The sequence below is a fragment of the Hemiscyllium ocellatum genome, chromosome 26 (assembly GCF_020745735.1).
Source record: "Hemiscyllium ocellatum isolate sHemOce1 chromosome 26, sHemOce1.pat.X.cur, whole genome shotgun sequence".
NCBI lineage: Eukaryota > Metazoa > Chordata > Chondrichthyes > Orectolobiformes > Hemiscylliidae > Hemiscyllium > Hemiscyllium ocellatum.
In genome coordinates, this window is record NC_083426.1 from 21,179,355 (window position 1) to 21,289,011 (window position 109,657).

The window sequence follows — 109,657 nt, forward strand, 5'->3', positions numbered from 1 at the left end:
TGGTTCCAGGAGTCTGCAACAGATATTTAAAAAGGTACACAAAGGAAAATTGAGCCATTTGTAATTGCAGCTCAGAGAGGAATTTGCTTTATGTACACATAGTTTTCATTGTAAATTGAACAAAATTAATCAAACATTTCAGAAGAAAATACTAAAATGATAATACAGAACTTGTAACACTTATTTCATCCCAACTAAGCACCTCTTCAGACTAATTATCTCAGCAATATCTTCAAAAGGAAAGCAAAAGTTATTTAAAATATCTAAAAGCAAACCAGTGCAATACTGCCAGCTACATCCTTGCTATTGCTTAATCTTTCTTTCAAAAACATTTCACAACATATATAGAATATGTATGTTTGCTATATAAATGCAGTATCTTTGCTGGAATGTTTTTGAGGTATTTTGGCAACAGATCCACTTTTATAAAATTCTAAAACTTCCTGAAGTAGATGATGACAGGATTTCGGCTTGCAACATTCATTACAGTAGTGTGCCCACATAAACGTAAACTGTACGCTTTGCTGGCAACTCAGGTATTTTAGTAGCAGAATTGTTTCAGTATCCAACACAACCACAATTAAATTTATGATGACAATCTGAACTCATTGCAAATCTCATGAGAGAGACTGGCCTGAGCAGCACTGCCACCAAACCGTTCAAACTTTTATTGAAGAAACTTAAAATAAGAGAATTCAAATCAATCACTGCCGCAGAAATATTCCTTACTGAACTGAATCCTGTATTCCGACGTTGAAAAATATTGTGCTCTCCACAGTTGGAATGACGCAGGTTGAATACTAGGGCGTTAACAGGTAGCAGTCAGCTATTGTACAGGGAAGGAGTTGGCAATTCTGGCATTATTCACATTTTACCCAGAATCCCTGAATTCTTGGCAAGTAAGTGCCCAGTTGTTTTCAAAGTTTAACAATGTTGTTTGTTGTGTAAGGAGATTGAAATTAAAATGCTGCTAGTTCTGCCAAGGGAGATTAAATGTAATTTTTCCTGCATTGCTGTTCACCTCTGAGGGAGGCAGAAGACTGGCAAAGGCTGTTTTTTATGAACTGGCTGAAATCTTTAAATGAAGGACCTCAAAGAAAATCTGCATTATTTTGTTTTTGGAATAATTTACAATTGAATAATTAGCTTGGTAGCAAGAAACTAAAATTTAAAAACTTGACTAACCTAAATGAAAATCATAGCATTTGTTGCAAATCACGGTAGTTAAGATCTTAAATCACCGAATGCACTATTTTGGTCTTAAAAAGACACTTCTCTAACACTGATAAACAAGATAAAAAATCCTTAAACAGTTATTCATGCCTGCATGTTCCCTAGTAAACTTCAAAAGAAGCACACACTAGACAAATGCATCACAGAACACACCAGATGGCCTCCTTCTTTAGAGACTGCAATTTCCCTTCCCACGCGAGTAAAGATGCCCTTCAACGCATCTTGTCCACATCGTGCACTTCTGCCCTCTAACCCCACACCTCCAACCGTAACAAAGACAGAACCCCCCTGGTGCTCACCTTCCACCCTACAAACCTTTGCATAAACCACATCATCCAACAACATTTCTGCCACCTCCAAACGGACCCCACCACCAGAGATATATTTCCCTCCCCATCCATTCCGCTTTCCGCAAAGACCATTCCCTCCGTGACCACCTGGGTCAGGTCCAAGCCTCCCAACAACTCACCCTCCCTTCCTGGCACCTTCCTCTGCCACTGCAGGAATTGTAAAACCTGCACCCACACCTACTCCCACACCTCCATCCAAGGCCCCAAAGGAGCCTTTCACATCCAAAGTTTTACCTGCACATCCACCAATGTCATTTATTGTATCTGTTGCTCCCGATGCAGTCCCCTCTATATTGGGGAGACTGGACGCCTCCGAGCAGAGCGCTTTAGGGAACATCTGCGAGATACCCAGACCAATCAACCCCACCGTCCAGTGGCCCAACATTTCAACTCCCCCTCCCACACTGCCGAAGACATGCAGATCCTGGGCCTCCTCCACCGCCGCTCCCTCTCCACCGATGCCTGGAGGAAGAATGCCCCATCTTCCACCTCGGAACACTTCAACCCCAGGGCGTTAATGTGGATTTCACCAGTTTCCTCATTTCCCCTTCCCCCACCTCATAGCTCCAACCTTCCAGCTCAGCACCGCCCTCATCACCTGTTCTACCTGCCTATCTTCCTTTCCACCTATCCATTCCACTCTCCTCTCTGACCTATCACCTTCATCCGCGCCCCCATTCACCCACTGTACTCTATGCTACTTTCTCCCCACCTCCACCCCCCCCTCTCATTTATCTCTTATCCCTGCAGGCTCCGTGCCTCTATTCCTGATGAAGGCCTTTTGCCCGAAACGTTGATTTTCCTGCTCCTCGATTGCTGCCTGACCTGCTGTGCTTTTCCAGCTCCACTCTAATCTAGATAAATGCATCAGTTCCTTTCTTGGGTAGTGACAGTAAAGTCATTTTTAGTATAGGTGATCACATTTTACATAGAATGTGATACCTTAGATCAGCCTGCTAGCCAGCTTAGATCAGGCCATATTGATTCCAGGACAGCTGGTCCGATGTATGAAGTCTGATTGGACCAGTTAAGATTGTTGTTTAATGGAATGAGGTGACATTTCACGGAAATGTATAAACATTCTAAAAAAAGGACTGGACAGGCTAAATGCAGGAAGGATATTCCTGAAGGCAGGGAAATCAAGAACCAGTTTCGCAGTCAAAGGTTATGGGGAGACCATTTAAGACTAGAATTCACTGCCTCAGAAAGTGGCTGAGGCCAAAATGTTACATGTTTTTGGGAAGGAGTTACAGTTCTTAGGACTAAAAGAATTAATAAGTATGGGAGAAAGCAGAAACAGAGTACTGAGGTACTGATCAGCCATGTTCCTATTGAATGGTGGAGCAGATTCGAGAGGCTGAATGATGCATTCTTGTTTCTACTTCTTTTTACTTTTGTTATCTACCTGTACAAGGATGCTTAAAAGAAGCAGGTGCAATTTAAAATCTCTGCTCCTTCTTCAATAGAACAATGGAGTTGGAAACTTTGAAGATGTTTCCTCAGCTAGAAGGATCACTAAAGAAGTTCCATCTTTTAAAAAATAAGTTACTCCCAAGGTCTCATTAACAAAGTAATTGTGTAGAACACTTCGTTCACTACTTTTATCCATGTCCTGGATGTGTTCGGGATCAAATAACTTTTCTGGTTGATTTCTAGATGGCAAGATATGCAGAAATATCTGAAGAGGAGAAGGTAGTTGATTATACTGTAGAAAACTTTTGTTTGAGGGAAAGGGGCTAAAAAGTGTTAGCAAGTCACTTTAGGTGTAAGTGCTAAGTCCAGTGCTAAACACATACATGTCTACAGGAAGTCAAAGGTGGAAAATTACATGGGCATGTCCTGCTCACAAAAGGAAGGCAAATATAAACCACATCAACCAATATAAAATAGAAAAGTAAACATACAAATAAAAAACAATTGCTATCTATCTACTACCAATCAAAATAATGACACTGTAAATAATGCCCATTACACTGCACCAAATTAGAAGTAATCTGCTCAGCAACGCTTGGTTTATGTTCCACCAGCACAATTTGGCTGCAGATTATATTACTGTCTTGGTCCAAACATCGAGAGAGGAGAATTCAATTAGTGATGGGGGAGTGACTGCCTTTGACAGCATGGCATCATTTCATTAATTAAGTCATCCATGATCCCTAGTAACATTGAAATCAATGGCGATCAAAAAAGCTCTCCACTAGTTGGAGTCATACTTAGCACAAAGATAGATACTGGTGATTGCTTGCGGCAAACCATCTGAGCCTCAGGCTTTCCTTAGAGTACTGTCCTAGTGCCAATCATTGCTACTTCATCAATCATCTTCCCAAAATCAAAGATTTGACATGGCCTACTCGGTGATGGTTCAAGGGCATTCAACTCCTCAGGAAAGCATGCAGCAAGTGTGGACAATCTTCAGGCTGCAAAGTAGTGAGTAACATTCAACAGCCCCTTTCAAACCAATTATTTCTGCTGTTTAGGAGGACAAGAGCAGCAGACACAAGAACGCTGGCAACACATTCCCCAGAAATTATACACCAGCACAATGACTTATAAAAATAACAATGTTCAACTTTTGCTAGCTCTCCAGGAGATACTAGGAAGCTCTTGCTTTAAAAGGTGCAAAACTTGCAACTTTTAAACATTCAGAAAGGCTTAGATGCAATTATACGATGAATGCAGGAAGTTAACATATAGGCAAAGCAAGCAATTAGGAAGACAAATGGTATGGCGGCCTTTATCATAAGGGGACTGGATCACAGGAGTAAACCAATTTAAATACAACAGCTAACATATGCACACCACATGGATCGTTGAGTTGCTGTCTTGAACTGCATTGTCACGTTCTCAAAAACAATTATTGACGGGAAATGCCCATATTTCAAACAAAAAACAAAACAACTGATTTGAAAAATGTGCTGTTTTGTCACATCAAATTCAGTGGATTATTCTGCTGCTAATTTAGTGCTGTGCCTCTTTAAAAACAAAATGTAATTGGTGTTAAGTAAACTAGATATGGTCAATTGAATAATGCAATTAGAAAGTGCTTGATAATTTTTTTTTGCAATGGCTAGCAAGTATTACTTTTTAAAATGATATTTAGGGATGGATTTTCATTGTGTACTGGGAAAATGTCGACTGACCCTCAACAACTTTGGATTGGTCTGAGAAACAGCGCCACCTCCTTCAGTCAGCCTGGGAGTCTTCAGTCCGCAGTTAACAGTAAAGCTGAACTTTGCAAGTTTCATGTCTTTAATTTTTCAAGGCATACACCCAACATATTAACACAGACCTTTTACCATAACAAATGCTGTCAGGGTTGCTTCCCATTTCTGTAATTATGTCTCATTTAGATTTTCAAATGTTCTATTGATAAAGTTAGCTCACTGGGACTACCTCACCTCAAAAGACCAAAGGTTGTAAGTTCAGATCCATTCCAGAAAATTGGTTTGGTATTTTATGCTCTCTTGGGTGAGTGTAAACTACCAAGTGGAGACAGTAAAATTGAATAGTATGGCAGGGGGCACCTACCTGGCTCTGCTGGCAGAGAGGTGTCAGAGGTATGCTTGCTTTTGATCCAATTGAGGTCATTAAGGAGCTAATAAATGGAATCTGATGAGGCCACCAACACCAACCTGACATCACCTAAGAATACAAGCTGGGAAATAAAGAGATGGGCAAGATTTCAGTCTATCCATCGTGTCCATATAATCACAATGCAACTTTGCTGAAGGACCTGCTGGACTGACTCGGGGCAGGTTAGGATGCTTCACCATTATCTGGGTGCCTCATTGAGGACTCACTGCAGTCACAGCAGTGGCTACCACTCACTAGTGGGTCCTCTTGGGAGCAGGATGCCCTCCCAGATGGAGTTGGAAGCCATGGCCTCAGTATGATTGCTGGATAAGTGTAAGATTTAAGGGTGGGACTTGTAAGCCAGGCTTGTCTAAGATTTTCCAGCCTATGGGACCATGAGTAAGAATCTAGGCTAAGACTCTGATGTAGCGTTGCTGTGTTGGGGAAAAAAGAAAATATCCCAAAGATATCTCAAAGCAGTTTATAGGCAGTGAAGTTCTTTAAAGGTATTCTTAATGCAGAGGACAAACTGCAGACAGCAAACACCCACAAACAGAACTGTAATAACGATCAGATAATGTCTTATGGTGATGCCAAACAAGGATAAACACACAACAGATATGTGATAACTCCTTTGCTCTTCTTCCAAATAAAGCCGTGGATCTTCTACATTTGTCCGAAAGGACAGCTCCAGTTTGACATCTCATCTAAAAACTGGAGGGTGGTGCTACATCTACTGACAAGCCAAAACATTACACAGAGGTCCCAACCACAAGGTTTTCTTTATTGCCATTTGAAATCTTTTCCTTTTGATCAGATTTGTGTATTTTGTATATATGCCATGTATATGAAACCTATAAAGACAGTAAACATTTTAAATGCTCATATTTTCAGTCTTAAAAGGCAAATGCTCAGTCCAATTTAAGGACAAAGCTTGGAGAATGAAAGCAAACAGTCACAGACAAATAAAAATGGAATAGATTCTCATTCAGTAACCTGTATAGCAACAAGCTATTCCTTAAATACCAAAAAAGTGCTTCATTGTGCATAATTCTCATGGACACCAATCTTATTAATTTTAAAATCAGACATATGCAACCACAAACAAAACTATGACTGCATAGCCGTGGCAGTGTATCAAGTCAAATAGTTGGCAGCCAGTTGGTCACGTTGGAACCTGCTGATGTCATTCTCTAAAACTGTGGATTTAAATCATGTTAATCTGTCTCTCTCCTGGAAAACAGGAGACTTCATGTCCCAATCAGCCTCTTTCTTTATTGTCAAAGGGATTTAAACAAAATTCAAACCACTTCATGAAGAACAGTAATCTTTCCCTTTTGTAACAGCACTTAATCTATGATATAAAAAACATAAATCCAGAACTTCAGGCATATCCACAGTGCCAAAGATTCAAATTGATACCCTAAATCTGCACTGCATTGAAAAATGGCACAGACTTAGTTAGGTTGCTTTCACATCAATAAGTGCATTGGGCATGTATTAAATGCAAAAGTTGTAATATAAGCATTTCAGTATACTTGATAATATGAAAAATTAGATCAACATCAAATCCATCTCACAGGAAAAATGCACGTGTCAGTATGAAAACCTGAACTCAAAGCTTTGTGCACATACACACCCAAGCTAAATTTTTATATCTTATTTCTCCAATGTACAGACTTTGACTCATGAACATATAGTGGGAAAGCATTCTATAACATGTTTGCCCACCTGCACTTTTGTTAAGTTGGTTTGACGGGCAGGAGCCACAAAAGGACTTGTGGGTACGCACAAACACTAAAACATGAGGCAGGCAGCGTGTTAATTCAAGGGCTACAGACAGTAGCTAGATTCAGATTTCAAACAGTTCTAATCTCACATTTTTAATTTGTTTGAACCATGTTCTCTTTTTCCTGTCTGGGTGAACACTCTGCAGTCTACTAGGCAGACCTTAAATCAGGCTTCAATGGAACTACTGAGGTCCCCTTACAGCTAAGAAAAACAGCAACCCTTACATGTGACTCCCAAACAACCACCATTCCCCAACGTCTACCCTAAGAGATACAGGATGATTCTAGCTTCACCAGTGGAGGAAGATTGAAGTTAGAAAATGAGAAAATCAGGACTCAAAGCTGGGTCCCTTCACATACAAAAACTAAAAAAGACTGGCTTTGAGAGTTTGCGGCTGGTGCTTTGAGGATCAGCTGCTCTGTCATGCACAGATTGGAGTGTATGAGGTGTGGGCAACTGCTAAGGACTGCTGGTAGTGGTGGGCGAGGGGCCTAGCAGAGAAAAACAGTGGCACATAAAGAGAGGCCCATGAATGGATGGGGATGTTGTAAGAGGGATCAAAGGAATGGGTGCAACTTCATAGGGATGGCATGGGATGGGGATTTTACAAAAGCACTATTGCAAGGTACTGAATTCACTGCAAATGTTGTGGATGTCTCTGCTATTGTGTATATTTCACATGTATTAATGCTCCAAAGATAATTATAAAACAGTTTAAATCATCCTGATCTATAAGAAACATTCTGCAACTATATAGTCTATGTTTCTTTATCTTCCAACTTAATAATCCATTAGTTTACTTCTGAAAATTTAAATGGAAAAGTGATTTTTGAAACCATCTGCCTTGCTTTATATAAATATATTGATTTCATTGACTGTTTAGCCTGCTTGTTAAAAATCAATGAACTTACACAGCCAAGCATTCTCCACCATGAGGCCACATTTAAAGTGATATCAGTTTGCAGGAGATTCCTACCACAGCAATTGCTTGAACCATGGTCAGATTTCCTCAAGGTCAGGGCAAGTAGCTTACATTGCCACAAACATTAAGGACATTGCCATTAACTGACAAATGGAAGATTCCGTAACAAAAGAAATTTCATTTTTTAAATTTAAAAGATGTAAATGAAGAGAAAACAGTAAAGAACACAAAAAGATAGATGGGGTAAGGATAAAAGTTGAGCAAGAAATGAGTTCATATTTTTTGGTCGAACAGTTGACGTAGAGTCACAATGCATGGAAACAGACTCTCAAACTAAACTAGTACCACTTGTCTGTGCTTGGTCCACATCCCTCCAAAACCGTTCCTATTTGTGTGACTATCCAAAATGTCTTTTAAATACTGTAACTGTACCTGCATCCACCACTTCCTCTGGCAGGTCATCCCAGATATTAATAAGTCCGTGTAAAAACGTTGCCCCTCATGTTCTTTTTAAAAGGTTCTCCTATCATCTTAAAACTATACCCCCTGGCTCTGAACTCCCCCACCTTAGTGAAAAGATCCTTACTATTATTGACCCTATCCATGCCCCTCATGATTTTATTTACCTCTATAAAGGTCACCCCTCAACTTCCTAAGCTCCAGTGAAAATGGTCCCAGCCTATTTTTAATAACTGAAACCCTCCATTCCTGGCAACATCCTGGTAAATCTTTTCTAAACCATCACCAACTTAATATCCTTCCTATAGCAGAGTGACCAGAACTGCACACAGTACTCCAGAAGAGGGCTCAAACAAGATAGAATGCAGCATCTTAAAAAGATATGGAATACAATGTTAATTTCAATTTCATTCTGATCACATAAATTGCATGTCATATCACTTTAACTTGATCCACTTCATCTCCTAAAGCAAGTTTCTAAAACAGCTTTTGCTTGAGCACAAAGTAACATAGGAAAATTACACAGTACCATTTTTGTTGCATTTTTCCACCTGAGTATTTTGTACAGCAAAAACAGTTCACACAAGCAACTTACCTGACAAAAACAAGAAGAGGAATTCAGATGTTGAGGCTAATGTTCTGCTGACATGGGTTCAAATTCCTGCATAGTATGTGGTGAAATTGAATTCAATAAAAATCTGGGATGAGAAAGTTAGCCTAATGGTGAACATGCAATCACTGTCAACTGTTGTTAACAACTCATCTGGTTCACTAATGTCTCTTAGGGAAAGAAATCTGCCATCTTTACCTGGTCTGGCCTACATGAAACCTACAACAATGTAGTTGACTCTTCACTGCCCCTTGGGCAATTAGGGATGGGCAGTAAATGCATTCTTGAATTTAAATTAACATTTTAGCCATCAACTATGTTGATTTTTTTTAGTTCTTAGGCAAGAAAAAGTGAGGATTCTGTCCTGATAGGGCTGCTGAGGCCAGGTCATTTCAAAATTTTAAAACTGAGATTGGTTTGTTGAGATATGGGCATTAAGGGATGTGGAATCAACAAGACTGAATGGATTTGAGATACAGATTAGCCACGATCTAAGGTCGTGGAATTAGCTTGAGGGCTGAATTCCTACTTTCATCCTCTTCGAAGCATTATTTTACAGGCGAGGACTGATAAATTTACATCAACTAGGATAACGCTGACCAGTGGTAAGGATAAAATGAATTGAGAACGCACATCTCAATTCAGTTTTAACTCCTTAGCAATAGTCAACACCACCAATGCTATAAACAGGAAGCTTTGTAAAAGGAAATTTATCTCCTTGTGGGAATTCAAAACCCATATTTACATACTACCTTTTATAGTAGTAAAGCATTTTAAATTGTTACACAGGGGCAATGAAATTTGATCAAGCCATCCAAGAAAGTATTTATTCAGCTGACCAAAAGCTCCATTAAGAAGAAGGCTATAAAGGAGTGGCTTACATGAGGAATCAGATATAGAAAGGAAGAGTGGTCTAAGGTAGGTATTAGGGTAGAATCTAAATTGGAGGAATTCAAAGGTGAAGTTCAAGGAAAGACAAATAGATTTGAGAAGGAGTTACTTATTCAAGTGCAGCGATAAACTTGAAAAATATGAAAATCCTCAATTTAATTAAAAAAAGATGCGAAATAGTTATAGACAAACGGATGTGCACCAATAGCATCGTTTAACAGACAATGACCAAGAGAATTTTCTCAAAGATTTTTGCTTGAAATTTCTTCTTCAACCCCTACAGCCCTCCACTGTCAACAACACCCTCATCTTTCAAATCACCCATTGTTCTTCCTCTTTTCTGCTTAAGTTTGATTAGTTTGAGGCTGATGTGTTGGATCAGAAGAATATGGGTTTAAGAACCACTCCTGGATTTGCACACAACTCAGGATGGCATGTCAATGTGTTACTGAAAGAAGCTGATTAGTGATTTGAAGTTCCCTTCATAATGTCACATTTGCTTAAAGTGACTATATCTAAAAATGCAACTCAGAGATTAAGTAATTAGAAGCAGAAGTATTAAAGTAATGCTTTGTAAGTAGTTGCTCAATAACTTTAAATGTTACAACCAGTGAAATACTTTTGAAGCAGGATCACTTTTGAAAAGTAGAGGTAGAACGATGACTTATAAATGGCTCATAAAGAACTCTAACACAGTACAGATACTGAATTCGATTTCTCCCATCGAAGTTTTAAACTTCTTTTGCTTGGGGAAGCAAACAAACTATTCAAGAATTGGAATGCCTTGGTTTATCTGCACAGACATTGGGCTCGATGTTACCAGCATCACTTCTTTCTTCCAGTCTGGAAGCGATCAAGAAACTCTTAGCATTGTAGCCACGCAGTTGACACTTTTTACACAAAGAAAACAAGATTGGTTAAAACAGACATTATATATTTTACATAAGACTGGAGACCAAATTCAACTGTGAAAATTAAAAAGTGTTTCAAAGAAATCAACAGTAAAATTTTTTTGCATTTGATCTTAACTTAGGGAGGAAGGCAATAAGCCATAGCCCACAAGGGACCATAACCATCTCTCTCTCTATCTGTTGGAAAGATATACAATGGGTCATATGGTTTGAGCGACATGACTCTGCATCTAAGTAGGGAGATAGGACCCCAGATTCAACTTCAAACAAAATAAGGATTGATCCTTGCTGTTAGGAACATAAGGAACAGGAGCCATATGGCCCCGTGAAACTGCTCAGCCATTCAATAAGATCCTGGCTGATCTTTTCACAGATTCAGCTCCACTTACCCACCTGTTCACCATAACCCTTAATGTTATTTACTGTTCAAAAATCTATCTTTTTCTTTAAAAAGATTCAACAAGGCAAACTCAACTGCCTTGAACTGCGTGAATCCAGAGATTCACAAGCTTTTGGGTGAAGAAATTCCTTCTCAACTCAGTCCTAAACCTGCTCCCCTTTATTTTGAGGCTATGCCCCTAGTTCTATAAGGCCATAAGACAAAGGAGTGGAAGTAAGGCCATTCGGCCCATCGAGTCCACTCCGCCATTCAATCATGGCTGATGGGCATTTCAACTCCATTTACCCGCATTCTCCCCATAGCCCTTAATTCCTCGTGACATCAAGAATCTATCAATCTCTGCCTTGAAGACATTTAGCGTCCCAGCCTCCACTGCACTCTGCGGCAATGAATTCCACAGGCCCACCACTCTCTGGCTGAAGAAAGGTCTCCGTATTTCTGTTCTGAATTGACCCCCTCTAATTTTAAGGCTGTGTCCACGGGTCCTAGTCTCCTCGCCTAACGGAAGAAATTTCCTAGCGTCCACCCTTTCCAAGCCATGTATTGTCTTGTAAGTTTCTGTTACGTCTCCCCTTAATCTTCTAAACTCCAATGAATACAATCCCAGGATCCTCAGCCGTTCCTCATATGTTAGACCAACCATTCCAGGGATCATCCGTGTGAATCTCCACTGGACACGTTCCAGTGACAGTACGCCCTTCCTGAGGTGTGGGAACCAAACCTGGACACAGTACTCCAAATGGGCCTAACCAGAGCTTTATAAAGTCTCAGTAGCACAACGGTGCTTTTATATTCCAACCCTCTTGAGATAAGTGACAACATTGCATTCGCTTTCTTAATCACGGACTCAACCTGCATGTTTACCTTTAGAGAATCCTCGACTAGCACTCCCAGATTCTAGTTTCACCTGCCAGTGGAAACAACCTCACTGCTTCGATCTTTTCCATTCCCTTCATAATTTTATATGTTTCCCCCTCATTCTTCTGAATTTCAATGAGACCTTTGCTGTTGGCATTAACCTGAACCACACACTAGCTATCGTGCTAATCGTTTTCATAACTGAAGTGACCACATTAATGACCCTAACAGTTTATATAACCACAGTAATAATGGCTTTCAAGAACTAATTCCTGTCAATTTTTCCTCTAATAAATATGATTCAGAGCCACAAAAATCAATAAATTTTCATACTTTAATTTGAGATGTAGAAGGTATTCCATTACATCATGTAATATGTATATAGGTAATTGTGCTCTATTTAAACAAAGACCTTTTAAAGTACACCAACTATATTTCTGTACATTTGATGTCATATTAAAAGAGTTTTTTTTTTAAAAAAAAAGGTTTTTGCTTCCAACTCCTATACTACTTTTGTTTCAGTCTGTAAATTCTTTTAAACTTTTACCACATACAGACAAATAAAAGAATCCTACAGCTGACACATCATTCCTGCAAAAACCCCACTAAGCTTTATTCAAAAGATGATCGCCTTCTAGTCCCTTTTGTGTATACAGATCTCATTCTGGAAGTATACATCAGGTTTTTCATTTAAAAATGCAGTAAGACTAGCACTGAACAAGACAGTTAATCACAAACATAATGTATAGTCCAAGTCTGCATAAAACTAGATATAGGTAGAGAAATAGTTAAGATTTTCCCAAACAGTTCCTTTTTTAAAAAAAAATCACTATATCATAACAATTTACCTTGTCAACACAAAGAGTAACTATAATTTATGTTTCTCACTTTGCTTGGATCTTGAGAATAATAGCGGCAACATACTTTTAGCTTATTAAAAATAAAAAAATCCATTGATACAGTTCAATTGCATTGATGCCTAGGGCAGAATCTCCATTACCTTTTGTTCTGATAATACTTGGTAAGGTTTAATCACAAGTAAACCTATTTAAAGATGAATTTGGGCTATTTCCAGATGAAGAGCGTTCCTTGTTTGGTTGCTTTCAGCCTTTTTTCAATGCTCCACTTGTGACAATCTGGAAAGAAAGACTACTGTTATATAGCTTTTTTCACTACTGCTGAATGTTCCAAAGCACTTAACACCCAACATTTGAAGCGTAGCCTCTAATGTAGGAATCTAGAACTTTGAACTATGGGCCGCAAAAGGCATGTTATATTGGACCAATGTCACAAGGTTTAGATATAGGAAATAGCACACTTTTCTTTATTTGTTAATATACCTCAGTCAGCCTAGTTGAATTCTTTATCTAGAAACCATTTATTATGGTTGTAGTCCTTAACAGAAATAGCAGAGTTGAAACATATCCCACAAAGATGGGCCAATTCATTTGCAAAGTCATGTACAGGTAGATCAAAATACATTGAGCTAATGCTGCTGTTCCAGCACATATTCAGCAGGCAACGATTGTCAAAGAGCTCATGTCCAAACTTTGCTCAGCATACTTTATTTGTCTTGATAATACAACTTAAAAACAATTATTGGTTATTTTATTGGTCTGAATTTTAATGTCCCTCTAATAAAGCCAAGAGATAGTTCTCTCAGAAAAATTCTTACCTGCAACTAAGGTATCCACTGGTATCAATTCATGCTTGCATGAAGCTTTATGCTCGAAAGGTACACTATGGAGAGTGCTTATGTTTCATGTTCTTCAAACAAAAAGGTCTTTTAACAGTCAGAGTATGCCCCTAAGCTGTCTGTTAATAAGTGGCCATAAAGGAAAATATCTTGTACTGGCTGTCACCTCATTATTTGATTAATAAGCATATTAAATGTTACTTCAATTATTAAAAGGAAAGTAGTCAGAGAGAAAAAAAACTATTCATCCCATCTCAACTATTTTGCTGTTTTTTTAAACACCAATAATATACTTATTAATGGGGAGTGGGAGCAAATTTTCCTCAAAATTATCCATAATATTTCATTTGGATTCCCCAAATAATCTTCACCAAGATATCCTTATTATCACCAAATTCCACTCCAAAGAACACTAAACTGTGCTGCCCACACACCTTGTTATTCACACCAATCAACAGAAGCAAATTAGTATGTAAGTTAGCTCACTGAGCTAGGTTTGTTTTCAGATGTTTCGTCACCATGACAAGGTAACATCATCAGTGAGAGTCTCCGGTGAAGCAGTATGTCTTGCCACTCTATTTATAGATCATGGTTTCTTAAAAGGTGGGTGATGTCATTTCCAGTTCTTTTTTCCCCCCCAAGGGAAGGTAGCTAGGATCTAAATCAATGTGTTTATTGATAGAGTTCTGGTTTGAATGCCTTGACTCTAAAGAATTCTTGTGCATGTGTTTGTTTTGCCTAGGATGTGTTTTTGTTCCTATGCTGTATGTGTTGTCCCAGTCAAAGTGGTGTCCTTCTTTATGTGTATGCATGGAAACTAGTGATAGCAGGTCATGTCTTTTGGGGGCTAGTTGATGTTCATGTACCCTGGTGGCAAGTTTGTTTGTCTGATAGTGTTTTTCACTGTTCTTGCATGGTATTTTTTAAATGACATTAATCTTGCTGGTAGCATCTAATGGATCCTTTAGGTTCATCAGTCACTGTTTGTTGGTAAGTTTGTGGGCTACCATGATGCCAAGGTTTCTGAGTAGTCTGGAAGGCATTTCTGATATGTCTTTGATGTAAGATAACTTGGCTACAGTTTTTGGTTGCGTTGTGTCTGCTTGTTCGAGTCTTTTTCTGAGGAATCAGCACATTGTTAAGTAACAGTTTTTCTTGAAAAAATGTTGTATAGATATTTTTATTCCATTGTGTGTAGTTCATGGGTGCTGCAATGTGATGTAGCTCGCTGATATAATATCTTGATGCAGCTCCACTTGTGGTTGTTGAGATGATTGATTCTGAAGTTAAGCAGTTGGCCTGGGTTTGTTGCTTTTCCGTAGACGGAGGTTTGAAGCTCTCCGTTACAATGTACATTCAGCTATCATGTCTAGGAATGGAAGTCTGTTATTATTCTCCTGCTTGTTTGTGAATTTTATGCCTGTCAGGATATTGTTAGTGGTGTTATCTGTTTCCTCTAATTTGTTCTGTTTTGTGACAAAGGTGTCATCCGCATAGCAAACCCAAAGTCTGGGTTGGATAGATGAGAGGTCAGCTTGTTCAAGTCTCTGCATTTTTGCTTCCACGATGAGCCCTAATATTGGTGATTCCATGGGTTTTTGTTGACTTATTCGTAGGTTTTATTTTTGAATGGGAAATGGGTGGTGAGGCATGGTCCACTAGCTTGAGGATGTTGTCTTTGCTGATGAAGTTGGTGCTGGCTGGTGTTTGTGGTCCTGGTTTTCCTAGTTGTACTGCCAGTGTTTCTTTGGCCAGGTCAATGTTACTTGATGTGAAAAGGGCTATTATGTTCAACAAAACTACTATTTCTTCCGCTTAGATTACAGTGTGGAAACAGGCCCTTCGGCCCAACAAGTCCACACCGGCCTGCCGAAGCGTATATCACCTAGACCCATACTCCTATGTTTACCCCTTCACCTACTCTACGGGCAATTTAGCATGGCCAATTCACCTAACCTGCACATTTTTGGATTGTGGGAGGAAACCAGAGCACCCGGAGGAAACCCACGTAGACACGGGGAGAATGTGCAAACTACACACAGAGTCGCCTGAGGCGGGAATTGAACCCGGGTCTCTGGCGCTATGAGGCAGCAGTGCTAACCACTGTGCCACCATGCTGCCCATGATGTGGGTATCTTCTATGTTGGTATCTTTGATGGTGTTCAGAAATACTTGGGTGGAGTGAATGGAGTGGCGTGAATCTTCAATTAGGTGTTTTAGTTTTTCCTGGAGTTCCTTGGCTAGTCTGTATGTTGGTGTGCCAGGTAGAGACACTATGGGTCTGGGGGTTTTGGGGCATGGGGGGGGTAGAGAGGGCAGTGGTGGTGGGCAGGTTTGTGCATCTTTGGTAAATCAGTAGAAGTGTGGTGCATTGGATCCATCTGGTTTCATATTTTGGAAGTCTGTGCTGTTTAATTCTCCTGATTTTTTTATGTTAGAAAATATGAGATTCTGCTTAGGAGTTGTGGGGGGCCAGGTCTATTGCCACCTGCTGGTAAATGTCAGTATCTGCAAGCAGAGCATTTGTCTTTTTAAGACAGTCTGATTTGTTTAAAATAATGCTCATGCATCCTCAGAAACAAACCCAAACAAGCAAACTCAGTGCAACCAAAAACCGTATCCATATTACCGTACATCGAAGACGTATCAGAAATGACTTCCAGACTATTCAAACCCTTGGCATCATAGTAACCCACAAACCTACCAACACACAAACAACCTAAAGGATCCATTAGATACCATCAGCAAAACTAATATCATTTACAAAATACCATGCAAGAACTGTAACTGTAAAAGAACACATCGGACAAACAAACAGGAAATCTGCCACCACTTTGACTGGGACAACACATACATCCTAGGACAGGCGAAACAAAAACATGCACGAGAATTCTTAGAGGCATGGCATTCTAGCCATAACGCTATCAATAAACACATAGGGTCTAAATCAATTTACCTTCCCTTGAAAAAAGAACCGGAAATGACATCACCCACTTAAGAAACCAAGACCTATAAATAGAGAGGCGGGACGTACCACCAGCGCTTCACTGGAGACTCTCACTGATGATGTTACCTAGTCAGGATGACGAAACATCTGAAAACAAACATTCCAGCTCAGCGAGCTAACTTACATATTTCTCATTAACCAGAGCTACAAATCTTCTCAAAACTTGCTAGAAGCAAATTAAGCGGACTAAAACATTTGAACAGTCTGATAATCTTCAAATAACCCTGATCTACAGAAAATTTCTCAGCCATTAAAATTATGAAATGAAGCAATGTAATTATGAAGGTCAATCCCATGTACTGTCAAAATGTTTGTACGATTTATGATTAATGACATTAAAATGTTGTATCACTATATCCCAATTAGTTTGCTAGCCTTATATCGTCACTTGCTGGGTCTAAATAGGGAACCATGCAAGGGTGTACTACAAAATATGCTTTCATCTTCAACCATATCAACTGATCTTCATATGATTAAAATTACTTACCAATAAATGGTCAAGTGTATTCTTGCATATCTGCAAGACTTCATCTGTAACACTAATCAGTCAACATTTGCAACATTTCCCTTTATTTGTCTGAAGACGTTTGGATTTTGTTTTATACAACTTCCAGAATCTCTTCTTGCAGAGTGCAAATCCTTTGCTAATAAGACCATCCTACTTGGAAGTCTCCCAAAAATATCAGAACCAGATACGTCTAGTTCAAAATGTCATTCACATTAAGGCAACTTTCTGTTTGGGTTACATTCACATATCCATGTTGCTCCCAATTCTGCAACTTTGTTGAGTGTTTGTGTATTTGCATAGATACACTCAATTCTGGACTTTGATATTTTAGAAGTCAACCACTGTTTGTTTGTTTAATAACAGCTACCATTTTTAAAGAAAAAAAATCATGAAGGGAACATGGCCTTCAATGGCTGGGCCAGTATTTATTTCCTCTCTCAAACTGTCCTTTGAGAAGGTGGTGGTGAGCTACCTTCTTGGAAAGCTGAAGTCCATTTAGGTACACCTACTATCTGGGAGGGAGGGAGTTCCAGGATTTTTACACAGTGGCACTAAATGGACAGTGATATATTTCCAAGTCAGGAAAGTGTGTGGATTGAAGAGGTACTTGCAGATGACAACATTCTCAGGTATCTGGCCTTGTCCTTCATGATGGCAGAGAGCATGTGTTTGGAAGATGCTGTCTAAAGAGCCTTGGCAAATTTCTGTAGTGTATTTGTCAACGCTAACCGCTGCCACTGAGCATCAGTGATGGAGGAAGTGAATGTTTGAGAGTGTGGTGTCAAGAAAGCTGCTTTGCCCTGGATGAATCAAACTTCGTGAATATTGTAAGAGGCTGCACTCAGACAGACAAGTGGTAAGTATTCAATCACATTCCTGACTTGTGCCTTGTGTTGGAGAGGGTTTGGGGAGTCAGGAAAAGTGCCACTTGCTACCAGAATTCCTGTCTCGGACCTGCTCTTGTAGCCCCAGCAATTCTATGGCTGATTCAGTTCAGTTTCTGGTCAATGGTAACCCCAAGGATGTTGACAGTGGGAGTATCAGTGATGCTGGATTAGTGGTGCTGGAAGAGCACAGCAGTTCAGGCAGCATCCAGCGAGCAGCGAAATCGACGTTTCGGGCAAAAGCCCTTCATCAGGAATAAAGGCAGTGAGCCTGAAGCATGGAGAGAAGCTAAGGGAGGGTGGAGGTGGGAACAGAGTAGCATAGAGTACAATGGGTGAGTGGGGGAGGGGATGAATGTGATAGGTCAGAGAGGAGAGGGTGGAGTGGATAGGTGGAAAAGGAGACAGGCAGGTTGGAGGCTAATGCCAATGAAAGTCAATGGGTGATGGCTAGGTTCTCTCTTGTTGGAGATGTTGTTGCCTCACACTTGTAGGTCAGCCAATAGGTCCAGCTCATACATACGGTCATGGACTGCTTCTGAGTCAGCATGATTGATGTTGAATATTAAACCATCAAGAATGAACAAACCAACTTCTGATCTTATAATAGAGGGAAAGTCATTGATGAAACAGCTGTAGGAGGAAAAACTCTAAATTAATACATGATTAAACAGATGAGAGAGAGAAAAAACGTAGAGGAGGGAATGTGAGATCGATGGGGAGGTGGGAAAGTTAGTAAAATTTGGTGGCTTGGAAAAAAATGTCCCACTCTAGCTCAGCCAGAGAATGGAAAAACATGGGCCAATAAACTCCAGTAAGGGGATATGTCGAATCAGCATTTTTAAAAATCCTGCCGATTCTCCATTTTAATTCAAAAGAAATGGCAGGAATAGCATTTTGAATTAACATTTCTGTTGCTATAGAAGCTGAACAATAGTAATTACATGCTTCAAATACAGGCCGTCAGTCAGTAGCAGCATTCCATTAATGTTTCAGCAATTTGGACAGTGGGATTTGGGAAATGTGCAGTGGAATAGCACAGACAAACAATTCCACCTCTAAATGCTACTGCAAGGTACGTAGTGATCAGAACTAAAACAGTGATTAATCTCAAAAGAGGAAGAAACATAGCTAGGATATAGGTTAGGTTCGAGATTAAGGACTGCAGAACCTCATGTGGGAAATGGGCAGAAGTTACACAGAATTAGTAAGGTATTTTGCTAAAGATTACCAAGAGCTTCAGGTAGGATGGGGATAGTTAGGAGAATAAGGAAGTAACATGATAGATTAGGACAAGCTGCAAACTCCTATACCCTGCAAAACCAACTACTGTATCACATGGTTATAGCTCACTGCTATATTGGTCTCAAATGGACAGAATCTTAGAGATTTGAATGATATGGGTTATATCAAGAAATGTGGTAGAATTGCATGAAGGGTCCAGTGAGTCCTCTCAGGTGTCAGCAACAAATTGCTGTATCTTTTAACTAAGTTCAGCACACTGAGGTGAGATTCTCAGCAGGCATGGTCAAATCGCCTATTAGACATGATTGCTAACAACCTCACTTATAGCAGATCTTGCCTCAATAAATATGAGCCTTTACACTGTCGAAACCACCACAAGCAAACTGGACAGCAAGAATTCTTAACATTACTCCCAACATTCTCAGTCCCTGTTGACTTCAGCTTACCATATGCTCTAAAGGACACCATTTTGGACTCAAAAGCACTGAGTACTGCACAAGTCACATCCACTTGCATCTGACATCTGCCATCCTCTAAAATTATATTCCAAACCACTTACAGTACACTGCTGCACTTCAATGTTGCACCTTGGGGCACAATGCCAACTATAATTGTAATGATGCAGCAAGATCACTGTGTGCAATAAGACACGCACACTCCAGTCAGTTCACTTCACCTCTCAGCACTTACTTACAATGAGCCTAGTCAGATGCTCACAGAATACTATCTTGCCATTTTGTTCCTTTCCCCCTCAGCCAGAGATACCAGGCCCACAGTACTGCCATACTATTTAGTGTAGAACAAATGCTTGGAAGCTTGTCATGGTTATCAGCTAGCCACAGTGACACAAAGGGAGACAGCCTTCAATGAGAGAGTCCTGGCACAGCAAGTCAAGGGCACTGCTATTCTGGTGCGGGGCTTGGACTTTATCTTTCAGCCAGTCAGACTCAGGATGCCCTCCTCATTAAAGGTCAGGAGGAGTTGAAAGTCTGGCAGCCCTACTGTGGGCTATTTTCCTTCTGGAATGAGAGGCAAGTATTAGGGAGATGGAAGTGGGTGCCACAGCTGTGAAGATGACCTGGGTGATGGTGATTAGACAAAGCAGAAGGCAAGCAGGAATAGAAGCATTTAGAGCAGTGAGAATAAACTTGGAAGATGTTGCAGGCAATAGTTTGAGTGGTAGAGCATGAGTTTTGGTGGGAGGTGCGTATTGTAGCTTAGATAGAGTCAGTGAGAGGCATTAGAGAGAAGGTAGTGATACTTGCACTGATGAAGTGGCCAACGTCATTCACCCTCATCCAACCCTTCTCTTCATTCCTCCAAATGGCGAGACTGCACAGAATATGGTGGCAAACATGGAGACGGACAGCATGGTCTGTGTCTTGGCTTCCACTGCCATGTCTAGGGTTTAAAAAAAAAAGAGGATATCCAACTCTGCACCACCCCATCTAAGGCCTCTATGCTCTTGTCTACAAAGCTGCACACCAATTTTCCCTTCTCTGCCTCATTCATGATAAACATCATGATAAACAGCAGGGCAACTCCAGATCAACTGCGCTAGACTGAATGTACAACAGCATTTTAAAGATTGCACCAATGCCAGGGATACCAGATCATTCCAGGTAATAACGAGGTGTGCCGGGTACATACAGTGGTAAGACAGGGCTACAAATCAGATGAAAGAGGGGCCACACAGGCAATTTAGCAGGGAGTTTGGAAAGATGCAATGAGAAAGCTCGCTAGGCTTCAGAGAGAACCACCGCCGCCTCCCCCCCCCCCCAACCCAACATGACTCAATGAAACTAACACTTGATCAATGTAAGACTCAGCCCGAGCTCAAGTTCGGTGCCTTCCATGAATTGGAAGTAGGAGAATCAAGGGGAAGGGAGGGGTTGCTGTAGAGTGAGCTCATCAGTCAGAAAAACTAAGCAAGTCTACTTCGAGACAAGATCAGAAAACTAAGACTTCCTGTGCGAAGAACTTTAAGATGCAGAAAAAGTGCTTCATGACCAGTTATCTAAGCTGACCAAGGTTCTAACTAATGTTATTTCCCCCTTCACCAATTAGCCCACCTATCCATCTAGGAGGATTCAGCTTTGACAAAGGGTCAGTAAGACTTGAAACATCAGCTCTTTTCTCTCCTTACAGATGTTGCCAGACCTGCTGAGATTTTCCAGTGTTTTCTCTTTTGGTAGTAGCACTCCCAGCAGGACGGACACAAATAAGGGTGCTTATGAGAAATATCTGCATCTCCAAATCCTGGAAAATGCATGAGAAATTATAATGACAGGTAATGAGGTGGGTGCATGTTTCATATAGTTACTGTGACAGTGAAACTGTATGTGCACAATGCCAGAATTGTAATGATAGCCACTCACAAAATAAAGCCTTATTATGATGCACATAAATTTGCACTTTTGTGGTTCTTTACCCTTTTATTTATTCCTATCACATATGCCAGATCTCACAGATAACCAATTAATACAAATAAAACCCAGTGCCCATCATCAAACTGCACTGGATCATCTAGAAACGTCTCATTTTTTTGTGTGTGGATTTCATCAGTAGAGCCCAGAGGATTGATGGAACTAATCTCTGCTTCCCTGGGTTGGGAGAGAAGGTTTTCTTCTCAATAAACAATTGGCAGAGGTTTCAGTTTCTGAATGCTGCCTAGCGCCTCCAACAGAAGCTGTGAGAAAATGTCAGATTAGTCTTACACACGGCTGAACCAACACCCTCCCACTCAATATCTCCTCACTGAGGGTTCAAAAGGTGATTGTGTATTTTTCAATTTTACTGAGAGTGCAGGCACATCAAGAAATAGGGAGAGGGGTCAAGTTTTAACACCCTTATGTGGCAATAACAGTCATCAAGATGGCAAAAATTATAGGTGTAGTCCATGGCGCTATTGCACCAGAATATCAACACTGCAGCATCTACAGTGACGCAATTACTAAGGAAAAAAAGAATATTCGACCACTGAAAATATAATGTTCTTTCTAGATTTGATGACTGAAATAACGTATTTATTGAAAAGATGCACCTCTTTGCTTACAAACTATTTTAATTATAACCTGCTTAGGTTGAAGGGAAGCTTGAATGCCAAGAATCAGTACTTTGGTGAAATGTTTTGATGGAACTAATTTAAACACAAAACACTAGACCCTACAGAAATCCTCATGTCTCATATAATGCATTGCAGCCCTGCTTTGATAAATTTATTGGAAATAAAAAAGTGAACTTTAATTAATACCAGCGGAGAAAAAGTGATGCAGGATCGTAAGGTATTAAATATTTTCAATTTATTACACATCATCAACTGCACTCCCCAAAAAAACTGAAGAAAATAATAAATTGTTACTGGTGCATTTGTAAACTTTGAATTTCAACTACAGAACGTAAGAGTGAAACATTAAATACAAGGAAATAAAGTAATACTTCACGTTCAGCCAGTCGCAGCTAATTTTACCAGGTAATTGAGTCACTCAGCCAATAATAGAAAAGTTAAAATAGCGAAGCCAATTGAAGTGAAATTTTCAGCAGGAATTTCTGTCTCAGCAAATCAGGTAAAGCTCCTCACAAATAACTTGCTTATCAGCCAGTCACAAGAGAAGTTCTGCAGACAGCCTAGTTTCAACCAATGGGATGGGAGGGTAGGCATATACATGATGATGCAGCACAACAAGGAAGTCTATCACAAGTGAGCTGGCAGCTTGCCAAGATCGAGACAGAGAGAACAAGGTAAACAACTTTCTAACGCCAGGCTCTGTGACATTTACTCTATTGGTATACTGAAATAGAGCTCCCCAGTCATCAGTAGTCTTTAATCACACTTCATTCAGACAGTCCACCATGAACCTAAATATTCTTCGCACATTACCTCGCAATGCGACAGACACGAGCGCTGCGCTATCATAGTCTAACATCCTCGACAACCAACGAAGCGGGCCCTAGAGCCGAGAACAGTAATCCTTTCTAAAATTGAAAATTATAGGTTAAGCAGAAATTACACTATAAACTTACAGCTGACAGGGATTTCCACTGGAAGACACAATAATGTACCCTTCGCAGGACCCAAATATCCGATGTGGAGCTACCTGGGGCAAGAACTACATTTTTTAATGTGATTCCATTGCCAATTGCTGCTGCGCAATGCCTTCTTCCTTTATGTATGCTCTGCTTTTCTTGCCGAATCGTCCTGCGTGGAATATTCCAGAAATCATCCATATTAACCCTTTCAGCATATTCTTCTCTTCCTTGCCTCTGGGAGAAATCACAGTCCGTTCTCATCATGCTTTACATAATCACTGCATACTACAACAACCTACCCACACACCGAGAAATTCAGGTGCGCTTTTCATCAGTATATGGAATCCTTTTCCTAGAGTCAATTGTGTAAACACTTTTCTTCCCAGCACTTTCCTCTCCTTTTCTATCTATCTATCGGTGTCTCTGCCTATACTTCTGATGCAGTAATGCTGCCTCTTGCAGACCTATCGGCACAGCTCTGTGACGCAGCAAGAATTTCTCTAGCCTGCTCCCTGTGTCAAGCTGTGGAACTTCAAATCTTTCCAACCCCTACTAGTTGCCAGCACAGTCCAGGCCATTCGGACATTAGCACGTGCATTCTGCGCATCGCTTACTCTGTCCTTGTGAGATAGCCACTTGAAGCAGTTTTCAAAACTATACCGCAATATACCATTAACTCTTTGAATACTGGACCTGTATTTTTATACACACACGCACACACACACACACACACAAACAAAACAAATTTTGTTAGCTTCTTAAATCGAGAACTAAAATAACTTTTTAAAAGAACATTTTTTACTTTCTTAACCTTCCAAACCATAATGGTCAGACAGTATGACAAATAACATTCAGAAGTTGTGCAGCCAACAAATGATTTCATAAAAATCCTTCCCCCCTACTCCATCTCCCAGAGTCTGTGTGCAGATTTTCCAGTGCAATGAAGCTGGGCAGACAACAACAATTTTATGTAACAAGTAATATTCTCTACTCTGCATCTGTGAAGTGATAATCACCTTGCAAAGCCAAGAGCTGAATTATTATACTAAATAAGACAAGAATTTCTCACAGAGAATCTCTCCAGAGATTACAGTATCAAGAATGTGTGCAGATTTCATCCTTGATCTTATAACAAATCCTCCTACATTTTTGTGTTTTATATTACAGTACACAATAAAAAGAATAGATCACTTCCTGATGCATTCCCAAAATAAGCACTGTAACCTTCTGGTTTAGTTACAATGTAAGTGACAATATAAGTTACACAATGGCCTTTTTCCACATCAGCTCGATTAAGCTACCTCAATTTAATTTCTGTTCTTCATTGCTGAATAAAGCAAACCAAAATTCAAGTTTTCATTCAACGTCTTTCCACTAAGCAATTTTGAAAATTTAAATGACTTAAATTTGATCAATTCTACCTCGCAAAAATGATCTGGCACATATTTTAAGCAGCATTTTGTTTGCCTGGGATTCCTTTTGCCAGGAAATTCTATCGTTTGCTAAAATTCACTGCTATCAATACAGAAGGCTAAGCAGAATCTAGTACAACTGGACATACATTAAGCTATAGGCAAAATCTGTTGAGCATTGGTAAACACTAACTATCAAAGTAATTTTCCAAGACATCCAAGCTTATTCTAAGTTGTCTACAGTTGCCTCTAGTTATACAGATATCTACAGTAAATGAATTATTTTTTCCATACCTTCAGGATGATACCAGAATGTCAATACCAATAAACAACATGTATGTTTTATGATGAAAAACACTTCTGGCAAATTTGCCAGAAAACAACTGCATGATATGTCACATACACTTTTCTAAATACGATCAGTTCTCACTCATCAGAAATGCTGAGCGGATATGTAGTAGAAATTAATCTACCAAAACACCAAAATCCCAATCAGTAAAGCATCTTATTTACCGTAGCTTAAGAACCATAGAAGCACCATCTTTCAGACTTCAAAAGTTAAATGCTTAGTGTTTAACAGTACACATATTATACAATGCCAACTGACTGTATATAAATTATAGATGCACATATAAGTGAGAATTGGTGCTTCATAAGGATTTGTGTTGGCACCAATGTTTTCCCACCTTATTTAGGCAATAACGCTTCAGGAATCAGAAGCCAAATTTCAACTTGATAGGTGTCATAATTACAACACATTCGTTAATCCAACAGGAATTCAGGCAAAACTGCTTTATCCTGAGACAGGCTCAATTAGATATAATGGGGATGAATGTCATACATATGTTTATATCTGCTTCCCCAATAAATGTATAAAAGGAGAAAGAAAAAACAGGATATGCTGCTAGAGTTAAATAAAGAAGGAGATTCCTATGAATAATAAACACTGACATGCACTTGTTGGGCCTATGGTCTATTTCCATGCTGTAGTTACACATGCCAGAAATGTTATCACGGTCACCCAATTCTTTAGCCATGGTCTGATACAACTGTAACTACAGAGATTGAGGAGACACAAATTGTCCCTCTGATTTACATCTGTGACTGGAATACATCAACTCAACTCTGGACATTTAGTATCTTTTTAAGATGCTGTCAATACAGAAGAACCTCGATTATCCGGCATTTGATTATCCGGCAAGATCGTAAGGTCCTGATGCTCGGCTAAACTATGTTGTCCAACATTCAATTATCTGGAATTCGATTAGCCAAATGAAATAGACCCTGCCTGTGTCCTTCAGATAATCAAGGTTCCTCTGTATGTGGCCAAAAATGAACTACTAGAAGTAGCACAAATGTGAGAAATCTCATGCTTATTGACCTTAGTGATCAAATTAGGAAACTTGTTCAAAGTTATTCAGAGGTCAAATCTAAATGAAGTTAAAATAACTCAATAATAGGGTTAGGGCAAAAAGAAATGATTTTTAATGATCATCGAGCAAAGTTGAAACCAAAAATAAAATCACCAAAAGAAGGGATATAATAGAGGGGAAAATAGTTAGGACTATCCAATTACATGGTTTTCACAGTCCTTGAAATAATGTCCAGCAATAATTATTTGTGGAAGCCAATCTAAATATATATTCATTCCATTCTTTCTTGCTCTTGCACTGGAAGCAGGTCAGTGTCTCTCCTGTTCCTGCGCTCTATTCACCAGCTTAACTAACCACTGACAACAGCAATTGTGTGAGAGCAGCAATATAAAATAAGGGACAAAAATAGGAGGCCTATTTTGTGAAAATGAAAAGGCTCCTTGATAAAAGATTTTTGATGTTTTTTCAGGAGATATAGGTGCTGCTGGTAATTTGTTGTCAGTCTCGAATTGCCCCAAAATGCAGTGGCTTACTGGGCCATTTTGGACGGCAGGTAAACAGTCAACTGCATTGATACAGATCTGGATCTGGAATTACATTTAGGTCAGACAGGTAAGGAAGGAAGATTTCTGATAAAACTGCACAGAGGCCAGTACCTCATCACCCTTTAATTACATGTGCACAGTACATGGATCTGACCAGCCAGCTCAGAGCCACTCCCTAGAATAAGGTGACACCCTGAATCTCTCTTGTTTGTTTTTTAAAAATCTTAGTAAACAGTATGAAATACAGTTGACAATAAACAAAGCCGCAGTTCTAAAAAAAAAACTATATACACGGTAAAGAACAGCAAAGCCATACCCCAAACGCCACCGTTCAACCAGTTTTCAGGGAGAAGAGGACAAACCTCAAATCCTACAATCCCTCATTTATATCCATCAGCCAGGGTTCCCTGATTGATCCAGGTTAACAACCCCAATCAAGAAACTCAGTCAATGAGAGCCACCTGGCCCTCTTTCCAATCACTAAGTTCCTTCTCTCAACAAGGACAATTAGTAAATTAATTGGTTTTTTACAATAATGTTGTTTCATGGTAACCATTACTGACCGTAGTTTTTAATTCCAGATTCCATTTCATGAATTTAAGGTGGGATTTGAACCTATTCCCCAAGACCAATGACATACCGTTACAATGTAGCTGGATTTGACCGGCATGCATAATCCTCTTACAATTCACGCAAGCATTCAAACCAGCACCAACAAGCAAGCAAAAATTTATACACAGGCTGGAAGAATGAAAAGCTGACTTAGGGCCACGCGAGTCTCAGTGTTAAGTGGGGAAAAATAAGATAGATAGAGTCATACAGTCATAGAGATGTACAGCATGGAAAGAGATTCTTATTTTTCTGGACTATACAGGAACAGCTGCACAAAAAAAAAGCTAAAGGAGGGAACAGAATAGCTGGTCTGACTGTGGGAAGGCAGTTTTGGGTCTATTCCTCTGTCAGTAGTGCATCAATTACCGAATCCTCTCTACTGATACCAGTTGATGCTTTCCTAATTATAGCTGAATTTGCTACATATTACAGGATGAATTTTCACAACATGTCAGGAAACAGGATAAGACAAATTCAGGGGCCTACACTCATGCTGGGGAGAATTGCAGTCGGATGAAAACAGTTGCTCTTCGTAACTTTACATGGGGTGTTTGCTGAATTGGCATGGAAACAGAATCCCTGTTCAATTAGAAGAGATCTTCCAGTTTGAGGGGGGACACAAAAAGTATAACCAACTGAGATGGCACTTCAACAAAGGTGTCAGCCCACCAAATTATTTAAGTGAAACTTTAAAAAAAAATTAGATTTCAAAAAGATAAAACCAGCAGTCAAGGTCACCATTGTGTGGGGAAGAAAAATCCCTTTATAGTGTGGCTACTGCATCTCCAGCCAGACAGCCAGGCAGGATGTGTCTAGCCAACTGCTCAGAAAGCTGGCACGTGCCACTAGATGCCCATCTCCAGGTGCAGAAAACAGCCAGGTCTCCCTACTGGCCCTGATCCTATTTCTGCAAAAAACCGTGGCTACCCCTGGGGAGAATCAAGACCACGGAACTATCAGACCCCATCCTTCTTACTTTCATACAATGAGAGTGACTGGAAAAATTCTGTCCCACATCTATCCTTGAGCAGATCTGCTCAATTTAAGATCTAACCTATACATCATCAAATAGAAGACAGCTTTGATATTTTTAAATAAATAACACTGAATGAAGAACTGCAGGAATACAATTTCTGCAGATTAGGATCCCAGACTTTTTTCAATTTTAATCAGACTGCAGCAAAATCAATTTATATTCTGACCCAGATCCAAACTCTCCATATTCTTAATGTCAAGATATCATTGCTTAATCTGTAAAACCTCATATCAGGCACTACTAAACTTGCAAAGTGGTATTCAACGGCAAATGCAGATAATTTGAGGTGGTGCAGTTTGGTTGGAAGAATAAAGAAGGTGATGCATTGATTGGGTAAAAAGAGAGTGGAGTAGCAGGGGATCTAGGAGAACAGATAGAAACCACTGAGTGGCAATGCAAGTTAATGTGACCATCGCTAAAGAGCAAAGTAAACATTGGGGCATATTTCTAAAAGGACAGAATAGAAAAAGTCATGTTAACATTAAATAAACACCTCAGACTAACTTCAGGGTCAGAGCACAGTTCAAGGCTGGAGGCTGAGTTGTTTAATACTCCTACTTCTTGTAGAATTTTGCAACCAAAAATCACATCTGTGCCTTGAATACACATTTTTGGTATTGACTCCCTGATTGCAATTTTGCTCCAGTATCTGGGACTCTGTGCTGATCCTGATGTCAGCATGTCGTGCTGATTTGACTCAGCGCCAATTTCAATATAAACACTGCAGCTTATGCCCTCACAGAGTTCAGTCTGCAACAGAAACACCTCATTAACTCAACCACTCCATCCACCTGCTGTACTTAAAGAAAGAGATCACCAGCCATTGCTAGGTTAGTTATCTACAGGCTTCTGGTGAATCAGTAGAATTGTTGAAGTGTTATCTTGCAGTTCAAAACTCTGAAGTTGACAGGGACAGGTGCGGCACATGGTTCTCATTTCAAGAGCACTGTTCAGACCACTGATCCCAATCATGGGTGCCTATAGTTTCTATCAATCATCAGCTCAGTCATGGACATTGCACGTAACTGAGAGGATAGACTAGAGACAGGATCTGCATGTGGAGACACTGGGCATGAGTCAAATACAGTTAGGCAGGGACCAAAGATGCACTGGTACCAGTCTGCTGAATGTTAGAGTCTCACAAGAGAATGGTCAGAGAGGATGAAGTGCAGAAGTAGATAGGCAAACTGCTTAAAGAGTGGGAAGAAGGAGGGCTCAGCAGGAAATCAACATCGACCCAGGATCTTCAAGGAACAAAAATCTCCCATGTTACCCTTAATGAGGGAGACTATGCACAACGCACCAATCTCACAAAGGTAATGCTGACAGTGACCTATCACAGATGAGTCTGTGGCCTCACAGCAGGGCAAGAACAGCATTAGCAGTGTCAGTAAACATGATACTGAGCCACATAAGGAGGGCATCTAATGAAAAGCTAGGTCAAAGACATGGGTTTTAAATTAGACTCCTAAAGAAAGTAAATGAGGTGGAACTGGAGAGATTTAGATCGCAAATTCCACTGCTTAGGCCTGAGGTAGCTGATGGCACGGATACCAAATGGTGGAGTTACTGCAAATGTAAATGTTCAAGCATGAGAACAAGAAGGCGCCCTCAAATTCCAAATCAAACTTCAATTGAATCATGCCATATTGTATCAGAAAGTATATAAATAATCCTGTGCCTTGCCTAGATACTTGTCTGATGTATGTATTTACCCATCATGGAGAGAATTCTATAGATTGACAATTTTCTTTCTGAATTGTATATTAATTCCTTCAAAACCGTTCATGCTGCAATTTATGCTCCACTTGAGCCTCCTCCCAACTTTCTTTCCCTAAATCTATCACTGTAACCCTTAACTTGCTTCACTTTCATGTGCTTGTCAAGCTTTCCCTTCTAAATTCTTCCTCTGTGGTAGCAGGTTCCAAATTCTCACTGTGCTTTGGATGAGGTTCTCTAACGGAATTTCTGGTGACTATCACATTAGAACATAGAAAAGCACAGCACAGAACAGGCCCTTCAGCCCACGATGTTGTGCTGAGGATTATAATAATGTAAATAAAATAACCTAACCTACGCACCCCTTAATTCACTGCTGTCCAGGTGCATGTCCAACAGTCGCTTAAATGTCCCTAAAGTCTCTACTTCCACTACCACCGCTGGCAACACATTCCATGCATTCACAACTATCTGTGTGAAGAACCTACCTCTTATGTCTCCTCTATACCTTCCTCCTAATATCTTAAAACTACGATCCCTCGTACCAGACAGTCCTGCCCTGGGGAAAAGTCTCTGGCTATTGACTCTACCTTGTATACCTCAATCAGGTCACCTCTCTTCCTCCTTCTCTCTAGAGAGAAAAGTCTGAACTTAGTCAACCTCTCTTCATGAGACAAGTCTTCCAGTCCAGGCAGCATCCTGGTAAGCCTTCTTTGCACCCTCTCCAAAACCTCTGTATCTTTCCTATAGGAGGGCGACCAGAACTGGACGCAATATTCCATGATTTGGAGATGCTGGTGTTGGACTAGGGTGTACAAAGTTAAAAATCACACAATACCAGGTTATAGTCCAACAGGTTTAATAGGAAGCACACTAGCTTTCAGAGTGTCGCTCCTTCATCAGGTGGTAGTGGGACTACCACCTGATGAACGAGCAGCGCTCCGAAAGCAAAGTGCGCTTCCAATTAAACCTGCTGGACTATGACCTGGTGTTGTGTGATTTTTAACTTTGCACAATATTCCAAGTGTGGTGTCACCAGTGATTTGTAGAGCTGTAGCAAAACCCTCACGGCTCTTAAACTCAATCACCCGTTAATGAAAACCAAAACACCATATGCTTTCTTAACAACCCTATCCTCTTGGGTAGCAACTTTGAAGGATCTATGTACTTGAACACCAAGATCCTTGTATTCTTCTACACTACCAAAAATCCTCTCTTTAATCCCATATTCAGCATTCAAATTCGACCTTCCAAAATGCGTCACTTCGCATGTATCCATCTGCCATTTTTCAGCCCAGCTCTGCATCCGGTCTATGTCATGCTGCAGCCTACAATAGCACTCGATACTATCAACGGCATCTCCAACCTTTGTATCATCTGCAAATTTACTAACCCACCCCTCAACCTCCTTATCTAAGTCATTTATAAAAACTACAAAGAGCGGAGGCTCAAGAACAGAGCCCTGCAGGACACCATTTACCACTGTCCTCCAGGCAGAATACTTTCCATCTACAACCACTCTTTGCCTTCTGTCAGTCAACCAATTTGGAATCCAGAGAGCCAAATCTCCCTGTATCCCATACCTCCTAATTTTATGAATGAGCTTACCATGGGGAACCTTATCAAATGCTTTGCTGAATCCATATACACCAAATTCACTACTCAACCTATCTTGACACCTCCTCAAAGAACTCAATAAGATTAGTTAAGCATGATCTGCCCCTCACAAAGCCATGCTGACTGTCTTTAATCACGCTATGCCTTTCCAAATAGTCATAAATCCTATCCCTCAGAATTCTTTCCAAAACCTTGCTGACCACAGACCTAAGACTGACTGGTTTATAATCATTAGGGATTTCCCTAATACGTTTCCTGAAAAGAGGAACAAATTCGCCTCCTTCCAATCCTCCGGTATGACTCCCATGGAGAGTGAGGAAGCAAAGATCTTCGTCAGTAGCTTAGCAACCTCCTTTCCCGCATCGCGGAGCAACCTAGGATAAAACTGGTCTGACCCTGGGAACTTATCAATTTTAAATGTTTGCCAAAATTTCCAATGCATCAACTTCCTCATTCTTGATCTGTTCAAGCCTGTTTCCTGGCTCCTCAAAGTTCTCATTCGCAACTAGGTCCCTTTCCTTCTTGAAAACCAAAGCAAAAAACTCATTTAGGGCTTCTCCTATCTGCTCAGACTCCACGCACAAGTTCCCTACACTACCCCTGATCGGCCCTACCTTCCCTGATCATTCTCTTATTCCGCATGTAGGAGTAAAATGCCTTTGGGTTCTCCCTAATCCTTCCTGCCAAGCCTTTTTTGTGCCCCCTCCTGGCTCTCAGTCCATTTCTGAGTTCCTTTCTAATAAGCCTGTAATCCTCTAATGCTATGCTAGATTCTGGTTTCCTACACCTTGTGTTAGCTGCCTTTTTCCCTTTTGAGGAGAACCTCCTCTGTTCTTGTCATCAAAGGTTCCCTAATCTTACTCCTCCTACCTGTCTCAGAGGGATAAATTTGTGCATCACTAGCAACAACTGCTCCTTAAACATTCATTATCTTAAATTATATTCTTCCCTTCAAGAAGGAGCATTCACTCTATTCCACTCTACCACAATTTTCCATAATTTTAAAGACTTGTTTGGGTCATCCATTAGCCCTTCTCCAAGAGCTAAGAAACCCAATATGTTGATCTTTTCCTGATATATACAGCCACACATTTCACCTGACCTACCTGTTCATCTCACTTCCACCAACCTATCACCACCTCTTACCTTCATCCTCCTACTGTCACCCACCTACTTTTCCCCTAGTCCCAGCCCTCCATTTATCTTTCAGCTCCTTCCCCTTCCCAGACTGAAGAATGGTTAAAACGTCGACTGTCTTGCTCCTCGGTTGCTGCTTGACCTGCTGTGCTTTTTCCAGCGCCATGCTTTATCAGTTTTGACTCTCCAGCATCTGCAGTCCTCACTTTCTCCTGGTCATTATACTTATAAAACCGAAAGGTTCTGGAGAGGATCAGATATTTTTACAATTGGATGACTAACCTTAACTCCGAGTGTATTCCAGAAATACTACTCAGTAGTTTGAGCTGTGCAGACTAACTCTCAGGGGAAGATATTGCAAATGCTCTTTAAAGATGACATTGAACAATTCTGGGCCTATAAGGCCTGGATACAGACTGCATCATTTGGCAAAGCAGTGAGGGGAGCATCACGCTGGGTTTGACTGACTTTCAGACAAAAGCGAGGACACAAGCGGAGTGTTAGGGGTGGATGGAAAAAACAATTATCCTGAGAGACAGCAGTATGGTGTTGTTTGGAGTCGTTGGAATGGATCCCCATCAGTCTTAATAAACTGTTTGAGAATTTGCCATGATAGCCTGGAAACCTCTTTGTAAGCAAGATGACGATCCATGACAAAAGTCCGAGCTTGCACTGCAGCACTCCAGTGTTGTGTTGCTGTTTGCGTTGCAAAGGGTGATCCATCCGACACTGCATTATGGGTGGGTCCAGAAGAATGTGAATGGAGTTGGAAAAAAACTCTGATTCTGCGGACCACAGCTGTGTGCCAAGTTGGCACTAAACTCCTCTGAGCTGCTTGACATTGACTACAAGTTTCCTGGCAGTTTTCCCAATGCACCAAACATTTTGCTATGAATATCAATCAGCATTCTGCTGGAGATTGCCAATCGAGACACACATTTGTGCCCTCTGCAGCAAGACCCTTGTGCGATTCTAACTTTCAATGAGCTGGTACTGTTGTTACCTTCAGGCACAAGTAGACTGCAGCTAGTGTAGGGACTAGTTCTCACTGTGTGCACATCCCGCCTCTAAATTTATCCTCTTGTTTATGTGCAGTGTTAGCATCTGAGTTGATGGTTATGTGAAATTGAGTGCTATTATGTCATCATTATTAATCTCTTCACAGTCTTCCTTCACTACCTGACCAAAGTGTACTTCTTCAGTATGTGAAAGGGAAAAGGTAGCAGGGTGAGATTGTGATGTGGGGATGGAAGCTGGAGCAGCGAAATTATTATTGCAGCTGTTAGGACATGGTATTTCAAAATATATTAACTGACCTTGACTACACGTGAGGTCACTGATTTCTTGTGGCATAGTTTCTAGGTCTTCAGGGCTTGACTCCTTGTACTAACCCCAATTGCTACCATTGCTTTCCTAATTTATCTCTAGATGACTCTCTGGCTCCCTGCAGATATTGAGCACCCTTCCTTCATTTCACCTCCTCCAGCAAAGGCTCCAATGAGGCATCAACACACTGTGGAGAGCATTCTGTAGGATAGAGTTGTTTTCAATAATTAATCATTTTGACTTGATTAAACAAGTGAGGAATTAAATAATGTTTTGCTTGATTAAGGTTAGTTGTAAAGAAGAAAATTATCTGACTTAGGTCAAAAGGTCCTTGGTTTATGTTTCGATTGATGTTTTATGGCTCAAATTAATGTAACTTAAGGTAACAAATGTGGAAATACATTCAAATGAATGACTTTTTCTGAAAGATGGTTGAACATTGTAACTTAAAGTTTGTAACAGGCCTATGGGTGTACCTACATTAGTTCTTAGAGAGTCTTTTTGTGGTTTTAATCTTTTTAGATGTATAAAGTTTGTACATTTGCAATATAGGTAATCACTGGAAGATAACATGTCATGTTCAAAGGTGATCTTTACTTTAAAAACAAAATCAAAAATTGGGCATAATTATTTAGTCAATCCAAGAATGGCTTATTTGTGGAATAAACAGTTCACAGTCAGAGTTGAGGTGTATCGGATTATAGACAGCGGGTGGTGGTTACCAAAGGTTAATAAGCATCGATTCTAGAGGTTTAGTGCACAGAGGAGGAAGACTGAACATAGAACATCATCTTCAGATAACAAGAGCACAGTGCCTAGTCAACAGTGCCACAAACTAGTATCCTGAACTGGACAGGCTGAAAACTGCTGTTTTCATTAAAAATTATTTTCTTTGGACTGGTTATGATAAGCTTAATAAATTCTCAAAACATAAAAACATATCTTTACCGGAATAGGTCTTGTAACCAAAATCAGGATGAGTAACTTTTTAGATCGGCTCAGTTATAATTGTAAGTAAATTGGGTGTGATGAATAAATTGCACCCAAAAATCTTACATACTCTATCTAATGTGCCATTCTTTACTATGTAATGGGTCAAATGCCTCTCTTGCATGACTGTCAGCATCTGATGCAGCCATAATACACCTCCGCTAACTGACACATGCTAGCTTTAAGTGCTGCTAGCAAGTTAACATTTTGGTCCCCTGCTGATGCTTGCAGCCAGTGAACAGTAGGTTACCATAATCGGCACATTAAAAAAAAATCATTCGAATGAGCAGACAGTATGAAGCTGCTGGCATTTCATCAAAGGGGTATAGGTTAGCTGAACACAGTGATCCCTCTACCCATTTTTAGGTTCAGCCAGCAATCATAAAAGATGATTCACTCTGACGTGGTCTGGTATAAGGAACTCGACATACGAAGAAAGGCTTGAAAATCTGTACACTTCTCATGACTGAAAAAAAGAGGTGTTGAGAAGATTTGTTAGAGATGAATATCTTTCTGAAGGAATCGGGTAGAGTAGCTGGAACCATCGTACAGAGAGCAGGAAAAACTCTACAATGCTAAAAAAAATTTGAGAGGCTATGGAATGCAATGTTGAATTGATTGAGTATTTAAAGTGATTAGATCTTTATTTGAAGAAAAGGAGACGGACAGGAGATCTACATAGCACAGCTGTAGGAGATGACAACTACCATGGAAATAAAGAATAAATAGCAATATGGCCAAACAATCCATTTACGTTGTATATTCTATAAATTTAAAATGCAAGGTCCCATTAATGAGCCTTAGAGAAAAAAAATTCTACCAAGCCCCAAAATGTTTCCTAAAAAATAATGGAAAGTATGAATCACAATACCAAGAAAATGAACAACTGTTTTGCATCAATTTGACCCCCTCCCCCACACTCCATAACTAAGACATTAAAAACAGAAAATTCTTAGAATTGTAATTCTGACTCAGTTGATAATAAAGAATTTAATTCACTCAATGAATTGTCACTCATGTCTGCTTGCTTCTGACTTTGAATCCTCATCCTGCCAAGTCCTTAATATTGAAACTTCGTTCAACAAACTTTAAAGACTCAAGAAATCAGAGTTAAAGGTTACCTGGTCCATTTCTAACTTTTCCCTTCCTTGACTTCACCGTTTCCACTCCTGGGGATAGGCTGTCTATCAATATCTTACTGAAGCCCACAGACTCCAACAGTCACCTTGACTATATATCCTCTAATCTATTTCCTGCTAAGATTCCATTCCATTCTCCTAGTTTCTCTGTCACATCTGTTCCGACATGTCACATCCTACAAGGGTGCCTCCAGTATGACCCCACTTTTTTCTCAACTGAGGGTTCCAATCCACATACTGCAGTAGGCGTTGCCCTCAGCTGTATCCAACTCATCTCCCACATATCAGTCCTCCCTCCTTTCCCTGCATCCCAGGAGGACGAGAGGGTTCTCCTTGTCACTACTTTCCATCCCACTAGCCTCCACATTCGAAGATAATCTTCCATCTCCAGCAGGTGGCTGCCACATAACATCTTTGTTTCCTCGCCACACTCAGCAATCCACAGGGTCTGTTCTTACTGTGACACCCTGGTGCCCTCCTCCATTGTTCCTCATACTTTCCAACAATCCTTGGCACCTTTCCATGCAACTGCAGAAGATGTCACACTTGACAATTTACCTCCTCCCTCACCACTGTCCAAGGTCTCAAATGTACCTTGCAGTTGAAGCAGTGGTTTACCCCAATCTTTTAATCTCGTCTACTATATTCACTGCTCATAGTGCAGTTTCTTTCATTTCGCAAAAGCAGGCACAGTGACCACTTTCTGGAATACTCCCACTCTGTCTGTAGGAATGACTGACATTCCAGTTGCTTGCCATTTCAATAAACCACCTTGCGCTCATGTTACTCTCTGTGTCCTTGGCTTGCAGCAATGTTACAAAATAAAGCACAAGGTGCAAACTTGAGGAATACCACCACGTTTTCCATGTAGGCACTTTACAGTTTTTTGCACTCACTACTGAATTCCACAACTTCAGAGCTAGATAGTATGATGTCTCCCTTCCATTTCTCTTACATTCTGTACACACTCCTCCCCCCAAGACCATTTCTTTTGGCATCTTGTTTACTTTGCTCTCTGTAGAGAGAACTGGTTTTCTCCTTTCCACAAATTCAATGTCTCTCTCGCCACAATTAACAACCTTTTCTTTCTTTTAACAAAGTAGGAGGAGTGAATAAAATACATGATTATGGAGGCTTACAGGAAAACTATGAAAAACAATCTCCATTTTCCAAATCCTAATGGTTCTGGAGAAGAGTTATACCAAACCCAAAACATTCATTATTGTTTTTCCCTCCACAGGCACTGCCAGATCCCTAGCATTTCCCCAACTCTGTGTTTCAGATTAAACAGAGTCGGACCGCAGAATGAACAGTTTTTTAAAAATTGTTAAATTCCAAGTAATAATAACTAGAGGGCATAGGTTTAGGGTAAGAGGGGAAAGACTTAAAAGGGATGTAAAGAGCAACCTTTTCACACAGAGGGTGGTGTGTGTATGGAATGAGCTGTCACAGCAAGTGGTGGAGGCTGGTACAATTATAACATTTAAAAGGCATCTGGATGGGTATATGAATAGGAAGGATTTAGAGGGATATGGGCCCAGTGCTGGAAAATGGGACTAGATTAGTTTGGATTGTTTGGTTGACGTGAACGAGTTGGACCAAAAGGGTCTGTTTCCATACTGTACATCTCTATGACTTACGGTGATATCTCAATGCTTTACTTTCAATATTACCCCCTCGAATCCAAACCTTCATATTTTACATGTTCATCATAAGTAACAGCAAAATATTTGTCACATCAGCTGCACAATTTGCAGCTTTACCTCCTAGATTTTAATTGCAAATCTTCAAAATAGGACACATTTAAAGTCAAACAGAGGACAATTGTTGATGGCAATAGTACTGCAGAACCACAGTCCTTTTAAAAGCAGAACCTTTTGATGACCTTAGCAATCTCAGTGCTAGGAACTCACCTGCTTGCACTTATTGCTAAACTAAGTGTACAATTTAAAAAAAAACACACACATTTTGCACATGCACAAGGCATTCTACACCCAAAGTCACTTTTCAACATTGTGCATTTTCTTCACTCATGTTCTTCACTCAGGTCCTTCACTAACTTCTATTTAAACACTTCAATACCCAGTGTATTTCAATTAAGGCTGCATAAGGCTAGCAATGGACACTATCTTCCCACTGACCATCAAATTCCTGCTCCTCACCATTCATGGCCATTTGAATGACTCAAAATTGCAGGTTCTTCCCTTCTACCAACCATATCATTCTCTTTGAAATTTTTTTTTAAAATGTCATATTCAGATCAACATTCCTACATATGAAAATTCCACCATTAAATTATGAAGCTCCCTCAACTCCACCCTAATACTCTTCTTGCCTTTCAGCAATTTGCATCACTGTCCCCAAACTGCACTTTTCCCAATCTACCCTTGACCGATTTAGACCCAAATCACCCTTCCTCCTCTTCCCCAAATTTCCCTCTCTGCACCGTCTCTCCTCTCAAAACACTCCTCCCTTTTATTAAATGTCCCACACACTCTACTTTCCCTAAACCCACTATTTCGTTAGCCCCTTACCCTAGGTCTCGCCACCCCCTCCCATCTTACCCCAATCCAACCTCTGCTTCCCTCGTCTCACCCCTCTTCTGCGTTTCCCTCTGTCAACCTAAACCCTTCTGACTCCCTCAACTTCTTCACTTCTTCCTTCACAACGCTCCTCCTAAACGCTAACACCTTCCCTCTCTCTTCTTCAAACCCTCTCCCCGTTTCCTCCAACCCATTCTACAATCCCATAGAATTCTAGTCCCGGTTTCTGCTAACTTTCCCCTCGCCGTACCACTAAGAACTTAACAGTCACTGGCTCACAATCAATTTCTTGATAGTGGCTCTGACTCCACCAAGAGCAAGGCTCTGGTTGTCTCTGCTTCGCAAGTGCGGAAGCCTCCATCACCTCCTCCTTCTCCTAATGCCCACCCCCAATCACTCTGAATACTCAGGGAGGCACGGTGGCTCAGTGGTTAGCTCTGCTGCCTCATAGCACCAGGGACCTGGATTCAATTCCCACCTCAGGCAACTGTCTGCGTGGGTTACCTCCGGGTGCTCTGGTTTCTTCCCACAGTCCAAAGATGTGCAGGTGAGGTGAATTGGCCATGCTAAATTGCCCATAAGGTTAGTTGAATTAGTCAGGGTAAATGTAGGGGTATGAGTCTGGGTGGGTTGCTCTTTGGAAGGTCGGTGTGGACTTGTTGGGCCAGAAGGCCTGTTTGCACACTGTAAGGAATCTAATCTAATTTCATGTGCCCACCCATAACAGGTCTCTTTGCATTCAGCCACAAATAGCATATAAACATTGACGGGTGGGAAAGGGCAAGGACCTGGCATCACATTATATTACATTTCCAACCCTGTTAGTCCTATGCCTTTGTCATTACATTTTACTCCTTTAACACAGAATAACTTACTTTACTGCAAAAAAGATGCTTGAATCCCCCAGGGATTTCTGATTTTCCCCACTCTATAACCCATCTTCACTTTTTCCACTTTGCTCAACCATGTTCCTCTGCCAACCCAATGAATAGGCTGCACCATTTTAAAGCTCAATGCAGTGGCACAATGGGAACTCAACTGACTTGATGCTCTAAAAGAAACATATGACCTCCTTCCCTCTGTATTTCTACAGTACTCTCCTGGATAAGTTGCTTGGCAAATTCTGCAGCCCACAACTCGATGGCCTTTTTTACATTTCTTAACATTAATAGGAACTGCATATACTTCAATTACCTTTGCTCACCAAAAATAGTGCAAGCATGACAACTCAAGCTTAGTAACAAATATATACAAACAAGTTCCACAAATTGAAACTGTAATATGCACTTACAGCAATAGAATTCTGTGTTGCAACTGTCCTATTCATAGTCACCCTTTATCATGCATAGTAATTTGGTTCGTGCCTTGATATTAGATTGTGGAGTTGCATTTCCTGCCAAATAATCAGCAACTGCATTCGTCATTCGTCACTATCAATAGCTTCAGGTTAGAAGCTAAGGACAAGTATAGGGAAAGGCATTTGGAAGTCAGATTGTCGGTTTGCTCGCTGAGCTGGTGGGTTAGTTCTCAGACGTTTCGTCAGCATGCTTGATATCATCAGTCAGCCTCTGGTAAAGCTCAGCGAGCAGACCGACAACCTGATCCACAACCTGAGCTACAAATTTTATCCAAAGTGTCAATTCAAATCAAAAGTACCAATTCAGTCAGGCTCCTATTGAGCTTTGAAATGGTGCAGCCTTTTCAATGGGTTTGGCAGGGAAGATGGTTGAGCAAAATGAAAAAAATGAAGATGGGTTATACAATGGGGAATATCAGAAACCCCATGGGGAATTAGAGCATCTCGTCTGCAGTAAATTAAGTTATTCTGTGTTAAAGGAGTTGAATTTAATGGCAAAACCATAGAACGGCCAGGGTTGGAAATGTAATATAATGCGATGCCAGGTCCTTGCCCTTTCCCACCCGTCAACATTTATGTACTATTTGTGGCTGAATGCAGAGAGACCCATTAGGGGTGGGCACATGAAACTGTATTATTAGGAGACAGTGAGTTCTGCAGAAGCTGGCGATCTGAGTTGAGTATGTGTTGTTGGAAAAGCACAGCACGTCAGGCAGCATCCGAGGAGCAGGAAAATTGACATTTTGGGCCGGAGCCCTTCATCAGGAACAGGAAAGCAAAGACATTCATCAGACATTACTTTGCCAACCCTTGATTTAGCAACATTAGTTTGTCAAGTATGCAACACATGTTGATAGAGTCCATGGTTAAAGTATTTGGTTATGGGTTCTAGAATTAATGCAATTTTCCTGACAATACAGACGCCAGCTGCAATACAAAGATTCTATTCAATCAATCAATCAGTGGCATATGAAGCTTTAGCACATATTGGTACTTATAAGCAATAAAATCAAGCAAGCAATTTTACTATCACTTTGAAACTGGACAGACTGACTCCGTGTCAGACTGTCAAATATTTCTAGAAAGTACCTTTAAAGTCATTATTTTCAAAACGAAATCAGTAAAATAATGAACAAAATAACTTACATCAGGCTATTATGCAGGAAAAAGAACAGAAGTTTACTGAACTACCCCCCAGTATTTACAGATGCAATTTTCATCCAACCATCACAGCTAGACAAATAGATCTTGTATAAGCATTGATCTATTTTCCAGAAAACTGACCTGGATTTTCCTCTTCCCCCTGCTAAAAATGGACCATACGGAGACTTCGGTTCACTAGCCTGGGTCAATTGTGCATCTAAGGTGGGCCCCCAGTTATACACAGGGAACTGTTTGCTGGAAAAGAGATCCTACACAGCATGCGTGTTTAGCTGCAGAAGCTGAAAAGGGCACACTAATATTAATTATAGTAGAAATGTGTCAAAAAGCTGCTCCCTAGAATGAAGGAAGCGCTTTGAACAAGATCAGCATCAACTGGAGAATTATCCCATACATTTTTAACTCAGCATTATAGGACAGCAGAGTGTTATGGCTTCGTGGTTTGTCCATGGCATTCTTGACTGCACGAATATTTGGAAGATGATAATGCAAGATGGATATAATGTACAGCAAAAGTTTTAGCATCTGCATGGTCAAGCAGCACAATTTATGCAAACTGTCATCTGAGTTTAAGCACCCAAATGCAAACTGTGATTTTTACTGAAATATAAGAACTGGTGAGTTTTGAGAAGATTTGTAGGTCAAGTGGAGGTCCTGAATGTAGGTTTGCTTGCTTGCTGAGCTGGAAGGTTCATTTCCAGACATTTTGTCACTCTACTAGGTAATATCTTCAGTGGGCCTCCGGGCAAAGCACTGCTGATAATTCCTATTTATATGTTTGGGTTTCTTTGGGTTGGTGATGTCATTTCCTGTGGTAGTCACTTCTTGTGGTGATGTCATTTCTGTTTTTTTTCAGGGGGTGATAGATGGAGTAACTGAAGTAGGTCCTTCAAATGTGCTCAATCATTCTAAGAGATTGCAGCTGATTTGTATCTCAAATTCGCCCTGGTATACCTACATAACAAACACCAGTCAGTCTCAGGCTTGAAAGTTTAACTTGACCCTGCATCCAGACCCTTTTCAGGAGCATTATGCTTTCACACCCAAATGCCTATGATTAATATTAGATTAATACCTCTACTTGTCAATTTCCCCACACAACTCTGTACCTACTCCTTAGTTTACTTTAAATAACTTGACTAGAACGTCTATTAAATTTTCCACTTTTGCTTTCATAATCAGAAGGTCATGTGGCCAGCAGGAAAACTTTAAGAGAGAAAATGCACATGTGTTTATTATGCATCTCAACACTTTCAACTGATTCAATCACACGATGATTATTCACCCATAAGATTTCTTCTAACTGCTTAAATGATAATTGCTGTGCTGTGTACAGGCAGAATATCAATTATTTTCCTGCTTTGGGGTTGACCTTTGATTTGACGGATCTCTCAGTTGGCACAAGACTGATTGTTAGTCAGTGGTTCACTCCTAACTATCAATGTTTTAAATCTGGTCTTAAAACACTTGACACATTCAACTAAACTAATAGCTACCCAAAAATTGTATCAAAATGAACTCTGCCCCCATCCTCCACTTGTTCACATAACTGCATTTCCAGAACATTCAATGCACAAGCTGATCTCTCAGGTCCGTACAGATAACCCGTGAAACAGTAAAAAAAAAGGCCACAGTCAGAGATGAATTGTGATCTTGTTGATAATGATAGTGCTGTAAACTGAAACATTAATCATATCAAATGTGCAATCCAGGAGTCCCAAAGTATACACAAATTTACCTATAAATATTGAGTTTCTAGGAGAATGCCGATTTTAGATGTTTGTTCTTATCACTCATACATAACAAAACTCTACAGGTTTTTGATGAAGATCAAAAAAACCTATTAACTAATTTCTACAGGCGTGTAAAAGAAAGCAAAAAGCAAGTGTTTAAAAATTACAGGGCTGCCACTAGCCGAACATCAGTACTTGTACAGCAAATACGTGATCACAGGAACTAATCAAGCCTTTGCTTCATATCTTACACAATGCTGAGTGAGCTCAGTTCAGCTAAGGCATTCTGTGTCTTAAGGGTACCAAGCGAACCACACCAAGGAAATGCACGTATCATGTTCATTAGGTCATAACTGTTTCAATCAATGGAAGATATAGGGTTTAAAAATTTTAAAAAAGGTGAAGGATTATGAAGGATGCAAACAATAATCTGGGATTGGCAACTGCCAGCACACAACACCCCTTCCCTAGATCCTTCAGCACTATATATACCTGCAGTCTATCAAACAGTGGCTCCCATACTCCAGTTCAACTGACATTGGAAGGAATGGTTCAGAAGATAGTGGTACCTTCTATAAAATAATATTTAAGTTGGGGCAATGGGGGCCAAAGCTCCAACAAACTTGTTATTAAATGAAACCTAATTCAAAATCAATTAACTATCACAAATGTTCTTGTGTGAACAGATCAAATCAAAAACTACTTTTTTTAAGCTTTTCAAGTTTGTCTCCTAGAATGGAAATCATCGCTGCAATCGTAAGATTAACTGGATGTTCACTTTTTCCTCACTCTTCATGTTCTAACATCATATATCCAACTGGCCAGGTGACAGGAATTGCCTCCATCTCCTGCTCACTGTCGTGCCCTAGGGTCTGCATGGAACTGTCCAGTCAGAGGGAGGACATGTACAAGAGCTGATGTGGAATTCACAACAGGTACTAGCAGTGCATCGATAGTCAAAAGGAGCTGTTTATATTGCTGTGCAGCAGCAATGTTCAAGAGAACAGGTGAAGTAACAGGCTGCAGGAATATATCATAACCCAGTGTTTTCTTCAAAATTCTCCTTTTTTCAAAATAACATATTTCCTCAATCTGATGAAAGTTATAAATGAAAGGAATTTAAATGCACTGTTAAATTGGATCTCTGCTCAATTATCTCACTACTTCATTTTCAGCCTAATTATTAATATAATCAGGCCACATACCAGTCTGGTGCGCTATCTAGTATTAGGAATGTCAAGCCTGCTATATAATTCTTCCTCCACAAAGATTTCCAATCCCGTAAAGGCAGTCCAACAATATGTAATAATCTATTGTCCAGGGTTCATTCCAACTAACTCAAAAAAGGATTAGAATTACACTTTTGATGTGGGTTCCAAAACAAAATCAAAATTATTGGTGGGATTGGGAGATGCACAATCCAGCAGACCATGCTAATCATTTTAAGTTTTGACGTGTAGTGTTTTGAACTTAAGGAATTTTTTTTTTGTTCAGTGCTTACCCTCCCGCATCCAGTGGTGAAGCTGGAGTGAAATGAAGGGGCTCTGATCACCAATGCAAACTCCGAAAACCCACCCTCAACCCAGGCACAGCACACCACTAAAGTTTTGGGCCCCTAAATGTATCTCCTTGTCCTGTAGGCAATCATAAGCTGTTGGGAGCTTTGGCCCTTAGGAAGGCTGGAATTAGATACAAGTCAGGTTAAGTTGAGCTGTTGTCAAAGACACATTTTAATTATAAATGATGGGGCCACAGTTTAAACAGAGTAGAATACCCCCAAGAGATTTGAGAAGGTTTTTAGCTAATGGGTTTGCATATAGGTTTGCTCGCTGAGCTGAAAGGTTCACTTCCAGACATACTGTCACTCTACATGGTAATATCTTCAATGGACCTCAAGCAAAGCACTACTGATAATTCTTGCTTTCTATTTACATGTTTGGGCTTCTTGGGTTGGTAATGCCATTTCCTGTGGTGATGTCACTTCCTGTGAAGTCACTTCCTGTTCCTTTTCTCAGGGTTGGTAGGTCAGGGAATGAACCGGAAAGGACTTCACCGCAGGAAATGACATCAACCCAAAGAAACCCAAACATATAAATAGAAAGCAGAAATTATCAGCAGTGCTTCGCCCGAGGCCCACTGAAGATGAACCTTCCAGCTCAACGAGCAAGCCTACATCCAATACTACCAAGAATTTGGGAGTTCTGAGGTCAAATCATAAGTAAGGATGCATTAGCACAATCTTACTAGATGTGACATATTGATGTCATTTCTTTTATTAAATTATCAGTGATTATTAGGCTTAACAGTTTTTTTTTTAAAAGAAGCTTAACACAACTGGATGGAGAATTATCTAAAGGCTACTGTCCGAAATCTGCCAACTGAAAAAGCAGAAAAGCACACAAATACTTGGCTATTAAAAAACACATGAAACGTTTGTGATAGATACAATTTTAGTGGGATTATAGTCAATGTAAGGGATGCTCAACTCATTTATGTTCAGCGAGGTTATCCCTCATCCAAGTTGAAGGCTGGCTCATCCCTTAAACTCCAAAATGGAGGTGAAAAACAGAAGTGCTGATTCTCTGAAAAAGGCTACAGTCGAGGATAATTCATTGAGCTCTACATATATTAGCAGCATGCAAGTATGAAGGCAGCTAAAAGGTAAACCGAACTATACAACCTCACAGAACAAAATATTTTTGAGTTACTAACATTAGCATCATGACAAATAACGATGAGTATAACATTACTGTGCATTAGTAATGTATCCATATGAACTGTATCATGTTGATCAAATGTTCATTAAATTGTAATGAAAATACAAATGTGGAAAATAGTTCAATGTGGATTACTTGTGTTTTCATGCACACTTCATCAAGATCTGCCCAACCTACGGTGGTTCAATCCACATATTGGTCACAATGAGCTGAGGTTTCACTGCTTTGTGAAAATAGAATCCCTTATGATAAGGGAAGGCAGAACATCAGGGCCACTAAAATCATGAAATACTATTGTTATTTCTTCTTTCTTGGTGCTTTGAGAATGCTTGCTCCGTTAATCTGTGAAAAAAAACAACTAAGTGATATATATAATTTATTTCCTTACCTGGAGTATTTAACTTTTCAATCCCCTGTCAAGTTTTAAAAGTTAAGAATTATGCATGATGCATAAACTGGAGCTGGACAGCTGGTATTTAGCGATACCAGAGGAAATAGCGTTTAGCTGCACTGAGAGAGAGCGAGAGCCAGCGTGTGCGTGTGTGTGTGTGTGTGTGTGTGTGTGGGGGGGGGGGGGGGGGGGGGGGGGGTGTTAGAGTAGTTTTAGACTTTTGATAGCACTGAGAAATAGTCCTGGTGTTGGCAGAAATTAAGGCAAACACCTGGAGTCTGAAAGCATCACTGTGGGTGCAATGCAAGGTTTGGATTACAAATAGATTGTGTGCATGTGTGTCAGTAACAAGCCAAGGGTTAAGGCACAATACAAACAAGGATGAGTAGGCCATTCAGCCTCTCCATCCTGCTCAATCACATAAATAAGATCACAGCAAATCTCATTCTGACCTCATATGCACATTCCCATCTGTCGCTGATAAGCAAGAGGTGAAAGGTTATCAAAAATCTATCCAGCAGGGTAAACATAAATTCATTCAATCTCTGCCAGAATTGAGCAGAGGCTTACTAAAGGGATCTCCGAAAACAACAATCTGTTTTTTTCCCCGCAATTGTGCCGGCACATTAGTCTTGGTTTCTGTCAGTCTGTCTTAGAACAAAATGTTCTATGTATTATCAACAAAATCCAATGGATAATAGAGCTCATTTCATCTCTCTGCTTCATACATTTTTTGAAGTCGACAGAATGTAGCAATTAAAGCTCCAACAGATGTGTAATCAGTATACTGTCATTTTTCCCTCAAAATAACAAACATTGACAAATCTGTTCCAAAAATCAGAAAGTTAAATTATGTACTTAGATTCAAAATGTTATTTCAAATACTTCCCCATGACATTGCCATTGTTACATCCCTTTGTTCGTTCCCAAGATGTGGGTGCCACAGACAAAGTAAGGCCAGTATTTACTACATCGCTCAAGAAGATGGTGGTGAGCCACCATGTTTAATTCCAGCAGGCCTGTTAGGGAAGGCGCTCTAGAATCTTGACCAAATAACATTAAAGCAATACACACAAATAGGAGGCCTGCAGATGATGATAATGTTGTTGTACCTACTGTCCTCTAGTAGACGGTAGAAGTAATGCTTTTAGGGGAGGTAAGATCAAAACAACTGTGGCAAATTGCTACAATGCATCATGTCATAATGTTTTGATTCCTTTACGCAGTGAAAGATAAATTGGCATTGGATGCAGTCTGGAGAAGGTTCAGTAAGTTGAGAGCCCAATGGAACTTAGAAGAATCAGAGGAATCCTTATTGAAACACATAAGATAGGAACCAGCTTTAGGGACTGAGATAGTAGTAGTGGGAAAGAGACAGAGGGTAAACTCCTTATTTGTAAGCTTTGTAGTTTGTCAGGAACAGCACGAGGAAGTGAGATCATACGTGAGAGAGAAAGCGAGAGCAAGGGCTGATTTGATGTGTAGTGGCCAAGGTGGAGTAATTTGTTCCTAATCTATGGTCTGTGGTTGGTAAGGATCACAATGGCAGGGAACCCAGCCCCATAGAATGCTTCTCCTGCAATATGACACCAAATCAGGATGGTGAAATCCAATATGGCCACATATGCAGAAAGTGTAGAGTTGCAGCTCCTGATTCACTGCACGGAGCAGCTGGAAATGCAGATGGACAAGCTATGCAGCATCCATGATGCTGAAGACAAAGTAAGGCCAGTATTTACTACATGTTCAGTGAGCTCATCATACAACAAGGGCTACATAGGCAGAAATGCATTGGGTGACCACCAGGAAGACCAGTAAGTGGGAGCAGGTAGTACAGGAGTCCCCTGCAGCCATCTCCATCTCAAGGTTAAGCAGCTACAGTTGGCTCTGCTGAACAGCCAAGGGAGGAACAAGACCAGGAGTGCTTTGGTAATTGGGGACTCAATTGTAATGGCAACTCACAAGTAGTTCTGTGGGTTCAAATGAGACTCTCAAATGGAATGGTGCCTCTCAGATGTCAGGGTCAGGGATGTCTCAGAGGAGCTGCAAGGTGTTCTGAAGGGGAGGGAAAACAGCCAGCATTTATGATATATGTCAGTGCCAATGACAAGGGTTTAAAAAAAAAGGTCCTGCAACAGGAGCTTAGAGAGTTAGGTAGTAGGTTAAAGAGGAAACTACTAAGGTTGTAATCTCTGGATCACTTCCAATGCCATGTACCAAGTATAGGAAAAAGGAGATAAGTTAGATGAATATATGGCTAAAGGAGTGGTGTAGGAGGGAGGACTCTAGATTTTTGTTTTAATGCAAGAAGGTGGATGAACTTACTTTCACATGCTGATCAAAACTGTATGATATTGTTGCAATCACTGAGACATACTGAAGGAAGGACAGGACTGGCAGCTCAACGTTCCAGGGTATAGAAATTTCAGACAGAGTAGGGGGAAAGAAGAGGAATCTAAGAGAGGTGGGGGCATTACATCACTGATAAAGGAAACCATCACAGCAAGTCATAAGGGAGGATATCTCAGAAGGTTCTTCAAATGAGGCCATCAGGACAGAGCTTAGATAGAGCGAAAGGGATGATCAACTTGCTGGGATTTTAGCCTCTCAGTAATCAGTGAGCGACTGAGGAACAAATCTAAGAAAATCACAGAAAGGTGCGAGATAACAGTTATAATTGTAGTGGATTTCAACTTTTGTAGCATCAAGTGGGATCGCTCAAGTGTGAAAGGATTAGGTGAAATTTTTAAAGTGCATTAGGAGAGCTTTTTCATGGACTCACTTTCTCCCAATAAGTAGATAGTCCTGTTCAGAGATGGAGCGGTGCTAAACCTATTCCTAGGTAATTAGACTGGTCAGGTAACGGAGGTGTGAGTAGGTGAGCATTTTGGAATAGTTAGCATAACCACATTTCAAAATCATTATGGAAAGGATGAGGATAGTGAAGAAATTAAGTATCTAAACAGGGAAAGGCCAAATTTCAATATCATTAGACAGGATATGGGAGCAGCTACGTCTACATTTGAAAATTGAAAGTCTTTTAAAAGTAGTACAGGGAATGTTCAGGGCCATTGTGCTCCACCAAGAGTGAAGGGCAAAAGCAACAAGTTTAGGGAACCCTGGATGTCTTGAGTTGAATTGAACTGAATTTATCATCATGCGTCATGTCAAGGGATATCAAGAGACTGATAAACAAAAAGGGAGTATATGTTAAGTAGACAGCATTAAAAACAGAAGAGGCCTTTTAGAAGTATAGAGTGTGCTGCTTAAAAGAAAAAGAGCAAAGAGGAGCTACAAAATATCTTTTGCAGATAGAATTGAAGAAATACTTATAAAATACTTTGGAGTTTGTTAACACCAAGAGGATTCCCAGAAAAAGAATGCGACCTACAGCCAAAAGGAGCAATCCATCTGTGGAGCCAGAGGACATGGGTGAGATCTTAAATGAATATGTTTTATCTGTACTCACAAAAGAGAAAGACAAAGACATTATCCTAACTGACTACTTCAGAAACAGAGGGATCCTACAGCATGTTAAGATTAGTAAGGAGGAGGCTGTATTCATGGATATAAAAGTGCATATATCCCCAGGGCCTGATTAGATGTATCCCATGTTGCTATGGGAAGTACGGTGGAGCTCTGGCAGAAATTTTAATACTTTGGTGGCCACAGTTGAAGTGCCAGATGACGGGAGGATAGCTAATGCAGTTCCTTTGTTCAAGGGCAGTAAGGATAGGCCAGATAATTACAGACTGGTTGCTAGTGTCAGTAGTAGGAAAATTATTGAAAAACAATTCTGAGGGATAGGATTAATTAACACTTGGAATAAACACGGATTGATCCGGAATTGTCAACACAGGAGATCCTGTCTAATTTAAAGGAACCTTATTTTGAAAAAAGGGGACTAAATACACTGATAAGAGTAGCGCAGTTAATGCAGTTTATATGGACTTCAGGAAGGCCTTCGATAAAGTCCCACATGGAAATCTCGTCCAAAAGTCAAGAGCTCATGGAATCAAAAATTAGAGTACAAATGTGAAGCAGAGTGTATTGATGGAAAGTTGTTCGTGATTGGAACTTGCGACCAGCAGTGTACCACAGGGATTGGTGCTGTGACCCTTACTGTTTGTCACGTACATTAATGACTTGGGTGTGAATGTAGAAGGTATAATTAGTAAGTCTGCAGATGGTATGAAAACTGGTGGTGTCGCTGATAGAGATAAGGATTGTCTCAGGTTACATTCCGATATTGGTCAGCTGATTAATTGGGCACAGCAATGGCAGATGGAATGTAATCCTAATAAATGTGAAGCAATGTATTTTGGGAAAGATTTATGCATGAATGGTAAGTTCCTAATAAGTACTAAAGGAATAAAGGGATCTTGGTAAACAAGACCATAGATCCCTGAAGGTGTCAGCACAGGAAGATAGGGTGAAGGAAGCATATGGGATACGTGCCTTCATTACCTAAAGCACAAAATATCAGTGCAGGGAAGTATTGCTGCAATTTTTTAAAGCACTACTATGCCATAGATGGAATATTGTGTGCATTTCTGGTCACCACACTATTAGAAGGATGTGATCACACTATGGAGGGTGCAGAAGAGATGAACTAGGATATTGTCAGGGATGGAAAATCTCAGTTAAAAGAGACTGGTTTGGCTGGGTTGGTTTTCCTCAGAGCAGAGAAAGCTGAGGGATTGACGGAGGTAGACAATATTATGATAGGGTAGATAGTGAGAATCTTTTCCCCATGGCACATGTGATTAAGATCAGACAGCATATGTTCAAGATGAAGACTAAGTGGCTTAGAGGGGATTTCAGAAATCTTTTCTTTCCGCACCAAAAGGGTGAAATATGGAAAAGCCTGAGAGTGGGGTGGAGGCAGGTATTCTTGCAACATTAAAGAAGCAGCTGGATGAGCACTTAAAAGGCCAAGGCATAGCAGGCCATAGACCAAGTACAGTCAATTGGACTAGCTGAGTTTGCATAGACATGGTGGGACAAAGGGCCTGCTTCAGTGCTTTATGACTCAGGCTTAAATAGGGTTTTGACACAGTAGATGTAGTGGAGTGGTTTCCCTTACAGGTAGGCACTCGGATTAGACGGCATAATCTTAGAATAAAGAGTTGCCCAATTAGAACATTGAGGAGGAGGAATTTGTTCTCTTAAATGGTGATGAAGCTGTGGAGTTCTGCTGTAAAGAGGCTGGGTCATTAAGGAGTATTAAAAATCTGCCTCTCAGCTTTGAATTAGTGGAGGAAATCAAAGGATATGGAGAAAAGGCACAAAACTGAATTGAGGGCATCAGATCAGCCATAATCTCATTCAATGATGGAGCAGATTTGATGGACCAAATGGCCTATTTCTGCTTCTACATCTCATATGGATAGTATACACTGTGCACCATCGGTGGACGCAGCATATGGGGCATCATTCGAGCAGACTATTTTCCACTTGGTCAGCATTTCAGTTATCACTGAAAATCCTTTAGTGTGCTGCACATACACGACTTAAATCAAAAAGGCTCTGAGCAAAACCAGACAAGCTTAATACTGGGAATGCCACAAGAAAATGTCTGCCATCAATGAAATAGTGATAATCTACCAAACGACTAATGTTACACGTGGACACAACCAAACCTGGCCAGGGTGTACAGAATGTCCAAACAGAAACTCTTCTATTTGCATTTTTATGCTTTTCTGGTTTCTTGATCTTTCAAGGTAGTACAGAAAAGGAAGATCTAAATGTAGTCTTCAAGGAAAACAGGTTAGAGGAGGAGGATTAATTAAAGCTGGCAACATAGATACAATTTAGTCCGCACTTGAAAGGTTTGATTTTCTCTCCTTAGAATCAACTCTCCAGTCTACCTTTATAATGGATATTTCCTGTGCTGCAATTATACAGTTTTATTTATGGCAGTAATTTTAGTGACAAGTGAATGTTTACTGCAGCTTAGAAGTTTGTGCAGTTGGATTCATCAGGAATATGATCGTTGGAATTTACAAATGATAAGTTGACAGGTGAATACTGAAGCAAAATTTACTTTACTATCAGCAAGTTGATCAGCACAATATCCACAATTAGATATTTCCCCCCCCTAAGTGTATATAGAGACATGGGCATTCATCACATTCCTTTTTGAGGCCTATTATCATAAGATTACACAACTATTAAAACTTCAAGGAGAAAGTTAGGACTGTGGATGTTGGAGATCAGAGTCAAAAACTATGCCACTAGAAAAATACAGCAGGTCAGGCAGCATCTGAGAAGCAGGAGAATCGATGTTGAACATAAGCCCTTCATCAGGAATGTATCATCTAGTCAATGATAACTCCCAAGATATTGAGAGTGGGGATCCAGTGATGGTAATGCCATTGGAATCATGGAGCATGGTTAGATTACCTCTTGTTGGCGATGGACATTGCCTGATATTTATGTGGCACAAACGTGAGGTAACATCACAAATCACTTCGCAGACAGGACCCACATTCATCTCATGCACATACACAAGATGTATCTGATAGCTCTTAGCACTCTCTCACACATTGTGTCAACGTGTGTTTACCTCACATTATATTCTTAGTACACACTCACCAACCTCAGCACTAACTCTATGGCTGGAATTGTACAGGGAGAGACAAGCAGCGTGTCAAGGTGGCAATCACAGAATGGCTAATGGCTGGCCATGTTACAGTGTAGCACTGTGCAATGTCAGCAGCTTACACAGCAAACATGTTGCACGTGCTTCAAGCAAATGGCCTGTGTGAAAGTTAAAGGAGGCAGTCCTTAATGAGGTAAATGGGCACTATGATCATGAGGTACCACCAGTCAGCCAGGCACTTGGTGCCACAAGAATCCAGTCATGGGTCTTTGCAGTTAGCGTGTTGGGCTTTGGTCAGTCCTGCAGACCAAGATATGTCAGATTGCTGCAGAGACATCATTTGTGGCATGGGTCAATGTTTTCTGTACTGCGACAGAAGGATTAACTATATTGGAAGTGGATGGGACAGCAGGTGGTGGTGATGCATAAATAGGGCAAAGAGAGTGAAGTGTTCCCAGTGGATGTGAGTAGGAAGTGCAGAGGGCAGAAAAATTTAGTTATTAGGGAGCATGAGGTAGACAAGAGCCATTGAGTGGACATGATGCAAGCAAAGACAGCTGAAGTCCATGATTCTTGTTGTGATGTATGTACAGTGGCAGAATTTGAGTGAGTGATGGTCCTGAAAGTGCGAGGTAAAAGAGAGAAGATTAAATACGTATCCACCCAGAGTGTAAAAAACACTTTCTTTCATTATACATTGCTATGCACCCTGATCCACTCAGAGTGTAGCAATGACCCAGGTTGAATGTATTTGGTGTGGCCTCCTATAGTGGTCAGTTGGAAAAGGATAGCCTTCCTCCCACCAGCCTGCTCAAGATCTCTACATTCCTTACTGAAATGGGGAGCAAGTTTTCTTTTCCTCTGAGCCAGTTCCAAAAGGTTAAGACTCAGGTACCACAAAGTGAGAGGTCATTCCTGGTTTGCAACATTGGACATGTTTTGAAGCCTGGCTCCAAACAATCACGGCAGCAGTGGCAAGCGCATCCAAAAGCCCAATTGCATAATTAGTAAAGTACAGAGCAGATGACTATCTTGAATATAAAAAAAAGTCACGGAGCCACAGTAGAACAAACACAAATGGATCTCCCTTGATAGACCACCAAAATAAGAACATTTTACCTGGCACGTTTTGCAGCCAGCAATTAATACTAATTGAGACCATCATTTATCACTTTGAATGTAAAATTTAGATTATTCCACAACCTCATACATTCCTTGTTCAAAAAGTTAGAAGATCAGCCTGTTGCAACAAGGAACAGTCCTGAGGAAACATGACAATCTCGATACAGAAAAGGTATTTCCATTTGTTGGAAAGAGTAGCATCAGAAGACAGTTAGTAAAGAATTTCTGATGGTCATGAGTTTATTCACACATCTATCCCCAGGAAATGGAAGAGGGAGAGGGTCATTAATCATTTTTAAGGCACAGGTACTAAGTTTGCAGATGACACCAAAATTCATGACGTAGTGGACAATGAAGAAGGATATCACAGAACAAGAGGGCCTTTATCAGAAGCACTATGGATGGAGGAGTGGCAGATGGAGTTCAATTTAAACAAATGTTGCATTTTGGTAAAGCAAACTAGAGCAGGACTCATACAGTTAATGGTAGGACCCAGGTGAGTGTTGCTGAACAAAGGACTTGGAGTGCAGGTGCATAGCTCCTTGAAAGTGAAGTTGCACACAGACAGGATGGTGAAGGCAGTTGAAACACTTGCCTTTATTGGTCATAACAGAGTACAAAAGTTGGGCTATCACGTTGCAGCTGTATAGGACACTGATGAGGCTTTTAGAATACTGCATATAATTCTGGTCACCTTTTTATAGGAAGGACATAGCTAAACTTGAATGGGTGCAGAGAAGATTTACAAGGAAGTTGCCAGGTCTGGAGAGCTTGATATATAGTGAGAGGCTAAATAGGCTGGGGCACCACAGACTGAGGGGTGACCTTATAGAGGTTTATGAAACAATGAGGGGACATGGATAGCGTGGTCTTTTTCCTAGAGGAGGAGACCAAAACTAGAGGACATAGGTTTAAGGGGAAAGGAGACAGATTTAAAAAGGGACCTGAGGGGTAACTTTTTCATGCAGAGGATAATGCATGTATGGAATGAGCTGCCAGTAGTATTGGTGGAGATTAGTCCAGTTACAACATTTTAAAAAAAGGTGCCTGGATGGTCTTATGATTAGGAATGGCTTAGAGAGACATGGGCCAAATGCTGGTAAATAGGACCAGGTCGGATTGGGATGTCTGGTTGGTGCAGAGGAGTTGGACTAAAGAGTCGGTTTCCGTGCAGTATGACTAGATAAATTTTATAGAGTCAGTGTCTTATTAACAAGACTATCTAGGACAGAAAGGGAAGTAAACTTGAAGTCACAGTCTGATTAGTCATGCTCTTACTGATTGATAGAGCTAACAAAAGAGAACGAATGGCCTATATTCAAGGGCCCGCTCTTAATCCATACGTTCATAATATAGGTTGCTGAATGTAAAAATGTTTTATGTTTCATGTTTATAGAAGGAACAGAATCTTTCTTCGTTCATGGTCATTTTTGAAATTTTAAGAGAGTCCCTATATTGTGAAATTTACATATTCAAGGACAGCGAGCACTTTTGCAAATTTCATTAGATGCAGCATTTTTGTTGTTTTGAGAACTGTAAGCTTTTTTTCCTTCATCTGACAAGCTCCTGTGATCAGCATTTCTGCATCTATACATAAAAAGGGAAGGAGAAACACACACTCTCAGCTTCACCTTCTGCTAGGCTGGAGTTAAAAATCTGATCAAATGTTGTGCTTATTAGGGAAAGATTATTTCTTTAAAATTCCCCTCCATTTCAATCCGGAGTCAGGTTCAGTCATGACTATGCATTTAAGCTGCAATTTTCGCATTGCATCCCTGAAGATTTGGCTTTGTAACAAAGCCGCAGTTTTAAAGCAGCAATAAACTCAGGAATTATAATTGTGTCTGTGTAGAGAAGGACAGAGATCATTTGGAGATGCAGGTGCTCGCTCCCTCCAACCTCTGAATTATTAAAAATTGCAGACAGACCATGGCGGCCTTCAGGTCTGCATTTAACACTGTCCCCCACCTGCTGGACCCAAGTAGTAAATTGGCCACCTGCAGACATCCGCAAGGAAAACCAGTAAATCTGGTAAAGATGATAGCATACGGCCTCAAGTCATCTTGTATACCTCACCATGGATGTCCAGGACAACCAACATTTTCATGTCTAAATACTACAGATGATCCTTTCTGCACTTGGATATCCTCAGTTGATTCCCTTTAATTGTTCTTAAGTGACCACATTAGCAAACTGGATTGGCACAACCAAGTACAGGCGATTAGCCCTGCAGTCATCACCATCTCAACTCAGCAAAAATGACTTGTGGTGGGATGGAGCTAGGGAATTAACATGCATTCGAGCAGCATCATGTTTTTAAAGCACTTTCATGCTTTCAATCACAGTCTCAATGAAAATGGAGAAAAAAAAACAAGCCATTTCTGTTTTCTTTAAAAATACTTCTCTTCAAATTAGATTTTATTTAAATTATAATAATTCAATACAAAACAAATTTAATGTTTGTAAACTTCTTAGTTGATGAGATTGAAATCTTCAAACAGAATTCCGAAATTGATATCAATTATACAGTCTACAAACAGGGTCCAAAAAAAAACTATGATTGTAGAAAACAACATCTAAAATGTGGTTCCAGATAAACATTGCACTGTCATTTACTTCCACCACCTACAGCACAGCACAAAAGGGATTTAAGTGTCAAAAGAACATTAGAAAGCAGGTTGGTATCTGTATTCACTAAATGCTTGGCAACCTTAGGAGAAACACGGGTGAAACATTTTAAGCATAGAGCTTCAACAAAAACTCATTCAAATAAAAGGACACTGGTTGAAACATTTCATATCTGCAGATTTCCCATGAGTTTACTCCCAGTAATTCACAGGAAATAATGTTTTCCAGTGAGGACTGCACACTAAAAATTGTTGAACACTGACACAAGATTGTGTTTTAAATAATGATTGGGGACAAGCTGCAGGATTAATCGGCATGTGGAAATTACAAATTCTGATGACAATAAAATAAATTCCTGTTACAAATATACTGGGAAGACTACATGTGTTGGCAAGTCATGGTTCTGCCTGGTTTGGATTCTAGCTCAGAAGTAAATGGGAGCATTGGTAGAGCTGGACTTGGAGGATGTGCAAATGAAGCACTTATTGTGTTACTTATAAGCACTGGGAAGGTGGCTATAGATTCTGGAAGCGACAGGGGTGAGTGTGGTAGCAGCAGTTGTGTTGTGGGGCAGGGGACAGTCCCATTCACTCCACTTGATGTCAAGAAATAGTTGGACACACTGGATACTATCAGGGTATGCAAACTGACACCATTCCTGTCGGCATACTGAAGACTTGTGCTCTAGAATTTGCCAGACCTGTAGCCAAGCTGTTCCAAAACAGCTGCAAAACTGGCATCTAACAAACACTGGAAAATAGTCCAATGATGCCCCATTCATGTTCTGCAAAAGGCAACCCAACTCTTGACCTCATTACAGCATTGGTTCATGTTTGAATTAAAGAGCTAAACTTTCACAGTGAGGCAAGAGTGAAGCCCTTAACTTCAAGGCCACATGTGACTGTGTGTGGCATCAAGAGGTCTTGACAAAATTGGAGTCAAAAGGAATCAGGGAAAACTGTCTGCTGATTGGAGAGCCATACCTAGCACATAGGAAGATGGTCGTGATTTTTTTTTGGGGGTGGGGGTCAGTCATCTCTGAGGGAGATCTCTGGAGTAGTTCCTCCAGGTACTGTCCCACACCCAACCATCTTTAGCTGTTTCATCAGTGATCTTTCCTTCATAAAAAAAGGTCAGAAGTGCGGATATTCACCAATGACTGCATAAGGTGCAGCACAATCTGCGTCTCCTCAGATATTAAAGCAGTCTACATTCAAATGGAATAACTCCTGGACAATATTCACAGTTAGGCTGAAAAGCAGCAAGAAACATTTGTACCACAAATGTCAGGCAACAGCCTTCTCCAAAAAAAAAAAGACAAACTAATCATTGCCTCTTGACATTCAACAGCATTACCATCACCAAATTCTTCATTATCAGCATCCTGGAGTTTACCATTGGCCAGAAAAGCAACTGGACTGTACACACACACACACACACACACACACACACTCTCTCTCTAAGGGCAGATCAGAACCGAGGAATATTGTGGCAAGTAACTCACCTCTTCACTCCTCAAAGCCTGTCTACCATCTACAAGGCACAAGTCAGGAGTACGATAAAATACACCCCTGTACTCCCCACATGCCTGGATGAATGCAGCTCCAACAATGCTCAAGAAGCTTGACACTATCCAGGACAAAGCAGTCCACTTAATTGGCACCACATTCACACTCATCCAATCCCTCCACCACTGATGCTCAGTGGCAGCAGTATCTACAAGGTGCATTGCAGAAATTCACCGAAGCTGGTTAGGCAGTATCTTCCAAACACAGGTCCAATTCCATCTCAGAAGGCAACAGCAGCAGATACACAGGAACACCACTACCTGTAAGCACCCTCAAAGCCAGTCACCATCACAAATGTGGAAATATACCACTATTCCTTCAGTATTGCTGGTTCAAAGTCCTGGAACTTTGCTACACGATGCCAAGAGGGATATCTATAGTAAATGGACTGTAGTCAAGGAGGAAGATCACCACCACCTCCTCCAAGCCAACAAGAAGGAACAATAAGTGTTGGATCACATGCCTATTACATGACTGCCCCCATTTCAGGAATCAATTGCTATATCCTTTTTAACAAAAAACTGGAATCAATGGGTTTCAGGGGGCAAACTCTCTAGTGGTTGAAGTCACACCTGACACAGAGGAAGATGGGCGTGGTTGTTGGAGATCAGTCATCTCAGCTCCAGGATATGTCTGCAGGAGCTTTTCAGGGAGCATCCGAGGCTGAACCATCTTCAGCTAGTTAATCAATGATCGTCCCTCTATCATAAAAGGGTCAGCAGTGGGGATGTTAGCTGATATCCGCACAATATTCAGCACCAGTCACGATTCTTCACATACTGAAGCAGTCCATGTTCAAATGTAAAAGATCTGGACAATACGCAGTCTTAGTCTGATGTGGCAAGTAACACACAATGTCTGTCTCTTATTGGTGAAAGTCAATCTAACCACCACTCCTTGACATTCACTGGTGTTACCATTACTGAATTTCCCATAACATCCTGGGGGTTACCATTGACCAGAAACTCAACTGGACTCACCTCAAGTACAGTGGCTACAACAGCCGCTCAGAATCTAGGAGTACTGCAGCAAGCAATTCACCTCCTGACTCCACCATCTACAAGGCACAAGTCAGAGGTGTGATGGAATACTCCCCATCTGCCTGGACAGGTGCAGCTTCAGCAACATTCGACATTTGACACCATCTGGGACAAAGCAGCCTGCCTGATTGGCACCACATCCACAAGCATCCACCAACAATGCTCAGCATATATTGCTGTACCTACAAGATGCACTGCAGACAGACATTCACCAAAGATCCTCAGACAGCACCTTCCAAACCCATAACTACTTCCATCTAGAAGGTAAAGGGCATCAGATACATGGGAACACCACCACCTGCAAGTTCGCCTCCAAGCCACTTACCATCCTGATATCGAAAATAAATCGACATTCCTTCACTGTTGCTAGGTCAAAATCCTGGAATTCTCTCCCTAATGGCGTCGGGAGTCAACTCACAGCAGGGGCACTACAGCAGTTCAAGGCGGCAGCTCTCCACTATCTTCTCAACTAGGGACAGGCAATAAATGCTGGCCTAGCCAGCGACACAAAATCTCACAAATGAATATAAAAAATTCCTCCTTTTGGTAGGGACATTAATATTGCACACAGTATTAAAGATACCAAAGTCTTGCTATACTGCAAGACTTTCTTACTGTTATACACCATTCTCTTATACTAAATATGAACATATCATTGGTATTTTTACCCTCTATTGTTGTACATGCAAGATATGATCCAATTGCAAAGTTCTTCTCAATCTTTCCAGTCTCTCACCTTTCAACAAAAACAAAAACAACTCTGCTATTCCATTCTTCTTGGATTTTCCAGACAACATCTCCTTTTCCATTACCAACTCCTAAGGCAAACAAAATGGAATGCTCTTATCTACAAGAATGAGGAAGAATGCTGGAAGACATGAACTGAGCAGAGGGCAACCTGCATCTGTGTAAAGCAAGAGTCAAGCAAGGATTTCCCTTTACACTTTGCTAGTGCTAATGTAACATTTAATTCTACCCCTCCTCCTCCGACAGAATTTTTAAAACATTTACACTCCTATTATTTACAGTTACAAGGTTCAGACTTTCTCTCAAAGAAGAAATGGAGAGCCCTCAGACCATCAGATGGGTCTGAGATACAGCATGTCCGTGGTGAAGAGGTACCAGGTAAACTGAAAATTTTGAAACCAACACGTTAGTGTTTATTAATAAAAGGAGCAATCGAATTGCTTTCGTGAGGAGTTGCGAAGTTTAGTATCAATGCTGTAGAAGATTGCTTCAACCACACCTGGAGTAATGTGTGTAGTTTGAACTCCTTACTTTACGAAAGATCTTATTACCCTACAGGGAATGCAAAGAAGAGTTATCAAATTTGTTCCCAAGATAGGGGAATTGTCCATGAAGAGAGATTGGGCAAACTGGACCTATATTCTCTAGAGTTTCAAAGAGTGAAAAGTGATCTCACTGAAACCTACAAAATATTTGAAAGGGATGGATAAGGTATATACTGACAAGATATAATTTTTATTTCCTCAATCTCAGAATACAAAAGTTAATGCATAATCATCTTTTATTTAGTGAATGCCACTGAAGAGTTAAATTTTGTTGGCATGTACTGTCCACAATGAACCTCAGCTTGTTAACTATAAATGCAGTAGTGAAATATATTCGAGGTATTTCATATAAAACTCTCAAATCCACACATTTAGATCATTGTACAAATACACATAAGGAAAACATGACCTATTAACCCTGTTAATAAGACTCTGAAAACTGAGAAAGAAGTCTCAGCTAAGAAAAGAACAAATCTTCCAATTACTTATGCTTCCGAAGCAATTTAAAGCTCCTACTATATTGAGCTTAAATCTGCAGTGCATGTTCAAGCTTCTAGTTTAAGTCTAATCGGAGGGCAAATCCCAGCATGCTTAGCACAATTTCTTATTTTGTAAAATGTTGTCATTGACATATGGGTATCTTAAGAAAACATTTAAATGCAAATGTTTAACAGATTTTTTCATTAATTCCCCTCCCCAAATATTTAACATTGTTTTAATGATTTGTTGCCATAGCAACCCAACGTCAGGCAACCTTCTATCATATGATCATTCTGGGCCCCATAGGCACACTGGGAATTGTAGTCTTATTTACACAGAATCTCAATTTCAGTTAGACCAAATCTGACAATGTAGGTGATGTTGCAACAAAGATTAGGCAGACCACCAACTGACAACTTTCAAAGTTACCACTAGTGCAAATATAAATGAACTGTTGTGACTATTAATGACACATTGCTCTGATAGGAGGACAATTCCAGCCACTAATTGCATCCAGAGTAGATTTAGGAAATTCAAATTAATTTGCAAATATCACATTTATAATTGAAAAGTTCTTCTGCAAAAGTGCAGCAGCATAAGAGATGTTCACTTTTTGATACCTATACCTTGTAATTAGATTTATTATGTAGTCCTGCAGTACCCACTGCCTGCTTGGGGTGAATGTAAAAGATCCAATGACTTGAAGAACAGGGGAGATCATCCTGTTGTCTTAATCAATACTCATTCCTCAGAAAACAAACAAATTACCAGTATCAATATCTTATCGTTCTTTGTGGGAAATTATTTTATGTAAATTAGCTGCTACATTTCTTACAGTAAACAATAACGACAAAGTAGTTAATTGACTGCAAAGTGCTTTGAAATGTTCAGTGGTCATGAAAAGCATTATACAAGTGGAAATTTTTAATTCTTAAACCTCCAAATAGTCCCAACATGACAAGTGTTAATGGTTATTGGATTAGCAATCCAGAATCATCAGCTAATGTTCAGGAGACATGGGTTTGAATCCCACCATGGTAGATGGTAAAATTTAACTCAATGGAATCCGAAATAAATAATGACCATGTCACCATTCCAATGGTCATAAAATAACTGAGAAGGAACGTCACTGTCTTTATCTGAGCTGGCCAAAAGCAATGTGATTGACTCGTTGCTGCTATGGCAGCTAGGGGTGGGCAATGAATATTAGCCTACATAATAAGGCAGAAGTGGGTACTGCAGATCAGGAAGGGCTACACAATAAATCTAATTACAAGATATGGGTATCAAAAAGTGAACTACTAGCTGAAATCACAAGGTATTATTTTTAGATGTCACAAAATGGCAGGAGAAGAGGTAACCAATTTTCGCATCATGATTAGCGGTAATGTAAATAACACAAAAATGTCTGCAATAATTATCAAAATAACAAGTTATACATATGGATTAACGAATCATTTCAAAGATGTTTACATTAAAATTCTATAACTGGGTGAATAAAAAGGCCTCACTAAACAAAATTGGTTGCTTGGCTGCTGATACATATGTCAAGCTGCTCTAAAGCTACTTTGTGTTCCTGCACAATTACTTCCATTGCAAAACATCCAAGAGTGAACACATGAAATAACATGTCCTTGACATAGTGAATAAAAGAAAAATGCACAAGTCTCAGTGGGAAATCTTCCAGTAACTTCAGAATAACTGATAAAGCAGCATTGGTACACCACAGAACATGTCCCATAACCACAACAGGGCACTCGTGAGCCCCACAGTACTTATTCACCCCCACATAATCCTAATGTTATGTGCTAATCTCAAACTGGAAACATCAGGCAAACAAACAACTGCTATAGTTCAGCCAACGACATCTCTAACCTAGGTCTGTGCTGACATACTTTCATACTTGCTTTCTCCAGAAAGCATGAAAAATAAAGTGTCTCATCTGCAATGGAGATCCCATTCAACAGGGGCTACATATATTAGTTACAGAATGGAGAGGATTAAGAAATTCCTCTGTAACCATGATTGACTTCGTATGTAACCATCCCCTACTTCTCCACCAAAGTGAAATGAATGATCATCCTGGCATTTACTCAGCATGTTGAGTGAATCGACTAACTGCAAAACACAACTACTTCTCATTCATTGACTGACATTTTGGTGTCAACAGATACCCTGAACAGTATGTGTCCTGTGGACCTTTGAACTCTACCATCAAACTCAAATGGGGATAAGAGACCTTCATGAGGTGGGAAACACTCAAGTGTGATTTTCTCCAGGGCAACCAATTAAGGACAGTGGAAGTGCTGTCAAAGCCCATCTGGTCCACTGAAAGGTTGATGTCTTCAGGTAAGTTATATACCCAACACCTGACAGAGCCTGAAGGCAGAGGCAAGTTCCCAGTTTACCTGTTAAATGGCCATGATAGGATTGATCTGGCCATTTTAATAGTCCTGCAGATGCCACTCTCTCCTTAATCCCACAAATGGAAAAATGTCAAGGTGCGGATTGAGACACAGAATTAGCATGGAGTTGAATGTGAAATTTCCTGCTTGTTTGTCCTTTTCCGGATCCTGACGAGGGCTAAACATCCATGCCTCTCACTCAAAAGGCAATATTCAATACCTTGTTATACTTCACTTCAATGCTGGACATTTTATTTCTCTATTTTCTAAGGCCTTGTGATTAAAGACTCTGTACCTAGATACCTTTGTACCAAAGATGATGTTGTAAGTGGCAACATATGAACTTTTCACTGTATTAATTGCTTATGTGACACTAAAGCTAATTCAATTCATTCATTCAAGTATGCAAAATTAATGTACTATATTGTCATATGTAACATTCTTATATTTTATTAAAAGTGCAGTGTATTGGTAGAGTTTATTTAAAAAACAATTTATGTTTGTTGGTTTGATAGATTCATTACTCAAAAAGTAATATAGAATTAGAGAAAATTCCAAGTCAGAAAGCTGTATGTTCAAGTCCCACCCTACAGACTTTTTGTTTATTGAGTCAGAACCAATGGAGGTTCCATATTGTGACTAACAATCATCTGGCAATGTGTGCTCTGATTTTAGTCAACTGGTAGCTGGAGAAGGAGTTTATTGTCCAGTCAACATCTTGCAATTTGTTGATCAGGTGAGACAGATAGAGAGAAAAAGACAGACAGAGACAAAGACAAAAGAGAAAACACTTCAATTTTGAATTGTCCTCTATTTAATTTTAAAATTTGATCAGCGATCCAATGAACATTAGGGAGGGGGACCCCTTCCACACATTATAACCATGGTCATAGATAGGGTCAGGAAAGCGGGAAATCATGTACCTCAAAGCCTCTACAACCAGAAAGTTTCACTCTGAATTCATCAACAAACATTAATAGGCTTTCAAATACCCACAACTTGCTCCTGGGCAAACAATCAGGACAACTGTGATCCCATCTCCAGGAAAACTGCCTACAGGAAGAATGGTGCAGGCCAGCAGATGGTATGAATTTTCATGCCTCCTCACCTCCAGACTCTCCCTCATACTGTTCAAAATTCTGGAATTAAGTGGGCAGCACAGTGGCTCAGTGATTAGCACTGCTGCCTCACAGTGCCAGGAACCTCTGTTCGATTCGAGCCTCGGGCAACTATCTGTATGGAGTTTTGCACACTCTCCCTGTGCCTATGTGGGTCTGCTCTGGTTTCCTCCCAAACTACAAAGATGTGCAGGTTAGACAAATTGGCCAAGCTAAATTGCCCATAATGTTCAGGGATGTGTAGGTTAGGTACATTAGTCAGGGCACATGTAGAATAGTATGGGAATGGACATGGGGAGGGGGAATACTCTTCAGAGGGTCGGTGTGGACTTGTTGAGCCAAGGGCCTGTTTCCAAATTGTAGGGATTCTATAAAGAAAAATGTAGTAAGAAAATCACGGTTGAAATAGCAGTGCAGTAGGAGTGCTGAACTCTTGTAGGTCGTCTCTTTCAAATTAAAGCACGGCACTGTATGCCCTCGAGCCGTGAGGGAATCTTGAACATCAAGGAAGTAATCCCTAGTGTTGTGGATGTCATGCTGATGAAGCATATTGCTTTGTTTTGGATAGTATAGAGTTTTGAGCACTGTTTGAGCTCACCCTAGTATCCCATCACACTCCTATCTTGTGCCTTGTTGATAGTTGATGAAGCTTTGGGAAATTGGGAAGCAGGTATTTGTCCTAATCCATTTCTGGTCAACAACAATCCCTAGGATTCTGATAGCAGAGGTTTCAGCAATGGTTATGCAGTTGTCTGTTTAGGCGATATCCTTAGACTCTGTACTATTCGAGTTGATATTGGATTGGAATTCCTCCAACTGGACTTCATGAAATATTAAAAAGAATCTCAAAACAAATGGACATAGTGCTGTAAACAAAACCCTCAGCAAAAATACATGGATTAAATTCAGGCAGTGACTCATTATTGCTTCTATGATCCTTTAGCATTGAGTAGGGAAATAGATAATTAAATCTTTGTCCACCTGAGGGCCAAGTGCTGCATCATCACCAGACAACAGGAGAGATATTTAGACCCGTGGTGAACTGATCATGTTGACTGGACTGGTTTCTCCATGAAAAAATGCTATCCTTTTTCCAATGATCATGCTTGGCTGGAGTGTGCACGAAATACACAAAAGATGATTTGGTCTCAGACCTCCTGAACAACAGGAAAATATTTGAAATGGCTGTGAAATGTTGATGTGAAGCTCTCAAAAAAAAAGGGACCGAAACTGAAGCAACTTACTGCAGGAAGAAGCATCAGGTACGGTCAGTTTCACTCAAGGCTACAATCAATGCTGGATGGACCAGCCATGTTGAAAAATCACAACAATCCTGGTCTGGAAGGGTCTACAATCAGGAGGGTCAGGAACATTGTTTGCCCATGGACTTACAGTTCTCACTGGAAAGACCACTTGTTTGGAGGATTATAAGATATCAACCAAATCTAAGACATGAGGTTTAGCCTGTGGTTTCTCAAAGCTCCCCCCACCCCCTCTCCCTCATTAAGTTATGGTGACCGCATACTCTGGGTGGGAGCAGAAGTTGTATTTTGAAAGGATTGCAGTTAGAAGAATCAATTGAAGTGTTGTGTCCTTTAGAGTGTGTTTTTTAAAAAAAATTAGGGTGTCAGAGGATGTTGTTTTAGTAGAAAAATCAAGTTTGTACTTGAACCGAATCCTGTATCCATGCAATCTGTTCTCTTTAAAATTCTGAAGTCCAAAAGCCATACCTCATCGCCTATCAGGGAAGTCAAACAGGAAATAATCAATGGCTTCAAAAGGAAATTTGTTCAGCACTTGAAGAGATAAAGGTTATGTAGATAGCACACAGGGACTGGGACTATCTAGATTGCTCTGGAGAACCAGAACGAACTCAGTGAGCTGAAAGACTGCCTTCTGCCATACAATAACATTGTAAACCAGCTCCAAAAAGGGAAGTAAAATCATGTTAGTACTTTTACAAAAAAAAAGATCCTGATTTGTTAAAGTTTAGATTCCTGTTATATACTTCTCAACTGTTAGCATTTACAAATTGAATTATTGTAATATAGATGCTAAGTATGGTGCACTTTGCTTATTTTCTATTCAGACCCAGCTTGAATCTCCTTAAAAGTTGCCAGGAATTGATTTTGGAACTGGAACTAAAATTTAAAATGGTTACCTACCCTGCGCTTATCTTGCTGTAGTGCTGGCCTATCTGCAGTTTTCTCATGCTGAACTTGCTGAGGAAGCAGGTCCTGCTGCTGGAAGACAAGAATAAATATCTCAGCATTTGCTGTAACTTAGCGCTACCTCTGTATAACACTGAGTCATGAAGGCAAGAGATTGTAGCTTCCATTTCCAGTCCCTCATCAAGGAAGCAGATGCCAAGCAAAGTAGTAAAATGCTAAATTAGGACTAGTGGCTTTGAGATAGATGTTGAGAAGAAAATTCCTACCAGCTCACGTAGTCACCCTCCATGTTTAATGAAGTGACTTTAGAATAGCTGCCTGTACTGTGGGCAAGAATAGGATTAAGCTTGGCTAATGGGCACAGCTGCTAATAACACTTGACAAACATGAAAAACAATTTGTCATCATACTGCAATTGAGAGCATAGCATTCCAAAGATGCAAACAAAACATTTTCCATAAAATTCACATCAGCAAATGACCAAAAGTTTGATCAAAGAGAATGCTTTTGAGATCCTTATAAGAATAATGTAGAGGGGAAATGGATGAGGTGAATCGGGAGACAATTCCAAAAAGATTAATGTCCTATCAGCAGAGGACACAGTGAACAATAACTGAACAATTAAAATCAGGGATACACAAACATCTGAATTAGAAGAATACAAAGTTATAGGGCTGGAAGGAGAATATGGGAAAAAGGACAAGGCTATGGAATGCTTTAAAAAATTTAAAAGTTCCCATCGTTGTTGAGATATGGCTTAACCAGAAGCTGATCAGTAAGCATGAGTAAGATGGAGGGGTCATTGGGATTAAATGCCATAATGAGAGATGGTAAACAGATGGATGATTTCAAAGACAGAATATAGGAGACCAACAAGACATTTTAAAATAAGCAAACCTAGGAGGTAACAAAGTAAGACAGTTTCAACAGCAGATAAGGAGAGTCAGGGCAGAGCTTGATGTGACAGGGCTGGAAGTAGGCATCTTAATGGTAGGCTTAACATACGATGAATGGCTGAGGATCCTGGGATTGTATTCATTAGAGTTCAGAAAGTTCAGGGGAGATTTATTAGAAACAGAAGGTAATGCATGGCTTAAAAAGGGTGGGAAGCTGGGAATTTGTTTCCATTAGGCAGGGAGACTAGGACATGTGGGCACAGCCTTAGAATTAGAGGGGGTCAATTTAGAATGGAAATGAGAAGACATTTCTTCAGCCAGACAGTGATGGGCATCTGGAATTCATTGCCACGGAGCGCAGTGTAGGCTGGGATGGTAAGTGTCTTCAAGACAGAAATGAATACATTCTGGATCTCACAAGGAATTAAGGGCTCTGGGGAGAGTGCGAGCAAGTGGAATTGAAATGCCCATCAGCCATGATAAAATGACGGAGAGGACTCGATGGGCCGAATGGCCTTACTTCCACTCCTAAGTCTTAATGATAGTAGTCAAATATGGTAGCAGAATTGTGAATGGTTTGATTCAGTCTCAAACATTTGAGGGCCAGAAACAGATAGACAACACAAATGGGCGGCACAGTGGCTCAGTGGTTAGCACGGCTACCTCACAGCACCAGGGTCCCAGGTTCAATTCCATGCTTAGGTGATTGTCTGTGTGGAGTTTGCGCATTCTCCCCGTGTCTGCATGGGTTTCCTTTGGGTGCTCCGGTTTCCTCCCACAGTCCAAAGATGTGCAGGTAAGGTGAATTGACCATTCTAAATTGCCCATAGTATTATGTGCATCATTCAGAGGGAAACGGGTCGGGGGGGTTACTTTTCAGAGGGTCGGTGTGGACATGTTGGGCCAAAGGGCCTGTTTCCACACTGTAGAGAATCTAATCAAGAAATAGATGACAGCAAGAACAGAGGACTAAAAATAATGCTGTTGGTTTTGTCAGTATTTAAATTGGAGGAAACTTCTGTTCATCCACTATTGTATGTTGGGCAAGCAATCTCGCATTTTATAGAGACAATAGAAGGAGATATGATGTAATCAGGCAGTTTGGATTCTGGAGTGGGCGGGACGTGAACCCAGGAAGGATCAAAGAGGGATGAAAAGACGCAGCCTTTTGTCAATGTGCATGTAGAAATAAGTCCTAAGAGGGCCCTCCTGTGACACAATGGTAGTGTCCCAGACCCTGGACTGAGGGGCCTGGGTTCAAGTCCCACTTGCTCTAGAGGGGTGCAATAATATCTTTTCAACAGGTTGAATTTTTTTTAAAATCCAGAAATAGATACTATGATTGAAATAACAACATGAGGAAACATGTAGAAGGGACACCTAAGGCCCACACTGCAGGAAAAGAAGCCAATGCATGTGATTTTCTGGCTATAGCCAATTTATTAAGAATGGAACCAACTAATTGCAATCCCAACCTGCTGGATAATAGTGAAGAGCCACTGGATGAGAATACCCATTCAAGTGGGGTATAAGCCAATGCTCATTGAATTAACCCCTTGCAAAAATGCAGGGAAAGAGGAGAATATAAAAAGTCCTTGGTCCTTATTTCACACTGTCCTTACATGCTACGGCATTGCATTAAAGTATCAATAGCTGGGAAACTTTACTCAGCAGGGGACAGAATTACTCAGTCATTTATTCAGGTGATAGGACTATTGTTCCTCTCTGCCAGAACTGTCCAATTCAGCTTCCAACGCCAGCTTTTTAACTGTCCCAAATTGCCTTTTGAAAGTTTCCATGGAATCCAATTCAATCACCTTTTCATATAATGCACAGTAGATTTTAACTACTTGATGAAATAATCTTTGTTCGCTACTAGGTCTTCTGAGAATGCCTTTAAATATATGACCTCTGCTTCCGGACCCAACTGTCAGAAAAAAAGTCTCTCCCCAGTTGTTCTCAAAATCCCTCAATTCTGAATATCTGTTACATATCCCCAGTCTTGTCTACTTGGCGGAAGTCCTAGCTTCTTCTATCTTCCAAGTAACTGACGTCCCTCATCCCCAGTTCATCTGGTACTTCCCCAGTGTACCCTCTACCAGCCTGTGTTGTCCTTCCTATGTAGTTTGACCTCAAAACACACAATGACCAAGGCTTAGGTCTACAAAGGTTTAGCACAATTTCATTGATTTTGTATTCAAATTTCCTTATTTTAAAACGCCAGTCTTCATACACATTTTTAGGTAAGTTGTCAACTCGCTCTGCCACCTTCAAAGATTTGTGAATATGTACTCAGGAGGTCCTTTTGTTCTTGCATGCTAGCTCTTCAAAGCAACACCGTTCAGATTATACTACCTCTTCTTTTGTTCCTCTCAAAGCTAATCACTTCATACATACTCACTGCAACTGCATCTGCCACATGTCTGCTCATTTCACTAGTCCACTGATGTCCCCTTGAGCTATGACTGTCCAGCTCACTATTTGCAACACTTTCAAGTTCCGAATCACCCACATGCTTCAAACTTGAATTCCCACAGTCAGTACAGCTTTTTATGTATAAAGAAAAAGCCACTAACATATTACCAACCCTTATAGATCCCACTGCATTCTTCTCTCAAATTAAAAATACATTTATTCACCTGTTTCCTAACTCTTAATATTATAAATTATGTACCAATGGTATTATAGTCCCTGTAATGCAATGTGTTTCTATTTTCTGAAGAGATCTGTTCTGATTTTACTGTCTTTTGAAAGAGCACATTTATACCCATCTTCTGAACCACCTTTGTAGTCCTCTCTCCAATTTCAAGACAGAATCCAATCAACTTTCACAGATATAATTTGGCTTTAAGAAATTCATGCTGGTTGCCAGTTATTGCTTTTCCAAGTGAGAATTAAATATCCCCTCTGGGGTCTCTGGTAGTTTTCCTTCACTAATGTTAGACTGATTGACATGTATTTGCCAGATTTACTTCTCTCTTCCATTGTTGTAATATTTGCAATTATTCAGAATGAAAGACTGCAATAGAGCCACAATGATTCCCGCTCAATCTTCTCTAAGTAACCCAGGATACATCTCCATTAGACCAGGTGACTGCCCACTGCTCACAGTGCTTATTCTATCCAATATACTCTTTTCCTCTTTCTTACTGTGACATTAACTTCATTCTCTACTCCTACAAAGACAGATGCAAAGTACTGATTTAGCACCTCAGTCACACCCTGTTTCCACAAGAAAATTTTGTTTGCCTCTAATTAACTGACCATTCTTTGGATTATTTTAAAAATGTGGAGGCTCTCTTATATCAAACATGCATTTCTTTCTCACATTCACTCTTTATCATCCTTCACGTTTTCCATATGCTTTCTTTTTCTCTGCTACAACAAGTTTGAGTTTAAATCCACTTCCAGAGGACAAGTTAACCTCTACAAAGTGGATTGGTCCCAATCCTATTCAAGGACAATCCATCCAATCCGGCTTGTGCCTAAACAAAAAAGCTCAACTGCCACAGTGGTGTTCTAAAGTTTCCAACCACGAGAAAGACTACAACTGGAGGAAACCAGGTCTGCCCCTAACAATTTCCCATTTTCCTACTAAAACAGAATGACAGAGAAGTTAATAATCAAATCTAAATATTCTGGTTCACCCAATTTCTCCCAAACTTTGTGCCTCTCTGGAATGAGAGTGCACCTTACTTTTCTGGAGCTAGAATTATTATTCTCAAGTATTTACAATACAACTACAGATTAAAGATTAAACTTTTACGATATTCACTATATGCAGTTGCAATTACTGTGACTAGTGAATACTAAAAATAATTGATTGATTTTGAAATGCTGAGGATGGAAAATGGCTATATGACTGAAAACTCATTTTAACTGTAACAGTCATCTCTTTCCCTGACTAATGATATTCAAATAGTTACTAATCCTCAGACAGATAGGTAGAATTTTGATTTCCACACAAGTATAAAAAGGGAAAAGGTATATCAAGATAAAAACTGAGTAAAATATGAAGTTTGATCCTATTGATGATGTGGATAAAAAGAAAATGTTTATCAAGCAATGTCTCTTGAGGTTTTCCCTGACAAGTGGAAAGGGAGTCATAACATAATACATTACACATTTACCTAAAAAAAAAATCACTTTTTCAAGAAGGTAAATCAGATGAGCTACAGCATAAACAAGTAATGGTATATTCTAATATTCTCAGATCAAATTCCCTCCAAATTCCTCAACATTTGCTTTCCAAACCCTTGAAGACACTTAGCCCTCTCAGATAGTGATGAAGGTCTGATGTAGAGCTTTTGCCTGAAATGCCGATTCTCCTGCTCCTCGGATGCTGCCTGACTTGCTGTGCTTTTCCAGCACGACACTCTCAATTCTGATCTCCAGCAGTTGCAATCCTCACTTCATCCCACTCAGATAGTAATATCAAGGGTCAGCAGTACTGTAGAGTCACTATAATAGAGTTTTCAATGGCTTTCTTTGATGGTTTAGAGGTGCATGTCTGAAAACAAACATTCTCTCCTCTTGTAGAGGAAATAGCCTCCTACCCATCAAACAACAGCAGTCAAAAATCACAAAATTAGAAGCTGACAAATGGGAAAATCTAGAAACCTACAGCATATCAATTGCGCAGAGTACCCTGTACAATTAAGCCGTGCCAACAATGCTACACATTCTGTTAAACCAGCGTCTTCAGATCTCCCCAAAAAAATAAATCCCTTTCGGAATTACATAACACTGCAGTCCTGCAGCTCTCTAAAAACAGATCAGAATAGTAACAGCATACATGAGTTGTTCCCAAGGAATAATACATTTCCTATGCATATAACGTAACTGAACTGTGATAAACTGCAAGCAGACAAATTTTTACATGCAACTAAGCTTTCATGGCTGACAGTTACACTAATGGCCTTGACCAGATTATTCTTGAGAATAAAAGGAATAAATCAACAAAGTAAACGTCAGTTTATATGCCATTCCAAAAATGGAGAAACATCTGAAGAAACATAAACAAGATAAGTTACGTTATGAAATTCAGTCAAGCAAATTCAAACACCTCCCAAATCCCATCATATTCATTAAGGTTCCATCATAAACACTGCAGATTTATTCTTTCAAATGTAACTTACTTTCACTACAAATTCAAGAGATGCTGTATTGCAATTGCTGGGCAAAACCACTTGCACTTGCTTACAGCACAATACAAAATGAATTCACCCCCAATGCACAGGGTTCGATGTCACAGCAAACACAAACCTTAGGAAGGGCACCTGAAGAAGCCCCCTCCCTATGGACAGGGGCATCTTTAAACTGAAATGAAAACACCGTTAGAAAACCATACGCAGCAGATTTTACCACACGATGCTGCATCAAACTGCGCGAGGCGGGGGGGGGGGGGGGGGGGGAAGAGAGAATGAAGGGGGCAGGGAGGTGATAGAAAAGACTGCAGCGTTATATAGGGACAAGGCAATGTCCAGCAGATTCAACACTTTAACCCACCCCTTTAAGGAAGAGGGGGTGTCGTTACGTGATGTAAACATTCACTCACGTTGTTGGACCACTAGTTACTGCACTGCCACTGCTTGTCTCCCCCCGCCCCGCTCTCTTGTTGTCTCCGCATCATTTCTTCTCCCTAAAAAGAAAGCAGAAAATAAGCAGTATTCAGAAGTTGCGGGCTGGAAACCCACCTGCACACAATTGTTACATTCACAGTATCGCCACTCTTCCCGCCGCGCCTCCTTATTGACATTCTCACATTTGTTGCAAGCGGAGCGGCGCCGCCCACCCGCCTTGTGACGTCAATCCCGTGGCCTAAGCGCTCCTCTGTTGGTCCATTCAGCTGTCCATCAACCTCGTCTCGTGGCAGTGACGCACTTTGAAAACAAAAACACGGTGGGGCACGTGACAGCCTTCAGCTGCCATGGAAACTTCCAGGGATCGGGACCCAAATTACCGTAATATATCGTGCCATCGCGCACCCTCTCCCCTGCAACCAACCACAGGACATTACCCACCACTCAATCCCCTCATCACCTGCCTGTGGTGTGGCAAGTCGGATGGGTTAATGCAAAATTATTCCAGTATGATGTTATTATAACAACCAAATTGTTCCCTCCGCTTTCTTTTTTGAGATTTTGCATTGATCTGTCTTGACATTTGTTGAAGTATCCCCAAGGGCATCCGGGAAGGTACCACTAAGAGGTCCAATGTAACCCTCAGGAATGACTTAGCTAGCTGGGATTTTAATGTTGCAGTTGCTATCAGTTTCAATCTTCCATCCATTTCAGAGCAGCATGGTGGCTCAGTGGTTAGCACTGCACCCTCACAGCACCAGGGACCCGGGTTTGATTCCAGCCTCGGGCAACTGTCTGTGTGGGCTTTGCACATACTCCCCATGTCTGTGTGGGTTTCCTCTGGGTGCTCCAGTTTCTTCCTACAATCCAAACTCTGCAGGTCAAGTGAATTGGCCATGCTAAATTGCCAATAGTGTTAGGTGTATTAGTCAGTGGGAAATTACTCTTCGGAGGGTCGGTGTGGACTTATTGGGCTGAAGCGCCTGTTTCCACACTGTAGGGAATCTAATTTAATTTCCAGCATCTGCTGTGTTTTGTTTTTGAGCAAGTTGGAGATCTTTATTCCTCCAGCGAGAAAGAAGGCTGCAAGATTGCCTTAAAAATTATAGAAGGAGTTCCTGATAGGAAAGATGGCAAGGTGGAAACCAGTGACACCCATTTAGTGAAGTTTAATAAAGGGATCAAGCTTTTGCAAACTGACATACATGTAGAACGTAATGTGGATTTTAGTGGATTATATGAAATTCCTATATATGAATCTTTTAGGTTCAGCACAATGTATTTTTTTAATTAACGGTTGCTTAACTTTCACATCCAGTTATGTAACCAATTCTCTGGACTGCAGACATTGAGTAATGGATTTCCATGGTGACTGTTTACACAGTGACGTCCAAGGCTTATCTGTCCATTAAATGAAGTGATCTAATCTGAAATTAAATTCTTTCACAAAGAAGGGCAGGGAAAATGAGAGGCGAGGTCAACTTTTATCATTATCCTCTGTTTCCCAGAGGTCAACCTAAATGATGCCCTGGAATGTCAGTTGCATTGGGAGGATGATGGTGCAAGGAACACAAATAATTTATAAAACAGAATGGAATTGAATGAGGAAACAAACACTGACAATGTTTTAATTATGTAACTGAATTATGCTTATATTCTTCCTTCCTCCTTCAAACCTTTCCCCCAATAAAATCCTATGGTACTAAGGAAGGTGGGTTCCATTGAATATTCTGAACAGAGAACAAGTTGGATACTGAACTCTTCCATCTTTTGGCTTGGTACATTTTGTTTCTACTCAGACATCTCATCATTATTTTACACAAAGAAAAATCATGCAAAAAAGTATTGATAAAGAACAGAAAAGTTAGAGTAAATCATGAGTATCATATATTTACAGTTAATTGCAAGAAATCCTCCAAATGGCTAGTGAAAGGCAGTATTTTTAAATTCCTTGTAGAGGAGAAAAAAGAGATTAAAATGGAAAAAAATTATCATCAATGTTTTGAATAATAAGGGAGGAACATGAAAATGGAGATTAACCAGGAGAAAGACGAAAACTAATAAAAGCTTAACTGATAATGATAATAACTCAATTTCCAGACTTTTCCATGTAGAAATATCAATTTCCACATATGCAAAAGTTCAAGAAAAAGGGGCAAGGAACTAGCTTAATTTCCCTCACTCTCATGTTGCCTTGATTTCGGGGAATTGTCTTAAAGGATGGGATGTAACCATAGAATTGAATGGTAGGAGACATTTTAGGCCACCTACCTTACTTTCCAGCAAAATGGCTTGCTAAGCATTACAGTATAGGTCCCAAATATAAGATGGTAGAGCCTGTCTCTGAACAAATCTGGATAATTCCCGGACTCAATTTTGCCGCTGGACTATTTCTTCAGAGGCAGGATAAAGGAGTGGGAAAGTGTCAAGGTTATCTGCCTGCCTCAGTGGGTAACCCCTTCACTTAGCATATGGTCACATATGGGCAATTATCAGAGATGAAATGAGATTTTCCAGTTGGCCTTCAGATCCTTGCACATGACAGGGAACAGTGCAGATGCCTGTAGGGGACTACCTGGAGGTAGCCAATAATGACAGACACCTGCAGTCCTGGATGCTCTTCTCTTTTTGGGTGCAGCAACATCCCCCTCCCTGACTTGTGTATGCCCACCTCAGAGAGTAACTGTCACACCTTGTGGGCTTTTCACGACCATATGAACTTGAGAGGCATCCTGTAAGCTGCAGGGAAATTCCTGTCCATGTTCTTGATTGCTTGTGTATAAAACCACTGAAAGTCTCTTTTTTGAAGTGGAATATTGTGAAGGGGTAAAATCATCCGCATCTCTTTTTGGTTGCAAATTGAGTGGAACACATGGTCCATGCACAAGGAGAACTTAGCTCAAGAAGCATTTGACCTTGATCCATCTTCATCTTAATGTTTTGAGTGAGTTGCACCTCTCACCCACCATTGAAGAGTCACTCACCCACATGCGGAGATTCAACTTTGGACCACCTTGCTTTGCCAGCAGCAGTTTTTGGAATTGTTCTGTTTATGTGCCATTGGAAGCCAGTCAATGTTTGAGTGAAATGGAGAAAAAAAGTCAACAGATTGGAGTCTGTAATGTAGCAAGAATAGGTTCAACTAAGGAAGGAAAATTCAAAGCTAATTGGACCTCCTGTGACAGTAATGTGTACATGCAGTGGCTGCTAAAGGAACTGCAGCATTCCATTGCTGTTTCTCCAGTAAATATCATCAAGAGTGATGCAATATCCTCCAGAGAGAACAGTAATTAAGATCAAAAGAAACAACAGGACTAAATATTCCACAACTTTAATAACCATGAAAACTTGTTTCATTTTTGGAATAATTAGAACTTGCTAACAGAAGCAGAAATATACTTGGAAATGTTAATAAAAAGCTTTGGTTCAAATCATATCCATGCTTGTCCTTTCAATGAAGAAGGCTTCAGCAACAGGAAAAGTAATGTTCATAAAGAAAGGATTAAGTGTTGCATTTTGTGTTCTTGAGGCAAAAGGCAATTCATATTAATGTTGGCACTGCATTTGGTACGCAGGAATTTGCTGTGAGTTTGTTATATCTATTCTTCAGCAGAATGTCAGATTTGTTCGATCTCATAAGTAAAGCAGGTATAAGTAGGAAGTCATCATTAATTCATAGACAATAATAATTATTTTGCAACAGTGACACTGATACTGTATTGTTGTAACTGGTTATTTTGGCAAATTTTTCATGTTATAGTACCTTAGCATTACACAGGATGTCCAAAAATGACTCAAATTCAAAATTTAATCACTGTTACTGCAAAAGGAAATACAGCAGCCAATTTGCACTTGGCAAAGTCCATTCAGACAGGAAGTTGGATTGATGTCCATTTAATCAGAGTTTGATTTTGCTGCAGAACAAGTTTATAGTGTTAGGATGACCAGCTTTATTCTAAATCTGCGAGTTTTGTCATCAAGCTCCACTGCTTTGTATGTTACTGGTTCCCATCTGTGGTCCAATACAGAGAGTTGTATACCTTTTAACCATATCTAATTTTAGTATGTGTAGCATGAGACAGACACAAGTTTGGATTAAAATTGTGTTTTGAGTCTAGGACTATAATAATTTGTAAATGGATTCTAAGTTATAATTTGCAATTTTAATACACAAATTATTTAATACCAGCTTGCACTCCTCATTTTATACTTTTCAGAAAATTATTCCAAGTTGCACAAAACAGTAATTATAAAAGCATTGACATCAAATTGGAAATGTTAGGAGGGTTGATATAAAGCTCAGTTAAAACAATGAGCTTTAAAGAAGTTCTTGAAGGATGATGTTGGGGCAGAATATTTCAGGGAGGGAATTCTAGAACAAAATAAATGGGAGATGCTCAGGGTGTCAGCTTTTTAGAAATATAATACTCTCAGAGGTGAGAACATGCAAATATGAAATGTTACGATTCTCGATTCTCATATTTTCAAAGAAAATAACTGACAAGAAGACCTTGAAGTGAAAACGCTGGGGCAAAATTCCTATGGGACAAATTTTCACCAGGTCAGTAAATATTTTTGAAACTTACAAAAGTGATTAAAAATAAAGTAACAAGACTGGAAATAACTGGAAGTACACATCTCAGGCAGTTTCTGTGGAGAGAGTTAACATTTCACTCAATGACCTTTTATCAGAGTTACAAAGCAAGTTAGAATCTGGTAGGTAGAACCAGAGATACAATTTTTAATAGGATTTGGTGTACCTCACATATTTTGTGCTCCTCACCTTTTCTTTGCTCAGGTAACACTGTTGCACATAGAGAAAAAATATTGACTGATTTGTTGGCTGAATTTCAGTTTGATATGACTGTGCACAGGCGACTGACTGTGTGGAGTTTGCACGTTCTCCCCGTGTCTGCGTGGGTTTCCTCCGGATGCTCCGGTTTCCTCCCACAGTCCAAAGATGTGCAGGTCAGGTGAATTGGCCATGCTAAATTGCCCTTAGTGTTAGGTAAGGGGTAAATGTAGGGGTATGGGTGGGTTGCGCTTCAGCGGGTCGGTGTGGACTTGTTGGGCCGAAGGGCCTGTTTCCACCCTGTAAGTAATCTAAAAAAAATCTATTCTCTGCAAACACTCAAGAATGATAGATTGACAGCAGAACTTCATGTGAGTTGAAAGACAGTCAGCTATCTTTATTTCATAAGTCATGATATTTAATTTTATGAAATTGAGCAAGAGTAATTTCTTTGACAATTTAGAGACTACAATATGTTGGCAAAGATGGTAGCAATAATAGTTGAATGCCTATTATGGGACTAATTACTGTATGCTTAAGAAAGTGGTGTTGGTTTGTAAAAGGAACTTGTTAATAATAAAAAGCTACATTTACAAATTTTGTTTCCCTGCCCATATATTTTAATGGTTAACTGTAAAATCAGATATAATTGAAAATAGTGAGAAGTAGGGTATGTATTCACATAAATGAAGCATATTGACAATTGTCTCAACTTCATCAAAATACTGTACTACATCAGTAACACCACTACATACTGTCAAAAAAATGGGGTCCAGCTGCAACTGGGCAAGACTATGGGGTGTAAAGTTAGAATGCAATTAATTAATTGTCTGCTTTTAATTTGAAAGATTGTTGAAAATACCTTTGCAATCTTTTCTATTTCAATCAATGTCATCCGTAGTCTCTTGTCCTTATCAGATGAAAAGTGATTTTTGGCTGCAACTTTCCTTTTTCCTTTTCTATGGACTATAAATTACTGCTGCTGTGTAGCTGGTCTTTCATGTGTGCTCATTAAAATTACCTGCCTCCTCAGCTACCATCAGTTATATCTGAATTTTATGAAGCTGCTATAAGCAGAAGTAAGCTAAGAAGAAACTATTGCTTTGATAGGCTGATTTATAAACCAAATTTAAATCAGATCTTCTCTGTGGGAACTAAAACAACAAAAGAAGAATGTAAAATCCATGCAGAAATAAAATGGATTATCGTCTAAGCCTGAATAGCCACTTAACAACTGCATGGTTGGACACTCTGAACTATTTAACAAAACAGAGAATTGTGACTCCATGTAGCATGCTAAGAATTCATGAGCATGAATCAAACAATCTACTAGTCTGCTGAAAGTGACCCAGATCACTGTTGACTGTAGCTTGGGACCTCCAGTGCAGTGAATCAGGCAACATGCTGTTAGTGGTTCCCAACAGCTCACTTGCTGGCCATGTACATATACTAGGGATCAGTTTAATTTGCAGTGTGTAGGCAACCTGTAGTAGTTCAACCATTTAGTAAGCAGGAAATTTTAAAGGCCAGCAGGGGTTTACAAGAACATTATTTGTTTCTATTGGCAAAGGAGATTATAGAATATTGTGAAAAACAATTCCATCAAAATAATGATTGAGTGCTAAGTCCAAGTTGCGCCGAGCTTTTTGGAGAGATTTTGGAATGAGGCCAAGCTGGTTTTCACTTTGTGTTCTTACCAAGCTTTCCAACTACCTACTCCTTCCCATGGCATCTTTCACTTCTAATTTCCACCCCACCCTACACTGTTTCCAAAACAACTCGTTAATTAGTGGATATCTGCCAAAAGTTCAGAATCCCTTGCATATGTGTCATCTTTAAACTGGTGCTGTGCACCCGGATGAACATTGGCATTCTGAAGCTGCCCTGTTCATTGAAGAACAGAATCGGAAAGTAGCAGCAAAGGAAGAATGGCACCATGATTCTGCAACAGGGACTTGAAAGCGCTGGTGGGCAGGATAGTCCACCTATCGTCCAGCTGGGGAAACAGCATGAGTCTATGCTACCAGACCCTGCCAGCCTGATCCCAGATCATCCACTAGGGCAATGCCATCTCTGGGGCATAGAGGGACAACCAGCAGTGCCACAAGAAGGCCAATGACCTTCTCTGTTCCTCCAGGAATGCCTCACTCTTCTCTATATTACCTCATACACCTTTATCTGTGCCACTAGACCCCATCACCCACCACAGCTCATGCTCTGCCACTCTTACTCATGTATGCTACATCTTCCCTCACTTGCTGTCATTGCAACCTTCCCCCACCTACTGTCCCAAGTTACTAACTCTGCATGTCCTCTACGCTGTTTCCACAATCCTCTGGAACACTTACCCATATTTTCCCTACATGCACTAGCGATAAGAGTTGCACCACCCATTGTTATCTCAGTCATTCCCTGACTTACTGTGTTACAGGAGCACACAGCCCATAACAGGGCACGGCAAGGCCACATGGCTAAGACCGCCTAACATTCAGATCGCCACTCCTTACAACCTCACAAGAGAAGATTGGAACCATTCTGGCAGGGATGCAAAACATCCATGTTATAAAAAGTAAGTATCAGTTTGCACTCCACCACCACTCCCATTAACACTGCTGTCAGTCTTATTCGTTGCACACTATTAGCCGTGATGCTATCGCTCTCATGCTTATAGTTTCTGCCAGCCTCCCATGACCTCTGCGGTGGGACAGTTGGTTGCCTATGAAGCACCCTCCTGGAACTCTGAGGATGACAATACTGAAGCCTCAGAGTAAGTTTCAGCAAGGATGCCTCCTGCACCTACCATCCCTGCAGCTCGAATTCAGTCACCTCAGTGGGAACTTTAGGCATAGAGAGTGGGAGAGCGCAATCTGTTGAGCATCTCATAGTTACAGCTCTGCAGCTAGCCAAAGAAGGAAATGTCTTAGGCTGCTGGCACTCAGAAGACTGCTGGGGACCATCCTCAGTCAGGAATTAACCCTGTGGTGTAAAGAAATTCATCCATTGCCAAGAAGCTGCAGCAGTTCAATGAGTCATACAATCATCTGTCTGTCTCTTTTGCCAGGTTGGCAACTGCCAGGGTGAGCCAGGTCCAACCCCTCAGAGGCTGATGAAGATATGCACAAGCCTACACTCCATCACTCCACCTCAGGACCGGAGACATGGTGACAGGGGTACAGCAATTTTTGACTCCACTCTAGGTGCCACCTCATCACAAGGAGACAGGGCAGTGCCAGGAGGGACTCGTCCAGAGAAGGAACCAAACACAAGCCCCATGCAGTTTCTACTTGGGACACTGCAGATGTGGGTGATACCTCAATACCCACTTTGCCTGCCCCTCTGACACTTGGAAGTTTAAGCTCAGGAGAGTCAACTTGGCTTTGGCAAGAAGACCCTCAGCCTTTGTGTCCTCTCCAGACAGAAGTGCCCTAAGATCATTCCAGAAAACCAGGGACAATGAGTTCCACTGCCATGCTGGCGCCCTGTTCTCCAGCTGCAGAACCAGGGAGGACAATAAGATGCAGTGTGGGAGAGAGAAGAGAACAAAAACTTATTGAGAACACTTTAATGGTGTGGGTGTCAGTGACTTACTTACATGTGACCCTCACTTTATGTATAAGTGTTTGTCCTTTAACCATATACATGATTATTAGGCTCACTGTGTAGGAGCTAAAGCATTTTCACACCATTCAGCATCAATTCACGACTACAGTCCAGGCTCAAAGGATGCAGGTCAGCAATAATAGCCTACTACCTCATCTGGATTCCGGGTAGCAATTTGTAAACATGGCATTGTTCATACTGCGACCTTTAGTTCCCTTGTCCAACTTTCTGTATGCAAAGGTTTAGCTGTCAATGAGTTATCCACCTGTGAATGTGCCAGGAAGGTGCCATACAGAGACAGTGCTGTCAGATAGCAAGTGAGTAGATTGAGTGCCATACAATCCACATATCTTTGATCAATGTTCTTTTTGTTTAAAAATTCTGTGATTGGTGGTTGCTGCAGTTCCCTCCCTCACAGGCCAAGTCACTTTCCCTATCCATTCTGAGTGTGTTTGCAACCATTATCTTCGCTATTGCGCACTTTCAATTTGCATCACTGTGGAAGGTGACAGTGAGAATTCCTCTACCATTGGTCGATAAAGTGCACCATTTACCTCCCTTTCCCACTAGAAAGAATGATAAATCGCTCTGCATCCAAGAACCCATCAGAGAGATTTGCATAAGAACCATCACTGGAAGAGGAGAAATTCTTCAAGGCAGGCATCCTTCATTCCTGATGAAGGGCTTATGCCTGAAACGTCAATTCTCCTGCTCCTCGGATGCTGTGTGGCCTGATGTGCTTTTGCAGCACCACACTCTTGACATAAGAAGCATCACTAAAAACAATATGTTTCATGTTCCTGCCTTCTCCCAATAATAGAAACTTCAAAACACAAAGCTTCTTTTGAATTTTTTTTATGTTTTATTCACCTGAATGATATCTTTGACTGTGAGATTTTTCACAGTTGTATTCAACGCTAATGCTTCAGATCTAGCATCTGACCTCTTTTGGGTGGCCAACCAACTCAGCGGTCCAATCAGATATCGTAATTTCTCCATTCCAGTTTCAGAAGTTACTACATCTTGTTGTGAAACCCTTCTTTGACTAATAGCAATGGGGCTAACATTTCCTAAATAAGATTGCTAATGCGAAGAGATACGTGATCCGTTCTGTCTGATTTCCAATCCAATGTATTTGAAAGCCCAAAAAGCCTGACTTCCAATTTTGACTTCTGACTTAAGTCCATTTATGATAATGTTTTCAAATTCATTGCTTCCACCTAACAAGTAATCATTTACATACATCATAAAGATATCTGAAAGCTGCCCCTCATGGTGCTAGTAAAACATAGCAGGGTCTATTTTTAATTGGAGATAACCCAACTTTAATTAGACAAACCCTACTGAGAAGTTTCAAACTTGAGAGGCATCATTCATTTAACTTCCAGGAAAATGGAGCTGCTCTTCATGCAGTGTGTTAGGCTTCGACTCTTATTATTGATAAACTCGTAAGTGTAAAAATTCCTTCTTGGTAGTCCTCCCCCTTCATGTCATAGGCTTTAAGCTTCCCCAAGTTCCATCCATCAATCCATCATGTTACCAACTATTGATGATCCCGAACATCCCAGATTAACCCTAACCTTTCCATGCTTTATCATCTTTCCCCATTAAGAATTGATTTTGCTCTTCACAATTTTAATCTCCTCTCCCTTCCAGCATGCTGCGTTCAATCACCACAATTAAGTTCTCTAGCTTTCTTCTTGCAACACTCGCTGCTTATTGTCAGTTAAAAATCACACAACACCAGGGTATAGTCCAACAGGTTTATTCACGAGTACTTGATGAATGAGCAGCGCTCCGAAAGCTAGTGCTTCCAAATAAACCTGTTGGACTATAACCTGGTGTTGTGTGAATTTTAACTTTGTACATCCCAGTCCAAAACCAATGTCTCCAAATCATCCTTATAGTTGCCTCTTCTGATTTTTAGTGGCCGGATAGTCAGGACTTACTGTGGTCCATTCCTTGAACAACTTAGCCAGACAACCTTGGACAATGAGTGACACATTGTAGAAAGGATACGATTATACTTGGGAGGGGTTTGCAAAGGAGATTTTCCAGGATGTTAGCTGGGTTGGAGCGTTATAGCTACTGAGAGGCTGGATAAGCTTGGGCTTTCTATTTGGAGCCAAAAAGGCTGCATGAGGACTTTATTGAGATGTATAAGATATAGGGGAATGCATTGATTGGGTAGGAAACAGCTGATCCCCTCAGTTGAACAATCAATAACAATGGGGCACAATCCTAAAATGAAAGGCAAGATGCTTAGGGACTTTCACGAACATTTTTCCAATGGGTGGTGAGAATCTGGAATCCACAACCTGGGGGGGGGGGGGGGAATAGCAGTAGGAAATCTTTTAACCTTTTGAAAGGTACTTTGATGAGCCCTTGAAATGTCATAACGTTTAAGGATTTGAGCTAAATGCTGGAAAGTGCAATTAGTTAGATAGGTCAACGCAGACTCGATGGTCCAAAGGGTCTGTTCTATGCTCTCTGACTCTGAACAGACTAGGTTTCAGAGACGAATCCATTTTGAAACTTGATGAAAATAACTCTGCCAAAAAGTGTTTTTCAGACTGGAAGGAAGTATAAAGTGTTGTCCACCAGGTGTCAGTATTAGAACCTTAATGCTCTTTATGATCCGTATTAATAACATGAACTTGGGTAGAAAAGGCATAATTTCAAAGTTTAGATGGCCTGAAATTGAGAAAGGTAGCAAAGTGAGAGCATTGGCAGACTGCCTGATGACTTAAACTAGTGGATGATAAACATCAGGTAGAAATTAAGAGGGAGTGAGAAGTAATTCATTTTGATAGAAAGTATGAAGATGGGAAATATACGCTAAATTATACAACTTAAAAAGTCTCTGCAGGAACAGCGAGATCTCTGTACAAATGATATGGCATGAGTATTAATGAGAAAGGTGGAACTTAGAGAGAATGAGAAAATTGGATTCTCGACATTTGAGGAGAATGTTTTTGGATTTTCTCTTAGAGCTTTAAATAATGAATTCAAAATCTTGCTATTGAACAGCAGCGACCTAATTTTCATGCATTAGCATCTCTTCAAACTTCACTTTGTGCCACTTTCAATTCTTCTTTCCTCCATCTCAAAACTAGACACAAAAATTACAGACATGCAGAACATTGTGGTTACTTGGTGGATACATCTCAGTAAATGCTTGGCACAGCCATCATCCAATTTTCTTGATGATAATACTCCTGCAACCACCAAGGCAACCAGCATCCTCAGTCCTTCATCTGCAAGCCACTGCATGGTCAAAGGATTCATTAGCACAATATAAAGCACAGGCTTCATTCCATGTACATACTCAAAATAGTTCCCTTTTATCCTTAATTTCCCTTCAACTTTGTAATGGCCTAATGTCAGTGGAACAAAGAATCCTTGCTTCATGAGCTTTGGGGATTCCGTGTTTCCTAATCTCATGTTTTTTGGTGTCTTTGGCAGGAATACAAAATGGGGGTGTCAAGAATTGGCAGACAAGATTGAAAAATGTTTGTCCAAAATGGAGCAGATAGTGGAGGGATTGAAAGTGGTTATGTTCATTAGAAGCTCAGATATTGGCAGAGGGAGTTTGACCTTTGTGCTAAATACAGACAGAGGCTCATCATGCGTCTTTCTTTGTTATGGATGAAGGAAGCGTTATTCCTGGTTGGATATCTACACGCTGATGAGTAGGAAGCTGTAAAGATTTGGGAGAAGACCACAGTTGTCTGATCTTACAATTGAAGTTGGTTGTGGCATGCAAGGGGCCCAACATGAGTGAGCAGGCAGTATTCCTGATCAAACATCAGTGCAGGAAAGCCCATCAGGGAATACTGGGAAAAGTATAGATATTCAAATTAGTTTCCAGCAGATCTTTGAAGTACTGATGTGGATTTATAGGGACAGTAATAGCATGACACATCTGCAACAGAGATTTTAGGAGTACAAGCAAACCAAAAGGGAGAATGTCATTTCCATATCCCTGGGATTTACAAAGTCGTTTGATCACATCATCCTCCTGGATCCCTCCTTCTGATTGACAAGGGTCTGGATACTGAAGGTTCACCTAGCAGAACGATGGAGGATGATAACATCTAGGCAGTGGGGGTGGCTTAATATGACAAACTCAGTTATCTTTCTTTGAAGCACAGGATAACATCCAGACAAAGGGGAAAGATTCCTCTTTTATGACTAAGAAAGGCTATTATCGAGCAGGTGACTGTGGGGGCATTCAAGGATGCAGATCTCAGGCTGAAGGGGCAGGCAGAACAGATTGCTACACAGCAAGCAGCAGGGAAGGTGGTAACATGGCAATAAGTAGTTTTCATTGGACTAACAATCCAGAGTCCCAGACTAACATTCTGGGGACTTGGATTCAAATCCCAACATGGCATGTGATTAAACTAGAATTCAAAACTTTTGGAATAAGTGGATGGCCTAACAATGACTGTGTAATCACTGTTTGTCATAAAAAATTCTGGTTCATTAATGTCTTTTAGGTACAGAAATCTGCCAACCCTGCCTGATCTGGTTTTCATGTGTCTCCATGCCCATATCAATATTCTCTGGGCAACTAGGAAAAGACACTAAATGTTGGCCTACCCAGCAAATGCCTGCATTCCATGAATGAACATAAAAGCACAGATCTAGTCTTTGCCATCCTATCTCCACAGTGAGCCTTGTGGTCAATCCTGCCCAAGGGATGTTCCAAGACAGGTTGTGATTGTTAGGGCTGGGACTTCAAATGAGAATGCCCTCACCCACAGCCAGTGCTGCCAGCAGGCACACAGATTCCATCCAATGCAGCAGCAGCCTTCTCTTCTCACCGGGCATTTAAATTGATTTGGTCTCCTACAGAGAAGTATGTTTATTATTTTCTTTTATCTCTGTTTTTCAGAGATTCTATTTTTCTCCTCCCTCTGCCCTGGAACATAATGGGAGACAATATCTTGCTACCTTTAACAAATGGAAATTGACATGAGCCTGTACACTGAGAATTGTTTTATTGCCTGTGGACTAACACAGCCACATGCCTTGTTTTCAACCAATATGTGTTTACACTGTTGAGCAGAGGCCAAAACAAGAATTCTAGTTAACCTTCTCCCTGTAAAGTTGATCCAGAAAGGATTTGTAAGTTTTTTTTGTTTTGATTTGTTTATGGAACGTCAGTGTTGCTAACTCTGCCAATATTTAATACACATTCCTAATTGCTCAGAGCTGTTGAATCAGTTGCATTGCTGTGGGTCTGGAGTCACATGTAGACCGTATCAGGTAAAGACAGCCAAGTTCATTATCCTAAAAGGCATCAGTGAACTAGATGGACTTTTACAACAATCAACAGTGGTAACATGGTCACCATTCTGATAGCTCTTCCTTCTAGATTTTTAACTGATATCAAATTTTACCATCTACCTGTTGGGCTTTGGAGCCATGCCCCCAAGACATGACTAAGAGGGGAAAAAATATTTTTTTAAAAAATGCTATTGTATTTAGAAGCAAAGGAAATGTTGCTCCATTTTGAAGTATATAAGATGTGTAGCTGGAAAAGCGCAGCAGGTCAGGCAGCATCCAAGGAGCAGGAGAATCGATGTTTCGGGCATGATCCCTTCTTCAGGATTCCAGCAACACATTTTCAGCTCTGATCTCCAGCATCTGCAGTCCTCACTTTCTCCTATAAGATGTGTGGGACAAGTATGTGTCATTCATAAGTTTTGCTTTTGTTTTCCCCTGAGTATCCTGTAGATTTGGATTACTAGTCCAGTGATATTACAATTACAGCACCTCCTCTGATCCATCCTGATAATCACTAGACAGATTCTTTAAATTTCTACATTCCGCATTGTTTCTCCACAGGGATTTCATAACATTTAACTGCTTCAAAGCAAGATCTTCAAATTTCAATTCTAGAAACAGTGCAAAATATTTCAGAAACTTCTAGACTTAAGAATGACAATTGTTCTTACCATAGTCCATCCACAATTAACAACTAGAAATTGTAGAATCCTTACAGTGTAGACTCATGCCATTTGGCCCATTGAGTAAATACTGAGCCTCTGAAAAGCATCCCACTCAGACTCTATAGCCCTGCATTTCCTGTGGCTAACCTAGCAAGAGGAAGCGTTCCAAAATCTATGACTGAGAAAAAAAAATTATCTGTTTTAAATGGGGGGGGGGGGGCTCTTATTTTAAACAGTGACCCTTAGTTCTACGTTTTTCACATGAAATATTCTCCCCACATCCACCCAATCACAGCAATTATATATTTCAATCAAGTTGCCTCTTACTTTTCTAAACTTCAGGAATACAAGCCTAGCCTGCCTATTCAACATTTCCTCATGAGACAACCTGTTCATTCCAGGTATTAGTCTGGTAAACTGACATTTGCTTCTGTTTTTCCCTCCTTGGTGAAGCACTCTACAATTTGTAATCAATTTCACCCATCATTTTTTCCCAATTTCATATTTTGTCCAATACATTCTGTCATTTCTAAGCTTGCTCTGACAATTCAAACTGTTCCTTCCCAGTTAGACATTAGCTGTATGTATGATAACTTTGTTTGGCACTTCTAAACCAAATTACTTATGTAAATTGCAAATAGTAATATCCTCACACTAAGCCCAATGAGTACTTCCATTAGAGGCAATTTAGCATGGCCAATTTACCCAGGACATCTTCAGCTGTGGGAGGACACCCAAGTAAATTTTGGGAGAATGTGCAAACTCCACACAGTCAGTCATCTAAAAGTGAAATTGAACCTAGGTCCCTAACACAATGAGGCAGTGGTGCTAAGCACTTAGCCACCATGCCACCATATAAGTGCCTCCTGCATAGATCTCTACTTTGTGACCACTAGCAATGTGGATTAAAATTGAATCCTTAGCAATAGCATATGTTCCCCTTTTTACAGGCCTATATATAGATTAATTTTTACTGCCGAGTTCATCATCTCCACATAGTACACTGTCAAATTAATTGCTCTAATGGATAACTTAATCCAATGGGTTGGTCAGTTGAGCAGCTACTTCTTAGAACATATATTATCATAATGTTGCTCTTAATGTACATATACATGAGTACAGAAGTATGCAATTATTACTTCAGCTAAAAAGAACCACTAACCATATCTTATGGGACTGTAGAAATTAATTTGGTAAAGTTCAGCTTTTCTGACAAAAGAACTGTCCCAACAGGGGGCAGTACACAGCTATCATGGAAATTGGATATAATGTTTACAAAAAAAATCACATACAAACACAACATAAACAGTTTTTATAGCAGACAGACTTACTGTTGAAAAAAAGAATTTTTGCAACACAAGAGGCATAACATAAACTATGAAGTGAATTGCCACAAATATAATTGTATTGGAGACAGATACAGACTACAAAATAATAACCGTGAGGAGACTTGTGGCCGAGGGAATGGAAGTACTCATTGAGCTTAGTGTGAGGATATTACTATTTGCAATTTACATAAATAATTTGGTTTAGAAGTGCCAGGCAAAGTTATCATACATACAGCTGATATCTAACTGGGAAGGAGCAGTTTGAATTGTCAGAGGCAGCTGGCTTAGAAATGACAGAATGTTTTGGACAAAATATGAAATTGGGGAAAAATGATGAGTGAAATTGAGTATAAATTGTAGAGTGCTTCACCAAGGAGGGAAAAACAGAAGCAAATGTCAGTTTACCAGACTAATACCTGGAATGAACAGGTTTTCTCACGAGGAAATGTTGAATAGGCAGGCTAGGCTTGTATTCCTCATGTTTAGAAAAATAAGAGGCAATTTGATTGAAATGTATAATTGGCTGTGATTGGGTGGATGTGGGGAGAATATTTCATGTGAAAAATCTAGAACTAAGGGTCACTGTTTAAAATAAGAGCACCCCCCCAACCACCACCACCACCACCATTTAAACATGTTTTCTTTCTCAGTCATAGTGTTTGGAACTCTTCCACAAAAGGTGGTGGAAGCAAAGTCCTTGAATGATTTAAAGGAAGAAATAGATCCTTGGTAGCAAGGGGGTGAAAGAATAGGAAAGATGTAAATGTATTTAAGCTGTTCATGGGAGGTTTACCTGGAACATGTGAGTTGTATTGAGGATAGGTTTGAAAGGTTTGATTTGTCTAGAATTTAGAGTGAGCAATGACTGGATTTAATATTAAAGATCCTGAAAGGACTTAATAAAACGAACATGGAAAGGATGCTTTGTCTTGTACTTGAATTCAGAACTAGGGACACCTTAAAATTAGATAGAGTCATAGACTCATAGAGACGTACAGTACAGAAACAAACCCTTTGGTCCAACTTGTCCATGCTGACTAGATATCCCAACCTGATCTAGTCCCATTTGCCAGCACCCAACCCATATCCATCCAAATCCTTCCTATTCATACACCCATCCAAATGCCTTTTAAATGTTGCAATTGTACTAGCCTCGACTACTTCCCCTGGTAGCTCATTCCATACATGTACTATCCTCTGCATAAAAAAGGTGCCCTTGGGTCTCTTTTGTATCTTTCTCCTGTCACCCTAAACCTATGCCCTCTCGTTCTGGACTCCCCTACCCCAGGGAAAAGACTTTGTCTGTTTATCCTCTCCATGCATCTCATGATTTTATAAATCTCTAAAAGGTCACCCCTTAACCTCTGACCATCCAAGGAAAACAGCCTCAACCTATTCAGCCTCTCCCTATAGCTCAAATCCTCCAACCCTGGCAACATCCTTGTAAATCTTTTCTGAACCCTTTCAAGTCTCACAACATCATTCTGATAGGAAGGAGACCAGAATTGTATGCAATATTTAAAAAGTGGCCAAATTAATGTCCTGTACAGCCACAATATGATATCCAAACCCTGTACTCAATACTCTGACCAATAAAGGAAGGCACGCCTTCTTCACTATCCCATCTACCTGCGACTCTAACTTCAAGAATCTGCATCCCAAGGTCTCTTTGTTCAGCAACACTCCCTAGGACCTTACCATTAAGTGCATAAGTTCTGCTAAGATTTGCTTTCCCAAAATGCAGCACCTCACATTTATCTAAATTAAACTCTATCTGCCACTCCTCAGCCCATTGGCCCATTTGATCAAGATCCCATTGTAATCTGAGGTAACTTTCTTCACTGTCCACCATACCTCCAATTTTGGTGTCATCTGCAAACTTACTAACTACACCTCTTAAGCTCACACTCAAATCATTTAAATAAATGATGAAAAGTGGTGAAGCCAGCACCAATCCTTGTGGTACTCCATTAGTCACAGGCCACCAGTCTGAAAAACGACCTTCCACCACCATCCTCTGTCTTCTACCTTTGAGCCAGTTCTGTATCTAAATAGCTATTTCTTTCTGTATTCCAGGAGATCTAACCTTGCAAACCAGTCTCCCTTTTTAGGACTCAGATTGAGAACACTTGTGAGTCTTTGAAACTCTGTCTCAGGAGGTGGTGGAGGTGTGGCCATTAATTATTTTACTTAAGGCAGAGCCTGTTAGATTCATGTTAGGTAAATGGATCTAGCATTATCAGAGGTAAATAGGATTATGGAATTCTCAACAAAAATAGATCAGCCATAATCTTATTGAATGTTGGAGCAAGCTCAAGGGGCCAAATGAAATACTTCTGCTCCTAATTTCTATTGTTTCTGGATTTTGGGCTGGTGGTATTGTGGATTTGAGGTTAGAATCAGATCATCTTATGAAATGGTGAACAGGTTCAAGAGGCCTGTGGCCTCTTCCTGCTCCTTGTTCATTTGTTCGTACCATAATTAGATGTTTGACTTAATTCATTGCATAATATACTTAGCCATCACAGGGAAATTTTATGTATGTCTTACAATCTAGACACAGCAGGTTTGGCAGCATCTGTGGATACAGAAACAGTGTTTGTTGCCAGCTGGTGACCTTTTTGTTAATCATGAAATTCATCTCGGTCCTCACCTTCCACCCCACCGATCTCCACATATATTGTATCATCCTCCGCCACATCTGCCACATACAAATGGACCTGACCACCAGATATATTTTTCCCTCCCCACCCCTATTAGCGTTCCGGAGAAAGCATTCCCTCCGCGACTTACTTGTCAGATACACCCCCTCACCACCACCAGCCGATACCCCACTCTTCCACTGCCAACGCAGGAAGTGCAAAACCCTGTGTCCACACCACTCCCCTCACCTCCATCTAAGGCCTCAAATATTCCTTCCACATTTGACAGAAATTTACCTGTACCTCCACCAATGTCATCTACTGTATCTGTTGCACCCAATGTGGTCTCTTCTACATCGGGGAGACAGGATGACTACTTGTAGATCATTTCAGAGAACATCTCTGGGAAACCTGCGCTAACCAACCACACCACCTTGTGGCTGAACACTTCAACTCCCTCTCCCACTCTGCTAAGGACATGCAGGTCCTGGGCCTCCTTCATCGCCAAACCCTTACCACCCGATGGCTGAAGGAAGAACACCTCATTTTCCACCTTGGGACCCTGCAACCACATGGGATCAATGTAGATTTCACCAGTTTCCTCATTTCCCCTCCCCCACATTAACCCAATCCCCTTGCCTTTGACTCAGCCCTGCCCTCCTGACTTGTCCAGTACTTTTCCCATTTATCTGCTCCACCCTCCTCTCCGACCTATCACCTTCTCCCTCACCTTCATCGACCTGTCGCATTCTCAGCTACCTTCCACCCCCCCAACACAGCCCCCAACCCACAAGCCTCATTCCTGATGAAGGGTTTATGCCCGAAACATTGATTCTCCTGCTCCTCAGATGCTGCCTGGCCTGCTGTGCTTTTCTAGCACCATACTCTTGACTCTGATCTCCAGCATCTGCAATCCTCTCTTTCTCCTACTGCATCTCATTTGCCAGGCCTTTTCCTTTCAGATGATTGCCTGACATCTTGCGAGGAGAATTGGACCTATACATTGCCGGAGGGATGCTAGCAGGTTGCAAAGTGTTTGACTCAGCCGCCTGTGAAATATCATTAATGTCATGCTCCCAGGTACCCCAATTAATTGGAGAGCAGGGTGGAATGCTGTGCTGAACCTGTCAAAGGAAACATCTCCAGTTACAGATCCTGCATGGGTCAGTGAGTGAACTGGACATCTGTTCCTGAGGCTTTAATGACCACAGGATTGGAGAAGAGAACTAGGAAGGAGCCACAGCAACCTACAAGCCCCACACTTGGCTGGGTCTTATTTGGAGGTCCCATTGCAGGATCTAAAGGATTGAAATAAAAGGATGTGGTGAATTTTACTGTCTTCCTACCAATACAGCTTGGAAAATAGAGGGTCGTCCAACTGCACCCATCTCCCTGTCCCCCATATTACATGGGTGGTATCAGGTTGATTGGTCAGGCAGGCTGAGGCCTTTACATGAATATTTAACAGTCACTAAAGGCCTCAGCCTACCTTAGCTAAATATATTCAACCTGTGAGAGGGAGAATGAAGCAAGTGGGAGGATAGGCAGACAGCCCTACTGTCCTACAGAAAGGAAGGTATCTTCTCTGGAAAGGGTTTTCACATACCCTATGCCTCCTCCTTCCTTGATTATACCTTTTTTGTGGTCCTTGCACATGCCCTCACCCCCATAGCCTCTCTAAACTGAAACCCCCTCCATCCAACTGCACCCTCCACTCAACCTAGGCTGTGCATCTTAAGGACATAATTGAGATGTCCATCTTTGCTTCGTGGGGACCTACCCAGTGGTGACCACTATTCTCTTCTGGTGCTGCTCAGTCATTGAGATTATCTGACAGCTCTCCGAACTATGATGTCCAGTCCAGAGGGGTGACAGCCCAGTCTGCACTAGTTAAGAACCTAAAAGAACTGCGAATGCTATAAATCAGAAACAAAAACAGAAGTTCAGTAGTCTGGCAGCATCTGTGAAGAGAAACCAGAGTTAACGTTTTGGATCCAGTGAACCTTCTTCAGAACATTTGGCTGAGGTCAAAAGTTCTGAGGAAGGGTCACCGGACCCAAAACATTAACTGTGATTTCTTTTTACAAATGCTGCCAAATGTGCTGAGCTTTTCTAGTAACATCTGTTTTTATTTCTGCACTAGTTAAGGCAGTTCCCATTCTATTGTCACCGAAGGGGAATTAGATTTAACCTTGTTGAAGTGCTGACTGACTCAGGATCGAAGATTATCTGCCAATTCCAACCTCACCCCCACCAATGTAAAGCGTATAATAGTCAGGTGTAGGAATTAGATATCAACATTTTAAACCTAGAAGGTACAATGAAATTGATTAAGGAAGTGAACCACGAGAATGAAATCCCTCAATCCTGGAGTTAAGTTTCAAGAATCTCTGGTCCTCTCCAATAGTTGTCTGATGAAGGGCTCCTGCCCAAAACGTCAATTTTCTTGCTCCTCAGATGCTGCCTGACCTGCTGTGCTTTTCCAGCACCACTCTAATCATCACCGTCTCCTATAGAGACTGAGTTTGGGATCTCACCTCCTTTGTGCTGTGTCCTTTTCTTCTGGCTTTGTAGAATGACATGGGGCAGAGTAGAAGGAAGCTAGTGTTAGTAATTAACCCTCCAGGTTGATTATTGAGAACAGAGAAAAAGTACTAAACTTAATTTTCCCTTCATCTGGCGTCACGTCCATTTCTCCCTAGCGATTGATGTAAATACATTTTTGCTTTCTCAACAAAGTCTTGTTGAGTGGATTGAACTGGGCTGGTGGACATCAGTTTTGGAGTATTTGATGGGTTCTTACATTGCTCCTATTCCCTTCAATCAATATAATCATCCTGGGACATTCCAATCTAACATTTCTTGGCCTCCTACATTGTTGAACTACCTGTGTGGAAACAAACAACGCTGGAGATCACAGCGGCTCAGACATCATCTGTGAGGAGAGAGCAAGTTAACGTTTCGAGTCCTACCTTGAACTACCATATGATTGGTCCAGCCCTCTGTGTTTGTCGAAAGAAACTTAACAACCTGAATGGTGAATCATCATCACGTGTTAACTGGGAGCAAGTTGATTCTTCGACACAAAGATCATCCAAGATGAAACTAAGTCTATACTTATTCAAACTTCATTTACATACTTCAACAGGGATCAATGGATAACGCCTGGAAGGCTTCCTGCATCTAGAGGTACATGAGGCAAATAACCCACATGCTCATGTCCAGAAAAGGGAACTCTTACTCTTACTGTTGATGGTGGTACTGTTGCCTTGCTTTTATCCTTTTGATCGGTGGGGGGCAAAGGGTGGGCTATGTGATCAAACTAATTTTGAGTTGCGCCAATGCATTCTGTCAGGGGATGATGATGGTCCAATGTTCTCTCCAATCTGGGCAGTAACCCAACAGTGCCCACTCAGACATCGCAGACATCAACCCTTTTAAAGGAGCATTGCAGATTAATCTCAACAAAGAGATTTAGAAGGCTTGCTTTTAAATGAATAGGCAGTATACAACAACAAATAAAATCGAGGCAGATATTGTAGTTGATCATTTAGCAAGCTTCATTAATTTTTTTAATATATTCCTATATGTTCTGGATCATTTATTGCAGGATGCCAAATACTACTACAGGTTTTGTTTTGACCCAATGTCTCATTATAACTGTATTGTTCTGGTAGCTCAGAATGATGGAGGATTACCACAGAATATTTATTGGCCTATAATTATAAGTCAAGGGACTGTGTATTCATTTAAGTTGCTTGTTCAAAGTGTTCAGTAGTGTTGATTGACAGCAAGAAAGTGTTGAGTTGAACAAAACAGCTTTTAGTCACCTGCAAACTTTGCATAGAGAATGCTATATGATTGCATGCAGTGGAATTGTGTGAGGGGACAGCAGCAATTGCATTCAGATGGCAACACTTCTAGTAAAGTGGCATACTTCAGTTTTCACATCATAAAGCCCCATCATACATATTAATACAATTAGTCATCAACTATAATTCCAGAAAATCTCCTGTACACATAAAATGTTTCACAAAGCATTTATTGTATTTTAAATGCTAAGTAACACATGAGCTGCAAATGTGTTGCTGGTCAAAGCACAGCAGGTTAGGCAGCATCTCAGGAATAGAGAATTCGACGTTTCGAGCATAACCTGCTGTGCTTTGACCAGCAACACATTTGCAGCTGTGATCTCCAGCATCTGCAGACCTCATTTTTTACTCGAAGTAACACATGAGACCTAGTTACTCTATTGCCACACAATCTCACCTCATAGAATCATTGAGATGTACAGCACAGAAACAAATCCTTCAGTCCAACTTGTTCAAGCTGACCAGGTATCCTAAACTGAGCTAATCCCATTTGTCAGCATTTGGTCCATATCCCTTGAAACCATTCCTATTCATGTACCCATCCATATGCCTTTAAATGTCATAATTGTATCTACCTCCATTACTTCCTCTGGTAGCTCATTTCATACATGCACCACTCTCTGTTGAAAAAGTTGTCCCACAAGTTATTGTTAGATCTTTCTCCTCTCACCTTAAACCTATGCCCCCTAGCTTTGGACTCTCCTGCCATTGAAAAAGACCTTGGCTATTCATTCTATTCATGCCCCTCATGATTTTATAAGCCTCAGTAAGGTCACCCCTCAGCCTCCGACACTCCAGGAAAAATAGCTCCGGTCTATTCAGCCTCTACCTATACCTCCAATCCCAGCAACATCCTTGTAAATCTTTTCTGAACCCTTTCAAGTTTCACAACATCTTTCCTATGGCAGGAAGACCAGAATTGAACACAATATTGTAAAAGTAGCCTCACCAATGTCTTGTACAGCTGCAACATGATCTCCCAATCCTAAACCAAATGCACTGACCAATGAAGATAAATATTCCATATGCCTTCTTCACCACCCTGTCTATTTACGACTGCACTTTCAAGGAACGCTACACCTGCCCCCCTCAGCCTCTTTGTTCGGTAACACTCCACAGTGCCCAACCACTAACTCTATTAGACCCATCCTGATTTGTCTTACCAAAATAGAACACCTCACATTTATTTAAATTAAACTTCATTTGCCACTCCTCAGCCCATTGGACCATTTGATCAAGGTCCCGTTGTACTTTGTGATAACCCTCTTCGCTGACTACTATACCACCAATTTTGGTGTCATCTGCAAACTTCCTAACCATACCTTCTACATACACATTCACATTGTTTATAAAAACGATGAAAAGCAGTGGACCTAGAACTGGTCACTTGAGAGGAGTATACGGGAATAGCAGTATACTTAAGAGGGAAATCAGGAGGGTGAAAAGGAGACATAGGACATTGAACATGGAATGTCACAGCGCAGTACAGTCCCTTCAGCCCTCAATGTTGCACCAAACTGTGAACTTAACCTGATGCCCATCTAACCTACACCATTCAATTATTATCCATATGTATCTCCAATGCCCATTTAAATGCCCTTAACATTGGTGAGTCTACTACTGTTGCAGGCAGGCCATTCCATGCCCCTACTACTCTCTGAGTAAAGAAACTACCCCTAATATAATAACTGAGACGTGGCTTCAAGTGGACAGGGCCTGGGAAATGAATATTCAAGGCTATACGTGCTATCGTAAGGACAGACTGACGGGCAGAGGGGGTGGAGTGGCCTTGTTGGTAAGGGAAGATATTCAGTCCCTTGCGTGGGGGGACCTAGAGTCAGGGGATGTAGAGTGAGTGTGGATAAAGCTGCGAAATACTAAGGGTAAAAAGATCCTCTTGGGAGTCATCTACAGGCCCCCAAACAGTAGTCTGGATGTCAGATGTAAGTTGAATCAGGAGCTAAAATTGGCCTGTGGTAAAGATGTTACTACAGTTGTTATGGGGGATTTTAACATGCAGGTAGACTGGGAGAATCAGGATAGTATTGGACCTCAAGAAAGAGACTTTGCGGAGTGCCTCAGAGACGGATTCTTAGAGCAGCTGGTTCTGGAGCCAACCAGGGAGAAGGCAATTCTGGATCTAGTATTGTGTAATGAATCAGAATTGGTCAGAGACCTCGAAGTGAAGGAGCCATTGGAAAGTAGTGGCCATAATACAATAAGTTTCAATCTGCAATTTGAGAGGGAGAGGGTACAGTCGGAAGTGACAGTACTTCTGTTGAATAAAGGGAACTATGGAGCTATGAGGGAGGAGCTGGCCAAAGTTTAATGGTGCAATACCTTAGCAGGGATGACTGTGGTGGAACAATGGCAGGTATTTCTGTGTATAATGCAGAAGTTGCAGGATCAGTTCATTCCTAAAAGGAAGAAAGATCCCAGGAGGAGGCATGGGCGGCCGTGGCTGATGAAGGAAGTTAAGAAACATATAAAGTTAAAAGAGAAAAAGTATAACATAGCAAAGATAAGTGGGAAAACAGAGGACTGGGAAGCTTTTAAAGAACCACAGAGGATTACTAAGAAGGAAATACGCAGACGAAAAATGAGGTACGAAGGTAAACTGGCCAATAATATAAAGGAGGATAGTAAAAGCTTTTTCAAGTATGTGCAAGGCAAAAAAATGGTTAGGACTAAAATTGGGCCCTTGAAGAGAGAAACAGGGGAATATATTACAGGGAACAAAGAAATGGCAGAAGAATTAAATGGGTACTTCAGATCTGTGTTCACTGGGGAAGACACAAGCAACCTCCCTGAGGTAACAGTGACTGAAGGACCTGAACTTAAGGGAATCTGTATTTGCCAGGATTTGGTGTTGGAGAGACTGTTGGGTCTGAAGGTTGATAAGTCCCCGGGGCCTGATGGTCTACATCCCAGGGTACTGAAGGAGGTGGCTCGGGAAATTGTGGATGCGTTGGTGATGGTTTTCCAGAATTCGATAGATTCAGGATCGGTACCTGTGGATTGGAGAGTGGCTAATGTTATGCCACTTTTTAAGAAAGGTGGGAGAGAGAAAGCAGAAAATTATAGACCAGTTAGTCTGACCTCAGTGGTGGGAAAGATGCTGGAGTCTATTATAAAGGATGAGATTACGGCACATCTGGATAGTAGTAACAGGATAGGACAGAGGTCAGCATGGATGTATGAAGCGAAATCGTGCTTGACTAATCTTCTAGAGTTTTTTGAGGATGTAACTCTGAAGATGGATGAGGGAGATCCAGTAGATGTAGTGTACCTGGACTTTCAGAAAGCTTTTGATAAAGTTCCACATAGGAGGTTAGTGAGTAAACTTAGGGCGTATGGTATTGGGGGCAAAGTACTAGATTGGATTGAAAATTGGTTGGCTGATAGGAAACAAAGGGTAGTGATAAACGACTCCATTTTGGAATGGCAGGCAGTGGCCAGTGGGGTACTGCAAGGATCCGTGCTGGGACCGCAGCTTTTTACAATATATGTTAATGATATAGAAGATGGTATCAGCAATAACATTAGCAAATTTGCTGATGATACAAAGCTGGGTGGCAGGGTGAAATGTGATGAGGATGTTAGGAGATTACAGGGTGACCTGGACAAGTTAGGTGAGTTGGCAGATGCATGGCAGATGCAGTTTAATGTGGATAAATGTATGGTTATCCACTTTGGTGGCAAGAACAGGAAGGCAGATTACTACCTCAATGGAATTAATTTAGGTAAAAGGGGCAGTACAGAGAGATCTGGGTGTTCTTGTACACCAGTCAATGAAGGTAAGCATGCAGGTACAGCAGGTAGTGAAGAAGGCTAATAGCATGCTGGCCTTCATAACAAGAGGAATTGAATATAGAAGCAAAGAGGTGCTTCTGCAGCTATACAGGGCCCTGGTGAGACCATACCTGGAGTACTGTGTTCAGTTCTGGTCGCCAAATTTGAGGAAAGACATTCTTGCTATTGAGGGAGTGCAGCGTAGGTTCACGAGGTCAATTCCTGGAATGGAGGGATTACCTTACACTGAAAGACTGAAGCGACTAGGCTTGTATACCCTTGTGTTTAGAAGACTGAGAGGGGATATGATTGAGACGTATAAGATTACGCAAGGATTGGACACTCTGGCAGCAGGAAACATGTTTCCGCTGATGGGTGAGTGCCGAACCAGAGGACGCAGCTTAAAAATATGGGGTAGACCATTTAGGACAGAGATGAGGAGAAACTTCTTCACCCAGAGTGTGGTGGCTGTGTGGAATGCTCTGCCCCAGAGGACAGTGGAGGCCCAGTCTCTGGATTAATTTAAGAAAGAGTTGGATAGAGCTCTCAAAGATAGTGGAATCAAGGGTTATGGAGATAAGGCAGGAAGCGGATACTGATTAGGAATGATCAGCCATGATCATATTGAATGGCGGTGCAGGCTCGAAGGGCTGAATGGCCTACTTCTGCACCTACTGTCTATTGTCTATTGTCTATTGTCTAATATCTGCCCTAAATCTGACAACCTTTAATTTAAAACCATGTCTCCTTGTGTTAGCCTTCACCATCTGAGGAAAAAGGCTCTCACTGTCCACTCTACATAACCTGATTATCTTATACACCTTGATTAAGTCACCTCCCAACCTTCTTCTCTCCAATGAAAACAGCCTCAGTTCCTTCAGTCTTTCCTCATAAGACCTCCCCTCCATATCAGGCAACATCCCAGTAAATCTCCTCTGAACCCTTTTCAAAGCTTCATCATCTTTCCCATAATGCGGTGGCCAGAACTGTACACAATACTCCAGATGCGGCCTTACCAGTGTCTTGTACAGCTGAAACATGACCTCATGGCTCCAAAACTCAATCCCCCTACTAATAAATGCCAACACACCATATGCCTTCTTAACAACCCGATCTACCTGGATGGCAACTTTCAGGGATTTATGCACTTGGACACCGAGATCTCTCTGTTCATCTACACTGCCAATAATTTTAACATTAGTCCAGTGCTCTGCATTCCTGTTACTTCTTCCAAAGTGAACTACCTCACTCTTTTCCACATTAAACTCCATTTGCCACTTCTCAGCCCAGCTCTGCATCTTATCTATGACCCTCTGTAACCCACAACATCCTTCGGCACTATCCACAACTCTGCCTCCCTTAGTGTCATCTGCAAATTTACTAATCCATGGTGCCCACATCCAGATCATTTATAAAAATGACAAACAGCAGTGACCCCAAAACAGATTCTTGTGGCACACCACTGGTAACTGAGCTCCAGAATGAACATTTCCCATCAACCACCACTCTCTGTCTTCTTTCAGCTAACCAATTTCTGATCCAAACTACTAAATCACCTTCAATCCTGAACTCTGTATTTTGTGCAATAAACTGCCATGTGACACCTTATCAAATGCCTTACTGAAATCTTTGTACACCACATCATATGTTTTGCCTTCATCCACCTGTTTTGTCACCTTCTTGAAGAACTCAATAAGGTCAGTGAGACATGACCTACCCTTTACAAAACTGTGTTGATTATCCCTAATCAAATTAGTCCTTTCCAGATGATTATAAGTCCTATCTCTTATAACCTTTTCCAATGCCTTACTCAAAACCAAACAAAGGCTCACTGGCCTATAATTACCAGGGTTGTCCCGACTCCCCTTCTTAAACAAGGGAACATTTGCTATCCTCCAGTCTTCTGGCACTACTCCTGTTGACAATTATGACATAAAGATCAAAGTCAAAGGCTCTACAATCTGCTCCCTGGCTTCCCAAAGAATTTGAGGATAAATCCTATCTGACCCAAAGGCCTTATCTATTTTCAGATGTTCCAAAATTGCTAAAACCTCCTCCTTGTCAACTCCAATCCTATCTATTCCAGCCGCCTGTATCTCCATATTCTTACTAACATTGCCTTTTCCCAATGTGAATGCTGATGAAAAGTATTAATTAAGCGCATCCCCTATGTCCTCAGATTCCACACACTACTTCCCACTACTATCTTTGATTGGCACTAATCTTACTGTAGTCAGTCTTTTATTCCTGATATACCTATAGAAGGTCTTATGGCTTTCCTTGATCCTATCACCAACAGCTTCTTATGTTCCCTCCTGGCACTTCGTAGCCCTCTCTTTAGATCATTTCTGGCTAACTTATAACACTCAAGCATTCTAACTGAACCTTCACGTTTCATCCTCACATAAGTCTTCTTCCTCCTCTTGACAAGAGCTTCAACTTCTTTAGTAAACCATGGTTCCCTCTCTCGACAACTACCTCCCTCCCTGATAGGTATATACTTATCAAAGACCCGCAGTAGGTGTTCCTTGAATAAGCTCCATATTTCAAGTGTATCCATCCCCTGCAGTTTCCTTCCCCATCCTATGCATCCTAAATCTTGTCTAATCGCATCATAATTGCCTTTCCCCCAGTTATACCTCTTTCTCTGCAGTATACACCTATCCCTGCCCATTGCTATTGTAAACATAACTGCATTGTGGTCACTATGACCAAAGTGCTCACCTGCCTCCAAATCTAACACCTGACCGGGTTCATTCCCCAGTACCAAATCCAATATGCATCGCCCCTTGTTGGCCTGTCTACTTTCTATGTCAGAAAACCCTCCTGCACACATTGAACAAAAACTGACACATCTAAATTACCTGAACTATCGTATTTCCAGTCAATATTGGGGAATTTAAAGTCCCCCATAAAACAATGACCCTGTTATTCTCGCTCTAATCGAGAACCACCTTTGCTATCCTTTCCTCTACATCCCTGGAAAATTCAGAGGCCTATAGAAAACTCCCTACAGGGTGACCTCTCCTTTCCTGTTTGTAACCTTAGCCCAAACTACCTCAGTGGATGAGTCCTCAAACATTATCTCAGCTGCTGTAATACTACACTTGATTAACAATGCGACCCCAGTTTTACCATCTTCTCTGTTCTTACTGAAACATCTAAATCCCAGAATCTGCAACAACCATTCCTGTCCCTCCTCTAGCCATGTCTCTGAAATGGCAACAACATCAAAATCCCAGGTATACATAGTTTTGGTAGATAGGATTAAGAAGAATCCACACAGATTCTATAAATACATTAAGGGCAAAAGAGTAACAACCTTCCACCACCACATTCTTTTCCTACTTACAAGTCAATTTTGCATCCTGCTGGCTAGTCCCCCCAGATTCCATAACATCTAACCTTGCTCACCAGTCTATCACGTGGAACTTTGTTGAACCCTTGTTGAAGTCCATGTAGACAATGTCTACCACTCTGCCTTCATCAATCCTCTGTTACTACTTCTAAAAGCTCAGCCAAGTTAGTGTTGTATGATTTCCCATGAACAAAACTGTATTGACTATTCCTAATCAGCCCTTGCCTTTTCAAATACATGTAAATCCTGGTCCTCCAAATCCCCTCCAAGAACTTACCCACCACTGGTGTACAGTTACCTGACCATTCCTTACCATCTTTTTTAAATAATCGCACCATATTAGTCAACCTCCAGTCTTCAAGCAGCTGACCCACGGCTATCCATGAAATGATTATCTCAGCAAGGACCCAGCAGTCTCTTCTCTAGCTTACCACAAAGTTCTAGGATACACCTGATAAGGTCCCAAGGATTTATCCACTTATATGCATTTTAAGACATCCAGCACCTCCTCTTCTGTAATATCTTTTCAAGATATCACTATATATTTCTCCAAGTTCTCTAGCTTCCCCATCCTTCTCCAAAGTAAATACTGCCCAAAATACCCAATTAGTTCTTACCCTTCTTTTGTGGTTTCACAGATAAATGGCCTTGCTGATCTTTAAGGGGCCCTGTTCTTTCCCTCGTTACACTTTTGCTCTTAATGTATTTATAGAATCTCTTTGGATTCTCCTTAATTCCATCTACCAAAGCTATGTCATGTCTCCTTTTCACCCTCCTGATTTCCTGCCTTAGTTTACTCCTACTACCATCATACTCCTCTGAGGATTCACTTGATCTTAGCTGTTTACACATGACATATGCTGAAAATGTGTTGCTGGAAAAGCGCAGCAGGTCAGGCAGCATCCAAGGAACAGGAAATTGGACATTTCGGGCATAAGCACTTCATCAGGAATCATGACATATGCCTCTTTCTTTTTCTTGACCACAGCTTTAATTTCTCAAGTTATCCAGCATTCCCTATACCTACCAGCCTTGTCCTTTGCACTAACAAGAACATATCATCTGAACTCTTGTTATCTCATTTTAGAAGGTGTCCCACTTTCCAACTGTCCTTTTTCTGCAAATAGTGTCTCCCAATCAACATTTGAAAATAATTACCTTATACCATCAAAATTTGTCTTATTCCAGTTTAGGAGTTTAACTTTGAATCAGGTCTATCCTTTTCCATAACTATTTTAAACCTAATACAATTATGACCACTGGCCCCAGAGTTCCTTTCCATTGACACCTCAGTCATTTGCCCTGCCTTATTTTCCAAGGGAAGGTGAAGTTTTTCTCCTTCTCTAGTAGGTACATTGACATATTGAATAAGAAAATTTTCTTGTACACACTTAACAAATTCTTCTCTATCCAAGCCTTCCAAACAGACCCTCCAGGTGAGACAGAGGTTCACCTGCCTCTCCTTCAATCTTGTTTACTGTATCTGGTGCTCCCAATATGGAATTCCCTACATTAGGGAAACCAAACATAAACGAAGGGATTGTTTCACCAAGCATCACAGCCAGGCCCATAAGAACCGACCTGATCTCCCAGTCACCTCCCATTTTAATTCCCCTTCTCACTACTCTTCTGACACGACCATCCTTGTCCTCCTCCATTGCCACAATGAATCAGACGGCAAATTGGAAGAACTACACCTCATCTTCCGCCTGGGTAGCCTACAGTCCTGAGGACTCAACTTTGAGTATCAATGGGATAATTAGAGAAAGTATTTTTTCTGGGATGGAGGTGTCTAGAACTAGAGGGCATAGATGTTGGGTGAGAGGGGAAAGATATAAATGAACCTTAGGGCAACTTTTTCATGCAGAGGATTGTGTGTGTATGGAATAAGCTGTCAGAGGAAGTAGTGGTACAATTGCAGCATTTAAAAGGCATCTGGATGGGTGTATAAATAGGAAGGGTTTAGAGGGACATAGGCCAAGTTCTGGCAAATGGGACTAGATTAAGTTAGGATATCTGGTCAGCATGGATCAGTTGGACCAAAGGGTCTGTTTCCGTGCTGTACATCTCAATGACTCCATGATTCTATACCCTGTGGAGACAAAGCAGAATTAACAAAGTATTTCTGAAGAAGTGTTTCTGGAGTTAATGGTAGCTCTGTTTTCTGTCCATAGATGACACCAGACCTGTTGAGTTTCACCAGCAATTTCTGTTTTTATGTGAGAGCAATTCATTTGATGAGTGTTTGGAAGTGCACACAATTTTCCTCTACCGAGAGACAGAGCTACTACAAAAATATGGTAGATCTTATGGATTAGACAAGATGCCTAAACATATTCAATTGAAACTAAGGACTAGATTTATGGACTCCTGGTTTAGGTTCAGGTTCTATTCCTACTGAACTTTTTACAGCAGCATGTTGGCTAGCACTGCTGCCTCACAGCACCAGGGTCCCTGATTCGATCCCAGCCTCAGGCGACTGTCTGTGTGGAGGTTGCACATTCTCCCCGTGTCTGCGAGGGTTTCCTCCGGATGCTCCGGTTACCTTCCACAGTCCAAAAATGTGCATTAGGTGAATTGGCCATGTTAAATTGCCCATAGTGCTAGGTGCATTAGTCAGTGGGAAATGGGTCTGGGTGGGTTACTCTTCGGAGGGGTCGGGTGTGGGCTCGTTGGGCTGAATTTTAGGGAATCTATCTATCTAACAATCAAATTCATAATTAGTAATAATTGGCAGTAGTTGTACAAATAATGTCATAGTTTGTAAAGCTGAAAGCACTTAAACAAAGAATCAGTTCTGACAAGCCATAGAATCCCTATAGTCTGGAAACAGACCTTCAGCCCAACAAGTCCACACCAACCCTACAAAGAGTAACCCACCCTACTATATTGTCCTATATTTACCCCTGACTAATCCACCTAGGCCTACACATTCCTGAACACTTTGGGCAATTTAGCACGGCTAATTCACCTAACCTGCATATCTTTGGATTGTGGGAGGAAACCAGAGCAAACCCACGCAGACACAGGCTGAATGTGCAAACTCCACACAGACAGTTACCTGAGGCTGGAATCAATCCTTGGTCCCTGATGGTGTGAGGCAGCAGTGCTAACCACTGTGCCACCCTTCATACAACATAGAAACAGACCCTTCACTCCAGTTAGTCCAAGCCAATCACAATCCCAAACTAAATTAGTCCCACCTGCTTGCACTTGGTCGAAATCCTTCCAAACATTTCTTCTTCATGTACTTAGCTAAATGCCTTTTAAACATTGTAACTATACCCACCTCCATCACTTCCCCTGGAAGTTAATTCCACAAAAGAACCACGGTCTGTGTAAAAAGAAAATGCTGTTCATGTTTTTTTTTAAATCTTTCTCCCCTCATTTTAAAAATAGGTCTTGAAATTCCCAACCCTAGGAAAAAGACACCTGCCATTCACCCGATCTATGCTCCTCATTATTTTATAAACCTCTATGAGGTCATGTCTCAACCTCCTACACTCCAGTGAAAGAAGTCCCAGCTAATCTAGCTTCCTTATAATGCAAGCAATAAGTGTGAAATTCTTCTGGACCATTGAAATCACAGCAGAGATTTCTAGTTTGATTTTGCATTTAAGATATTTCAATGAAGGTCAAACCTGAATAGAATATTAGTTTGGAATCCAGAAAATAACTAATGCAAGAAACTATGAAATCCATTACTAATTTCATATCAATATAGGTGTGCTAGGAAATTTGAATATAATTTTTATCTACCTTTCACCAACAGATGATCAGCTATAATATGACACATAACACCCAAAATGATAGATGCATCACTTCCAAATATCTCAATGAAACATAATAGTGTAATCCTTTCTCAGTATTAATATTTTGTTCGTGTATTCAGAGTTCATTTTGCAAAATTAACTGAGTTTATTATATTTTAAATCAAATTATATTTGTCCCCTCGCCAAACAATACATCTCACCTCAATTGTTTGATAGCATTTTTATTATATAATAATCTGGTGTCCACAAAAACAAGCTGCTTACTTTCTGTTGTACATTGCAATGAAATTTGATTGAAAATAGATTATTGAACAATGGCAAAAAGTTAAGCAATTGAGTTTCCTTTATTAAGGATAAAAAAAAACATCGGACTGGAGTTTTGTCACATTAAGGAGTGCAAGGATTCAGTTAACTAAACCAATTCATTGTTCAGCATTGGTTTTTAATGCAATGTATGTGTCTCTGGAGATATGTCCTTTTGGATATTTTACATGTATGGGAGCATCTCAAGTGGTTCAGCCTGCTCTTAGTGCAATATGCTGTCTTGATAAAGGAGTTGAAGCTGGGACCAGGGACAGCTACTATAGTCGGTTCGTGTTCATTAAGTAACTACTTTATTTTGGTGAGTAGCACTTGGCCTGACACCTTCTAAGGGTGACCAGATGATTGAGAATGAACAAATCATTGCAAAGGATTTTGAGTGATTCTATGAGGCATGTAAGAGGGTACTGCTCAATTTCTGCTAGAGGTTTGAAAAGATAATTGGGGAACGTTCTGGAACATTGATAAAACTTCACCAACATGCTATCTAAATTAATTCTAAAAATGTTCCTTCGGACAACACCTTCAAAAACTCTGCATTACTTCATCTTACTGAACTCTTAATAGGAGCAAGGAACTGTCTGTTCATTGACATTGTGTAAGGGGTTTCCCTTGTGGAATGGGAGGAAGATTTTAGGGAAATTGAAGTGGGATCTGTTGTGGCAGGGCAGGGAGACAGGAGGGTATGATAGTCTCTATATTTCCTGTGGGTATGGAAGATACTTCCTTCCCTGAGTCTCTCCTATGATGACAACATGTTTTACAAGTCTGGAAACCTGTGTACCCATTCACACAGTCTCTGATCTATTCTGGAACTTGCTATGTGTTCGACAAAGCTCTCCATATCTTCAATGGAAATGGATGAGTGGAGCCCACATAGTCAGCTTCATGAAAATTGCATGTAGTCCACATTTCAATGCTAAATCTGCAACTGTCTGCACTAGCATCTTCTGGCAAGCTGCTGCAGTTTGACTGATTGTCCATTCCATGCTAAAACCAGATGCAACTTATCAGCATAATACCACTGTTCTTAATGTCACCTTCCATTAGAGTTATAGAGTCAGAGAGATGTACAGCACGGAAACAGACCCTTCAGTCCAACTTGTCCATGCCGACCACATATCCCAACCCAATCTAGTCCCACCTGCCAGCACCCGGCCCATATTCCTCCAAACCCTTCCTATTCATATATTCATCCAGATGCCTTTAAATGTTGCAATTGTACCAGCTTCCATCACTTCCTTTGGCAGCTCAGTCCACACATGTACCACCTTCTGCGTGAAAAAGTTGTCCCTTAGGTCTCTATTATATCTTTCCTCTCTCACCCTAAACCTATGCCCTCTAGTTCTGGATTCCCCCACCCCAAGGAAAAGACTTTGTCTATTTATCCTATCCATGCCCCTCATGATTTTATAAACCTCTATAAGGTCACCCCTCAGCCTCCAATGCTCCAGGAAAAACAGCTCTAGCCTATTCAACCTCTCCCTATAACTCAAATCCTCCAACCCTGGCAACGTCCTTGTAAATCTTTTCTGAACCTTTTCATGTTTCACAAAATCTTAAATAAATTTTTGTTTAATAAGGAATCCAACATAAAGGTGAATTCACTTATTCCACTTTTCCATCCATTTGATTCTCCTATTGCAATGTGAAAAGATGAAAGGCTTTAGGCAGATGAAACAGTAACATTTAGTACAACTGCAAACATCTTGACATTTACATTCATTGTATTTGAGATTAACTGAAGCATCAAATGTCTTGTGTGTTAAAGACCAAGTTTCAAAGGCTTATCTTTAATTACCTGTGCACTGATAAACATGCAGTGCGTACATTGGCAGAGCAGCACAAAAATGTTAATGTTTCCATACTTCATTGAAGTATTTTAATTTATGATATTCCAGAGGAAGTATTGTGAACCTGCACAGGAAATCCTTGGCAAAACTTGCACAGGATCTGGAAGTACTAACAGACATTCGGCAAACAAAAATTGACTGCATTGTTAACTGTGTTGTTAAATGAAACAAAGGAAGTGTAATTAATGAATATGCTGAGCTCTCACATTTTTTTGTAATTATAAAACTTGTAAGCTAAGAAACTGATTCACATAAGTGGAAGTATCTCTGGAGCTTACAATCACTTGCAGCGAATCAGTCCATGCAGTCTTTAGTCCCTTTGCCTGCATAACAACAGACAAAGAGTCATGTTAAAAATTATTTTAATACATAAATTGTATAATCCAAATCATTATTAACACTTTGAGGAACTTTTAAGGCTATTGTTACATTGTGAATCATGGTTGTTGATTGGAACTGGAAAATTTGATTGACTAAAGATACATAATAAACATCAGAGAGAATACTCACCTACTATCTGTCTGGATTTTTTTTGGCTTGCTCCTCAGTGAAATCATCAGGTCCTTTTTTATATATAATATGCAGTCTTAACTAAGAGCCAGAAGAATTTCGTGGCCATTTCAGAGTTGAAAAGAAAGTAACCAAAGCAATGGCTAATTTAAAACACTTTTTAAAAACATTTCCATAGAATCCCTACAGTACAAAAAGAAGTTATTTGGCTCATCAGGTTCCCACTGACCCTCTGAAGAGTATCCCATCTTATCCCTGTAACCCAACATTTATCATGGTTAACCTATCAAGGCTGCATGTCCTTGGACATGATGGAGCAATTTAACATGGCTATCTACCCAACCTACATACCTTTAGACTTTGGGAGGAAACTGGTGCAGCTGGCAGAAACCCATGCAGACATTGGGAGAATATGCAAACTCCACACACAGTCATCTGAAGCTGGAATCAAAATCGGGTCTCTGGTGCTACGAAGCAGTGGTGCTAACCACTGAGTCACTGTGCTACCCAATTTCATTCCCTTTCTCTTAGTAATTCCACGTGCTGATTGTTAGTGCTCTGAAATTAACCCTGTTCATATTGCATATAGTAATTTGAACAGATGAAGAAATTTGATGCCGACAATTGTTTCCAAGTACTTTTTTTTTCATTTTAGTGGTTGCTGACCCAGCCCACACTATCAGGGAAGATCCATACTGGCTAGCAGTGGAAAAGATCATCATGTTCTGTGTTTTCATGCATAACGCACTGCTTGCCATCTCTAATATAAATAGGG

The 109,657-nt window shown here is 40.6% G+C and overlaps 1 long non-coding RNA gene across 1 annotated transcript; it reads right to left on the reverse strand.

Moving 5' to 3' along the window:
• Nucleotides 1-12,890: 12,890 nt before the first annotated feature.
• LOC132828336 (uncharacterized) lies at nt 12,891-73,255 on the reverse strand. The gene is made up of 3 exons (XR_009646109.1): nt 73,057-73,255; nt 66,598-66,675; nt 12,891-13,134 (listed from the first exon to the last, which is right to left on the reverse strand). It is a non-coding gene; the product is annotated as an uncharacterized LOC132828336 (long non-coding RNA).
• Nucleotides 73,256-109,657: the final 36,402 nt, after the last annotated feature.